This window comes from Battus philenor, unplaced genomic scaffold, assembly GCF_028537555.1.
Source record: "Battus philenor isolate CCGP_79_NKW_IND1 unplaced genomic scaffold, ilBatPhil1.0.hap1 SCAF_2, whole genome shotgun sequence".
NCBI lineage: Eukaryota > Metazoa > Arthropoda > Insecta > Lepidoptera > Papilionidae > Battus > Battus philenor.
The window spans coordinates 1,174,638-1,312,271 of record NW_027181682.1 but is presented as its reverse complement, the minus strand read 5'-3'; the positions used below and the strand labels follow the sequence as shown (position 1 = coordinate 1,312,271).

The following is a 137,634-nucleotide window of genomic DNA, read 5'->3' as shown; positions in this document are numbered from 1 at the left end:
GCGGTAACAAATCAATCGGTTTTTCTGTAAAATATATTATGTCGACAGAAACGACGTTACTTTCCGACCCCCCTAAAATGATTATATCTAAGTACTTTAATATTCATTAAGTATAAAATGTAATTGGTAATTTTATTCCGTGTGTATTGGTAGCATTTTGTAATGTTTCACAAAGTAGTCTGTGTTATAAAGCACTGTACAGAATATTCTAGAATGTTTGTAAGAGAGAATATTCAATACAATTCACTAAACAGATAATCACTTACATATGTTACGATTAAATAACATTAAAGTCCCCGGCGGTAAATATTGCACATCGACCTTTGGAAAGGGACAATCGGCTAATTTCGTAATTAGTCGATTGTCTCTTTCCAAAGGTCGATGTTCAATATTTATCGCCGGGTACTGTATATCATTTGATTATAGGCGGTCTGAACATTCAGCTCTCTGCATGCTTCCGTTTGATTTTTTTAAATTGTAGGCATAAATACAGCTTATTTCCCATTTTGTAACTTAAACAATAAATTAGTTTTATTTTCGGATAAGATTTGTAGATAAAGTATTCCATATATACCCGGTAGGTTCTGGTGTATCTGCTGCTCACGCCAGGCGTCTCCTTGTAGCTCTATGTTTGGCGAAATGAAAGCCTTAATTTACTGACTTGTTAGTGATGGTTTTGTTATCAGTCCATCTCCTTGGAAAGCGTAAACGAGATCTCATGCCTTCCACTTATCCTTTCACCACTGCATGTTCCATTGAGTCCTCATTACGGGTGGCATGTCCAAATAACTCGAGGAATCATATTTGCAGTCGACAATAGCCTCACTTTTATGTTGAGTTCTTTGAGGATCGAGACTTTGGTTCGGTGCGCCTTCTACGGGATTCTAAACATCTGCCTCCAGCATTACATCTCCAGGTCGTCAATTTTCTTCAATGTCCAGGTCATAACCTAAAGTACATATATTTAAGTGAGCTATATATTAACACGTTCACTGCGGGCCCAATTTTGAAGAACTTTCAGCTGATGCGGGTGAGGTCGAATCAGCCTCAAGCTGAACTTCCTAGTAGTGCGGTTGAGACCTTTTCTGTCTCATGATTCGGTTGAGTGTAAACAGCCGCCGCACTAGAGAGAAAACACGAGTTTTACGCGCCGCACCAGTGCAAAGTCTACCATGAGGCTGAATCGGCCTCAAGCCGCAGTGAACGTGTTAAAACCTTTGATGCTATTACACTTAACTATATTTTAATCAACTCTTTGTAAAGCTTTTGACCAGCTTTTGATGACAAGTTTAATTGAAATAGGATATACTTGAAGTTGGTAAAGTGTATTAAGTAAATATGGAATAACTAACTTAACTTTGTTCCTCTTAAACGCTTTCACACCCATAAACGATCACCCTTTATAACTGTATTTTCATTAACTGTTTGTTTTCTCTTTTGTTGAGCATTTGACGACAAGTTTAATTGAAATAGGAGATACTTTAAGTTGGTTAACTATATAAAGTAAATACGGAATAATTAACATACCTTCGCTATAGTGGTAGAAATGCTTTGATACTAAACATTTCATATATATGTATATAAAGGCTTGTTCCAAACCTATATGTGTTACTAGTACTAAGGTTCTAAAACTTGGTTTCTCTCCATGAAAAGAGTCAAGAAAGAGATTTCTCTACGAGGTCAAAGTGAGAATAAGGCGATAGGGAGGTCATATACCTTGCATAACTAATGACATAGGGCCTTAGGCTTCAAAAATATATAGCACTACCTTCTTAAGGTTGTTAAAAGACACTGGATGAAGGCTTCAAACCATTCTATTGATAATCTATGAAGTAAGCCTGTACGAACTGTGTACTTGCTTCGTCTGAAATGATAAAAATAAATTACTGAGATTTTTAAATCTTTTGCTTTGCTTTCCGCGTTCATATGTTAAAAATTTAAAGATATGAGCATTGTATATAAAATATATTAATTCCATTTTAATGTTTCTTTTGAGATATCATTTTGTTTTGAGATATCACATGTTTTTTACGTACTTATATGTACATATTCTTCTAAGACTGATATATTGTTTAGTGATAATGTCGCTTTTCATTTGTAATAAACACTTGCTTGATGAATATATCGATGTAGTTTTATTTAACTGTAATATCAATTATTTTTGAGTATCGGGTTTTTTAATATATACATTCTACGAGTACTTCACCTTTCATTATTTTCTGGCTAAAAATGGCGGAGATAGGCAATGTATATATAAATATATATGTATATATATATATATATATATATATATATATATATATATATATATATATATATATATATTGGTCCGTATAAAATAAGCTTCCAAACTCTACAAAGATTATATATTTTAAGTGTAATTTTTGAGATATAGCCAATATTTAGTTTTTCGTCTCTCTTGAAAAGTTGCATTTTCGAACCTTATATTTTATTCAGTGTGGGTAGCGATATTTACACTAGACGCGGCGTGTAAGGCGCCCATTAGTTGTACCTAATTATTTAAGGTTGCGAAGAGTTACTATATATGGTGAACGTAAGAGCGGTGATCGGGACCATCTATTGGCTGATGTAATGATGATGATATTTACACTGCTATCATTGTATCATAAACTAATTTGTGTTTTGTTTTCATTAAAGTAACAATCTAAAACGCTGCTGAGAGCTTATTCCAGATTAAAACTTAAGGAAACATACAAACCAACAGAAGCACCTGAAGATTTTTTTTATTTTTAAACGGTTTTATTTAGTTCGACCCGTACGGAATTTGTTTATTTGGGTCAAAATTAGAATTTGAAATTTAAGCACCTTCCCGTTGTCAGATTGATCTGAAATTTGGTACACACATTTAATTTAGATGACAATACAATATAATAAAATCAATAACATTATAAATCTAAGATGGCCGCCGATACAAAATGGCGGATTGCATATTTTTCCTTAACCCCCTTAATATGGGTATCAAATGAAAGGGCTACACTAGTAAAACACGATGATTATGTCAAAATTTAAAATTCAAGATGGACGCCGTTCCAATATGGCGGACTCGGTACATATTTTTCCACAACCACCACAATATGAGTATCAAAAAACCGTTTAACTTAAAAGTTTTTTAAATGTATTTATTTATATATTAACAAATCATAATAATAAAAACAATAAACGCTTTGTACAAGGCTTAAAAATAGTACTAATGCACTAACGATTGCACTAACAATAGATATCGTGTTGTTATCAGTTTAATAACTGTGTACGGTGATGACATATGGATCCAAGACGTGGTGCTTACGACAGGCCTCATAGGAAGGCTCATGATCACCCAGAAAGCAATACAGAAGGCTATGCTCGAAGTTTCGCCGCGAAACCTAATCAGATATGAGGATGTTTACACATCAGCCAGTAAGGAAACCTAGAATGTAGTAGTTGAGGATGGATGTATGGCTAATGGAATGAAAGAGAAAGACTGGGAAAATTGAATGAAAGAAACAGTACGACAGATAAGATGATACATGAAAGAGAAGAATGATAATAATAAAAAATATGAATAAATTACTAGAAATAAAAAGTCCCTGTCCCACACGAGATAGGGGAACGAGAGGTCCCCAACAGCGGGGACCATATAAAAAAAAACACATCAGCCTATTACAAAGCTTGCCTTCACCAAATTTCGCCACGATAAACTTTCTTGAGCTTCATGCATCCATCATTTTGATTGGTCGCCCCAGGTTTATTCACCTCGCCAAAGGTACTACTCATTAATAATTGAAAAATGTTTTTTTCTAATATTCATTTATTAAGAAAATCGTACAATAAAACTATTACATATCTATAGTAACAAATTCCGTAGGCTTTGCAAAGCAAGAAAGGCACTTAGCTTAAACCTAGATATAACTTAACTCGAAGGCTGCATTGAGAATCTCGACTTGGGCTGCAGTATACCATCCACTGTTGAATTGACTTTGTCCAAAGAGATATCGAATAGGACCTGTTGGAACCTGTATCATGAGCATCGCCTTAATGATGGGCGACGACAACCTTCGCCCATCATTTCTGTCGTTTGCACGCAGGGTGGTAAGCAATGCAATAAAAAATAACAAAACCAAATAGGAAAACTTGTACCAAAATGAATAATATGCACATGTAAAAGAACTTATTAACACGTTCACTGCGGCTTGAGGTCGATTCAGCCTCATGGTAGACTTTGCACTGGTGAGGCGCGTAAAACTCGTGTTTTCTCTCTAGTGCGGCGGCTGTTTACACTCAACCGTATGAGGTATGACAAAGACAAATATAGCTTTCTTTATGTCTGCGAAGCATTGACTCAATATTGTAAAAAAATATTGATGAACATGAGGCAGAAAAGACCTCAACCGCACTACTGGGAAGTTCAGCTTGAGGCTCGACCTCAGCCGCACCAGCTGAAAGTTCTTCAAAATTAGGCCCGCAGTGAACGTGTTAAATAATAATAGAATGTAAGACAAGACTCAAATGTATTAAAAAAGTCTAATCTAAACAAACCTGTGATATTAAAAGATAAGGATAGAAAATGTAAGATTAAATAAAAAATTTGAAATAAAATTGTACCTAGCCACCTAAGAGCAAAAAGGAATGAAAGAACAAAAAAAAATTGCAACATATCGTAAAGGATAAAAGAAAAGAATATAAGAAATTGAGAAGAATGAAAACGAGTGTAGAATAAAGATAAACACTGAAAATTATTTGTAAATAAAGTCCCTGTCCCAAACAAAATAGGGGTACGAGAGGCTCCCAATAACGGGAGCCAAATAAAAAAAAGAACCTGTAATCGTGCGTCTTTCGAAGACCTCGGCAAACTTGTTGGTACAATATGTAAGTCGATATTTTTGACTAAGTTTGACCATATGTTCTATGTCGAGGTCTATAAATTCAACATGCCAATACGCTACACCATATTGTATAATCTCGTAAAAAAAAACGAATATCCTATTTTTAAAAAAAGTCATAAAACGAGAGGAAACATTCAAAAGCAATAAACAATAAGCGTCACCATTCTCTCCGTATATTCGCATGTCGCTTTGACATCGGATAAACCGTTTAAATCGAAAATACACGACACCGCGTACATATTGGATATTACATCGCGTCGCTATTATTTTGCAGGCTAACGTTACGTTTTACGCTTATATTCGAGTTGCGGTAGAATTCACGTCACGTACATTACAGTATAAATAGCATAGTAATATATTGGGAATTATATCAAAAATAAACATGTACGGTTTTATTAGTTATAGGTGTTTAAAGGGGTTGATATAAAACCGATGGACCTCAAATCGGTGACCACGAGTGGTGACCATGAGTCGCGACCTCGAGTGGCGACCAGGAGTGGTGACCACGAGTCGCGACCACGAGGGGCGACCACGAGTGGCGACCACGAGTGGCGACCACGAGCGGCGACCACGAGTGGCGACCACGTGCGGCGACCACGAGTGGCGACCATGAGTGGTGATCACGAGCGGTGACCACGAGGGGTAACCACGAGTGGCGAACACAAGCTGGTATAACTTTTGGATGGTTAATGTCGTTGAAGTCGTTGGATGCAGGCATCGCAGGACTGGACATCATCCTTCTTCTTCTTTTCAGCCGATGGACGAAGACCCACCTGGTCTGGGGACTACCCACGTCACGTCTACCGCCTTATGTTAACTACTCGAGAACCCCAACAGCCTTCAGTTACACGAGCGACCTGCCCCGCCCGTCGCCACTTTACACGAGCAATTCTTCGAGCTACGTTTGACCTTGGTTTTTCTACGGAACTTCTAATTTATGATTCTATCTCACACCAAAACTTCAAGCATAGCTCTCTCCATTGTTCTCTCTTTACTGTTCCTGGCAAGTGGTAAGGGGGGCCAAGACAAGGGGTGGTCAAGATCACCCAGAGAGCAAAACTCATTTACTGTCATTTAATAAATGATATACATCATCCAAAAATCAATGCTATCACAGAATACGTAATTTGTCAATCCATGGCAGTTCGGACTATATGTCCGTGTGGATTAAGACATTTCAACTGTGTAAGGATGTCGTGAATAATTACGTCTTGTTCGATGTAAGAAAGGAGATGGGAGAATTATATGGTATAATTCCGCTGCACACTCTTCAAAATGCAATTAATTATTAAATTATAGAAAATATAAGCCGTTTTGAAACATAAATAAATACATATATAATTATTGTTTACTATATATAGATGAAGATATATAGCAGTGGTGTATTGAAAGTTTGTTATTATAACCAAAATAATATTAATAATACTAGCATAACTAACGTCTTTAAATTGATTTACTATAATCAGTAAGCTTGTTTACTTTCGGGAAATCCCCTGAATAGTTTTTAATCCCGCATTCGGGGGACTCCGGCTCGAATTCGAGTGCCGGTCTGGCGTTAAAATCAGGGAGGAGTTAATAGCCTCCCTGATAGGCGGAAAAGATAAACAGTCATTCGTATCCCTCTGCAAAAAAAATCGCAAAAAGTGCGATAGAAATAAACAAAAAGCAAACACAGTAAATAAATAGAGAACAAAAGATAAAATAAAACCAAAATGAAATACAAAATTGTGATAGAAAATAATTATAGGATATAAGTAATAAAAATGTAAATTGAAAAAATGCAAAAAGAAAAGAGGAAAGAATGAAAGATCGAACAGAGCAAAAGGGAAAGATAGCAGAAATGTAGCATGAAAGATAGATAATAGACCGAAAGAGAAAGTAAAGTTTGAAAGAAGAGAGAGAAAATAAAAAATTATGTGAAAAAATTAAATTGCCAATAAAGTCCCTATCCCACCATAAATAGGGGTACGAGAGGCCCCCAATAGCGGGGGCCATAAAGATAAAAAAAATAGTTTTTAAACCGTTAATAGAGAGGAATAACCGCGAGATATCAAAACCTACCATGTTTTTTTTTTAAATTCTCGTATCATGTTTACATGAGCAACACCCGTAACTCCTTTGGAAGGTTGTAATTAAATATACCCTCAATTACCACAAGGCGTTAGACGCCGCGCGCCCTGAGGCCTTCTATGAATGTTTCAGACCTCCGAAGCGAAACGCTCTTTTATGTTTGATATCACTCATGTTTAACTTGTAAATTATTTCGAAGCCTTTGATCTACGAAAATATAAATTAAGCCGGTCCATATAATAACATATATACGATGGAAAATGTATACACAGAGGTTTATACAGCCTTATATATAGTGATTGGTAATATGTGTAAAAGAGACAATGTATGACAATGATTCTCTGGATACAATGTCATGTAATTCACACTTAGTATAAACATTATATATGATTGCCACTGTTCACAAACAAGTGTTCAGAGGCTCGGTAGCGAAGCCGTCTGCCAAGCGTGGTGATTATAGTATATTCCCCCATAGATATCTTTGAGGGAGGCCTGTCTGGCAGTGAGCGTTAAGAGGTAAAAAGATAACAACGGTAATGACAGCTTATACAAAAATCGATGGTTTCAAAAAAAAGATATATAAGGTTACAATAATATACTAAAAAAGCGTTTTCACAATTTTTTATCTGTCCCTTTATACGACCAGAAGTTATTCATCTGTCGAATATAAATAGAAAAAATAAATCATTGCAACATAGTAACAAAAAATGCTACAAGACCTTTAAAGCTTTTATATATATATATATATATATATATATATATATATATAAAATTTTAAATATAAGCTAACTCTATAGCTTTCTCTGTTATATTTTATTGGATAAGAAATATTATTTAAAAGTGTTAAGTTCACTAGATTAATTAAAGAATTTCATATTGCTTTTACGTTTGTATGCAATATAAAAAAAATATTATTAATTATTTATCTACTATCGAATATAATTAATATAAATACACATTAAGTAGCTTCATCACCAGTCCATAGCTAGAAATGGGTCTCCCTTATAAATATACAATAAGACCAGTGCGGCCTGCACTCTTATGGAAAACTTTAACATAGTCATATCTCCATCTTGTGGGTGGACATCTAAGCCTTGGCAAGAGAGACTTCCCAGCGCATTTTGAACAATGGCTACCGACTATTTTTTTAAATTCATGTACTCTTCTGGTAAAATATAAATTAAATTGAACCTCCACCAGTTATATTTAAACACCTAACCTACGAATGTTATTTTCATTATTGCACGACAGACAACGGTAATAAAAACAACGAAAACAAAATATAAAAGTCAACCGAACAGATTACGCGGTTAGCGTGTTCCGTATAATTATAGGAAATGCCGACATGAAAACAAAACAAATCGAAAACAACGACTGCATTAATACAGAACCATAGAAAAATTACGAATTTTTACGACGGCCGACGGGAGTCGATCGCGTGACCCCACCGGCGCTGCACTGCGCCCCACTCCGGCACAGGAGCCCCGCGTAGACGTCGTAGAACGGAAGCTACGCCGTAGAGGCAAGCTTTCGTGCGGCCCGTACGCTACGGGCACCAGCTTAATTACAAAACGGAAGAACTTATTTACAACTTACTTAAGTGATTATTGCGAATTTCGACAAGTTAATATAATGTAGGAATTTACTAAAATATTTTATAAACATGCTAATATTGGTGTTAAATAAGTGTACTACACGGTTGTGAAGATACTGTCGCACCATGAGGCTGTCCCGTGAGTTATATTGCTTTTATTTTTCAATATAAAATAATATCTGTAGATATTTCGTAGAAGTTTTATTTACATATGTCTAGCTATAATATCATTACTCCAGTACCAATTTATACGACAAATTTTAATAATGTTACATCTCAATTTATAATATTTCTGTAATGTGATTTGTAAATTTCTTATAAAATTTGACACCATATATTCCATTTATTGATACCGTCTACTTTATGCCGGAATTTGATTCCACTCTTAAAATTTAACCTTAAACATTTAATTATGTCAATTTATTCGCCAATAGCAGTACAGTATAAAAAATAAAATGTATTTGAGAGAGATTACTTCATATATACAAAATAAGTTTTCTGTTCCTTACATCGTAAAGCTTTAGTAACGAAATAATTATGTTTTAATTTTATTACTTTATAAATGGAAAGGATATAAATCGTATAATAAATTGGAATCCGTAGATGAACAAATGTAACTAAAAAAGCGAAGGAAACATGACCGCTAGAGCCTTAACGTACTCGAGTAAAGACTACGGACTTTCAAGCCCAGCGTTGGTCGTCCGTCCACACGAAGAAATAGAAAGAGATCATGAAGGCTTTATATGTAGGCAGTTTCCAACCTTATTTTAAATATGTAACTAGGATTCTATACAGCAATGGGCATATTTTGGCTGAAATGTTGATGAAGGCATTTCAATTTTATTATTGAACGCATCCTAACACACCTCTCATATATAGAAGAATTATATCAATTTACTTCACGATTTATACAGATAATAAATAGTTTTAAGAAGAATGCTGTTATTAAAAATACAAGATTTTCGCAAAATAATTATAAAGTAATTATTAATATTAGTTCATTAATACGGTGATGACTTATGGATCTGAGATGTGGTCACTTACGACGGACCTCAGAAGACACATGGTCACGCAGTGAGCAATGGAGAGAGCTATGTTCAGAGCTTCACTGCGAGATCAAATCACAAATGAGGATATCCGCAAAAGAACCAATATCGCCGAACACGAGCCGTTAGACGCGGCGTAGATAGGCCTCCCGTTAGATGGACTGACATTGTCAAGTTCTCGGAAAGTCGCTAGATGCAAGGTAAGCTTTGGGTGAAGCTTATACCTTGCAATGAGCGTCCACCAACTCAAAATAAGATAAAGAATTAATACAATACGTCAGTCGCGTTAGGTTTTTTTTTTTATTTAGCGTCGAATAAGTTCAACGATATAAAAGCCAGAATAGCTAACTGCGCTAGCCAAATGAAGCCAGTCTAAGAATAGATAAAAATCGGTAAAAAAAAAACTTTTAAGTTAAACGGTTTTATTTGATACCCATATTGTGGTGGTTGTGGAAAAATATGTACCTAGTCCGCCATATTGGAACGGCGTCCATCTTGAATTTTAAATTTTGACACAATCATCGTGTTTTACTAGTGTAGCCCTTTCATTTGATACCCATATTGAGGCGGTTAAGGAAAAATGTGTAATCTGCCATTTTGTATCGGCGGCCATCTTAGATTTATAATGTTATTGATTTTATTATATTGTATTGTCATCTAAATTAAATATGTGTACCAAATTTCAGATCAATCTGACAACGGGAAGGTGTTTAAATTTCAATTTCTAATTTTGACCCAAATAAATTCCGTACGGGTCGAACTAAATAAAACCGTTTAAAAAGTACCGTACATCGTACTACGTCACGTAAATGACCATGTAACAGAGTCCACCAGCCTTCACTGATTAAAATATACATCGTGTACTTTCATTACGTGTCAAATATGTATAACATAAATACACTTTTTTTATAATTTTTTTCCTTACAATTTTTTTTTTTCAAACTCTACCTAGTGATTCAATGAAAATTAAAATTTTGACTTAAGTTTTTTTTGTTTAGCAACATTTTGACAAACAGTTTTATTTATATAGATATATAAACCAACATAAATAGCAATTTAAGTAATTAATTGGCGAAGAGAAATCACGAATAGGTACCATTGTATTCGGCAGCGAGTGCACTGAACTCAAAATATAAAAACCAATTCCAATTTATGTTAATGTTTTTTTTTTACCATAAACTACGCTTGTATCAATTGGTTAATGTTAAATTTATTGAAAATTACAGATAAAAAAAAGATATTGTTATTTTAAATTAGTGGTCTACCTTGATTTAATCCCCGAACAGATATTTACTACCACCGGCTTTCTTTTTTAATATTTTAACTATATCATAAAGTATGAGAGCTGTGCTTGTATGTGTGTGCTTCATTTTGTTGTTCCACCTACCAGGAAAATATCGCCGGTTTTCTACAAAACAAAGTTATGTTGAGTTTCTTCTTATACCCTACTTTGTGGTCCATCTATACTCTCCAGAGAAAGTGGAGCTGGGCAGGTCACGTGGCGAGGTTCGCTGATAACAGGTGGACACAGAGGGTTATAAAATGCACGGGACCACGAGATATTAGAGCGAGAAGCAGACCTAATACCAGATGGGCTGATGAGATCATGGCTACAGCAGGTGACGGGTTGTTCTAAGTTGCCAAAGATAAAGTTAAATGGAAAGCTTAGAAGGAGGCATTTACCCTGAGGGGGTCCATACAAACTTAATACAAAATCATCAAACTATGTTAATTTACTTATTTTTAAGTCATTTATAGGAAATGAAATAAAGCTTTGTTATTATTATTTCAAACTACGCTTGTATCAATTGGTTAATGTTAAATTTATTAAATATATTCTAATTTTAAATAAGTGGTCTATCTTGATTCAACTCTTGAACAGACTATTTACTACCACTGGCTTTCCTATTTAATATTTTTACCATACCCTAAAGTATTAGAGCTGGTTCATTTTGCTGTCCAACCTATCAGAGAAATATCGCATGTTCTCCAGAAAATAAATTTATGTGAATTTTCTACTTATAACCTTCTTTGTGGTCGTAAGTAGTTTAGAGGAATACTAGGATCTCATACTCCTTAACCCTTCATGAACATGTGTTTCACCCCTCCACAGGGCATCCTCAGGAGTAGATCCGTATTAGTTGGTTTTCTATATACCTCAAAAACATGCTGACACATACTGACAATGCTCACTAATTTGTGTAACATAGCTCCTGAGGATGCCCCGTGGAGGGGTGAAACACGTGTTGAGCGATTTGACGGTGGCGGTTGTGTAATACATATTGTTTGCCGCATACGCATTTATCAGCGGGCTGGCAGGCGGTGCACTTTGTTGCACGACTACCACAGCATGTGCGGAAGTGGCTAAACATTGGTCCTTTTCTTACGTGGTAGGACGACTATAAGACAGACGACTTAATTATGGTCGTCAAGCGCTGGATATATGCCACTTTCAACCGGTTTTATTAGTAATCTACAGGATAAGACCTAGATCCAGAAATGGACGTCTACCCACAACGTGGACAAACAACTTCGTCAAGGTAGAAAACGCTGGATGCCGACCGCTTCCAACCAGACATATCTGTAGTGGAGGCCTATGTCCAAGAGTGGATATCCTTTGGCTGGAATTACAATGATGAATCAAGTTACTGATTAGCCTATTTGTGGTATGCGATCGTAGACCACAAGTCAGGAGATAAAGAGGTAAAAGTAAGGTGTGGTTAAGTTGTTTGAAGCGAGGCGTGTCTGTTTTGTTAAACGGTTTTATTTAGTTCGACCCGTACGAAAATTCTACGGATCAAAATTAGAAATTGAAATTTAAGCACCTTCCCGCTGTCAGATTGATCTAAAATTTGGTACACACATTTAATTTAGATGACAGTACAATATAATAAAATCAATAACATTATAAATCTAATATGGCCGCCGATACAAACTGGCGGATTACATATTTTTCCTTAACCCCCTCAATATGGGTATCAAATGAAAGGGCTACACTAGTAAGACACGATGATTATGTCAAAATTTAAAATTCAAGATGTACGCCGTTCCAATATGGCGGACTAGGTACATATTTTTCCACAACTACCACAATATGGGTATCAAAAAACCGTTTAACTTCAAAGGTTTTTAAATGTATTTATTTTTATTTTGTTGATTTATAATGAACAAGACTAGCAGCACAGCGGTGAGGACTGATTTGCGATCGTATGTCGCGGGTTCAAGTTTTATATAATTTACACTTTGTGCATTAATTATAGGATTGCCACTGCTCACAAGTTTCAAGACTATAGGCAGCAGCGTATTTTGAATACCATAATACCACACTGCAATCTTCAACTTCCCTGCTTAACTTGGCGATTGTGATATATATCCCTACATAGATATCTTTAGATGAGACCTATGCCCAGCAGTGGGTATCTACGAAAAAAATTGCCTCTTGCATTTAGTCAGTTGTGTTCCGGTAACTAGATGTTTCTATGTTATGATCCCAACAAATAATGATAAGTAATAAAATATCCTACAATTTTAAATTTCAAAATAACATTCCAGAGTTTTAGGACTAAGTTTAAGCAAATCAATTTGAATATCGATATATTTATTCTCCTCAGCGAAATTCTATTAGCATAGCCTTGAAAATAGAACACTAATGTCAGCGTACCAAAGTCTTGCGTTAGAAACTGGTATTAAGGTTGTACCAACACAGAACGATTTATTCAATAAAGTTAAAGAGCCCTAATTATGTCTTCGTTGGAATTTATTTTTCTGGGCTAACATGTCAAAAACTTTGGCATGAAACTACTGATGTTTTTATTTATTATTGTATTGTAAGCGTAAATTGATGTATATATGTTTTGTACACGTTAACTACCCATTATTTATACTTCTACTGTTTTCATACTATGTTTGTCTATAACAGGTTTTACACTATTTAGCGCGGGTACAGGAAGGTTAATAAGGGCGGTAGAATCTTGCGTCAAGCGTTTTCGGCTTCAACAAGGGCATCTATATCTTGTAGGTAAATGTTCTTTGTTGAACTTGCTGGTACGTGGTTCCCGTACCAGATTCCTCCTACTCTCTAGAATCCCAGCACGTTATATTGGCTGCCCACTAGCATTTCAAACTACTATTCCTAGCTAAGCTTATCCCCTTCTATGGCTCATTTAGCGAATATAAAGAAGGAGCTCTGAAGTGAGAGACCACGTTTTTGTATCTTCTTCCCCAAAGATCGTCACAATGACAATATATGACTACGCTTTCTTAAGTAAGAAAAGTACCAATATTTAGCCACTTCCGCACATGCAGTGGTAGTCGTGCAACAAAGTGCACTGCCCGCCAGCCCCCTGATAAATTCGTATGCGGCAAACAATGCGAATTACACAACGGCCACCGTTTAATCACTCAACACGTGTTTCACCCCTCCACGGGGCATCTTCAGGTGTTATGTTACACCGATTAGTGCCAAACACAGAGTTTCTGTGAAGGAAGTGGCTAAATATTGGACCTTCTCTTACTTTGAATGGACTTCCGTAAGGTAACGCCTGATTTCATTAAATATTTAGGCTTTCTTATTCAAGATATTCTAGACTTTAACCGCATGTTATAGAAGTTACTTCATAAATATAAATTACTATCTGGATAATGAATAAGTAACTAAGTCATGCAAAGCTGTAACTTAAATGAAATTGGTTATTTTAAAACGTTCGAAATGATCACGCGATGTCAAAGGAGCTTTACCCGTTCTGTCTGTAATTATTATGAAAATGAATTATATTTTTGAGTTTATATTGCTTTAGGCGCATTATGAAAAGTGTTGAAAGTGAAATTTTAAAATGCGCGCGTATTTTTAATACAAGTTAATAAGTCACGTATTTTAGTTCCTTACGTATGGGGATTATATATTTACTAATAAATAATATTTACTTCTTCTTCTTCTTGAAGTGCCTCTCCAACTAGTGGAGGTTGGCTATCAGCTTCCTGCTCTCTTCCTTATTTTTGGTTCTGCGTAATAGCTCAGCAGCGCTGGCGATTCCGGTCCACTCTCTAATGTTACGAAGCCACGACTTCTTTCTCCTACCAACCTTCCTTTTACCAGCGACCTTTCCCATCATGATAAGTTGAAGGAGATTGTATAATATTTACTAGTAATTTAAATTGAAATTTTTTAATTAATATTATTTATTATTCGTAAATATTACTGAAAAAATTATGGTTGAATACTTTTTAACACTTTTTATACGTTTTAAGAAGGTATAAATTAGACATAAATAAATCAGTAAAGGCAGGTGAAACAAGATATAATAAAAAAAATCATGTGCTTCAATATAATTGAGTTTAACTATCTGTATGTATTATTGATTGATATACGTTAAAATATTATTTATTATTCAATATTTACAAAGAAAATTAATAAATTTTAATTCAATATTCAATAAAGAAATTGAGATAATTTTTATTTTAATGTTATTAATTTTTAATAATGCCAAAGTATTGTAACTTCTCACACGTGTACATATATAGTATACGTACCATTTTTTTTTTTAATTAAGTATCTATTTTAATAATTTTAATAATTTATACTTGGAGAAAAAGATCGTTTGGCATATCCAAAGCTACAGAATTTATTACTTATATAAATATATATACCTTCGAGATACAATGCAACACATATCAGCGAAGGCGCCGGGAAAGACGAACAGTCTTATAGGAATATAAATCAAAATTACCACTATTTTTATAAACATTTACAACAAACAAACATAAAAAAGTAATAAATTATTTATTAAAAAAAAGTTGTGCAACTTCGTAGGCATGTCCATATTAACATAAACCTTTGACGTATAAATAAATATTCCGTCAGCTGTCAAAACTATTTCGATCAATGGTAATAAATTAAATTTCCGATATTTACATGCAATCACTAAATCGTGTACACGGAGTGTGAATGCGTTCAATGTGTATGCTATATGTAAATATGCTGTGAAAATTCCAAAGCACGCATGAACTTTCGAGAACGTTTCAAATACGTGAACTTAAGCTTAATTATTTTAATATTATTTATAATTGTAACAAAGAATTTGGAACTTAGAAGCATTCTCAACTGTTCAATCCTGATAAATATAATTTGTTTACAAGATTATTTTAGTTGTAATAGCCTTTTGGCATTAAAGGCTTTCAAGTGGTAATTATACAGCTCATTTGCTGTCAATTAGTATTTTGTACAAAAAATTAAAGCTTTCTAAATTATTGAATAACATGCGCATACGCATACGCTGGGAGCAATAGACTTACCGCGACCTAAACCATATCAACGATCTGTTAAATAAATATAACAAAATAATATTTATTTACCACTAGCGCCATCTAGTGTCTTAGTTGTGAACTAACGATGTATGTATAATCTGTAATAAAAGTACTTAGTTGATTGCAAACCGTCTATACCGTTTTAATACGATCGATGTAAAGCCTGTCTTGTATCGCTAGGGTACAAGCTTTAAATATCGAAGGCGGTGATGAGAATGCCCGTCACATCTAATAGTAAACTCTTTATTTTATACCAGTCTGTGATTCCAGAATGCTATTAACGAGTTCTTTTTTATTCTAGTTTTAACAAAATTGATTTAATTAAATTTATACATATTTTTAATAAGGCTTCTCTTGAATTCTTCACGGTATAAAAGTATTAAAATTACTTTATATTAATAAATGAAAAATAAAAATTATGTCTACCAATTGTCTTAGGAAAAGACAATTTCTAATAACGCCATCTAGTGAGAGAAATCATAACTTACTGCAGTAAAATTAGCAACTTTTTGCGTATAGATTTTTCATTAAATTGAACTCTGTTTTTTAAAAATGTATTTGTGTATATATATATGTAAACGCTGGTTGCTGATTTTATAATATATATACCACCATATATATATATATATATGTGTATGGTCGATTAAAGACTTCATTTTGCAGCCGATGGCATACGTAACATTATACACAATGTTTAGAAATAGGTGCTAAAGCTTTTTAATAATATATAACGTAATGATGATATAGTGAGAAAGATTACTACATATTAAATTAATTATTGTTTATTATCTCTTCCTTCAGAATTTGAACTGCCAGAAAGTATTGCCCTGTCGCATTCCAATAGTTTCAATGTGATTACTTATTTGCAAATCAACTACTACTTGTAAAATATTCAATATATTGCTCATATTAAAGATTTTACAAATACTACCGTGTACATGTCAATCGCACAACCTCCCGTGAAGCCTTTATTCACTAACTAGCGGCATAAACTCAAAGTTACGTGTCGAAATCAGGCTTCCATGGCAAACGACAATGAATGTGTTCACTTAAAAATACTCAGATCACGCGAATCAAACAGAGATCAAGACGACTATAAAGTAATGTCACGTATACATTGCCGGTTTGAAAGCAAACGATATCGAAGTAGTTAGACAAAAATAGTGATAGTTAACTGATTTATCGTTATTCGCAATAGGCGTAAATTCAAAACGAAATTTAGCCAACTGTAATTATATTTCGTCGAATGAAATAAAACCTAAACATTTAAAAGACATTCACGAGATTGAAGTAGTATTTGGTCAACAGCTAAAAGCCCGAAGTTTATTTTGGTCGATACACACATGTCGGAAATAAAAATTGGTCGACAAAATAAGAGACTTCCGTAAAGAAAAACCCTGCGGCGATACATAATATAGATATTTAGAATAACAGCCACTAAAACTTAGTTTACTCCATCTATTTATATGACATTCATTTTTCCTTTCAAATAAAAAGTGATAAAAAGTTGTTATTAATGGTCCTAGGACACGCGTTCCACAGCCTTAACTGAGATTTTTTTGTTAAAAAGAAAAATAAACGATTGAACGTATGTATAGTAGCGCCTTCTAATATCAATTTCCTTTTCCAAGTCTTTTTAATTATTAAATAATTGTACCACGAACGCCACCTGTTGGTATAATTTAGAACTATGTCAATATAGGTATAAACAGCGCCATCTAGACTCAAAGACGACATCAATTCGCCTATCAAAACTATTGCAAAGAATTAATTGTAGATGGCGCTGATATTAATCTAATTGCCTAAAATACTAAGATGTTATGAAAAAATCGACGTAATGACAGACAGCGAGAAGTTTATAATTCGTTTTAAGAGACGTATGCTATCGTGTTGACAACGGTCAACATATGTGTTATGTATAGCAAAGGTTTTTACATAACAAAGACCTTCACGTAGACATTGACCTTCCTATGGTAGCCAAAAGCGTCTTTAGATTCATCACCAACCATAATTCAGCTGTAAACTATACTTATCCTCGATCACACAAATTGAAAGCAAATCGAGGGTCACCATGAATATTGACTTTCCCTATATTATAACAAGCCAGATTAGGGGTACTATAAAACTACGTAATCTAAATACAGAATGTTTGATTATAAGTATAAAAACTTTGGAGCCTTTTGCTGAAAAATCAACTATACATTCATCCCTTAAATCCTAACATATTTCTATTCCATTTGAAGATTGAACTTCAAGTGTATTTAGAGCACAACCTAGATGTAAGAGCTCATAAAAACTGTAAGGTTCGACAGTTTACGATAGGTTACAATGTTAGTGTATCGCTTTGCACATGCCAGCTATAGTATACAGTACATTGTATCTTATAGACAGGAATAATTATTTTTACACTTATACATGATATTTGGCTACATAGTGTAAAAGCCTTAAAAGGGAAGGATGTATGGGTCTCTTGCATATTTTCGGAAATAAATAACTTAATAAATATCAAGAAGAAACGTTTTAAATTCCGTATTCACAATAAATATTTGTTGCTATAGTCGGACTTTGTACTGGTAGAAGGTATTAATCAGTTGAATTGCAATTAAAAAAAAATAACGTTACATATTTCACGGCCCCCAAATGGGGTCACTAGCTTGGGATATCCCTCATTATACGTATGGAATTCCAACTCAACAGCCTGAAAGGTTCGATCCGTACCGTGGTCAGATGCTATTGACTTTAAACCAGTCCGGAAAGCGACAGCGCTTGAAGATATTGCGGAAGAATCTCCAGAAACTTCTCTATCTTGTATGACCGGGGTTAGTCTCCACATCTTATCTTGTTTTGTTTGATTAGCTGCAACCTATTAAGAAGAGCCTTTTAATGCCTTACTTGAAGTTTCTTATAACCGTCTGTTTAATATCCCGCGACTTCCGGCCGATACCATACTAAGTGATGGTTGAATAATCATCTGGGTGACAGACGCTAGACTAAGTAACGCCGTAGGTGCAAAATGACATCATAATAAAGCAAAAAATTAAAATGTAAATGTAATGTGAAAATATGGCGCTAGAGTGAGAGATAATGTTAAAAATGAAAGAGGATACAATGAAAGAAATTGTAAGGGATGAGAAAGACAGCAAATATACGAAAAGTAAATGAAAAAACAATTAAAAAGTATATTCGCATTGTTTGCCGCATAATTTGCATTTATCAGCGGGCTGGCGGGCGGTGCACTTTATTGCACGACTACCACTGCATGTGCGGAAGTGGCTAAATATTGGTCCTATTCTTACTTAGGATGGACTTCCTCGAGGTAACGCCTGATTCCATTAAATATAAAAAATATATCCCAAAAATGAGATAGGGGAACGAGAGGTCCCCAATAATAAAGACCAGAAAAAAATAAAAAACCTTGACTTTATCACAAATTGCCATGCGGACCCTATTAGAGTACGTAACAACCCGGGCCTAAGCTCCCCAGGGAGCTTTTCAACTTCGCTACCTTAACAGAGGCTTAAACAATGCATCTGTGACCTGCCGCCAAGAATTTATGAAATCTGCAAATACTTGAGCAGCAGTAAAGGTCATGCCAGGCCAATTTACACAAGTTTTTTAAATTTAGATTTCACAAGAATATTTTAAGTTGGGTTTTTTATAGTTTTTAAACGGTTTTATTTAGTTCGACCCGTACGGAATTTATTTGTTTATTTATTTGGTCAAAATTAGAAATTTAAATTTAAGCACCTTCCCGTTGTCAGATTAATCTGAAATTTGGTACACACATTTAATTTAGATGGCAATACAATATAATAAAATCAATAACATTATAAATCTAAGATGGCCGCCGATACAAAATGGCGGATTACATATTTTTCCTTAACCCCCTCAATATGGGGATCAAATGAAAGGGCTACATTAGTAAAACACGATGATTATGTCAAAATTTAAAATTCAAGATGGACGCCGTTCCAATATGGCGGACTAGGTACATATTTTTCCACAACCACCACAATATAGGTATCAAAAAACCGTTTAACTTAAAAGTTTTTTAAATGTATTTATACGTAGTAATAATGTATTGCCGCTTCTATTTTATTGTATGTCTGTGGCGTTCGGGTCGCTCGCCGCAATTGCCCGGATGTCGTCGTCGAACGCGGGCGCGCACGGGGCGGCTGCATCGGGCGCAGGGCGCCGCGCCGCCCAGGTCCAGCTCCAAGCCGAGCTGGCCAGCGACGACGACTGGAATCGCTTCCTGAACCGCGACGGTCTACTTGGTAAGTTACGTTCTTGTATTTCAGCGATAGCTCCGCATTGAACCATATAAGAAAGCTGAAATAACGGAGAAAACTATAATCAGAGCTTTGACGCAAGGTAGAATCAGAAATGAGAATCCACTGAGGAACCAGGGTCACTGAAGAATCTCAAAGCATTACTCGTCTAAAGTGGCAGTTAATGGAGCTGAAAGTTCATCAAATGGAAACCAAAAGCCAGTAAACGCAGTGTTGATAAGCCCCTCACTAGTTGGACCGACAACATTGTCAAGGTCGCAGGGAATTCTCTGGATTCGGGCAACGCAAGACCCGTCAAGGTGCAGGAAGTATATCCCTTGAAATAGGCTTTTATCAGGTGATGTAATGATGATGATATCAGTCTTAAGGTCCTGAAGTGGGAACCACAGTTAAGCAATCGCAGCGTAGAACCTCCATCCACAAGGTGAACAGATGATTCTATTAATGTCGATAAAAACACTGGAAGCGGCCAGCATCTCAGTTTGTTCAGCAATGGGCGTCCTTAGACTGGAATGATGATGATATCAGAGATAGACAACCTTTAAAATGCTGTTTAATTAAAACAATTCACTCATATAAACAACCTTCATCATTTTCAACGAGTCCACATCTGGAAATAGGCCTCCATATTCCTAACAAGACCAATTGGAAAAGACTTTCAACTAATGTCATACGATAACCTCTCTAAAGTCGTCTGTACACCGTACATAAATATTATCATAAATATATATACAATAATATGTTATAAATGAACTATGAACCAAACATCATTAATACAAAATCATTCACAATTCTTTTAATAGTGTTAATAAATATAAAATAATAGAGTAAATTAAATATATGTCGATAATGTATAGAAATAAATTTTTCTTAAAGAAACTTTTTTCTAAGTAACACCAGCTCTATATAGATTATGTTTATGAATGAAAACATAAAATAATTAATTGTACCAGTCGTGGATGTGTACACGGAGTGGTGTGGGCCGTGTCTGGGCATGGTGGGCAACCTAAAGAAGATCAAAGTGGAAATAGGCGGCGACGATCTGCATCTCGCAGTGGTGAGCTCTGAGATTTGACTCCCAAGTTACCCAGGGAAATATATCACGAACGCTATTTTTTCCACAGAGTATATAAAAAGTTCTTTGCTTTTAAAAATTTTCACTATTCACAACCATTTACGTTTTTTTTTTAATCCTTTATAGGCAAAGTATTTGACTTCTGTCTGTATAGAAGAAACCTATTCACGCTTGTCTTGAAGACTCCTAAATTATAATTGGCTTTGGTTGTACGCAGTATAAAAGTGTTAGCAAAACGCTTAGTGCGGAAGGAATTTCAACCGTGTACGGATGTTGTGAATCCGTACATCTTCTTGTATGGTCGAAGAAAGGATGTGGTGGTTATATATATATATATATATGAGTGTGTGTGTGTGTGTGTATATATATATTACGTATAAAGTATTTTAAAATAAAGTACATTAAATACTGATAAAGGTATCTTAATGTTCTTTCACTAAATTTCATTTTAAAATCACTAAATTTGTTTTGTTTGCCAAATATCATTAGATATCCCTTCGATTGCACATTTTGTAAAGCTTCTATCGTGTAGTTGAAGTAGAGAAACAATATCCATACTGACATTTTTCAGTGGTTAAATACAACTTTTAGGTCTTACATCAAAATTGATTTATATTCTTTACGTAATATTATGTTTTATTGGTTTCATTTCTGAATTATTATTTTTTATTCTATTTTTAAATAATTTTTATTATTTAAATTTTTTCACACTAGTTTCACATATTGTTTTACTATTACCTCATATATTTTTGTGTATAATAGATACATATAATACGATTATATTATACTATTTTTTATTATCTATATTTCTCTAACCGAATGCTTCCCTTAATTAAAAAATAAACTAACTGTCATTAGTGAATTTAAAAAAAGTTTTGATTTATGACAAATTTATTTTTTGACTTTTCGCGTAGTTTACTAAATAGAAATGTCCGGATTTCAAAATTGCTATGTAACTTTGAGATTTATATGTTTATCTGTGGTGAATTTAAAAGTGTGTTCAATGTAATTCACAGATAATACGTATGAATTTTTATTGCTTAGTGCAGTGATCGGCTAAATGATAGACAAAGTTCCAAATATGAAAATTACAGCAATTTAAAAAAAATTGGAAGCCAAATCAGATGCAGACTAAATAAAACTAAATTTCCTACGAAATAAATATTAATAATGCGTTTATGTCACCTTTGAAAATTCAAGTGTCAAATTTGTTTGTTGCTGTTTTTAATTTTGAACATGTTTCGAAATTGACATCAATAAAACAACTTTTAAATTTAATCATGATAATTTTCTTACTTGAAAAAGATTGTTCATATATATATTTACACCCAACACGGGTTATTTTAGGAACTTTTATAATTTTTTTTCTTATCAAGTTTTTTTTTGTATATTCAGACCAGAGCCGTACTTAAGGAGCCGGGGGCATATTCGGATCTAAAGTCACATTTTGCCAACTGCCCTAGTGCATATATCAATAAGTGAATTGCGTGCAACACATATAGTTCTTTAGTTATCACTATATAACTTTGGTTACAAATGATCGTAATATGCTTGCAATTTTAACTGCCATGCCAGCTGTCACTGTGAGTTTATAACGACATCATTTTAAACACAGATAAGACCATTTCGCTTAACACTATCGCACCGTCTAATTTTACATCTACCAGGGGAGACCAACCTGCGGCTCGCTTTCCGTGTTCGGTTTTTTGGAAGACCATTTTTGTTTTTACACTAACACCATAAAGCACTCATGTAAAGATTTTATTTCACTTTAAAACACGTGTAATCCGAACATCGATCAGTATTAACTGATTAGCACAGTGATTCCCAAAGTGGACGACCCCTAGGGGTCTATGACAACCTGCAAGGGGTCTACGTCAGCGAAAAAAATTTGGGGGTCCATGAAATGAAAATGGGGATCCACGATAGTGGATCTCAACACATACACTGATAGTACCTATTTACTTACATCATACTATCTTATAATATCAAAACATTTACATTATTTATAAAAGTACCTGTAAAGTAAAAAATTATTAATATGTTACGTATATTTTACATAACAGATACAAAATTTTATTTTGAGTAGTTTTAATTTAAATTCAATTAATAAATGTATAAATTAACATGTGTTTTTAACACTAAACTTCACTACAGTTAGAAATTTACAGAAAATCAATATCAGGTAAGTAGGGGGTCTACCCAACACGGAAAAACATGCCAAGGGGTCTACGACACAAAAAAGTTTGGGGAACTCTGGATTAGCATATGAAAGAATTGCTGTAAAGTGCTGATGTATAACTTTATTACTTATATAGATAATATATAAATTGAGGTAAATATAAAATGAACAATTTTTTTCAGGCGAAAGCTGATACGATAGACTGCCTGAAGAGGTTTAGAAATCGAAGCGAACCTACATGGATGTTCATAGCGGTAATTACTATTTTTATATTTAAGTAACTGACATTTATTTAAATAAAGTAGGTTTTCGTTGTTTTGCTTGTGGATACACAACATTTATTTAATGAAATCAGGCGTGACCTCACGGAAGTCCATCCTAAGTAAGAAAAGTACCAATATCTAGCCACTTCCGCACATGCAGTGGTAGTCGTGCAATAAAGTGCACCGCCCGCCAGCCCGCTGATAAATGCGTATGCGGCAAACAATGCGAATCACGCAACCGCCACCGCCAAACTACTCAACACGTGTTTCACCCCTCCACGGGGCATCTTCAGGAGTTATGTTACACCGATTAGTGGCAATCTGTGTTTGGCACTAATGTGGCACGGAAGTGGTCCTGGTCCTTTTCTTAGATACACAACATTGTTAGGTGTATTTATTGGTGCGTAAATAAATATTGTTGTAGATTTTCCAACTCACAATAATCCATGTGCAAAATCATATAGTCTTTTGACTACTTGGTATACATATCAAGTAGTCTTTTGACTACTTGTCTTGTCTTGTCTCAGCGGGCTGGTTTCCGCAACCAAATGGCACTGCGCTTGGACTTAGTTAAGCCATCCTAACTCCTCGATAAATCCCAGAAGACCCTGGGATGTTGCCGGCATCCCAGGGTCGGTCAGACACCTTGGCGATCCGAGATGGGTAACCCTATAGGGTGCTAGCCTCGTACACTGAAGTAGTACGTGAGGAGCAGTCTCGTCCTCCTCCAGGCACGCTCTGCACAGAGGACTGTCCGTGATCGCCTAATGTAAATAGATGTTTGTTAAAACGACCATGAACGGTCAAGGTCCCTGCCACCAAGCGCAGATGGGGTCGCGGCAGCTAAAGCTGGCAGCTTACGGTAGGCTTTGCCTCTTTTGCTTGTCGGCACTCCTGATGGGTCCTCCATTGCACACTGTGGTGACTTCTAGTACGCACCGTTACTAAAGACCTGGTCTCAGGGCCGTAAGCGATCATGCTGGAGCCCCTCGGGCCAGCTCATCTGCAGCCTTTGGAACCGCTATGACATTTTATCTACTATAGTGTAACAAGGTTGTTACTACTTACCTCCATTAGACGTCTGTGATACTCATATATACCCAGAGTTCATAGTGTGACTCTTAAGTGCTAGTAACCCCGCCCTACTGTATATATATATATATATATATATATATACTATGCGACATTTGATACATTTGAATTTTGATACTGGTACTATTAAAAAAATATGTATTATTTCGAAAAAGCTTCACTGAACACCGACAAAACCTCAAGAAATCATTATAATGTACATTCATATATAGTGTGCATTGATCACAATTTTTATTTAATATAGTACTACCGGATTCTAAATTAATGATTTAATTAAGAACAAATTAGCTGGAAACCTGATAGTAACACTTTTAACGAAAATTTTACAATATTTTTTAAGTCGTAAATCAAATATTGATACTAATTCCTAATACTCTAATATATAATCTTATATGAAATATGAAAAAAACATTTATTGATATTTTTTTCTTGAAGCTTTAAATATTGGATAAAATATACACAGTTTTATTCATTAAAAAGAAAGGCACAGATAAAATGCTGCATTGGATTTTATAATATGTTTATCAAAAATTATTTCGTGTTATAAAAGATAACCCTAAAGTCTGTCTAAATAAATTAGCTTGCTACCTATTCCACATATTATACATATAAGTATTACAAAACAGTTTTACAATAAACTTGTTTGAAATATCGATTATAAATATTGCCATATAAATTAATCGACTATTGCTCAAAGAATAAAGTTTACAATTGAATGTACATATGTGCATATGATAATGGTTGGTTGGTACGGATATGTACGAAATCGACCAAACACTACCAGCCGACAGTTTCATTGTGTTAGTTATGTGTATACACCATTTACACGTGTGAGTTATTGAAAGAAATTTGTACTTTTTTTTAATATAGAAATATTTAAAAATTGCATTGACTCAATTCGAACGGGTGTGCCTAAAATTCCATGTATTTCAAATTGACATGACCGTTAAGATATCTATATAGTTTTGCGGTCATTGAAATAATAACATTTAAGTGGATCGAGCACAGACTCCCCCTAGAACCTCCGAGCTTCACTACCTTAAACGAAGCCTTAGACAAGGTGATCTGCGCTCTTCATTCAGCTCTTCATTAAATCAGCTGAATCTGCAAATGCCACTAAAAATACAGCATTTTTACCTGGAAATTTATTAAAAAAAAACTGCTAAATATCATCTCTAACATTTAATAGAATCAGGCGTTACCTTGCGGAAGTCCATCCTAAGTAAGAAAAGGACCAATATTTAGCCACTTCCGCACATGCAGTCGTAGTCGTGCAACAAAGTGCACCGCCCACCAGCCCGCTGATAAATGCGTATGCGGCAAACAATGCGAATCACACAACTGCCATCGCCAAATCACTCAACACTTGTTTCACCCCTCTACGGGGCATCTTCAGGAGTTATGTTACACCGATTAGTGCCAAACACAGAGTGATGAGATCTCTAATATTGGCATTTACTAAAATCTTACGTTTTATAGTAAAAGTAGATTAATAAAAGAGAGTCACCAGAGAATAATTATTCAGGCGGGACAACTGGTAAACGTCGTGTTCGGGGCTGACGCTCCACGCATCGCCAGAACTATAGAAGAGGAGTTACGAAACGAGCAATTGGTCAAAAAGGGGGAGAGGGAGAGACCGAAAAGAGCACCTCACGAGCTCACTCCACCTGAGCAGGTAATGATATAGTACAGTGATTCCCAAAGTGGTCTATATCGACCCCTAGGGTTCTATGACAACCTGCAAGGGGTCTACGTCAGCGAAAAAAAATTTGGGGGTCCATGAATTAAAATGGGAGTCCACGATAGTGGATCTCAACACATACACTGATAATACCTATTTACTTACATCATACTATCTTATAATATCAAAATATTTACATTATTTATAAAAGTACCTATGAAGTAAAAAATTATTAATATGTTACGTATATTATACATAACAGATACAAAATTTTATTTTGAGTAGTTTTAATTTAAATTCAATTAATAAATGTATAAATTAACATGTGTTTTTACTTTAAGTTTTTAACACTAAACTTCACTATAGTTAGAAATTTACAGGAAATCAATATCAGGTAAGTAGGGGGTCTACCCAACACGGAAAAACATGGCAAGGGGTCTACGATACAAAAAGTTTGGGGAACTCTGATATAGTATTAACATCAAGCAACCGATAGAAGCGCACTGCGAGGTCACTAAAATCTTCATTCAGCGCCTTTAAACTTACTAAAATTTTACAAGAGGAATAGTTTTTAACTAGTTTAACTAGGCATATGTCTCCTCCGAACATATCTATATGGGTATAAATGATAACCACACTTAGCAAGCGGGTTGGCGATCAAAGTGTGGTACAACACGTTGCTTCCCATCTTAAACTTATTTATAAGTAGTTGCAATCCAGTATAATTAATGCACAGCATGAGCTATATTTAAGACTGTATCTTAGAAATTGAACCTGTGACCTACGATCTTCAGTCTCAGTGCTCAACCACTACCTACCACTGCTGAACTTGACTCTTGTAAACAGTACAGATAAGTAAGTACAAAATAAACTGCACAAATAACTAGTCAATTGATAATAGGAAAAATAAACTATAAATAGAATAAGAAAAAAATAGTATTGTATTAAAAAAGTCAAACTCAAAAATAAGAAAACTGTGATATAAAAAAAATAGGATAAGTAATAAAATAAAGAATAAAAGAAATGTACCTAGCCACCTAAGAGTTATAAGATGATAGAAGGAAGGCGATGAAAGCAAGAAGGAATGAAAGAACAAAATGAAAGATATTGAGAAGGAAAAAAGGTAAAAAGAATGAAAGTGAGTGAAGAATAAAGATAAAAATTTGAACAACTTATTTGTAAACAAAGACCCTGATCCCAACAAATTAGGGGTACGAGAGGCCTTCAATAGCGGGGGCCATAAAAAAACTTGACTCATGTTATAGTATACACTTTACGCGAAGATTGTACTATCGTTTTCTTTTTGACAGACGTCAGATTTCATCTCGTTAACAAAATGAGTCACTCCAGCTTTTTCATATGATTACACAACAATATTTAATTTTAGCAGCGTTGAACGTTCATCTAAAAGTAGAGCAGACTTTGTGAAGGTCGTTAAAATATGCTTCCCACAGGCTGCTTCCAAAATATTGGAAGTTTTTGGAAAAAGCCTTTGTCCAGGCGTGGAAGTCTCACGAATCCTAATGACATTTACTATAAGGAGGTGGCGGATATGCGAGAAAAGCTGACGAAGGAGCGCAAGGCGCGCGAGGCGGAAGCCAGGGAGGTAGCACGGAGGGAGCGGCGTGAAGCACGGGCCGCTCGCCTGGAGGTGTTCTTCTCTGACGTGTGCGCAGCGCTTGTCATGCCGCACGCACAGAAGCACCTGCGGAAGGTAGCTGACGCCTTGGAACCTTACGGTAAGTGTTAGACAATACTATATATATAAGGGTTGAGATGTCGCACTGTATTGATATTTTATGTGATCATAGTGGATAAAAATATACTAGAAGATTTTTACTACAAGAATAAATACTTGTAATTACTATTAAAAAGAAGTGAATAAATACATTTAAAAAACTTTTAAGTTAAACGGTTTTTTGATACCCATATTGTGGTGGTTGTGGAAAAATATGTACCTAGTCCGCCATATTGGAACGGCGTCTATCTTGAATTTTAAATTTTGACATAATTATCGTGTTTTACTAGTGTAGCCCTTTCATTTAATACCCATGTTGAGGGGGTTAAGGAAAAATACGTAAACCGCCATTTTGTATCGGCGGCCATCTTAGATTTATAATGTTATTGACTTTATTATATTGTATTGTCATCTATATTAAATGTGTGTACCAAATTTCAGATCAATCTGACAATGGGAGGGTGCTTATATTTCAATTTCTAATTTTGACCCAAATAAATTCCGTACGGGTCGAACTAAATAAAACCGTTTAAAAACCGTTGAAAAATCAAGTCATTTGGTCATTAATTCACGCCCGCGGGCCGCAACGGTTCTTCGACTCGGGCGTGAATAAACGCCCGCGGACGGAGGAGGAGGGGTGTTAACTATGCACCAAACTATAATTGTTTGTGTTAACCTTTGTCCAATTTACCGTTGCGTTCAATAACATGCTTTCAATTGGTCAAAAGATTTTTTTTTACTGTCCCAACACTGAACCCCCGACAGGACTCTGAACGGGTTAATAGAAAGAGAGGCTTAATATAAAAATATAAAGATATCATGCATTTTACCTTTGAAGCCTTCCTTCCACAGAACATTATTACCAACCAAAGCAATTTTCCGTATTTTATTCTCGTCATAATTTTTGATTCAATTGATAGGTGTGGTGATAGCGGACAAGTGTCCTCTGGTGGTGGGGAGACAGGGTGCTAGGCTGTTGGGCGCGGAGGACGAGGAGATGAGCTCGGAGGCCGTCGCAGCGGTCCTTGCCGAGCGACCTGCACTCGCTCTGCTGCTCAAAAAACTGCCAGACAAGGAAGGAGATGTTATTAGTATGATATATTTTAATACAATTATTGCTACTACTTTAATATTTAACGGACTTTACCATGGCACGTATGGTTAGCTGTCAAAAGAACTTGCGGGTCGATATAGCAAAGCAACTCCTTTAATAACACTTTTAAATGCAGAACAAAACTAATTTATACAAACTTACTACGTTATGTTACGTGGTACCGTATTTTAGAGAGAGTATGCGTGATTATGATACCTTACGGTAACTTACCGTATTTTAGAGAGAGTGTGAGTGAGTATGGTACCCGGAATCTAAGTACATTAGGGACTTCTCGTAAAACCTCTGTCTTGGATTCACATGGTCAGATTTATTTAATTACTTCCTTCTTAATATCTCTCACTCGTTATTCTTTCATTCTTATAGATTTCTTTATCTTTATTATTTCATCTACTGAGGTCTGCGTGCTGGTGGGAGAGATCGTAGTCTGGTCTTTTCACTGTTACATCAGACAAGCAATTCTTCGAGCTCTCTTGGTTTCTCTGCGGTTCTTCTCTTGTCTAATTCGATCACGCAGTGAAACTACCAACATAGCCCTCTCCATTGCTCTCTTAGTGACTTTGAGCTTTCTCATGAGGTCCGTCATAAGTGATCACGTCAACAAATATATATAAACAGAAATGATAATGCCGTGAAATTCTCTCACCAATAAATCTGGAAACTTCTTTTAGAATCCTTTAATTTATTCTAAAGTACAAGTCTTGAATTATAAAAGGAGAATAATGGAAATTCGTGCAAAAGATCATAAACTTTTTGCTCGAATTCGTCGTTTGACATTTAAAGATCTCGCTGATAGAATTGAAATATCATTTGGCTCAACTCAAAGCATTTTAGAGATAGAGTAGATAAAAACCGAATCGAAGATCTTGAAGGCTGTACAGGAAAAAGTCTATCGGCTAATGCAATGATTATAATATAGCATATAATAATCATATGATGTTTACATAGCTGCAAACATATCTCAGCACCAACTTGATTTTACAAATAAATAAACAGCTGAAGCTTTCTTACACTGGAATTATCTTCTTGCAGGTTTGTCACGTTGTGCACTATTCGGAGATGGTAATGAGCAGACTGAGGGTCCACAGAAGAAATATCCTTGTCAAGAACTACGCGCAGACAACCTGCCCGGCCTATACGTACCGCGGGACCGCCACCAGAGAGCTGCAGCCCTGGATTTGCTATTCCCAAAGGTTTTATTTACTTTCTATTTACCTGTCTATGTCTCTCTCTCTCTTTTTATTTATATATACATAGACAGAGAGAGAATTCATGACAATTGATCTTTGAACCAACTGTCTTGAATTCTTCTTGTATAAAGATAGGTTATAAAAAATTAACATCAGTAAAACCGTTCATCTATACAGGGTGATTATTTGAAGGTATAGAAGCTTTACTTATTAAACTTTTACAAATCATTTAGAATCATTTGGTAAAAATTAATCACTCTGTAGCTCTGTTGTACCGCGACTAGCCAATAACTTACTAAGTAGTCTGCATGAACAGTTAGCAAATGAAAAAAATAATTTTCTTATTTCAAATCATGTCATTATTAGTTCGTTTGCATTATTTATTAGTTCATATTTAAATTAGTTATTTTTTCATCACACACAACATTTTGAGGTTATGAAACATGACTATATTTACCACATGTCATATGTATTTTAACACGTTTTGTTATAATAAACGTATCTACCGTGTAAAGAGTTGAATTGACATTTACACCACAGATGGTGAGCGCGCTGGTGGAAGCGCCAATGCCACCGGAGCCACCGCATGTGGCGCTGGTGTTCGGTGCGTGGCAGCGGCGCGCTGTGCTGTCCGCAGCGCAGCGCTGCCCAACGCTTCTGCTGCGCTACGGGTTCTTCGCAGACGGCAACCTGCAGGAACCACGGCTGCTCTGCAAGACTGTCGAGCAGTACGAGGAGCGCTTGGAGAAGGACTAGTCAGTTTAAAGCTTTTAATTCTGCTTCAATCGTCTGCTAGAATCCCCGGGAATAGATTTCTTCGCTCTTTTTAGAACTCTATAGTTTCAGTATGCGTTGACAGATGGCGCTAGTTGTTCGATAACGTATAAAAGGGCCACCGCGCGGTAGAATCGACATTAGTAAAGAAGACTCCACAACGACACGACATATGTGTAAACTACGACTTTATCGTTTTTCATCTTTTTTGTCTCCTATTATTCTTCTATTATCTCCAATTTCCTTTCTATTATATCTCCTATATATTGTCTTAAATAGACAGAGCAAAATATTTCTACAGTGTCCTTATTGCTATTGGTACTTCGTTCCTTCTGTCTTCTATATACAATTGAGGAACATTTGTGTTGTGTTTCTTGCCGCTCCTTTTCGATGCATATCTGTCTTCCTAATGCTATGGTAGAATATAATACTGTGATCTAAAATGAATATGAATTTGTTAATAAAATGTAAATTCTTTATTTATTCTTCCAAATCAGTTTCATCCCCTTCAAAGTAATCCCTGTCATATAAAACGCACTTTAGCCAACGCTTTTTCCTATCGAAACAGTTTGAATAGTATTTTCCCTGTAAAGCCTTCAAAATCCTTTACGAATCGGTTTTTATTTCCTCAATCGTGTCAAAACGGCGTCCTCGCATTTGTCTTTTGAATTTGTTGAATAGCTAGAAGTAACACGGAGCCAAATCAGTCGAATACAATGGTTTCGGAACGATATCAGTCGAGTTTTTGGTGGTTTTTTTTTTTTCAAAAAATTCTGCGATTTTGGCACCAATCCATACTTGACGTGTTTAATAAAAAGCACGAGTAACGTGACGTGAGTGAGATAATTAAAGGTTATAGACAGTCCTACAGACCAAGGGAAAAAAATTACCTGCTTTCCTAATACCCCGGAATTTTAAATAACAATCACACCTTACTTTTTTATCACAGTATATATTATATTATGACAGAGTAAATATAATATACATCGTTTCTTTTTTCAATATTTACATCATTTCCAAAGGATCGTATTAAAGCTAAACTTCTTCTATCTTCTTTTACTAACTCTTCTACTGTTTATTATTTTTTGTCACGGCAAACATGGCTACCCCAATGAAACCATTTTAAAACACAGCTGTGAGACGATAGTGCTGATGGTGGCGGTGGGTGTTGCGGATCCGGCGTTGGTTGAGCCCGACGCTCCTGTCCCTGATGGACCTCCTGAAGAACTCCTGACCCTGGGGCCGCTGCACGTGAGCGCAGACGCTGTAATAGGAGAACAGGAGTGTGCACGGTTCTTTCCGCCCGGATATAACGAACCAGATGTCAAGCCTAAGCCGAAATCAAAGAAAAAGAAGAAGGTATGTTGTTGGTGTTTGGTTTCTCTTACTGAATATCTGTTATTACTATTTTGGTTTAAACCTTAGGCGTAGAAACACATGTTCTCTATCCTAAATGAATTACTATTGGGTAGTAAACTTCACTGTGACTGTTCCATACGGAACAGCATCACGGAATGCTCGTATTTATGAAAGTTACATGGCTATATTCATATCTATGAATAATATTGTAATCACTCAAATATCCAACAACAATAAAGGAGGCCGCTTAATGTAAACACCATCATTTTTATTCATATAATCCGTTATGGACTCTCTGTGTCCACACGCTCACCAAGACACATTGTTCCTTTTAATCCTAATGACACAATATTTCAGAAGCGTCATGAAACGAAAGATGAATTGGAAGATGATGGCAAAGACGCGGTCGTAGAGACAGTGGAGGAAGATGGCGAAGCGAATGGAGAAGACGACGGCGGCCGAGAAGTCGAGGACATCGGTGAAGGAGACGGGGAAATAGAGGGAGAGGATGCAGAAGAAGAGGCAGAAGAAGATGACGCTTTTGTTGCGGATAAAGCAACCTCTCCGCCGCCAGCAATTGTCTAGCTTTTTGCCTTTGAAAATATATTTCCTCTATTGATATTTCATAGTAGAGGACCCTAGGGGTAGAGAGATTCTAGATCCTAATTAAAATTAAAAAAAAACTGTTGTGACTGTTCCATACGGAACATCATCACGGAATGCTAGTATCTGTCAAAATGCCATAACTATTTATTCACTCGTCGAAATAATAATGACTAAGTCATGCGTCGCTCGAATTTGGAAACCGTGATTAATTTCCGCAGGTGTAATTCTGTAAATACGTTCCGTAATAGAGTTCCGTATGGAACAATCGTGCTGCTTACTTCACCCAAATATCTTATTTTATTTAGGATAGAGATCTAACCTCAACTTTTAAACATACAAACGTTCAAACATATTAGTAAATATTCCAGTAGTGGTATTAACTGAATAAACACTCATTAAATCAAGCTGTTGTATTATTATTATTTGGACTGTACCTTAAGACATGTACAGTCAGTCGCTGTACAAGGAATTTTGGCAAATGACATCGTTTAATTATTTTGATTTTATTCGGGCTATATCTGATAAAGTGTATATATATAAATCTGTGTTAAACTTTATTAAAAGATGTATTGTTGTGGAGTTTCTTCCTGCTTATACTACGCAACTATAACACCTTGCAAGTAGGACCAAAAATAAGAAAATATATTATAAAAAAATTGTCAAAAAAGGAGTCCTGTTAAAAGTTCCAATGCTGAATAAATAAATTTTATCTCATCTATACATACAGAGTGATTGGGTCTAGGTGTAAAAACTTCAAAGCTTTTTGCTGACAAATGTGCTACACGACCGCCCGTTTTAAAGGTTTTTTCTGTCAAATAAGTTATATATTTGCTCCGTTAAAGCTTTTTGCTGTCAAATAAGCTATACATTCGCTCCATTAAAGCTTTTTGCTGTCAAATAAGCTATATATTCACTCCATTAAAGCTTTTTACTGTCAAATAAGCTATACATTCACTCCGTTAATGGTTTTTGCTGTCAATCAAGTTATATATTTGCTCCGTTAAAGCTTTTTTCTGTCAAATAAGCTATACATTCGCTCCGTTAAAGCTTTTTACTGTCAAATAAGCTATATATTCACTCCATTAAAGCTTTTTACTGTCAAATAAGCTATATATTCACTCCATTAAAGCTTTTTTCTGTCAAATAAGCTATATATTCACTCCATTAAAGCTTTTTACTGTCAAATAAGCTATACATTCACTCCGTTAAAGCTTTTTGTTGTCAAATAAGCTATATATTCACTCCATTAAAGCTTTTTACTGTCAAATAAGCTATATATTCACTCCATTAAAGCTTTTTTCTGTCAAATAAGCTATACATTCGCTCCGTTAAAGCTTTTTACTGTCAAATAAGCTATACATTCACTCCGTTAAAGCTTTTTGTTGTCAAATAAGCTATATATTCACTCCATTAAAGCTTTTTACTGTCAAATAAGCTATATATTCACTCCATTAAAGCTTTTTTCTGTCAAATAAGCTATACATTCGCTCCGTTAAAGCTTTTTACTGTCAAATAAGCTATACATTCACTCCGTTAAAGCTTTTTGTTGTCAAATAAGCTATATATTCACTCCATTAAAGCTTTTTACTGTCAAATAAGCTATATATTCACTCCATTAAAGCTTTTTTCTGTCAAATAAGCTATACATTCGCTCCGTTAAAGCTTTTTACTGTCAAATAAGCTATACATTCACTCCGTTAAAGCTTTTTGTTGTCAAATAAGCTATATATTCACTCCATTAAAGCTTTTTACTGTCAAATAAGCTATATATTCACTCCATTAAAGCTTTTTACTGTCAAATAAGCTATATATTCACTCCATTAAAGCTTTTTACTGTCAAATAAGCAATATATATGCTCAGTTAAAGCTTTTTACTGTCAAATAAGCTATATATTCACTCCATTAAAGCTTTTTACTGTCAAATAAGCTATATATTCACTCCATTAAAGCTTTTTGTTGTCAAATAAGCTATATATTCACTCCTTTTAAGCTTTTTGCTGACAAATAAGCTATATATTCGCTCCGTTGAAGCTTTTTGCTACCAAATGAGGTAGACATTCACTCCGTTAAAGCTTTTTACTGTCAAACAAGCTATATATTCACTCCTTTTAAGCTTTTTGCTGACAAATAAGCTATATATTCGCTCCGTTGAAGCTTTTTGCTACCAAATGAGGTAGACATTCACTCCGTTAAAGCTTTTTACTGTCAAACAAGCTATATATTCACTCCTTTTAAGCTTTTTGCTGACAAATAAGCTATATATTCGCTCCGTTGAAGCTTTTTGCTACCAAATGAGGTAGACATTCACTCCGTTAAAGCTTTTTGCTGTCAAATAAGCTATATATTCACTCCTTTTAAGCTTTTTGCTGACAAATAAGCTATATATTCACTCCTTTTAAGCTTTTTGCTGACAAATAAGCTATATATTCGCTCCTTTTAAGCTTTTTGCTGACAAATAAGCTATATATTCACTCCTTTTAAGCTTTTTGCTGACAAATAAGCTATATATTCACTCCTTTTAAGCTTTTTACTGTCAAATAAGCTAAATATTCACTCTGTTAAAGCTTTTTACTCGTTAAAGATTTTATGCCTATAACCAATCATCCTGTATATTGCTTCTTGAAAACAATAATGATTCGAAAACTGGAATTGTATGTTAAAATTATTTTAATAATGTCATTTGGTTATACAAGAAAATGAAATGACCTCATGTAAATATTCTAAAATCTTTATTATCATTTAATTATAAATAGTCAATTAATATATATTTTTAACAATAAAATAAACTGAGTAACGAGTGGGCGTGGCGTGCGGCGGTGCTCACACCACAGAGTCCTTGCGATTCCTGAAACAGAACATTTGTTGCTGTATACATGATGTATGTATGATCGCTTGTATACATACACATACATACATATATATAGAGATATATATATAGAGTTATATTGCTTCTATTTTTCCATATAAAACAATATCAGTGGATAGTTCGTAGAAGTTTTATTTACATATGTCTAGCTATAAAATCATTACTCCAGTACCAATTAATACGACAAATTTAAAAAATGTAACATCTCAATATATATTATTTCTGTAATGTGATTTGTAAATTACTTAAATAATATTACACCATTTATTTCATTAAAAAACCTTAAAACTTTAAAGATTTAATTACGAACTATCTTAACCAACTCTGTACTGTCAAAAATTATTCTCTCTCTCTCTCCCTATATATATATATATATATATATATATATATAGAATAGCCTTCCATAGCTCTCTGGGTGGCCTTCCTTTGAGGCTTTTAGTAAGTGAACACTCAGATCCGAATGTCATAACCAGCAACACATATTGGTCAAAGACCTTCCCCAGACTCCGATGGCGTCGGACAAATATATATATATATTTATGAAAGCTACACTTGGAGCCCCGTCGGGAGATCGAATACGGAATGAGATACTCAGTCGCCAATATCACCGACGCGGTTCGAATCATTGCCTAAAGTTTACTTTCAAATAGCTCATCCGCGTTAAAAAATATTGACGCAGCGTTGTAATCCAACTTAGCATCATTAGGGTCATTCCCGGCAGGTGGTAAAGGACCGAGACCTGGAGGTACCGGTCAGCTACCGGAGACTACCACACCCGTCTGGTCAAGTTGGTGTGGAGTTCTCCTGTCTGGGGGAAAGTGCGGAGGAAGTCCGACTTGCCACCGCGGCTGCCGATCTGGTAATTTATACCGACGGCAGCCGCATAGAGGATAAGGTGGGTGCGGCGTTCTGCGTCAAGCGGGGCGCCGTAGAGTCATACACAAAGAAACTCAAGTTGGGCAACTTCTGCACCGTATACCAGGCAGAGCTGCTGGCTCTAGCTGAGGCAACAGGGTACGCGGCCGGCGAGTCGGCGCAAGTCTGCGCCGTACTGAGCGACTCGCGGTCCGCTCTCGAAACTGTCGCAAGATCGGACACCCTCCATCCCTTAGCGTTAAGAGTGAAGGAGAATGTAATGAAAGCGAGAGAAAAAGGGAAGGATGTAAGGTTGTTCTGGGTGAAAGCGCACGCGGGGATGGAGGGGAACGAGAGGGCGGACCAGCTGGCCAAGGAAGCGGCCCTGAAGAGTAAAAGACGACCAGAGTACGAGAGATGCCCTGTTTCATTCGTCAAGCGGCAACTGAGACTGGAGTCGCTCGACGAATGGAACAGGAGGTATGTGGAAGGAACGACGGCTTCGGTAACGTTCGGATGTTTTTCCCGGACGCCGTCTCAGCCTACCGCGTGCTCCGCAGCATCGAGGTGGACGCGGTCTCGGCCCAGCTCTTCACGGGGCACGGGGGGTTCTCTGAGTACCTTCATAGGTTTAAGCTCAAGGAGGACCCCTCGTGCTTCTGTGAACCGGGCGTGGACCAGACCGTGATCCACCTTGTGGCCCGGTGTCCCGCATTCGGGGGACTCCGGTTCGGCTTCGAGTGCCGGTCTGGGGTTCAAACCAGGGAGGAGACAATAGCCTCCCTGATAGGCGAAAGTGTAACTAGGAACGAATTCCTCAAGTATTGCAAAACAATAATAACACAAGCAATACAAAAAAACAAAACTAGGTAAAAGAAAACAAAAAAGACTGAAGTAAAATAAATAATAACTATAAGTAAACAAATGTGATAACATACCTAGTAAATAAGATTTGTAAAACAAAATAAGAGGATGAAAGAAAGAAGAGTAGAGTAAAAGGGCATAAAAGAAAAGAAATATAACATGATAGAGAGAAAAGAATAAAAGATAATAAGATGAATGACAGATGATTATGGAAATAAAAAAAAACTTTGTGAAAAAATATTTGTAAAAAAAGGTCCCTGTCCTAAAAATCAGATGGGGGTACGAGAGGCCCCCAATAGCGGGGGTCATGTAAAAAACAAAAAAAAAAAAAACTTAGCATCATTATCAGCAATAGGCAAGGAATTCATTTTTAAAATTGGCATAAGACATCTTCCTTCTATATCAGTGGTTTACTTCAACTGGTCAATGTGAACACAGCTTTCTGGTTACAATAATACATGACAAAGTTGAGCGAATAGACTATATATATGTAACTGTGACTGGACGTGGAGCTTCGTATCCCAGCAGTGGGAGTATTGCAGGGCTAAACTCACCATATATAGTGATTGTCGTGGTGGGGCGCCCTCATCACGCCGACGCCGCCTCCGAGCCGCCGGTAGTTCATCGCCCCGCACAGCCTCCATTGGTTCGATTCCGGGTCGAACACCTGATCATAAGCCAAAAATATGATTATTACCGCTTCGAATTTAATAAATATACAGGATGTTTAGTTATAGGTGTGAAACCTTTTACACATATTATCAAACACCCTGTATAAAGTGATCACTGTGAATATATCACATTACATTTTCTTTTCTATAGGAATATAACAGGCAAATTACTTGTGATGATAAGTTTGAACAGACACACAATTGTTGATTTTAATATATATATGTAAATATATATATATGTATATATATATATTTACATATATATATTAAAATCATGGAATGGAAGTAGATCATGGAATACCAATCATTTGATTTCTCTTCTCGATTAGATTATACCAACTGCTTTAAATACATTATATAAGCGCGGCCCAATACGTAATAGAATTATATAAATAGTATTTCAAAATCAAAAATTAAATATATGTTATCTTGCAAATAACCTGGCAAAAGGGTTACGGGTCAGGGGTCAAAAACGTAAGGGTCAGGTGTCACCATGGATTTTGGAGTAACGTAAGCCCTGGGACGCCTTCGTAGGCACTTTAAAATATGTCTGTTTTGTTTTGATACATGAATGGCCCATGTTCAGCACTGGACATCTTATAGCACAAATAACGATGTAATAAAGAATTTATTTTTCTATTAATATTATAAACAGCGCATAATAAATATTTAAATTCGCGTAAACCAAGTATTTCAAGGTTAAAAAATTGAATTAGCGTTATCTTGCTTGAGGGTCAAGATGGTTACGGGTCAAGGGTCAGGGGGGGAGGACAAGGGATCTCTTCATATTCTGTTTCGTTTTAAAACCAATGTGCAGTGGATATCTATAGCTGAAAGGATAATGATATATAACAGTACCTCAATGGACTTGAGATAGGCGGTGCCGTCGAAGCCTCCGACGGCGTACAGCTGCCCATTGACGACGGCCAGGCCCACGCCGCTGCGCCGTGACGTCATCGCGACCACCGGCGACCACGTGTCCGTCGCGGGCTCGTACCTGCGCGCCCATTCATATCAACCAATGCATTAATAATCACCCGTGAAGTCATATCATAGTTTCATATACACTAAAATTAAATTAAGGGACTTTCCCTTATAATTAAATACAAAAGTAGATATATCACACCTTGGTAAAGATGTGTTCACACCCAGATTAATTAACATAGTTCCACTGAATTTATTTCGTCTGTTTCTCTGAGGTCATCCATCGGATGTTGAATAAAAAAATTTCAATTTCAATTTGACACAAGGATCCTATTGTAGTTTTGCTATACATAAAACAGTGAAGAGCCTTAATTCTCAGAGTGGTCCAGCGGTGGCCAAGAGGTCCAGTTTTTAAATTTATTTCGTGACAAAACTTTTATTTTTCAAAATATTCTTTTGAGATTTTGTTTTATAATTGTTCTCTTTCTCTCATCTATATTAATTTATTCTGTTCACTCTTCTTTCATTCTTCACATTATCTACAACGGCTTGCACTTAAATAACATATATGCATCTCCTCCCATCTTTCGTCGCATTCCTCTAAATTTAATTTTTTTACATTTATTTTAATTTACATGTATAATTTTATTTTATTTTATGAGTGTTAAATGGAACGAAATAAGACTTACGCTTGCAAAATTGTATAAACACTAATAATTCATTGTTGAAACATAGATCTCTAGTTTCTTTCTTTGGAGCTGTTATCATTGTGGGGCTGACAAAGCTTGGCTTCAGTTCAGTAGCACCATTTCTTCATCCGTCCAAATGGTGTTGGAAGCAGTCCTAGTTCCATACCTGTTGATATCCTCTTGGCTACTTCTTTAGCTCTCGGTCTTGAAGTTTACTTCTTTCTTATGTTTATGGGGATCGCCCAATCAACGAATAGTACGTCAAACATAAATCACTAGTGCTGTCTCACTCGCACAGTAACTACCACACATAGAACTGTGTGGATCCATTCACCCACGAAAAAATAAATAAATTATGAAAAAAAATTAAACCCAATACCTGTGACTTTTGAGAAGGTAGGTGAAGGATAAAAGGTGATGAAAAGGAGAAAACTAACAATAGACGAGTATGTACTATCATAAGGAGTATGTCAGAAGACCGAATGAATGATTTTAAGAAGACTGAAATAAGAGTAGAGAAATAAAAAGCTTCATGTTTCTATATGAGATGGGGGAAAACGATAGATCTACAATAACGGGGTCCATAAATGACCCTGTGGGACGTAGGCCATACATTGGGCAGCACTGGGTAAATACCTCTCTGCGGAGGACAGCTCGGTGCAGTCATCTCGGCCGCCGACAGCGTATATCTGTCCGTCGTAGACCGCGCAACCCAGGTGCTTGCGGCGTGTGGACATGGGCGCCACCGGTGTCCACTTGTTGGCACGCGGCTCGTAGCGCTCCACCGAGTTGAGGGGAGCCTGCCCGTCTGACCCGCCCACAGCGTACAAGTGCCCGCCCAGGACCGCCACCGCCACGCCCAACCGACGCGTCGTCATCGACGCCACCTGACCACAAAAACATTTTTTTTTTATTTATCAGAATCTATATTGTCAAGCTAAAATACTTTCAAAACGATAAAATATTTTGTCACCATGCCATCTTATCTGTGAATATCACTGCAACTGCTACAATACAGGTATTACCTTGTATGAGGAGTAACAGTACTCCAATTGGCACACTTACATTATCATAACTAACTTTAATTTTATAATGTACTATGATTTATGCTATATAAATAAATAAATATTCCTCAGACAATAACATCCGTGCCTTTGTTTTATATAAATATCTATTGTAAGAACAAATAAATAATTTGTCCACTTTGAAATTAGCGTTCCTGTCTTGAATATTGGTATCAGGTTGCATGGCAGGTTCCTATGGTACTTATGTAACATACAGTATCACTTAGACTACTTACTAACTTAAATCGTAAACTATTTAAAACTTATTTCAATTCATTAGTGTCTTGTATATTTTTGATAATACCCTAACAAAATCCATTTCCTTCCTTCCTACTCCCTACTCCATATTGCTATCCTCAGGTTATACGATGAATCTTGAGATCTCATCTTGAGTCTCGTCCGTGTAAGACATTCACGTGTAGGACGTGGCATTGCTACCACCGCATAGACACTATTATACAGCCCGATGGTGTCTATGATGGCAGTTTATTAGTTATTCTCAATAGATGGCGCTTTACGAAATAAAATAAACTAAGTATTAAGTCATTTTTACTTTCACTTTGACCTTAACAATATTCATAACACTCTTTAAAATATATACAGTATCCGGCGATTAATATTGCACATCGACTTTTGAAAGAGACAATCGGCTGATTACGGCTTCATAGAGCGTTATCTCTGTCGCACGAAATACAACGAATGAGAAAACGTCACATAGGTAGTGTGAGACAGAGATAGTGCTCTACGAAGCCGAAATTAGCTGATTGTCTCTTTCCAAAGCTCGATTTGCAATATTTATCGCCAGGTAGTGTAAAGTGTTTGGTTATATATGTGCTAAATGGTAAGCTGTATACAAAAATCACTTCTATTTTACAATATATAAGTCAAATAAAAAAATATTAACGATACATATCTATGGAATAGAAAGACCTTAAAAAAATCGAATAAAAAGGACATTCTTATGGGTACCGTTCACACTGCCATCTATTGAACAAAATTTGTAACTATAGGTTTGAGTGTTTTCAATGCACCTAGCAGGGATCACGTTACAAAAGCAATGACAAGTGCTGAAGAAAAATATAGGCTTTATCACCGACTAAACACTGCACCATGTCTCTATTGCCCAGGATCTTAAGTAATCTACACCTGGATACCCTTTCCTTCCGTATTAAGCGTTCCGCTTCTTCTTTTATATTGGCAACAGCCAAGATATATAAACAAACTAACAGTCTTTTTTCCATCCAAATATAACAGAGGTCAAATGCTTCTAAAAATAATGCTTCTCCAAGAGGCTTTATGAGGGAGATGGTGGTCTGGAACGGGATCTTGAACCATTAAACAGAAAATATAGGATAATAAGATGCTTACCTTGGTCCAGCGGTTCTCCTTGGGGTCGTATCGCTCTACGTGGTTCAGGCACTGCACGCCATCCTGCCCGCCCACCGCGTACAGAGCGCCCTCTAGCACGGCCACGCCCACTGATGTTCGACAAGACGACGTGGGCGCCACCGCACCGCACCACTGCACACCGCCCACCAACACATTTTATTATCCACATTGTTTCAAAGTAACCACCCGTGTACATTATAACAAAAGTTCCTAAAAGTATATTTTGATAGAAAATACAATATCTGCGAGAGTTCCAAACGCACCCTGATCCCAACACAAACTCGAAGAGATTTTTTTTGATGGTCATCATATCATGTCAGTCGATAGCCCACTGCAAAGCCTTTTCCAAAGATTGCTTTGTCTGCCTAGATCTCGAGGTGGAAATAGGTTAAAAAATAGAGAAAGAGAGTGTCGCCTCCTTCAGGGGCTACGGTGTCCCTGACCATCGATAGGAGTATAACTAAAGAATAAAAATAGAGTATCAGATAAAGACTACAAGGACAAAAACCTGATTAAAGAATGATAAAAGATCATATTAATCTATGTAATTAGATCTAATATGTAAAATTCTCATGTTTTTGATTTTCGTTAATCTTAGCGCGCATGTCGGGCAGGGCGAAGAATCGGACAACATCTATTTTTCATCCCCCTAAATGTTAAGGGTGGTCCCCTATTTTTATTAGATAAATTTTTTTGTTTTTATTTTTTTTTTATGATACAGCATACAAAAATATATACAACACTAAATTTTCATCGCCCTACGATCAACCCTTATTTTTTATTTGTTTTTTAATGTTTACTAGAAATAACATACAAGGCAAAACAACTTTTACGGGATCAGCCAGCAAATAAATAATAAAGTATAAACAAAAATTGTCAAAAAGGTAACAAAATAAAAAGATAGTGTAATAAAAACCTATTTAACGAATTTAAATGAAGGAAAAAAATGTGATGTGCGAAAGATCATCAGAATGTGATGAATGATAGAAATTGTGAAGAAAGGAAGGAGAAAGATGGAAGGACTTCCCTAGCCCATACAAAGGAGGGGGAACGAGTGACCACCAAAAACGAGGGCCTTAAAAAATAATCAAAAAAGACTGCCTTGGTGATCTTACACTGCCTATATTGTTAATGCATGACATATCACGGATTGATAGGAATGTCAACTATATTTTTGTTATTTCTTCTGCGGGACCTTCATAAAACATTTCCAAGTACGGTACTCCACTCTGAAGTAATATGGTAAACCAACGGAAACATAACTCTAAAAATGTCTACCTTACTACCATAGTTATTGTGTATGTCTGAAAAACGTCTACCTTTGTTGAATTTCATATATTTCACTACATTACAGTTTCACTACGCTACAGGTTTATACACCCAAATTAAAGTGATGTCAGTTGAATTAAAAAATTGCCAAAGCTCAAAGGCCTCTTTGAGAACCTTGGCTCAGAGTTCTGCATTATACTGTATTGCAGAATTTAGAGATCAATGAGATCAGCGGGGTCTCAGGTTCAAAAGTCCTAGTAGTTAAAGAAGTGTTGTAGTCGGTCACCTGGTTGGTTTGAGGATCGTAGCGCTCGATGCTATTGAGGTAGCTTTGTCCGTCGTGGCCGCCCACCGCGTACAGCAGGTCGTGCAGGACGGCCACGCCCACACCGCAGCGCCGCTTCGACATGGGCGCGACCATCTTCCACTCGGCGCTCTGCGGGTCGAAGCGCTCCACTGACGCGATCGCATCTCCTGAACACCACCCGCCCACCGCGAACAGCACCTCGCCTGGAACAACGCTAGACCGTATTACACCCTTCCACCACACTACATTAAATCCCCTAGTCCTGATAAATAACCTTCAAAGTATCTCAAACTACCGTAATAACTTGTTTCTTTAGCTAGATCTTAAGATGATACCGCAGTTGTATCTTTAAATGGGTCCTAAGATGATACAAAAATTGTACCACAAGATAGGTCCGAAGATAGGTCTCAAGATAAGTCTTACATAAAATCCCAGGATAGATCCTGATATATATATAACATTATTGATATATATTAATTTAATAGAATCGTATCATCATTTTAGCCTATAGACGTCCTCTGCAAAATATGGGGCTCCCCCAAGGATATCTATAGGGGAGGGGGGAGGGGGCAAACCATAATCACCACGCTTGACAAGCGGGCTTACCATTGCAGTGTGGTACTATGGTACACAGAGAACACTGCTGCCCATCCTCTGGAAAACTTATTTGGGAGCAGTGAAAATTCTGTATAATTAATGAACAAAGTGTGAATTATATATATAATTATATACAGTCCCCTATCGAATGCAAAATCCAGTTTTCTCTTTAACTGGCATGGCTGAAGACATGCAGTTATACAGAATCTTTTTATGTGAGCATAAAATCTCGTTCGTCTTATTAATAAAGTTCTATATAATTATACGATATCAAAACTATGAAATATTCCAATAAAGATTCAGTCTGAATCCAATTTTTATCAAGTTAGAGCTTTCTCATAATTTTATCATAACATGTACAAGTAATCATCATAAATGATCATAACTGGAAAACAATCATCATCAGATAGAAGAGACCCACTATAAAGAAAAGGCCTCCCCCAGAGATCACAGCAATGAATGGTCTTGCACTGCCTGCATTCAACTACCAGTTTCTAATTACTAGAGAAAGTAAATATATGACCATAGATTAAAAAAATATATAAATACCTCGTCTGCTGGGTTTTCTGGGCCTCGTCCTTGGACCCTGCATGAGGGGACGCTCTTGCGGCAGAAGAAGGTAATTCTTCGCCTCATCCAGTAAATCGCGGCACGCGTCATCTGAACGAATGAGCAACTCCGAAGACACCGTTCCCACCAGGAACTTGGGACTTAGCAATGGCAAGCGAACATGCTGAAGGACCTTAAATAAAACATAGAACCTGTTAATAAAAGCCTTCATGTAAACGTTATGTAACTAAAATTAGTCTAACTTAAAATGATAATATATATACCTGGGCTAAATGCTGCCTTCTCTCCGCCACATTGTATTTGACCCAGGACATGACCGCCTGGAAGGTCTGCTCCTCGGATCTGACGTTAAGCTCGTCAGAGGAGACAATATCGATCAGCTGCGCTGCTGGCAGCAGGAGGAACTCTTCACTCTCCATCACCTGGAAGGTTATACCAATCTTTTATTATGACCTATCACAAATTAATTTTAACTCTTGACCGCCAGGACCCAGATCATAGTACACTTGGACATAAAGAATGTATTTTTGACTTCTGGAAAATCTACATATTACAGATACTGTGCCAGATATTACAGATACTGTGAGAGGATTTCGAGGTTTCGAGGGGTCCCTGACCCTCAAAATGGTCATGTGTGTTGTTGTGAGGGACTCAAAAAAAATTTCCCAAAAAAGGTTTCTCCTGCGACACCCTCCCCAGTTCGTCATCTAGAGGAGAAAGAGCAAACCTCTGGAAAATTCTGCTGCGTAAACTTGTCTGCGATGCGGAGGAGCTCGCGGCATGAGTGGGTGTCGGCGAAGGCGCGTATGCCGAGGCAATTTGAGCAGTCCAGCTGCCGTTTGAGGAACTCGCAGCACACGTCCTGGATCTCTTGCAGCTGGAGGAGGCACGCCGCCGGAAGAAGAGCCTGAAAAATTTTATGGAGCCTTACTTGAATATTGCATCCATGTATTTCATACATATTTATTTAAATATACCTACAGTTAAACATAGTCGGACAAGACAAGATTTCCACTACTGGACATATTATTAGAATTTTCTACGTTGGAAGTCCTGTTTATTTACAATTACTAATGTATTATGCTATAATAGTAAAAAAGACATAATTATAGCAATCTTATGACAAACCCTTATAAAGATATATGAAAATACAGTTAAAAATAATGATTTTTTTCACTAAATTAAGAGTACATATATAAGTATACATCTATTGCATTTTCTTGTTTTCTTTTGAAGCAAATAGTACTGGAAATAAAGGAATGCTAGAAAATTACACTTGTATGATAGGTTCCGGAGGCAATAATGCTGCAGATGAGCTGGCCAGAAGAGGCGCCAGCATGTGCTTTTGCAGCCCGGAGCCCAATGGGTAAGGCCATAGCTCTTATACTACTACAAGTATTACGAGTGTACTACGAGTCAACACAGTGAGCAACGGGCCCACCTTGAGGATCGCTGACAATCAAGACGAAATGCCTATGACAGGCTGCCGGCTCTCCAGTACCAGAATTTTAACTGGTCATGGTCTTTTGTTCAGTTATGGACAGTCTTCTATGCAGGGTAAGCCTGGAAGAGCATGAGACTGCTGCTCGCTACCAGTTTTGTGTCAGAGATAGCACCGAGGTGCTTACCTGAGAACACTGGAGAAATCAAGAGTCTGTTGGGATTTCTTGAGGAGTTGGGTCGATTTGAATAAGGCTAACTTCGACGCAAATATTTTTATCTGAAGAAATTAGTTACGTAACATACCTGACCCACACAAGGTGCCGCTTGGTTACGGAAACCAGCCACATCGATGACATTTCAGGTCAGGATGTATTTGAAAATCTCATAGATTAATTTTGAATCAAAGAGTTTTATATCAAAATAGTCTTAAATACAACTTAATAAATTGCACCTAAGTACCCTACGGTTTGGAGGGTACAAGTCCACATTGGTCTTTTTCAAACATATACCTGGACATTGCTTTCTTCAACAACAATGTGTGCAGTGTAGCAGAATTCGACCAGCTGCTCCATGGCCTGTTCGTCGACATCGCGGATGGTGACCTCCGTAGCCCTGGACTCCGCTAGCTCGCCCGTGAACATCGCCCGGAAGTACGGGCTGCATGCTGACAGTATCACTCTGTCGAATTGTAAATGTTTTTCTACATTATAATAATATTTTTTTATTGTACACGGTAGAAAACTTACACATAGTTTCATAATAGTAAAGAAAAATGTACAATGTGCAGTTTTATCACGAGAGGCATTTTCTTCCACCATAGTATGGTAATGTGTACAAAATACAAACATATGTATACAGCATATATACTTATAATAAATACAGTATATTACATATCAAGAAGCTTGGTCACCCAAGTTATATACATAACTGGAAACCTTTGAGTACATAAAAGTACCTCCCCTTGGTCTGTCAATATACATTCAAACATGAGGTTGCCAGAGAGCGCCCTTTTGGTCATAGGTCTTATAAGTGCGCCTTCATGGATTATCTTCTGGTTAATAAAGGCAGCACAAGATCAGTCATAATGGTGATGTAAGGATTGGTGGTGTAAGGCCTAGCAGTGGGGAAACACCTATAAGTATTTTCACATGGGCTGTCAACATTCATGTAGCATTCTAACAAAAGAATTTCCGTTGGATCATTGGTCTTCAAAGAGGGAACTCTTCTTACCTGTGGGCGAATAGTTTTCGGTTGGCAACGTTAAGCACTACGTCGCAAAGCTCTCGGTGGCGGCGTAGCGCGGACAGCTCGCCCAGGATGGCGCGCGGGTGCTTCTCCGACGTGTGCGACAGCCGCGCGCCGCCGCCCGGGGACCCGCCCTCCCCCATCCTGACGCATCATAACATTAGTTAAGGTATAGACAGAATGTCTCAGTTCACATAAACGTCAACTTATCCTAGTGTAGATAGAGATAGTTAATATCATACATAGATGTATCTAAACTCCAAGAGTACTTGTCCTGTAACTATACACCATCTGGTTAGAGAAGATGAACACCAAAGCAATCACCTTTAAACTGCAATACAAGTCATGAACCCAAAGCACCATACCAAACCCCTCATCTTACAACACAATGGACCTGGCACATGCATGGTGGTTGCATGGAATGCTGAGAAGTTACATATATCTACTAAGGGACTAAATCATTTCATCTTCTTCATCATATGTTTTGGCAAAGCAGTGATGATTACAGAGGTGCCCTATCTTAATATATCACATTTCATATGCTTATATTCAGGAGCAATTTCACAAGAGTCATCACTTTGATCAGTCAATCAAAAAGATGATGATTTTAAGAATAAAAATATAATATTAATTTGTATATCAAAATTTTCAAACACAAAATTAATTCATGGCTTTCATCAAATATTGTAACATAGCTTGTTTAAAATGCAAAAATACATGAAGAACTACCTATTAAGACATACTATATGTAGAAATCCTGTATATTTTGCAGATGCTGATACAAATTTGCAGGGCCCAGAGAGTATCTAGCCTAAGACCTCTTTTAACCCCTGGCAAAATAGGCCATTATTCACTACTACCCACAGCCATTATAACATCATACACAAGAAAATATGTTTGACGGACATGAATTCATGTTCACGGGCCTCAACAATACATTTCCTTGAGCATGAATTCATGCCTATGGACCCAAAAAAGATAGGCCTCAGTATGGACGTTTATATACTTCTACTGCACTGGATTGAGAAATTCTGTTGGCAACAGAGAAATAAAGGGGGGGGAAACATGGTAGATGTCTAACAGGCTTCCAAGCTAACAATGGGTACTTGTTAAATGTAACAATAGGGAAGACATCTGACATCTGAAAGGTGAACATATTGTTGATTAGAAATAAAACCTTGTTAAAATGTAGTTGTGTGAATTGAACTTAAGAAAGCAATATTACTTTCTAGTGCCCCAAATATTTTCTCTCTTTTTTGCTCACCTTTCTGCATATCAGTGTTTACAAATCTCTTAAAGTATTTTCAAACATAAATCTTACATTAGATTGTTGAATATTTCCTAGTCACTAACACTGAGCTCCACCCCTGGGGCGTCAGCTAGTGCAGATGACTTGGAGCCTGGTGTTTGCATTTAAACATACCGAAGATATTGGACCCAAAACTCATATATAATATTCATCATACAAGAAACAATGTGAGAAAGCTAAGTATTTACCTTTACGTACTGCATAACACAGAATGAGAAACATTATACAATAATATGTTTGTTTGCAACTATCAACATAAACAATTTATAATGTTCTGTTATTAAAATCTAGTACTAAAGAATGTGGATTATATGTTAAGCATTCAATATACTCACATTTAAGTTGCACATATGCTTTGTAGTGAACATTGTTTCCTCATATGAACAAATAAAAGGTATTGCTCAATAGGTTACTCAACTAAAGTTAACATTACTAAACTGGCACAAAATAAAATTTGTCCTATAAAAATTTTCCTCACCTTTTGTGTCCGCGCGCGTTTCCCAGCTGCAGGCGCAGCGGGGGCGAAGCCCAACCCCACACGGAGTCAATCTACGATCAATCATTCACCATCAACAAAACCAATGAAAATGAAAAACTATATGAAATACTTTCAACATAATAATTAACACGTGCTATTAAGACAATCATGTAAGAGGTGTGTTGAAAGTAAATGCAGGAGGTCACACATTTCGAGGTAAAATCCAATGTTTGTAACTGTCTACAATTAATACTAATGTCAGTGCACCTTGCCCCGTCTTACCTTTAACGATTTGATTAATACAACACGTTAAAAACAGTCCTCGAAGGAGCGCGAAATTATAATTTGGCGCCCTGAGGTGAAAACACAAAACTGTTAAGCACACATCGGTTTTTCAATCACGAAAATTTTTTATGTTTACTGTTACACAGGTTTGGACATCTTACAATACTTCACTATACTCCTGGTTACGTCCATTCAAAACTTTGGATCACAGTTAAAACAAACTAAATATTGTTACGCAAATATTTATGTGATAAAATTTATATAACTCGTTAATAGTCATAATTAATTTATATATTATAATTATTTGAAAGACATGTAATGAAAAAAAAATTAAGTATTTTTTGTGTAAGGGTAATTTAAAATCACATTTCAAATGAACTGAAACGGTCTGTGATTCTAAATTCTGAACGAATTTACGCACAAGGCTAAACGTCAATCCATCATGTTGCCACATTTTATTTTGAGAGGTTCATAAAAATTGTCAAATTTCGCTGTGCAAATTACATTTTTGTCCGTTATTTTATTTAACTGATAATATATTTGATAGGAAGAATCTATACTGTTTTCGCCGAGCAGAATTTACTCCAAAAATTCATGATCTTTCTTATCTGTTAGTGAAATTCTACTAAGTATGGGCTAACACATGATAAAAATATATAAACACATCAGTCCTTTGCTTCGTGCGAACATATTTTCTCTTACAAACATCAAACATATTTTCTCTTCTGTTAATTGTACTTTATTACTCTACAACTTGGCGAATTTTCAGATTTATATTGTTAAAAAAAATAAATAACATACGGCCCCACTACCGAAAATTAATACTAAGAATGTTAACACAGGAAAAAAGACTAAATAAAATATTTTTTCCATAAGATTCGGGCCCTTAATATAGTTTTAAGTTTAAGGACGAATATTTATTGTATTTTACCGAAACATCTGATATTAATGTAATAGATCCTGAAGATGGGTTTTTTATTTACCCTACATTTAAGTCAAAAAATATTATCTTGTTCATGTTTACCACTTTATAAAATACAGTAGAAATTACTTATTTCAAAATAGCCATGTGTATAGACACTTTTAAATTTCTTTACAATTTGACGTCTAACAATCTCAAGATCTTTATGAGTAGAGTGGTGTTCTCTAATATAAATGTATTCTGTTAACATTGAACACTATAATAGAATGCTTATATTGACAGAATTACATGGCTTCACACACGGAAGTAATATTATAAAGGGTTGTTATCAGTTGCGTATCAGTGGCTTGTTTTGTGGCGACATTTGCAATTATTTTCTTTTTTTAAATAAAATTAAATTCTTCATTTACCCGCATTTTATTTACTTCCAAATTATTGACATCAAAAACTGTCAAATTGACACTGACATTTATGAATTCGGGAATTGTGTACAACTGTGCCGAAATGTCATAATTTTTTAAAAGTTGAAGTTGTGTACAAAACAAAATAAATAATGTCGATTTCACTCTTATTGGAAAAATATGATCTTTCTACGGAAGATGGTTTCCAAAAAGCCTTAAATGAAATAGAAAAGGAAGAGGTGTGTTACGTATCATTAATAAAATATTTAAAACATGATGACGTTGCCTAGAACTTTATACAATTAAGCGTTTTACATAGGTACCCATCACGTTATGCAATTTATTATTGATGGGAGTATTATTTATTGTAATTACATATTACATTAGAATAATTACGATATCAGTACACATACAAAAACAAAACAACCCATTTGTTGTAAGGGATCTTTTAGGCATTTAAGTCTAAATATAAATAATTTGTAATATAATTACAGTTAGAAGTAAACAAAGCACTATCTAACGCACTATCCAAAGCGAGTGCTCTAGAAGGTAGGCTGCAAACAGCCAGCAAGGCTTACACTAAGCTTGGAGAAGTGAAGAATGATGCCCAAATAGCGGCAGATATGGTGGAGAAGACAGCAGCACTTGCAACAGATGTCAGCGCTAAAGTAAGACGATTGGATCTCGCAAGAGTGAGTATTTTTTTACTTCAGTTAAATATCTATATTTGATAGACAGATTCAAAAACAAAGATGTATGGGCCTAAAGGTTCTTGAGCGACTACCAGCTGGAAGGCATGGCGTGAGTAGGCCTTCACTAGGGACACCGACAACATAGTTACAGTTGTGTGAAGCCACTGGTGCAGGAAGCACAAGACCAAACATCATGGCAATCTTTGTAGAAGGCCTGTGCCTTACATAGGTGTCTATCGGCTCAAAAGAAGTAGATAGATATAATATAATTTATTATAAGATGTATTACAGCCCAATTTTTGCAAAATATTTATTATATAAAAAACTTATTAAAATGTTGTTCATGCAATAATTTTTTTTAATGCAATCAATAAGGGTAGTATACATACACAATTGTTTTAATAGATATGTTTCAATTTGTTTAAAAATAGAACATTATTTAAACCCACAAAAACAATTGTTGTGAATTAAAAGGCCCCCTTTTTTATTTTTATTTTCTGGTACATTTTATGATTCAATTTTGATAAAATTATTCATGTTTTCACTTTATGTTATCAGTCATTTAATGCTATTACAGTGTTAGACAAGTGTATATGACCTCCATAATACTATAGTTTAATCTTATCTAGTTTATCACTCCATAAAACAAAGACAAAGTTATCAAATATGTAATTCAACTAAAGCTCTTTATTTGTGGGATATATGTTCCATAAATGTCTCTTATACAGAAACCATGAATATGGAATGATAATTTATATGTGATTGTAGAAAGTTCATAGGTGACAATAAAAAACATAATATATAAAATCAATTTATTTGTAATTTTTGAACATCTGAAGGCTTGAGCCTTGAACAGTGGCTCCTATGGAACAGTCTTATTTTCAATCCATAGACGGATTATTCTTCATAAAGCAATTGCAAAGTTTATTTGCCATTCTCAAATCTCTACTAAGGTTTTTCAAATTAAATATCACATGTCCATAGTGCTTGCTAAAGCCTCTTCTCCAATGGGCTATGAGTTTAACAATATATTCCATTAGACAGCATTTACGAAGGATATTGGGTTGGGTACTTATTCCAACCCTTTTTTTATTATTTATGTACTTATTAGATTTGCGAATAGTAAAACGCAAATGAAGGAAGCACAAATAAGGCATCTTTACTGTGACATTGTTTTAGTCCAGTTTCAGAGGCTTCGAGTAAATGTGCACTATCTTTTGTAGATATTATTTACCGATGCAGGAATATGGGATTATACTATATAGTTTGACAAACTTGTATTGTTCTAGGCTCGAGTTGCTGAATGTCAAAGGCGCATACATGACTTGATTGACCTCCAGGTGTGCAGTGCTGGTGTGGAAGCTGCTATAAAAGCGCATGATTATGAGACAGGTGCATATATTATTTATTTAAATAACATACAATAGTAACGGACTTTCAACATTTCTTTAAAAGGAGAAAAGCTCAAGGGTTCCCCGGGATTGTTCTAATATATGTATATCACTGGATTGGGTGACTGCCAACCATTTAGGGTAGGCTCAAGCCTGACACAAATGGTACCCAAGGGAGCCTATCCTCAAACTACTGATTAATAAACAAACTGTAATAATATAGAAAACTGTAAGAGAAACAAAGGTGAAGGAAGGAAGTTGATGTATGGGAGACAATTTTAATGTGAAAAAAGATGGAAATTGTGATGAACAGAAGAAAATTGCAATATAAGAGATTGTGAAATATGAATAGAGAGTGTCGTACCCCTCTGCCCCCAAAAAAAATGAATAAAAAAGCTCGGAAGTACAAAATAAAACAAAACAAGACAAATATGTAACATCTGTGGTATTCAGGACAGAAGGCAACGGAGTGAGCAAGGTAAGAAAGGCATATAATGAATGAAAAGGAATGAAAGAGTTGTGATGAATGAAAGAATGAGTATATGACATTGAGATGGATTAAAGATGAAAATATAAATAATGAAAATGTCGGAGGAAATTATTACTGTTAAAAATGTTCCTTGTGTGCCCATTGCTGGGGAGGTACTAGAGGCTCTATAAACAAGGCCTTCAAAAAAACTCAAACTACAATACAATAGATACAATACAGAATACATTAGTTGAGAGACATTTGGATGGTATAATTTCATTTAGTTTATAATTTCATATCATTACCCAACATTGAAGCTAGTTTCATATAGTCCTGGTCTCCGAGTAGCATACATTGTATGTGTTTCTATGATATAAATATATATAAACATATTGACTTAAAAAACGAAGCCTAACTTGGAAAGACTATGATTATTGACACTTCTTTTCTGATATCTCGGATCACATATGTGATCAGGTGCCCGTCATGTCGCTCGGTACCTCAGCATGGAACCGGGGTCCGTGGAGGCTGCTCGAGCTCGTGGAGCCCCCGACACTCACACTGAGATGGCACGCGCTGCGAAGACATTGCGTGAACACCTAGTCCGCAAGTAAGGAAGTTTATTTTAATTTATTTATATAGTGTTCTGTGGCATTGATATATTGTTTGCCCATTGACATTTACATAACAGTTGGCGCAAAAGTAATGTCATAATGTGAATGTATCTTAGAGTAGAGTATATCTATATATCTACGTCATATATGTCAAAGCATAGTGACGTAAGGGAATTGTGCATAGTATGTAATAGATGGTTCAAAAGTAACATCATAATAAATTTTGTACATATATAGATATACTCCATTGCCTGTTGACAATTATTTCTCTATATATCTACATCATAAACGTCAAAGCGCACTGACATTTGGCGCCATTTGTAAAAATTAAGGCGCGTTCACATTATGACACTACTTTTGCGCCATCTGTTATTCATAGTGTGAGTTTCCAAGGTTTTAGTTTGCTGCAGGGACTTTTTCTAGTCTACTGTGAGGTCAGCCTACTTCAAAGGTCACGGGAAGTCAACGATCGGTCAGCGACTTCCCGTCACCTTAGTTATGTTGTCGGTACATCTTGTGAAGGGCCTAGGCATGCTGCATGTTTTACTATGTATTTATTTCCTCAGATTTGATGAAGCCGCTCGTAAGGAAGACGACGTTGCAGTGGAACGCCTGTACAAGCTGTTTCCTCAAATCGGTCGCACTGAAGAGGGCGTTGAACTGCTTGCCAAATATCTTGCAATTCAGGTGTGTTTCGCCTCCCAAGTGGTTATATTTATATCATTATTTATACAGGGTGATTGCTTATAGGTGTTAAAACTTCTAGGTGTTAAAAATATAAAGAGACGATGACTTTTTTTTGTATATGTAACTAATTTTCTGTCATTTATGTAAAAAATAATGTATTGATAATTTGTAGACATTTACGTTTCTTAATTTCTTAATAATTTTTGCATAAAATATGCATTATGATGTTATATTTATCTAATAGATTCAGGCGTTACCTCGCGGAAGTCCATCCTAACTAAGAAAGGCACTAACATATAGCTACTTCCGCTATGCAGCTGTAGTCGTGCAATGAAGTGCACCGCCCGCCTGTGCGCTGATAAATGCGCATGCGGTAAACAATGCGAAACACAACGGAACGGAGTCCACCAAAAACAGAAGAGCAGGCGATAATATGCACCAGTCCAGAAATGCTTTAAGAATGTCCGAGCATGCTGTATACCTGTGTTTCCAGACATGGAGCCCACGCTCCACATGGGGGCAATTCGAAAGTGGACTCCACACGAGTTCAACACTTTTAGAAAGGCTAAGGTGAGATATGTCAGAAAGAAGGTTGAAAAATACTGGTGTATACTGTTGTAGTCGGAGTCCAAGATCCGCAAGGCGAGCGCGACGGAGGGTGTAGCTGGAGGGGCGGAGGCAGCGCACGCGGACGCCCTCACTCGTGTCTTGGAGGCAGGAGCCGCGGCAGTGCAGCGAGCGCGCTCCCTCATGACGGACGTGCCTTCCTACCTTCCACAAGCCCTCCGACATCTGCAGCCCGTGGTAAGATTTTCAAAGCATTCTACTTAGATTCATTACTCATATTTATTAAAAATATAGTCTTATTAGTTATTAATATTTGAGGCCCGCTGAAAAGTTTTAAAATTAAAATTGAGCCGATGTTTAAAAAGGTTGCATACCCCTGATCTAATGGAAAACTTGCAATATTAAGCCGTTTTCTGTTTGTATGGGTCGAAAGGTTTCTAAATGGCGACCAAGACCTGGTAGAGGCAGCGATACACCCCCCCACTACGTGAACCGACGATATAGTCAAGGTTGCAGAAGTTCCAGGGTGCGGGAGTATAAGACAGGTCATCGTGTGGATGTTGGGGGAGGCCTATCCCTAGTATTAGACGTCTGTAAGATTGATATGATGATGTTGATGATGGTTCCGGATCAGAGTGGGCGAGGCCCCACTGGGTGGAAGGATGATATAGTCCAGGTCGCGAAATGTTACTGGATTCGGGCAGCGTAAGACCGGTCATCGATCTTTGGTAAAGGCTTTGCAGCGAACTTCTATCGGTTGATATGATGATGACTCTGGATCGGCGTGGGTAAGCTCCCACAGGGTGGACTGACGGTATAGTCCAGGTTCCGAGGAATAACTGGATGCGGGGAGTTAAATAATATTTTGATTTTGAAAAAAAAAATCAGTTAGTTTAACATCTGATGAGTTTGTTCTGGGTTCTTTGGTCTTGGAAACCACGTAACTTCATTATAAGAACTATACCATGATGAGGAATAAATTTGATGTTAATGGCAATCATATTACTCTATGGGCACATATGTGGTACGGTGCAGGTGTGTACGGGCGCTCGGCGCGTGTACTACGCGCTGGTGACCGCCAGAGACCTGGGCAGTGGAGCCCCCCAAGGCGCCGCGCTGTCCGCGGAGCCGGCCCTCAACGAGCTGGCCCTTGCGCACTCCAGGCTACAGCTCTACTTCTCTTTCCTCCGACGCAACATCGAGGTACTGTCAAAACGATAGATTCCCCCCATTCCTGCAGTGTTATATATATATATGTTTACATATATACATAAGTATACATGTTTTTTTTTATAGAGGTTTAAAAATACTTTTACGTATCATAGGGCCTGATGTTGGTGCCCCGTATGTCGGACTCGATCTAGATCAATACCGACTAAAAACAATCCTCTCTCTTCGGTATCCCTGGTCCCCACGGCATGGCCGTTAGGCATTACTTCGCGGGGGGGATTTAGCCGCAGCTTTCTCTGATAGAGTGGCTGTTCGGGCCAACTTCCTCCGCTCCTGCTCTATTTTTCGCAACTCCTTCAGCACCGTCGTACAGTACGCGCTCGTAAGTTCCCAGGCCGAAGGCGAGGATAGCATTGTAGCTATCAGAGTTTCAGGATAGATTTTGCATCCTACACCTTCTTCCCAAGACCTCCTGGCTTCGTTAAATCGGGGGCAGACGAAAAAGACATGCTCTGCATCTACAATCATTCCTACACAATTAGGACAGTCAGGGGAATCTTCGTATTTGAACCTATGGAGATACGCTCGGTAACATCCGTGGCCGGATATCATCTGAGTCAGGTAGTAGTTCAACTCTCCATGATCTCGGTTCACCCATGGCTCTAGGTTTGGTATTAGCTTACGCGTCCATTTTCCTTTCGTCGACTTATCCCAGGACGATTGCCACTGTTGCAAGCTTTTCAGTCTTCCCCGAATTCTAAGTTCAGCTGAAGTTGGGTCTGATTTGCTTTTTTTGCTACGGTACAGATCAGTTCTTTCGTCTGCAAGAAGCGCAACAGGAACCATACCTGCTATCACGCATGCTGCATCCTCCGATACTGTACGAAAGGCGCTAGCTACCCGTAGAGTGCTGACTCTATAAACAGAGGCGACTTTCTGTCGGGACTCCTGTTTGCTCAGTGCGTCGGACCATATGGGTACTCCGTACATAAGCACTGACGTAGTCACCGACGCTAATAACTTCCTTCTGTTTTGCTTGGGACCTCCGACATTAGGCATGAGTCGGCAGAGTTTAGCTGTCACCAGAGACGCTTTCGCTGCTGCTCTCTCAGCCTGATCTTTAAAGTTTAGCCTATGGTCGATCATTACTCCTAGGTACCGTATAGCTGGTTGAGTTGCGATTTCACAGCTGCCGACATTGAGTGTGATGGTCTCCGCAACTCTCCTGCCAGTAATGAGCACTGCTTCCGTCTTCTGCTCAGCCAGTTCTAGTCCGACTGACCTCATCCACAGGGTGATTACTTGGAGGGATCGTTCAAATGCCCACTTCACTTCTTCGACGTGTTTCGCTACTATAACGACTGCTAGATCATCAGCGAATGCGACGAGTTTAGTTTCGCTGGGTAGATGTTTCTTTAGGAGTCCATCGTACATAGCGTTCCACAAAAGTGGCCCTAGTACTGACCCCTGTGGGACGCCTCCGGTGACTTTGTACTCCTCCGTCCCTGTAAGTATACATGTATATATATATGTGTGTGTGTATGTATACATATGTATATGTGTGTGTGTGTATGAGAGAGAGAGAGAGAAATGGCAACAGAATAGAATCATGGAACGATTGACATTGACAAATGATGGTTATTGTGTTGTTAAATTAGGTTAGTTGGTTTTAGAAATAAATTCGAATGTTTTCCTTTGAGCATCCCTCATAATAATAAATTATATATATATAAATATATATGTATACGTGTATATATATATATATATATATATATATATATATATATATGTTGAAATTATATACAAATAATCATTAATTAATATACATATACCGCCATCTATTGGAACATAGATTGTATAGTGTTCCTACCGTCATTGTTATAAACTGAAATGTAGGTATGTTTCTGAACGTAAATAAAAAGTTAGTTCTGTTCGAATCTCACAACCGGCGTTTTATTATAGGTTATGGGCCCAGTCGAGTTATAAAATAAACTGTTTTTCTCGCGAAAAGACTTGCACAAGCGTGCCGATTAGTCTTCGCAGATTGAGAACTATACGTTTTATGAACTGTGAGTTGTTATATAGTTAAAAATTAAAAATGGCAAATAGCTATATCGTGAACGTGCCTAAGCTGAAAGGTCGGGAGAACTACACAGAGTGGGCTTTCGCAGCGGAGAATTTTCTCGTGTTGGAGGGAACTTTTGATTACATCAAAGTTACTAAACCCGAAGAAGCCGCAGCCGACTTAAAAACTAAGGCGAAACTGATTTTAACTATTGATCCATCTCTTTATGTACATATAAAAGAATCTAAGACTACTAAAGAGTTATGGGAGAAACTCAAAAATTTGTTTGATGATTCGGGTTTCACCAGAAGGTCAAAGTCAAAATTGAACGTTGTAAAATGCTATAAGTGCAAACAAACAGGACATTATCGCAATCAGTGCACCAGTTCCGATAAAGATTCAGAAAATAACAAGTCTTGTAAACGTAAACAATCAAACGCATTTAGTGCTGTATTTTTAAATGGTGCCTTCTCCAAAAATGACTGGTATATTGACTCCGGAGCGAGTGCACATTTAACCGCCAATGAACACTGGCTCACAAATGTTTCTGTTGAGCATTCGATCAAAGAAATTGTGGTCGCGAATAAAGAAAAGGTGCCAGTAAAATGTTCTGGTGACGTATCGATAACAACCTTAACAGATAACTGCGAGTATGATATAGTTGTTGAAGGTGTATTGTGTGTTCCTAGTTTGACCACTAACCTAATTTCTGTGAGTCAACTAATTGCTAAAGGCAATAGAGTACTGTTTAACAACAGTGGCTGTGAGATTTACAATAAATGTGGTGAATTAGTTGGTACTGCTACATTACTAAATGGTGTCTACAAGCTAATAATGCCTGAAGTAGTGATGGCAGCTATGATGAATTCGAGCGATATTTGGCATCGCAGGCTTGGCCATGTCAATAGCAACTATCTAAATAGAATGGAGAATGCAGTGGAAGGAATCACACTAGATAAAAAGGCAAATATTTCAAAATTGTCTTGTAGGGTGTGTTGTGAAGGTAAGCAAAGCCGCTTACCTTTTCCACAGAATGGCTATAGAAGTAAAGAACTTCTGCATACTGTTCATACAGATGTATGTGGACCGTTCAATGCTTCGATTGGAGGATCCAAATATTTTATATTATTTGTTGATGATTATAGCCGCATGATATACATCTATTTTATGAGAAACAAAAGTGAAGCTTTTAGTTGTTTTAAAAGATATAAAATTCTTGTAGAAAACCAACTTAACAAGAAAATTAAAATTTTAAGAAGCGATAATGGTAGAGAATTCTGTAATAAAGAATTTGATGATCATCTCAAGTATTCTGGGATAATTCATCAAAGAAGTAATCCTTACACGCCCGAACAGAATGGCTTGGCAGAGCGCTTTAATCGTACTGTAGTAGAGAAAGCTAGATGTTTATTATTTGATGCTAGACTTGATGAACAATTTTGGGCTGAAGCATCTAACACTGCAGTCTATTTACAAAACAGGACTGTGTCATCAACTCTAAATGGGAAGACTCCATTCGAGTTATGGACACAAGAAAAGCCAGACATTAGCCATTTGAGAGTTTTTGGGAGCATTGTGATGAAACATATTCCTAAGGAAAAAAGAATGAAATGGGATAAAAAGGCTGAAAGAGGAATTCTTGTAGGATATCCAGATGATGTGAAAGGATACCGTGTTTACAATCTGAAAACTAAGCAGATTACAACCAGCAGAGATGTCATCATTGTTGAAAAACCACTAGTAGCTGATGAAGTTTCTGTTCCAATCCAAGAAATACCTGCAGACTCCTTAGAGGTATATGAAGATTCAGTGGGGGTTTTTTCAGATTGCTCTGAAAATGAAGATATCCTTGATGAGACATATGTACCAGAAGAGGACTCTTCCGATAGCTCTATGGAAAGTATTGTAAGTGTCGGTAGAAGAGATGTTGCATGTAGGCAGAGACGACAACCTGACAGGTATGGGCTTTCTAATGCTTGCATCGGTCATAATATAGAAGATAATAGTGAAATTTCGCTTGATGAGGCTCTAAAAGGACCTGAAAAAGAGCAATGGTTAGAGGCTATTCGTGATGAGTTACAATGCTTTGATAGTAACAATGCGTGGGAACTTGTTGATATGCCTAGAGACAAAACCATAGTGCAATGTAGATGGGTTTTGCGTAAGAAGTGTGACAGTGAGAACAATGTAAGATATCGTGCCAGGCTAGTTGCCAAGGGTTTTTCTCAAAAGTATGGGGTAGATTACACGGAGACATTTTCACCTGTTGTTAGACATACTACCCTACGACTATTGTTTTCATTGTCAGTACTATTGGAACTTCATGTTACACATCTAGATGTAAAAACTGCATTTCTCAATGGTGATTTGGAGGAAACTATTTATATGCAAAAACCAGATTATTATGATGTTGCTGGTAGCTCTAATAAAATATTAAAATTAAATAAGGCCATCTATGGTCTGAAACAGGCTTCAAGGGCCTGGAATAAGAAGGTAGACAGTTGTTTGTTAAAAATAGGTTATTGTAAATCAAAGTTGGAACCATGCATGTATATAAAAAATGATGATAATTTTAAGACTATTGTTACAGTATATGTCGATGACTTTTTTATATTCTCAAATTGTAAGAGAGAAACTGAAGAACTTAAGAATGTATTGTCAAATCAATTTCAAATTAAAGATTTAGGTCAAGTAAAACAATGTTTGGGAATGAACGTTAATTTTGACAAATTAAATAAGTCAGTAACTTTAAGTCAAGAGAATTATATTAATACCTTGTTAAGAAAGTTTAATATGACAGATTGTAAGGCTGTTGATACACCTATGGAGAGTAAATTAAGTGTGAAAGACAAACAAAATATTAATAACCAAGTACCTTATCAACAGCTCATAGGGAGCTTGATGTATCTATCTGTTTTAACTAGACCAGACATAACTTATGCGGTTAGCTATTTAAGTCAATTTAATCATTGTCACACTAGTGAGCATTGGGGTTATGCTAAAAGGGTTTTAAAATATTTAAAAGGGACTATAAACTATGGTATAAAATATTGTGCAAATGGAAGTTCTGAGATAAAAGGTTTTGTTGATGCTGATTGGGCAAACAATCGTTTGGATAGACGGTCTTATACTGGGTTTTGTTTTGTACTTGCCAATGGTATAATATCTTGGCAATGCAAGAAACAGAAAACTGTGGCTCTATCAAGTTGTGAAGCTGAGTACATGGCTATCTCAGAGTCTTGTAAAGAAGCCATTTATTTGCGGGCTTTACAGTTTGAAATAACAAATAAAATATATAGTTTGTGTTTATACAATGACAATCAGAGTGCACAGAAGCTGTCAATAAATCCTGTGTTTCATAATAGGTCTAAACACATTGACGTGAAATATCACTTTACTAGAGAATGTGTTTCCAATAATATTATTCAATTAAAATATTTGTCGACAGCTAATATGCCTGCTGATATGCTCACAAAGAGTTTGTGTTCTAAAAAGCATCACACTTTTATGAATGTATTAGGTGTAGTTGCAAAATAGATCCAAGTTCAGTTGACATATTGTCATTATGTGATTATTTGATATAGTGGGGGTGTTGAAATTATATACAAATAATCATTAATTAATATACATATACCGCCATCTATTGGAACATAGATTGTATAGTGTTCCTACCGTCATTGTTATAAACTGAAATGTAGGTATGTTTCTGAACGTAAATAAAAAGTTAGTTCTGTTCGAATCTCACAACCGGCGTTTTATTATAATATATATATATATATATTTGCGTGTGTGTATATATGTGTATATATATATATATACATATATCTATATATAATCTCAAGGAAATTGGAAGCGATCGTAAAATCAATGTTCAACTGGTCAATGTGAACACGACTTTCTAATTTAATTGATAATGTGCGTGGCTAAGTTAACATCTAGTTACTTTTTTAGTTGCAAGCAAACTTGATTAGCTCCTTTTTACCAGATATACAGAATGATTGTATATGTATAGCTCATTTTTCACCAAATTTTTTAAGCTTTTACATCCTGTATAATATTGCTACTTTTAAATATGTTACATTACTTTATTACACGGTTTTATTTAGTTCGACCCGTACAGAATTTATTTGTTTATAATTTGGGTCAAAATTAGACATTAAAATTTAAACACCTACCCGTTGTCAGATTGATCTGAAATTTGGTACACACATTTAATTTAGATGACAATACAATATAATAAAATCAATAACATTATAAATCTAAGATGGCCGCCGATACAAAATGGCGGATTACATATTTTTCCTTAACTCCAACAATATGGGTATCAAATGAAAGGGCTACACTAGTAAAACGCGATGATTATGTCAAAATTTAAAATTCAAGATGGACGCCGTTCCAATATGGCGGACTAGGTACATATTTTTTCACAACCACCACAATATGGGTATCAAAAAACCGTTTAACTTAAAAGTTTTTAAATGTATTTATTATTGTATTGAAATGCAGACATATAAACTCTGAAGGGGCAGATAGTAAACAATAATTATTTTTACTACGTGTAATGCGGGATTACAAATGAAACAGGCAAGTCCACGATGTTACAGCAGTGTAACCAATATAATTACAAGTAAGAAAAGGATCAATATTTAGCCACTTCCGCACACGCAGTGGTAGTCGTGCAATAAAATGCACCGCCCGCCAGCCCGCTGATAAATTCGTATGCGGCAAACAATGCGAATCACACAACCACCACCCCTAAATTACTCAACACGTGTTTCACCCCTCCACGGGGCATCTTCAGGAGTTATGTTACACCGATTAGTGCCAAACACAGAGTTCGAATATTGGTCCTTTTCTTACTTAGGATGGACTTCCGCGAGGTAACGCCTGATTCCATTAAATATAGTTACAAGTATAAGGTTTAGGTATCGGCACTTTATAATGAGATCTAGCAACGCAACGTGGTTGTAGAACACGACGTGATGTCTATCGTGCGATATAAACTATGAATCTCTTACTATTTCATCATTACATAGTTTATTATTTCTGAAACCATTAGTGATGACAAATGAGCTAAACATTCATCCCTTTAAGGCTTTTACATCTATAACCAATCACCATGTATATAAGTGAAATTTAAGTATACCCGCAGTCAGACACGGTTAACTTACCGGAAGCGGAAAAGAAGGCTTGCGTGGAGGCTGTTGAGAAGATCATCGTAGACAGTGACCTCATGCGAACCGCCCAGGATATACTAAGTCATTATCTGGAATTGGAAAGGTGGGCACTGGACATTTGTACTACCTTATTTTACCAATGTGTTACCTGAGATGGCTTAAAGCAGAGTTCCCCAAACTTTTTTGTGTCGTAGACCCCTTGCCATGTTTTTCCGTGTTGGATAGACCCCCTACTTACCTGATATTGATTTGCTGTAAATTTCTAACTGTAGTGAAGTTTTGTGTTAAAAACTTAAAGTGACATACATGTTAATTAATACATTTATTAATTGAATTTAAATTAAAACTACTCAAAATAAAATTTTGTATCTGTTACGTAAAATATACGTAACATTAAATAGACATAAAATAATCTATAAATAAAATAATATAAGCAATAAGCAAATATTTTTAGTGAGAAGGATGAACCTGATGCTTTAATAATAAATTATCAACATTTGGCATCAATTCAATCTGTTTTGAATTAAGTGGATAAAAATATGTATAAATAGTCTATCAGTAAACATAAAAATATATTCAAAAATCATTTGTTACAGTTTTAATCTATTATGTGATACTTTAATGAAATTAACAAAAATATGGAATGATTTATAAAATTTTTCAAGGTTCTTCCTCGAAGAGAGCATTAACAAAGCTCTAAAGCTGTCGAACACGCAAAGCGGCGGACCCTCCAGCTTGGTGGACGACGTGTTCTTCATCGCCAGGAAGGTCATAAGGTGCGTCATTCCATATGTTGAAACATCTTATAAGGGATGCTCCAATTTTTTTTTTTTTTTTTATGACCCCCGTTATTGGGGGCCTCTCGTACCCCTATCTGGTTTAGGACTGGGACCTTTTTTACATATATTATTCACATAAGTTTTTTTTATTTCCATGCTCATCTGTCATTCATCTTATTATCTTTCATTCTTTTCTGTCTATCATGTTACATTTCTATTCTTTTATGCCCTTTTACTCAATTCCTCTTTCTTTCGTCCCCTTATTTTTTACAAATCTTATTTACTAGGTAAGTTAATCACAGTTGTTTATGCTCCGCGTTTTATGCTCCAATTTTAGTCTTAACCCTTAAATGCACGACTTTTATTTATACTTTTTAAAAAAAAATGTCTTGCTAATAAGTACACTAAAATGCAGGGAAAAAAATGTATATAATATTTTTAATACTTACTTTTTTTAAAAAACTTATGTTGCAGATATACAACACTATGCATTTATTCTTAAGTGTAGTATTCATTTTACGTTTAAGTGGTATGTTGCAGTTTTACATCATTATGCATTTAAGGGTTAAAATGCCATTTCGAAATGGACGAAAGCTCTTTCCATAGTATCACAGCGTCTTCTTTCCTCAAGGAAGTGGTAATAGAGTACAGTAATTAATTTGATTTGATCAGGTCAACAGGTAGGTGCCCACGTGGTCTTGTTTTTCCTAAATCCAGTGACTTAACCATTAGCATGCTGTAGAGCAGCCTGATCTTCGACTTGAGCTGATCATGATGGATTCTCCGAGTACCTTCACCGGTTTAAGCTCAAGGAGGACCCCTCGTGCTTCTGTGAACCGGGCGAGGACCAGACCGTGGTCCACCTGGTAGCCCACTGTCCCGCATTCGGAGATCTATATATATATATATATATTCGCTACGAGATTACATCACAGATGAAGAGATGATGATAATGATGAATCTGAAGTGGCAGTAGAAGGAGAACATCGTTGCATGAACATGCAACGTACTATCAAGTCGTGACCACGAGGCCAGTGGATAGTCTCACCATTGGATGGACCGAGGAGTCAAGGTAGCGAGAAGTCGCATCGTTGCGATGGAAAGCATATGCCTTACAGTGGGTGACCATCAGCTCGTATGAGACTTATGGATGCTTATTTATTAATTATAAAAGTGTAAGTGTAAGTTAAAGAGAATAATTATAAGTTTTAGTGAGTAGATATGTTATAGATTGTAAAATCGCGATCACGGCATAAGCCACCTGTAAGAGAGGCCTGTATTCAGTAGTGAACGTTCGATAGTTCAGTTAATAGAACTGCAAATATGAGCTTCAGCGACTCAGGTGGAGGAAGCATCGATGTGGTCTCAAACCGTCGTGACAGCACCACGAGGGTTTCGGGAGTAGCTTGGACTACGCATATCCTGGGACGGGCTATCTAAAATAGCGAGTAAGAAAAGGATGAATATTTAGCCACTTCCGCACATGCAGTGGTAGTCGTGCAATGAAATGCACCGCCCGCTAGTCCGCTGATAAATGCGTATGCGGCAAACAATGCGAATCACACAACCGCCACCGCCAAATCACTCAACACGCGCCTCACCCCTCCACGGGGCACCCCCAGGAGCCACGTCACACCGATTAGTGCCAAACACAGAGTCCAGAGTGACGCATTGTGCATTGTGCAAGTGGCTAAATATTCATCCTTTTCTTACTTAGGATGGACTTCCGCGAGGTAACGCCTGATTCCATTAAATATCTAAAATAGCGACGCGCGAGGGAAGATAGCGTGATGATCCATGACTGGGAGATACTGTGGTTTCTCATATCGCACAGAAGGTGATCAGCGAGGAGGTTTTGGTGGGTAGGAATCCCATATAACCTTATTCTTTCCTCAGAGGCATCTTGAGCATCCAGAAGATTTCCCCCCAAAAAATATATATGAAGATAGTATGCAATAAGCTTCCACTTTTCAACAGTTGGTTCTCTTGGTTTGATGTTATCAGGCGCAGTATAACAACAGGCAGCGTGGATGGCGCATGTGCGGTGCTGAACGAGGCGGCGTCAGCACTGGAGCGGTGCGCGGGCGGCTGGCTGCGACGCAAGCTCGCCACCCCGCCCCACGAGCCGCTACCGCTACCGCCGCCGCCCCAAGACACCGCGCCCAAACACAACCGCGACCTGGATTCACAGCGGGCACTCTACCTGGTCAATTTTAATTACAACTTATAACTGTATAATTCACATATTTAATGGAATTAGGCGTTACCTTGCGGAAGTCCATCCTAAGTAAGAAAAGGACCGATATTTAGCCACTTCCGCATATGCAGTGGTAATCGTGCAACAAAGTGCACCGCCCGACAGCCCGCTGATAAATGCGTATGCGGCAAACAATGCGAATTACACAACTGCCACCGTTAAATCACTCAACACGTGTTTCAAATTCTCAACTCTATATAACTCTATTACATTCTCTACATAATATACCTTTAGTCACTGCAGTCTCCTATATAAGTAGTAATTGTTCACCATTGATGTATCTAAACACAGTGACTGTTTCATGTCCAAGTCTAATGGCGAAGATTTGCGGTTTTCTTAACGCGAATGAACTACAGTAATACCCCGCTTTACGCGACCCCGTTATACGCGGTTTCACTATAACGCGAATTGCAAATTTCGCGCTCAAATGCCTCGAATTACGCGAAAGAGTGCGTATAAATATAATGTAGTCATCAACTTCTCTATGGTGAAACGTTACCCAAAAGACAATAGATGTATTTTTCCGTAAAAAAATAAGATTATGTATTGCATAGTGTTCCTAGAATTAAAGTGATTGATTAAAATGATTTGTATTTTTTTTTGTAAAAATTTTTGACTATGTTTAATCATAAACCTCGTTATACGCGAATTTCAGTTAACGCGATTTTTTTTGGAACGTATCCCTCGCGTAAAGCGGGGTATTACTGTACACAAAAAGTTAAGGTAACATGCGTTAATATTGAGCTTGTACTTTGTTGGTACTAGGAGTACATAAACGAAGCGGAATCAGGAGCGGAGTTTGCTGAACGTCTGGCGAGCGAGGCGGTGTCGTTGTGCGCGGGACAGTGCCGCGGTACCGCAGAGCTGGCAAAACTGCGTTCGTGCGCTGCAGGGCTGGCAGGCGCAGCTGCTGCCTTCCGACACGCGCGGCATGTGGGTCTGACCGCATTGCGGGCAGCGTTACAACCGCGTGCCCACGCATGGGCACACCATCTCACCGCCTCCGACGATGGTGATGACCTCGGTGAGCACCAATTGTCTACATACACTATACATATACGACCTGAATTAATCAACTCACCTATGGTTTGTAGTTAAAATGCTGTAAATAATTAATGACAACCTCAAAGCCCCCCCACCCCTCTAGAGAGATCTTAGGCACATACGTTCGTATATATAGCCTAAGCTAACTGCTCGCATATAGTTATTTCGCGTTAAAAATTCAATAAATCATCATTATCAGCTGGTCTAAGTTTTTAAATATAACATGGTATTACCAGAAGATCATATTGTGAAACCTATCTAGCCGAAGTTAGCCCGTGAACTGGAATGCTGAAAGCGATACAAGTGACAGTCCGAGGTACCTTCAGGAGCCCATTTGCCCAAATCCTCCATGGAGGGTCGAGCTAAATTCTCTAAATATTCAAGATTCCCTGCCCAGTAGGGAGAGGACAAGGCTATGTTGAATTTATACCGACGAAAATTCTTTTTGTGGACGTCAAATGTTGAGGAAAGATTATTTCTGGTGAATTTCAAATCTGAGCCTTGTGGTTCCACAAGTATTGATGATAGGTGAGAGAGTGATGGAGAGATACTACGATATAATGAAAGGATTTTGATTTGAGAGGGCGGTTGGTTTAAAGAGGGAAAAGTCAATTACAGCATGTGAAGTGAGGGCGCTAGTGGGAGGGCGGAGAAGTGAGAGGATTAGCGGTAGAAGATGCGACAAATAAACAATCGGTTCATGGTAATTGTGCTTGTTGCAGAGGATATGGAAGAGGAGGCTAGCGCGCTACCAGGTGCGCTGGAGGTGCTAGCGGAGGCAGCCCGCACTGCGCTGCCAGGTGCAGCCGACGAGCTGCTGGCAGCTGTGCTCACGGACCTGGCAGCGCGCGCTGAGCTCCTCATACTGCGGCAGCACTACGACCGGGTGAGTTGCTTCATGGGCATGGCAACCAAGACGTAATCGTAGACGCAACAGATAGATGGCGCTGGCAGTCTATCGCCTTTGTACAAAGTGATTACTTATAAGTGTCAAAATTTTAAAGGGGTTTCTATACAAAAATCAATGTCTGAAAGAATAAATAACGTAATGACTATACAGCAAGAAGGTTCCTAACATTTCTAAGTTAGTGCTACATATTTCATAGTGATCACTTTATGCAGTATGATTGGAAATAGGCATCCATGTAAATCACCCTGTATATTTTGGTAAGAATGGGATTAATTGTGATGCGTGCGTGTAGGCTGGCGGTCTAGCTGTGGAGCGACGCGCCCGTAGGTTGGCCGCGTGGGCGGGGAGCAACGCAGGGGGCGCTCGCGAGCGCTGCGCTCGGCTCACGCAGGTGGGGGCGCTGCTAGCGCTCGAGCGAGTGTCCCACGCGCCCGACGCCCTCCGACCCGCCGCGAGGCTGTCTCCTGCTGATGCTCGTGATGTTCTCTCACGCAGGTACTTACATATCATTATCTACATTCCTTAACATATACGCAAGCTCTTTCTTTTTTTCTCCTGTGAATATTCATCATCAATAAGATATTTAGAAAGGCTAAGGTGGGGCATAGCACATAAAAGGATATTAAATACTGATTTAGATTATAATAATAATAATAAAACTAAATATGGAATAGAATTAATAGAAGTAACAATTATAGTTAATCAAATTTATAAAATCAGAAGGTAAAATCACAAAAGAGACAATCAAAATATAATACATAAATAAACAAATATAAGCAAATTGTATTGTGTCTGTAATATTTTGGTAATTTTAAGAAGGATGAGTGATGAAAGGATGATAACATTAGTGAATGAAGAAAAGTGTAAAAGAAGTAATAAAAACTAAAACTCAGTTTTTTTTACTCTGAATAATAAAGTCTGGGCCCATACACCAATACCTCACTTTGCGTGGTGGTTACGTTCCAAAAAAACACGACGCAAATTAAAATGCCGCAAAGTGAATAAGGATTTTGTATAGCAAACCATGTAAAGATCGAAGATAGGTTCCAGGGGCACGAAAATACTACTTTTTAAAAAGAAAATTGAACAAAGCAAACATTTAAAAAACAAAAATAATACAACTCTGCCAATAAATAAATTTTGGAATAATGTTTACCTTTTTTGTAACCAGAAACAACACGTAAAAATTTACACAAATTTATTATTATCTTTTAAAAGAAGCACAACACTACGTAATTGAAACTGAACTCTTAAAATTAGCAAAACAAAGTGAAAATAAAACTGTATTCATATTGCGTTGATTTTTAGTTAGAAAGGGAATCCCCGTGTTTTGATGGCATGGCGCAATTAGAAACAAAAGTGTTGGCATCTTTTAGGAAAAAGTAGAAAATTGTAAAAAAAAAATAAAAGACTAACCCGAAACATCGCAACCTCGAATATCTAACGACGCACAGTGAAAATCAGTACTAATTAAGCAGCGACGCAACTTCGAAAAAAAACGCAAAACGAAACGACGGAAAGCGTGGTATTGGTGTATTTACAAGAGGTCCCAATAATAAAACCATTATAAAGACATCTAAATATCGGCAAACTGTCTTTTTTCATGTAGTTGTAATGGAATAGGTGTTTGTCTTCCATCTCACCTGATGGAAAGTCTAAATGAAGACGAAGATGGTACACGCCCATCCAAAAAAAACCTGTTCACTCTACTCTTAAAGGCTCCAAGTCCTGTCTTTAAATCTTTTCAGCTTCGACAAAAAAAAAAAAAAAAATCTTTCGACAAAAACCTTCTTTAAACATTTTCATTCCATTCTTTTCTTCCATTTAGATCCGCATTTTCTTAATATCATACTCCCATCTTATATTCCGTATACTTCTACTTCTACTTCTTTTGCGGTTCCGTAAATACAACTCTGTTAATATTCTTGTCCGACTATAATTCTTCTCTCTCATCTTGATAAATATAATTGAAATAATCTCTAAAAATATTTAATGATTTCAGAAACGACTTCAAGATGGAGGAAATAAAGCGATTGAAACTTTAATTTATATTTAATCTACCCGCGTTATATAATATATATATAATAAATGGTGTTAAATAATTAAATATAGTGTTTCAATGTATATGGTGTTTTATTTATTAATATTTATGTTTGGCTTAAATAGAAGCATTGTTGGAGTTTCTTCCGCCACTTCGCCCAGCGCTAACGGTTTTCGAAATGGTAGTAGTGATTTTAGCCAGGTCTTTTAGTCTGCTACCCTAGATTATGGTTCTCTTGCTCAAACTCAGGCTACAGATACGGAACTAGCAAGCCTTCTGAAAGATGGTTCTGCCTTGCAACTGCCTTGAGTCAGGTTGGGAAATATACTGTGACATCTCGACGCCTTCGCCAAGGCCATACATCACGCCTACATTCCGCCGCCAAATCTTTTATTCACTACATAATCTAAGCCATTCAGGGGCTAAGACAACATCACGTCGGGGTCACCAATGTGGATTACTTATTAAAATTCAGATATTAGTAATCTATTTTTAGAAAAACACAAATACAAGTAAAACCAACTGACTTAACAAACGTCATGTCAAAGGCAGCTCTCGGGCGCCCTATTGTTGAAATACTAAGCGGGTATTATTGAAGAGTAACAACCCATGTCGAGGTCCTTTCATAGAGCCCTTGAGGTCAGTCTATCCATGGAGCGAGCACCGAAGTGATCTAAGTGCTCGGACCTCCCAATCAAGTAATGTTTTCTCCGGGAGCATTCGCTATTGGCACTCTTCGATCTGCCACCTAAAACTTACAGTATTCGCAAATGCCATTTGGGCAGCAGTCAATATTGATGAATAAATGAAGTCGTGTAGTGCATTTTTTATGGCCCCCGCTATTAGAGGCCTCTCGTACCCCTAATTAGTTAGGGTCAGGGTCTTTGTTTACAAATAAGTTTATCAGATGTTTCATCTTTATTCTTCACTCACTGTCATACTTCTCAATTTCTTTTACTCTTACCTTATTTCCATCACAATATTTTTCGTTTTGTTCTTTCATTCCTTCTTGCTTTTATCGCCTTCCTTCCATCAACTTATTACTCTTAGGTGGCTAGGTACATTTTTTTTATTCTTTATTTCATTATTTACATATTCTATTTTTTTTTATCACAGTTTTCTTTGGGTTGGTTTTTCTTAATACATTACTCGTATAGTGCATAGGTTAGGTCTGTAAGATGACCTAACAATTTAAAACCTACTGAAATACGGAAGAAAGACGATTCAGCTGCGAGGACCTTGTTCGAAAGCTTCAGTGGTGGCTTCTAAAAGAAAACTTACGCGATTCATACTGAAATTCGTAATTGAATTATTGAAATTTATGACTAGAGTACTACAGGCCCCTCGTCCCGTAATAGATAATTCGATATAAAGAAAAACACTTGCCGGATGTTAAAACTTAAAATCACAGAACAATAAATCTCAATCTGAGTGACACAAGTATTTCCTTTATTGTACAGCGGTTGAAGCGACAAGTCCGCTCGGTAGCGCGGCGCGTCAGAGAAAGAGCGAGATGTACCGAGTGTAAGAGGCATGCAAAACAGATGCGTTCATAGATAATAAATTTGGGTGCGTTCTAATGAACGCCGCAGTCGTTTCAGATCACAGACACTCACAGCGAGGCATAGAACTCTCCCAAAGATATCTATGGTAGGAGTTGCCATAATCGCATGCTTGGCAAACAAGCTGGTGATCGCAGTGTGGTATTACCTTACGCAGAGGACGCTGCTATCACTCCTCTGGAAACTTGTAAGCAGTGGCAATACTATATATATATATATAGTCACGGGCATCGAATCTGCGACCCAAGATCGCAAGTCTGTCCTCTACCGCTGGGATATCACTACACGTTTCAGCTGATACCAACTAAATTTTCTCCAAAGATGGGCAAAATGACATGTCTTGCGCTACCCGCAGCGACTTACCCCCTCCCACTAGGTGAAAGACATTGGGTATAAAAATAACACAACATAATTATAACAGATTTATTTAAAAATATACGTAAATAATTTATTACAAAATGTGCTTGTATACAGTTAAGATAAGCATTATAAAAATTAACAAAATCACATATAGAGTTATAAAAATGTATAAAAACACGCAGTGGGTTATTTCTGTTTTAAAGGCACACCAAATAACTCTAAAAAAATTTTTTTTTGTTCAACAAAAATCGATTAGTCAAATGCATATTCACCTTCATTTATACCAAGATCGGGGACGTCAATCTCCGATCATGCTAGATAGAACCAATGCCGGAGTTTCTTCCGCTTCTTCTTTCAAAGCTAACGTTCTCTGATGAGGTAGAAGTTTGCCAGACAATAGCAAACGGCTTAGCCGATATTTGGCTCTCTCAAACGCGCGTGTGTCGGAACTCTAAGCGGATATTGTCGAATATTGATTGCCCAAATTGAGGTCCTTGTGGGGGTTCTTGAACTTAGTCACTCCATAGAGCGGTCGCCAAAGCGATCTAAGAAATTGTCGGCCTCAGAATCCAGTGATATGGTCAGCAGTGAGAGTCCTTCAAAAAATATACCAAACGGTCTTATTAGGTCTATGTCCATTAAAAATACTTTCGAAATTTCCCAAGGAATAACTTCAGGCATACATACATTCTATTATCCGACTTCAAACCGGTGATTGTATAAAAAAATAATATGAGTCCATTTCATACATAAACACGATTAGAATTATAAAATGTATAGACTAGTGATTATTATAACAAAAAACATCAACGTAACTCGCGTATTGTCTTTATATATTAACATGTCAAGGCACTGATTTAAATATAGTTTTTATAGCGCTACCGTAACCGCTATACCGCGCCTTTGGAAAGCACGAAGTGAGGGGGAGAAGAATATGCGACGCGTCAAACGTCGGCGGCCTGAGATAACAGAGCGGACTTTACTTCATATATCGTCACATAACGTTACCACGGTACAGCAGTTTCGGTAGCATTACTGTTCTTAAAATTAAAAACAAACATATAGATTTCTTAAAAATAAAGTTATTATAAAAAAAATATTATTTAATTCGTGGCGAAAACTCAAACGCATGACCGCCGAATAAAATACAAAATTGTCGATGGTTATAAATAGTGGCAGAATGATTAGAGGCAACTATCAGATATGACAGATAGTTACGTGTGAGATAATTTACATGCGTCGAGTTTTAATCTCACAAGTATTTTATATATAGAAATATTAATAAATCGTAAATTTTAAATAAAGAAATATATTATTAAAGCAATGTCGTCCGCGCCGAATAAAATCATTATTTAAAAAATCTATTTAAAAAAAAAACAAAAATATTATATTTAATCTACAAGGATATACCAATTAAAAGCCGATTTATTCTATTAATATATTAAAGTTTACTTTTAATTTTTGTAAATATTGAAAGTTAATTCAACATTAATATTTCCAAGTTATACAACTTACTTGAATCAAAATAAAATACTCAAAAATTCCCAAGCAAAATTATGAAAAATTTACGTTTTAAAATAATAAAAAAATGGTAATACTGTCTAGGATTATTCGGCGAAGGCGACGAAAAATAAGTCTGTCAAAAAATAAGCAGTCATCGTTAAAAAAAAATATTTGTAAGACTAGTTTCATACAGATAACTAAATTATAATTAAAACAAAATTATTACAGATAATTAAACTCAACGGATTATAATGACATTAAGTCTTAAAGAATCGATGTTTCATACATGAAGAAATTCGTAGCGCGACTTTATGTAGTCTGTGAAAAAATGTCGTTTTTTATCTGTGGTGCGGAAATGACATATGTCAATTACTACACAATCGATAATTATTTATAACAATTACTTACTAATGTGTTTAAATTTTATTAAAAAAACATTACTTATTACTAAATTAATAACGCGAAAACACCCTCTAGTAATCCTCACCATTTTTTATTATTATTTTTAAGAGTTAAATATCAAAAATATAAAACAAGTACGTTTATGAAATTTCAAAAATTAGATTACTTCAACAGATATATAAAATCCATATTACATTAATAATATACATATCAAACTATACTCATTAAAATTTAAGAAAAGAATGATTTTCTTTTAATTTCATTTAGTTTTGATTTGAAAAACAAAATTATTTTTGAAACACCATACAGTACATTATTATTGCAATTTATTAACAACTAACTTAATTATATCAATAATTGTATATAACGTCAAATAATAAGAATATACTTAAAGAGATAAAACATTATTATGCTTTTTAAAACTTTACAATATCATATTAAATACAAACATTAAATATATCATTAATAAAATGCATAAAATATTCCATTTGAAATAAAAAAAACTTTATATATATATACTTTACTTTATATATATATAAAACGTACGTAAAATATATAAAATTCACGTCATGGTAGAAGATATGTTCAGATCAAATTCATTTATCGTTCAGTACAAATGCATATTTTTAGATTAATATCTATACATACAAACTATAGATCATTCGCGTTAATAATATCTCAGCTTTGCCACTTGAACTTTGAAAGGTGCGTTCACTTTGGCCTTTCGAAGTAAAAACTCCGGAAGGTAGTCTTAAAACTTTCTACTGATCACAAGTTCTTAACGCGAATGAACTATACCATCCTATTTATGCACTAATTAAAATAAACTGATCAAGCTGGCATAAGTCTCTTATTACAAACCCACTCGATTATAAATAGGACATGTGTTCGGTGCTGTTGCACCTAATATCTATTTGGTATACTATATCATGAATGTTGCTAGTATCAATATTAATTTATAAATATATTTCTCTTGAAGGCACTTGCATATATAATTTATAGTGCACTCTAAAATTTAATTATATGAAAACTATATTGTAATACATATAAAATCAAAATATACCATCGATCTCGTTGAATTGATTCTATTTTCAGGTACAATCTGCATCAGTGCTGCCCAACGTGGGGCGCATGCTCAGTAGGGGGCAATTTGATTGTTAAGTGGGCAATTCTATACTGGACTCAACACGAGTTTAACCCTTTCGCTTTGATATAAAATAAATTATATACGTTACATAGGGGAGCGGGGCCTAATAATTTTAAAAAGGCTATGGTGGGGCATGACGAAAAAGAATGGAAAATATAAAGATTAACATTCACAAAAATTAAACAAGTAATATAATTAAGGATATAAATTCATTCGTAAAATTTAGAAAAAAATTTCCAAGGGTAACCACTCATTTAAACGTGAGAAACTTGTCAAAAGCCCATTGTTAAGTTATATTAAGGTAAATGATAATGGTTAACTTACTCAGCTTAACCAACATATTTATTTCACATACAAGCAGTTAAGTACAAATTGAATTAGAAAAAAAAAACTGTATAACGGATAAAAAATTATGCTTAATTATAAAAATACAAAACGCCCATTATAGGTGCATGTCGTTAAAATATCTATAACTAAGTAAAAAGGGTATACAAACTTGATTTAATAAAATCGATTTACACTTATTATATAATAAAAATAGAAGTAGTATTTTTAATGATTGTGTATATATTTTTAAAGTGTTAATTCATTTAATTTTGTTTGCAGAACTATAGTTCTTTCGCGTTAAGAATGTACTGACTAATCATTGTCCCCTAACCTAGGCAGGACATATTAAAAAAAATTAATGCTGCGTTAAAACACTTCGGCCATTATTTCGCCCACTAATGAATTATTTGACGAAGCCACTGAGGCAATTAGACATTGGTTTCTTCTATTAGATTTCACGTCCACATATCTGATTATATATTTTTTGTTGATTATAAATGATAACATACATAATTATTGGTCACTTCGAAGTTGATCTTTTAAGGCCTGTGGACAATGTTCCTTTCATTCTTAACGCGGACGAACTAGCTACATCATAGGTGAGATGTGTGTATAGTGGTAGTGTTTAAAGACAAATTATGCTAATTATCCACCTCGGTGGTAACAAAGGGTGGGCTATCCTACACTGTCGATGGACGATGGTAAAACTCCTTCCCGCTTAATTGTAATGAGGGGTTAGTAGCTTTATATAGGAGGTTTAGTACCCCTCCCTGGGAGGAGGAGTGTTGACGGTGGAGGTGGTTTGTTTGGAGACGACGCGGGTGCCCTGTGCCAGCCCGCCGCCGCGAACCGCCCTCCATTTGACAAACGCGTCCATGGCATATGCAGCCGTTGCAACGAAACCGAAGAACTGATGGAGAATAATTTCTACTTACAATCACATTATAGTGGGTGGCAGGGTGATATGTTTGAAAGCTGTGTGTATTTAAGTCTCATTTACTGCTAATTAATGTATGGTACAGCCTATCCAAAATTAAACTATTTTGATATAATAAATAATGAAATCATAGTAAGAAAAAGAATTTTTAAAATTAGAATTACTACATATTAAAATTAATTATGGTTTACCATCTGGCCTTTTGGACTTTGTACTGTCAGAAGATGGCATTTCACATTCTAATAGAATAAATACTCGTACATCATTGCAACATATTTGAGAATAATTATACAAGGTAATTGGAAATAGACATAAGCATACAAACAATAAAGAAAAATAATCGTGCTCCTAACTGAACGGTCTAAATATTCTTCAATTACAATAAATTGATTAGATATGGAGATATATTTGAAAGTCCTCACAACATTAACAAAGAACAAATACTATTTTCATTACTTTGGAATTATAAACTTCTAGAAGCTACTATACATCATCGTCAACAGCACATTAAACAGGGGAATCCCGCGCCAGAGCTCTATATTAACTTCGGACCAATGAGAGCGCTCTAAAATACTTCTCGCCTTGTGATTGGCTGACGGTTTTTATCGGTCGAATATTGTTTTCATAGTTTTAAATCGATATAAATGTGGGCTAAGCTTGATTAATATACACACTCGTACTTTGGACTTCATGTTGGCATTAACTCCAAGACTAACCGCCTCTAGGATGAAACTCACAAACTCGATAACTAAAATATATATTGAATCGTTAATATCTATAAATATTAACGTAAAGCTATCGAAGCGTCAAACCCTTTCGAAACTTTATTGGAGGTTTAAGAAAGGCATTCGAAACGTCACGAAAGTAAAAGTTTCATAAGCTCGGGAGGAAATGGATACTTCATTAGTTTCAGAAACATCGTATAACATGAGGTCCCAAAAGGATTCCATGAGGTTCCAAACATTTTTGAGAACTTCCCTTACTTGAAAGCTCTTTTGGTATTAATAAAGGTCAGGTATACTAACCGCGGCCGCAGAGTGCGGGTTGTCCCTCACGGTGACAGCGAGGATGGACGCCAGCACGTACAACAGCGTCCACAGCGCGCAGAACACAAACTCGATCTTCAACCAGGGTATCTTGTAGAACTTCTCCACTATGTGAAACAGATAGAAGCCTAGCAGTATGCCCGTGAACCAGAAGGCTATCATCGAGATCCAACTGAAGTAGGTGCCTTTGCCGGCGTTGTTGAACCAGGACACCTGGATGCAGATGAATCCCAGCAAACTGCACGCCTGTAAACCATTGTCACGCATTAATATTAACAAATAAATTTTCTTTAACCATCAGATAACTCAAAAGGTTCTCGAGTGGCTTCCACAAGCCGATAGACCTGGTGTGGATAGGCCCTCCACTATGTGAGGTAACGTAGCAGGACCGGTCGTCGTGTAACGTTGCAAGTTAACGTCCCATAAATCTCAGTTAAAATTTTAACCAAAAAAATATAAACACGATAAACATCACATAAATCGCAATACAGCAAAAAATTGTTCAACCCTTAGCGGGTAACGGTACGTCTCAAGTGGCGTGGGGTCGTGGGAGCGTGCTATTGGTTCAGCGGATCTTTGTTTTTATAACAAAAATTCCTATGCGCCCGCGCACCAGCGACAGCAGTTCACATTTGCCAGGCAGAAGGATCCTGGCCTCGGTCGCGTTCACTAGCTAGGTGTCGTCTAACGCACCGACGCACACTCTTTGTGTCGGTTGCGTACACCAGCTATGTGTCTTCACACGCGCCGTGGCCAATTAGAATTTACGTTATAAATTCACGCCTTGGTCCTGTTCATTCTCTGGGCATCATTTAGTTCACGCCACAACCTTTACATCGCCTCGTACCCCAAAGGGGTAAGTGTTGAACAAATATTATAAAGACATCATTATTAAGTAGCGTTTATCTATAAGTTAGAGCTCAACATTTTGTCTGTGTCCATAGTTCCATCATTATGTATTCATTATTACCTTACAAATTGTTTATTTCCTTATCTCTTCAATTTTTGTTTTACATTTTGTAAACTCCGTTCTGACAGTAAACAATCACATCAACTGCCTTCGGCTTCTTCCCTTCCTTCGTCGCAAGCCATCTCGCGGTTTACTGTCAGCGGAGCAAATTGTACATATACTTATATATGTATATCATAACTGTGACATTAATTCACAGGTGCGACTTTTACACTGTTGAAATTATATCACCGTGCACCGGAACCGACACATCCTGCAACCTACCGGCGCTCCCTGCTCTCGACTTGCTGCCACCTGACCAGTCCTGGGAGATCGTGCGGCTGGCTACCACCACCATCAGGGGAGTACCGAGCTGCGGTGCAAAATTAGACCAGGCCTTCTGCCCACTACCCTTAATTAAATAAATATATATATTCTTCTTATAACGGCACACTTTTATAACGGCACAGTCGTGGCGATATTTCTGTTGTTAAAACACTTGCTGGTATAGTTGTGTATACTGGAAAAGGCTTATGGTTGTTAGCTAAATTGGGTTTCGTGGTTACTGGTGTGGTTGCAGGCAGCGTGGCAGCTGCTGCCATGTCATTCACCGGAAACGTACCATCAGGATCCATCATAGCGCGAGCTACATCCATGGCAATGCGCGCATAAAGGTACATATTGTTATTTTGAAATATATTAATTTCCCATAAATCAATTTTGAGGCGAAATAAAAGTACAGATAAGGAAAAACTCAAGAAAACTAAATATAAAAAAAATCTGTCGTGTATTTTTTTAATTATTATCATGCTCATATTTTATTATTAAGCAGTGCCTTTATGTGTTTTACTGAAATAAGCTGTATGGACAACTTGTAACTCAAAATCTAGGTATTCCCTAAGAAATGTTATTTTAGTAATTGGCATTCTAATGGTTGCTTTACAATACACTTAACGATATTACATATGAAAAATCTTATGTGAATAATAATGACACGAGTACAAGAAATAAATAAAATAAAATAACGTTTTTCATAAAGAAACAATATGATATAACACAAGATCACAGATAGACTGCATTATTAGCTTTTTGTTGTTAATATAACTTACAATTTTACTTCATATTGATATTCCCTAACTATTAATCATACAGTTTTTAATTATTTTTGAGGAATATTGCCATTTATTCCTCTTTTCTTATGAACTTTGAACTAGATTTGGTTTTAGTTATTGAAAAAACTGCCAAATTTCTCATTACTTTCAGGTATATTCATTTTTCCGTTTTATCTTGTTTATTTTTATATTATCTTATTTTAATTTTTATTTTAGATAAAATTTTGTAAATTTTTGATAAGGCATTATATTGCCTTAAAAAATTATATCTAAAATTTGTCCGTTGATTAAAAAGGTTGCACACTCTTAACTCATATAATCTACAACACTGTAATAAGTTATTGTTTCACAATATTATTGAATGAATATATTTCTAGACAAATCAGTAATTTTAGCTTTGAAAGAATTTCCTGTAACATATTTTAATGATCACTATGTTTTATACATGATGCTTGGAAAAATACACAATCACACCTTCAAAGTTTTTACACCTATTATACTGTTTATATGTCTATAGACAGTGCAATTTAAAACTAACCATTCTGATCTAATGGTTGTCAAAGAATCAACTAAAAAGAATCTATTTTAATTACCAATAATTGGCTTTTTATTTTTATTATTTTTTTCTAATTTACACTTGTCACAAACTATTATATATTTGTTATCATAAATAAATTTTTATTTTCAGGCATTTAAGAAAAACAACAACTTTGCATGAATACAAAAAGGGTTGCACTTTTTAATTTTTATGGGGTTTTAAGTTTTTTCAATATTTTAATTTAAAAAGGGTCCCACTGAGTTTCTTACCTGTTCTTCAAATGTCTGTGGCATTTCTTCCAAACAGGCATTAGACTTGACTTAATGTCAACAAGAGATGTAATCCATTGGGTGTTGAATAAAGGATTTTTGAAATTTGAATTTGGAAGCACTATGTAACATACCATGTTCTTATTAAATTATTACAAAATATACTTTCATATTTTTATTTATCAAGTCAGATTTGATTTTTGAAGTAAATAAAATATAATGTACTATTCAAATTGCAGAATCTTTATCTCATACAGACACTACACCAATACCTTGCTTTACGACGTTACGGTTTTTGCGTTGCTGTTTAAATAGTACTAATTATCACTGTGCCTCGTTAGATTTTCGAGGTTGCGTTGTTTTGGGTTCGGGTCTTGATTTTTTTTTAATTTACTGTTTTTTCTAAAAGATGGCAACACTTGTTTGAATAAATAAAAAACCATCGCCATGCCATCAAAACTCGGGGATTCCCTTTATAACTAAAAACAACGCAATTTGAACACAGTTTTATTTTCACTTTGTTTTGCTAATTTTAAGAGTTCAGTTTCAATTACGTAGCCTGTTGTGCTTTTTTAAAAAGAGAATAATAAATTTGTTGTTAGAAGTGTTGTTTCTGGTTACAAAAAAGATAAATATTTTTCCAAATTATTTATTGGCAGAGTTATATTATTTTTGTTTTTTAAATGTTTACTTTGTTCAATTTTCTTTTTAAAAAGTAGTATTTTCGTGACCCTGCAACCTATCTTAGATCTTTACATGGTTTGCTAAAGAAAATCTTAACTCACTTTGCGGCGTTTCAATTTGCGTCATGTTTTTTTGCAACGTAACTACGACGGTGTATAATAAAAATCAATTACACATATGTTTGTTCATGTAAAAGCTTCAAAAGCGTGAATGTAAAGTTCATTTTCTGTCAACTACTTTGGTCTACAATGTTAGTGTTCTAAAAAAACATGATATCAATAATTAAAAACAATTTTTTTTTTTAATTTAGTAACATTTAGCTTAGTAAACACTTGCAGAAATGTCAGCGAAAAAAAAAATATTATGTTGTTAACTATAATTGTAAAAACAAAGGCACAGATACAAACATCTGGAATATAGATTTAATAAATAAAAAATGTATACACACTCCAAAAATACATTTTAGGAATCTGGATCATTGAAAATGTTTTCCACTTGACTCATCTTACAACTACCAAAATAAAATTCACAAGTGAAGCCTGTTGTTTGACTGGAGACATTTCAAATGTAATAAAACTTTTTTTTTTAATATATAATCGTTTCAGCTCTTAGAGACCCACTGGAATAGACCTCCTTAAAGATATCTATGGTGGGATATACCAGAATCGCCATACTGGCAGGTTTAATCATTGCAGCATGGTATTATGGTACATGGAGGATGCTACTGCCCATTCTCTAGAAATTGTTTTTGTCAGCCGTGGTAATTCAATATAATTAAGATTGTATTATACATGGAAACTATGATCCCAAGTCACTGGAAAAATATTTTGTTGTATTACAAAAACCGCTCATTTTTATTTTATTTTTACATCACCATATATACTTTAGAACAGTTCTTCTCAATGTGGAGCCTACATCTCTCAGGGCAATTCAAAGGTGGACTCGACTCAAATTTCACTGTTTCGCTTTAATATAGAATTTACATAGGGGGATGTAAGAATTTTAAAAAGACTAAGACAATGCACTAGAAAACTTGGAAAATGTAAATCTGAATTATTAAAATCAATTAATTACTTGATTTTGGCTCACTAGAGGAACATAAAGAATGCAATATGTTAACTTATTAAAAAAAAATGGTACTCACAACTTGAACAACCTTCAATATACCAGGAATAGTCTTTATATATGACGGGTCAAAGCGTATGTTTGTTTGGACTGTGGTACTGGATGTAACCGTTGTTGTGGTGGTGTGCTGCCCTGGGAATCCGACCTCTGCCATTGTTTACCTGGTAAAGAGTACATTTCAGCATATTAATCATACATCATATCAGCTGACGCCCACTGCAAAGCTCCTCCTCAAAAATTGCTTTAAAATTGACAACAAACTATTAATATACAAAACATTCTTGAAATTAATATGGCGGGAGCCCCTCATCCCATTACAAATGGGTAAGGCCAGATCTCTAGTATCGGAGCGTACTAAGAATCAACGCTGAGCAATGGAGAAACCATGTGGAGTGGCAACCACTAAAAGAGGCAATGACTACCAGAAGCTGCCATCTCTCAAATGCCTTGCTGCGACTGTAACCACCCCAACAGACAGGGACCTTAACCAGTTATGGTTCTTTTTAACAAACATTTATTTACATTAGGCATTACTGACAATCCTTTGTGCAGAACGTGCCTCAGAGGACGAGACTGCTACTGCTTACATACTGCTTCGGTTTAAAAAAGTTATCCCCCCGAGATCACTATTTAAATCAAGGGTCTGCTAGGATTTTTCGAGGAGTTGGGTTGACTTGAGTTAGACCAACCCCAACGCAAAATGACCTCAGTGCCGCTCGGTTGCTGAAACCAGTCTGGTAAGACCAGACAAGACAGACTATTATGGTGCACAACTGTGGGGAAGTACCTATTAATTCAACCTTAAGCCAAGGCTGGTAAATGGTATCCTAAGAAACATATCAAAGGGTTGAGCCATAATTTATTACAATCACAGTTAAAAGTAGTAGGTAGTAAATATATACAGCGACTGTAAAATCATCCGAAAGATATCCGTAAAGATAAAATTTATTTATTCAACTTTGAAACTTTTAACACTAATTCATCATCAACTTATGTATTTATTTTTAATTTATTTTATTTATGACTCTGCAAATTGTTGTTAAGAAGCAGGAAGAAACTCTACAACATATCTTTTAATAAAGTTTAATACAGATTTATACATACACACTATAAGATATAGCCTAAATGAAATCAAAATAATCAAGCAACATTTCTACTGGATTCTAGTAATTTAAATATTTGTTTATTGTATAAGCTACTGCATTAGGAACCATCATTTACACAAAATGTCAAAAACTCCATGACATACAAGAACTTTGCGAGAGATGGTGAAAGATTCCAGCAGGAGCTGAGATTTGTCTTAATAGAAATAAAGGGAAAGGAACAAATCTGCTTATAGCCTGGGACTGACTTACAGATGAACACAAAAAAATTTTTTTTGGTTTACAACAGACCTATAACTTCTGGCAGTACAAAGTCTGCAGGTACAGAACATTTCAATTTAAATTTTGAAAGTGCTTATTTTATCTACATTATCCATTATTTTTCAAAACATTGATTTTGGGATATAGCATATCACACCCATGTTCAAGCGAGAGTGATCCGGAGACAGGCTCTCCAGTCCTCATTTCACAAATCTACATAACAATGCAGACATCACACTACATCTACATGGGTATAGTCCCTCTTCATGTAAACATCATCAATATAACTTGAATACATATCCAGAGTAATTTTTAGCTAACAGATCTGTTTCCCTGAGCTCAATTTCAATATAGCTGTGGAAAGCTTAATTCAGCTAGCCGCACAATTTCAATAGCATCAAACACATGTAGTATATCAGAAATGGCCAAGCTCCTTGATAGTTCGAGCCATTGTTCGAAATTTGAAATTTTTCGCGAGCTACAATTTAATACGCATTTAAAACACGCAAACGAATATTCTTTAACAAAAATTATATTTATTGAAATTATATGAAAGTACAGAATATCTGTTTTAAAGTGAGATGATAATGACACATGTATACGACAGCACTCCTGATGATACTCAAGATGCCGGTTTGTTAATTATGATTGGTGTTTAGATTTTACTAATTTTATGGAGGAATAATATTAATCATTATTAACACTAGTAATTTGTTTCTATTTCCTAGGAGCTGATATAGGTTTAAATAAATTTAAATACTGAAATGATTTGACAATCAATTGGAGCCATAAATAATTGTTCAAGAAGCCATGTGGCTAGCAAGCCGCAGTTTGACCACCCCTGTAGTACATGTACATTCGCTACTTTAAAACTTTTACATAAAAAAGCAAATGTTATATTAATTTAAAACAGTAATAGCTCATTATTTGCATTACCCAATTACTATATTCGCACCTAAAAATTTCTTTAATGGATCTAATAAGTACTTATATAATAATAAAAGGACTCCAATAGGTATCCAACCCAATATCCTTTGTAAATGCCCTCAAATTGACTTATGTTAGTTTTTTTAAATTCACAGTGGACCGAAAATGTATTCAACAAGAGCTGGAAACATGACATTTAGTTTGAAAATTTGAGGCAATTTATTTATGAAAGTTGATCCGTCTATGGAATATGACTGCTGTGTATGTATGGTTAAAAACGGCCAGGCCAGAACAAATATCAAAATTCTTCAAACCACTGTTTAAGTGTTTAGATAATCAAAATCTTGAAAAACTTGAATTAAATTGATTTTTTTATACTTTTGTAAATGTCTTTTTGTTATTTTGTCACCAAATATATTCCCTACAATCCCATATAAATTACCATTCCATATTTACAATTTTTCATCATATTTATGGAACATGTAACCTGCGAATAAAGCACTTTTACTGTAAATATAATTTCAATGTATACCTAGATGTATTGTTTCATACTAATTATCAGATAATCCATTTATTGAAAAGTTATTTCACTATCAATGTATTACTCATACAAGAATGATTGACATATTTTTGTAGCATTCGCTATTGAAAACACTCACATAATAGGAATTTCACCAAATTCCTTTTAAGGGGAATTTGGTAATACAAACATTATTTACAATTATTGTAAGCTAATTTACAACATTATATAGAAGAGTACACAGATTATATATTTTATATAGTCCCTGGCATTTGATTTGGCACATCAACATGTACACTTCTCATACTATACAGACTATAACTTTCAATTTAACACTGAAGGTTGGTGAAATAAGTGAGCATAATATTCGATGGCAGGCCACATGGTACGCAACAGATGGCCATTGAGACCAGGTTCTAGATTGAAGGCCAACAACTCATACACACAATGTATGATGTTCGCCCACAATGTGGATAGAAGACCTAGATAACATTGTTGGAAGATCCTGGATACAAATTGCTTCCAATTAGTCCTATACGGAATCTATAGATGAGATCTATGTCTTGTTGTATATATATATAATAAGTCTGAAATGTTAATAATGAAAATGGAGAGAAAAAAACCTGACATGTATATATTTATAAAGTGTTTTTAAGTAAATTCTTTTAAAGAGAGAAGAGTGGGATAATTATAATAATATTCTATTGTAGGTTGTGGGGGGGGGGGGGTGATCATGTAGTAGCATAGTATGAGTTTTTATCCAACTAAGAAAAAATTGCTAAGATGTGATTTAAAGTGAATGATAAATAAATATACATTACTATTATCCAAAAGTAAAGTGAATTTATTTATAAAAAGTTATTTCATTATTGATTGTTCTAAATCAATTTCATTCCTTTCAAAGTAATCCCACTTTGATAAAATATACATTTGCCAATGATTTTATTTATTTATTTACTTTATTAGAGATAAACAGTAAGAGTACAAAAGGCAGTAAGAAAGTTCAAACTTAGAAATATAAAACTAGTTAAAAGTGTAAGGTTATAAGGTAAATTTTATAACACCTCTTGTAGCAGACTGAATAGTCTTTTTCTAGTATAGCCTTCAAGACCTTCAATTTGATATTTATCTCTTCAACAATGTCAAAATGGCATCTCCGCATAGGGGGTTAAGTTTCCTGAATAGCTAGAAGTGGCATTGGTGCCAAATCAGATGAATATGGTGGTTGCAGGTAGCATGAGTCAAGTAATTGATGCATTTTAAAAAAAAAACTGAATTATTTCAGCACCCATTGAAACTTGACACAGATGAGATTAAATCATATGACAAAAAACATGTGTAACTCAGAGATAATAAAACCTTTTGACAAACAGACGCTTGACCAATGTTTTAGACAGTCCAACCAACCTAGCAAAAAAATTTACTACCCTTCCTAATGCCCAGGGGTTTTAAATGACAATTTTACCTTACTTATTGTTTGGAGTACTAAGTTCTAAAACATCACTCTATGTGATGTCATCAAGCATTTCATCATCATATCAGCCAATAGATGCCGACTGCAAAGCACAACCCACTACCAAGCATCACCATATATGTTAAATGTTTACATATAGTTAAATCTATCTCCATTTGATCACATTTTTCAAACAATTATTCCTAAAATGATCAAATTCGAAAGGACTTTTTTCTGTTGTGAAATTGTCTGCTAGATATAGGTCTCCACCATAGATTATGAATGGGCCAAGTAAAAACAACCCAGATCCAATATCTTCCGATAACTTTGTTTCTGAAAGTGACCATAAAAAAATCCACCTGTATGCTGTGGGCTCTACTTAGCTCAGGGTGTGTTTGAAAGCCTTATAAATATAAGTTAAAGGAAGCCATTATAGGGGGCCTGTATTTTATTCTAGTTTCTTTAAAATTGCATTCTTCTCATGTACACAATTGAACATGATATATCCTGAGTGGATGATCTATACAAATAAATTATATTGGAGTGTCTGTTGTATGGTTCATATACCAAAATTAAATTTTTTTTTCTATCTGTGAGTTTGTTGGGCTTATACTGGCAGGTAGCTGATATAGGGAGTAACTTAAACTACTTTTATTTATAAAAAAATCTTAAATTAAAATAAACTAAACTGATCTCTTCGATAAATTCCACGCGTGTGAAGTCATGGGCATAGCCAGCACTGAATTAATAAAATGTTTGTATAGACAAATAACAATAGATATTTTCAATTGAAAAATCAATTGACATGAAAGCTATAGGCAAATGTGTACAGTGAAAGTTCTCTAGCTTATATAAGGTAACAACAACACATGTGAATTTATTTATGCAAATAGAATGAAATATTTTCGTACAGAAAATTACGTCCTTGAATTTTAAATGTAAATTTATACTAGAGCCCAACTGAGGTTGAAGTTAAATATTTTTATATTTTTCACACTCAGATAAGAAAAATTATTGACAATCACAGATTTTTAAAATAATTTTCTATCGTACGATTAGATAAAATTATTTACATTATGTTTGCATTCGAAGAAATGCCGTTATGGTAGATTATAAATTGATAACGTAAACATTCAAAATAATATGACCGGCAATTTGATCTATGATTAATTTGTACTACCTCTGTCACGACCTAAAATAGCAATTATTGACCAAGAGCGCAATAAATTGTACAAACTTTCATAATAATTAAGGACAAAACTTACACTAATGTAAGCACAAATAATTCTCAAATCACTTATTAATTAAGCAATTAAAATTAACAATGAATCTTCCAATCACTATTTACTTAATTAAGCTCACATTAAAATGTGTTACGAAATTAACATTTGATATCAGGGCTGACACACATCCACCCACTTTGAAATGTCAACTCGAAACCATGTTTTGGTATCGGTATCAACTACCACAGTATACATAATGAATACAGATTATGTGTAGATAATACAAATATAAATAAATAAAGAAAATTGTAGTCAGATTTATTTTTTTAAAGGAAGTGTAAATAAAATACTGGCTGGTTATATATTATCTGAAAAATCCTTTTATTTTCATGTAATTGTTTCTACTTAATTCCCTCCATCCTCTTTAAATATTTTGTATAGTTTAACATCAGGTTTTAGATGAATTGTTTAATGCTGCTGTAACAAGTTTAATTGTAGTCGCTTAAGTTTGAAAGTTCTAGAAGTAAGTAGCCGATTTTTAACTATTGTTACGGAAGATGTTACAAGTGAAAAATTTGATTTAAGAGATTGCTAAATCGCATTCGAGGACATTTAACACAAATTGCCTATTGAACCGATGTTTATTATTTACTGTTCAAACATCTTTATTAAATAGAATAATTTGCGTTCACGGTTGCGACCAAGCCGAAAGAAGACCCACACATACATATGATGCCTATAAAGCCTTTGCCACTTTGACCTTGTAGCCCTGACTTGCGAGCGAGCGTTTGACTTCTTAATATTTTCAAAAACTATAACTGCTCTAGAAGATAGATTTTCATAGCCAGTAGATGAGCGCACTGTGGTCATCAATGACTTGGGGAAATTTGAGGAGAACCTGTGGGAAAATGTGCTTAAAAATTGTAGAGACGCCTGAAACTTTGAATGGACACAGGTGGAAAGTTCTGTAAATATATTTAGTATATTTAAACAATTTGTTGTAATCCATTTCATAAAGCATCATAAAATAACCATATACTAATCAAAATCCAATTATCAAAGCGATATTATTTTTATACAAGAATTTGGGGATATTGAGTAACAAAAAATGTCGAATTTAAAGTTTTTATCTTAGTTATAGCATATTTATAAAATTGAAATTGTTTTAAAAAAAGTGTAAAACGAAACGTTGGGAAGATGTTAATTTTGACATTTCTGTTTTGTTGATTTAATTATGAAACATTTGGAAAAAAACGCACAGTAGTAATAAAATTTATTTTGTAATTAATTTATCCCCACTCCAAAGTTATCCGATATCTGGATGGCAAATAAGAATTTAATTCTTTTAAATAATTGTGTTAAAATATTCCATCAAGGTGCACTAATGACTTAAAAAAAATTTACTAATTTGTAAACAAACATCGTTACACACGATTTGTTATTCAAAAATATGAGTCACTTATGCATTTAACACTTCAATGTATACTTGGTGCGTTCATAATTTAATGTCAAGGAGAAATATTGACTAAAATGTAGTGTGAAGCGTCCGCAGATATCTCTGTGTTTTAGTTGAAAGATATCGCCTAGGTCTAAAATATTTCCGACTAAATTTAAACATTACTCGGTAAACAAGTAAGTACTTAAATAATTATTTCTAACAAATCATATGTAACAATTAGTATTACCAGCATAAAGTACGTGATTAGTACATATATATCATTTATGAACTGTGGGTAATTTCTGTTGTACCCAGCATTTAATTTTGGAAATATCTTATAAATATAGCAGATTGACAATATATAAAAATAATCTGACATGCTGAATCAAATGTTGGCTGCTATACTGGGGAATTTTAATGATATGGATAGTTCAAAATTAATCCTTTGCACTCAATGGCATATCCACAGACCAACCAGGAACTCAAGACTTTTCATGAATTTACTACTTCCAAAGTAAAATAATTACACAATCAAAACTTATATTTTAGTATCTTGACATCTTTATGAACATAATTTCTTAAATATTAATCTTTATAATTTTGTTTCGTATGATATTATATAAAACATTGCAGAGATTTATGCCCGGGTTTATGGGACAAGTAATACAGTAATATATTGATTGCTTTTCTGCATGTTGATTTGGTTGAGAGTAAATTTTACAATTTTTCCTACTCCTGTTAGAATGATACGCACCTTTACATTTAAGTAGATGTTCTCGAAATTTCTCCAGATAAGCCCCAAAAAAATAGTTTGTCACCATTTCAAATTTCTACTCTTTGCCGCGGCTGTCAAATTCATACTGAGACCAAAAACACATCCAGTTCATGATTGCATAGTAACTTTGATAAAAAAGTTGTATCTGCATTTGTAGGGAAATCATTTTAAACTTCCTAAGATTATAAAAACAGAATGTAGGAACTTGCATGGAAAGAACAAAACGTAAACAATTACTGGTGCACATTAAGTTACCACAGCGAACGAAGTGGTGAGCGACAGCTACATCTCAAGTTGCGGTATCAAGCCGCATGGTGAGTGAGACTCTCCTCTCAAGTGTAAAGGAATAACTTCATTTGCCTTTATGCGTTATGGACTCTTGGAGTGTGTTTGGAATCCTCATATAAGTTAAAGGGTGATAAATAAGAGAACTCAATTGAATTGGTGAACATTTATGAACATTCTCTTAACACAATACACACATAGTTAAGCTATTCAAGATAAGAGAAGATAGAAATGATAATATAAATATGATAAATTTATTTTTGTTGTTGATTTTGTATGTATATTAACTGTAGTTCATACACGTTTTAATGTGTATTTAATATTTTTTTTGCAGTCATGGCATATCCAATACAATCAAGTGAACCCCCTCAGCCCATGGGGTCGACAAATACAGTATTCATCACAGAGACAAGATTTGATGTGACATATATAAAGACATTACCTGGGATGATAAAAATTGCAGTAATTGTAAGTGTATTTAACATTACTGCTTATTCCATAACCGCTTTGACATAATGAACTTCTCAACTCCTTCTCCTCCTTCTAGGATGGAATTATGTAAAGTCCTTACTTAGCTGATTTCTACTCAGCCTAAGGAATATTATCACAAAATTTCATAGTTCTAAGCCTTATGGTTCAAGAGATATCCTGATGAGTGGATATAAGTGGAAATCACTTGTATGCCCACTGGATAATAAGCAATAACTTAAATGGGTGAATATATGATTTGTGAACAAAAAGCTTATTACACCTCTTTCCCTTCATCATTATGATATATTTTACATTGATATATTTTGAAATTGCATCAGATAGGCCAATAAATTCTGGTAATATAAAGTTTGCAGGGACAGATAGTAAAAATAGTTAATTTTAATATATAGTAATTCAAATTTTGATAACCACAGCCTTTCTAAAATTCTTGCACCCTCCTATATAACATATATTTTTTGAATATTAAAGTAAAAGGGTTAAACCATGGTTACACAGACTTATTAAGACATGGGCTGGCCACTAAAAGTATAGGTAATTATTTTTTTGGTTTTATTCTGGAATAGAATTCAATATTTTTTGAATACACGAGAGTATTATTTTTGCTGTCGGTGGGCCACCAGCATTCACACGGTCTGTGCATCCATAGGTTAAACTTATGTTGTGTTCACTCTCAAATTGCCTCCCTGTGGGGTGTGGGCACCACATTGGGAAACACTGTCCAATATTAATCATTATATTATTTATTAGTAAAACCATTGATTTTTGATTATGGTGTACCATTTATAAATTGATAGCAAATGAGGTATATATTCAAGCCCTTTTTTACACCAATCAATAATCACCCTGTTTATAGATAAATAGGGTTTAATTTAGTATATACACTGTGAAATAGTTTGCCAGAGTGAATGCTAATTCACCAACATATTGTTTCTAGTCTAATCGCTGAATTAGCTTGAATCTTTGCTCCAACTGAGGCTGTTGCAGCAAAAAGGTTCTAGAGTAGACAACAAATTGGTAGGTTCTGCGTAGGTAGTAGTCCCCCAATAGGTGGATCAATGACATAGTCAAGCTTGCAGGAAGTGACCAGAGAAAAAGGCAGTTGTTTTATTTCTGTCTATCAGTCTAACGTGATAATAATAATAAGTTGGACGGATGCATGGAGTTTCCTACTGGTTTTGTTGGAAATCTATGGGGGAGGTTCATGTCAAGCAGTGGAAATCCTCGATCTAAAATCATAGGGTTATGTACATTTCTGTGATATGTGCATTCGGCCTTTTTCATATACAAAAAGCCTTAATTTCTTAAGGTTGCTGGATGCAGGCAGCGCTATACTGGTCATTGTGGTGAACTTTGGAGAGGGCCTAATCCTTGATGGAAGTCCATCGGCTTATATAGTCATAGTGAAGGGATGGATATGATATTATACTCCATTGAAAATGTTCAAGACAAACATACTTTCAATCTTGAAGCTTTTACTCCTATAATCACATTAGATATCAGTTTTTGTATGTAATATTAATTTTCAGGTGCTTAATCTACTCGGCTTCATTTGTATACAATCATCATCATTCTGGTACAATGGTCGCGGTGTGTACTTCAACATTGTTGCTCACATCGGGCTCTGGTTTTCTGGAATTCTTCTCCTGCTCTACCTGTTCCATGTGGTGGAGAAATACCACAAGTTGAAGTGGCTGATAATAGAGATGATTGCATATGCTGTTATATCATTTTTGTACCTGATTGCATCTACAATTGTCGTAGCATTTGGTGCTGCGGCATACTCTGCTGCAGGGGTGAGTGCAAACAAATATTAATATAAAAGTAAAGACTATTAATAATTATTATAATAAAGCCTTTTTATTCTATCATCTAAATACTTCACATCTCAAATGGTAAAAATTGTGTAAGTTTAATTTTTTTATGAATCTAATGTTACTCTTGTTTATAATCATGTGCCAGTTTTTGAGATATGGATCCCATCTGGATGAAGGCTTCCGCTTTTATCTTCTAGAACTCTAGCAATTGCATATTAATTATATATTTTTTTACATTTGAAATTATAAGTATATATAGGTTGCCTTATAAACGTTAAGTTAAAATTGTTAATAGACTAGATAGGGGCTAACTTTTTATAATTATTACCATTCAAAAATTTTAACGCAAAGTGTGTAGAAGACACAGATAGATACTGGGATTCTGGTCTGAAGACCATCAGAAGTGGATATATGGCCTTTAGGTCTTCCTGCAAGACTTATTGGAAATATATATATGGGGACTTCTTAGTGACAGTTTTGATGATGTCTTCCACTTCACCCTGCGCCACCAAACGTTCCATTGAGTCCTCATTATAGGTGACAAGTCAATACAACTTGAGGATAAATATTTGCACAGTCAATGATAGCCTCTCTTTTATATTGAGTTCCTTGAGGATTAAAACATTGGTTCGGTAAGCCATCTATGGGTTTCTGTGCATCTGTCTTCTGACTATCCAGAATCCTATAGGCATATATTTTATCTGTTTATGATTTTAATGTAAGAGGATATTGTTATGTTGTTTATGTAGGTAAAGATTGAATATTGAAACTATTTTGTTTTGTTGCCGTCATAACCATGACCCTATTTTATAATTATCTCTTTGTTGATGTAAGTTATGCGTCATTTTAATATATTAATAACAAGTTATTCTTTCCAAAATTGTTTGGGCTGAAAGGTTCGGCCAAGAGTTGGTAGACATGGTAGACATGTTGGTAGACCGTCCACTAGGAATACAGTCCTCTACCGCTGGCCTCCCATTACGGCGAATCGACGGTATAGTTAAGGTCGCTTTATGCGAGCACCGGTGGTAGTAGCGGTCTTTAAGGGCGGCCTATGCCTTGGAGGCTTCGCATTTATGATGTAGATATATAGATATGTCGGCAAGCGATTGTGTATATCTATATATCAACATCATAAATGTCAAAGATAAAATTGCTATATGAACTGACAGCAAAAAACCAACAATGCGTATACAGAGAAGTGTCGCTTAATGTGCGAGTGAGCGCGCTGCGGGAGCGAGGGAGACAGGCTACTGCGTCGCGATCGCTTTATTAGTGACTACTTTTAGATAATATATATAAAAAAAAATTGGAACCCACAGTTTTTCGGGTACCTAGCTATGGTGCTGTATGGTTTCGACGCCTTCCTGAAGCTGAAGGCCTGGCGCAGCGGAGAGCTGGCCCAGGGTCAGAGGGTGCTGACGAAACAAGCCCACGTGACCACACCACCAGCGTTGCCGTAACACCACCAGCCATCAGGTACTAATAATATAAAGCCAATTTGAAATTTTTTTTAATACAAAATATCTTTAGGTGAACTGAAACTCAATAGTTGATCTTTTAAATGAAACGAGTCAAACCGAGTTTCATACTTCGACCTTTGGAAAGAGACAATCGGCTAATTCCGGCTTCGTAGAGCGTTAACTCTGTCTCACGAAATACAACGACTAACAAAACATCACATAGGTAGTGTGGGACAGAGATAGTGGTACTCTACATTTCAGTCAACTATAAACTATTGAATTGATTTATTTAGTATTACTTTAGATTTTAGATTTAAAAGTAAGAAACGGAAGGTCTAAGATATAATGTGGAACTTTATTATAAATGCGTACACACAGATCTATAAAGGAGTTATTAATATTTTGAAGATTAAATTTAGGCGTTACGAATTTAAGTTTATTTCTATATAAACCCACTGAAAGGTATAGGCCTCACCCAAAGATGTCAATGGGGGATATACTACAATCGGCTTGGCGGGTGGTTTGGCGATCGAAGAGCTGTATTATGGTACGCAAAGGACTCTGTTGCCCATACTTGAAACTTATTTGTGAGCAGTGGCAATCTTTTATAATTAATGCACAAAGTGTGAATTATATAAGATTGTATGTCAGGAATCGAACCCGGGATTTACGTTTGCAAGTCTCAGTTATGTGCCTACCACTGGCCTACCGCTGCTCAACAGATAAGGTCTGAGGTCTTAATATTTTGGAGTGTATTCCGCAAAATAGTATACCTTACATATGTCCACCCACAAGGTAGATACAACACCGTCGGAAGATGTTGAAGGCAGGTACCTTCCTGCTGGAATTATTAGAAATCTATGAGGAAAGTATGTCCAGAAGTAGACATTCTACAGCTGAAATGGCGTTGATGAAAGAACTGTTTGAGGTTGTGGGATTCTTTTTACGGCCGGTAGGTCTGGAGGTAGTAACAACGCGAAGTCCGAAGTAGAAGTGTGTATATTCATTAGAGCTTCGCCCTTATTTATACAGTTGTAAATTTTATTTCTGTACAATTCCCCTTTTCGATGCGCCGCTTATGATGATGTAATGTTGCTGCCATAATACCGTTGTAAATAAAGAATTATATTTCTACGTAATTCCTCTTTTCGATGAGCCGTTGATAATGACGCAATGTTGCTCCCATAATACCAATATAAATAGGGAATTGTATTTCTGTAGAATTCCTCTTTTCAATTCGCCGCTGAGGATGACGAAATATTGCTTCTACCATGTTATTTTGTTCGATTAAGAAATCGCGGCCATTTTTAACTGTCACTAAAGATTTGTCGATATGCAACTCAAATCTTTTTTTATTTTAATGTCTGGAGTAGCAAGCTGTCTGGCAACGAAAATGAGGGTAGGTGATTCACTGAAGACGATTTAAATTTGAATAAATATAGAGATTGTGAAGGATGAAAGAAGAAAGTGATATAAAAGAATAAAAAAATATATTTACACGAATTGTAAGGTCCCATGGCAAGAGCATGAGAGGTCCGCAAAAAGGAGGGCAATATAAAGTTAAAAAAGTGTGTCCAAAGGAATGTCCATATTAATATAGACGTATGTCATTGGATGCTTTGACATTTTTTTTGACGTTTAAAAAATTTTTTTTCAAGGTCACGTGCAAGCGAATGCTACACCAGATGTTACCAGTTGCTATTCAACATATTATATACAGGGGTGGCAAAGCTCTTTGATAGTTGCAGTCATCTTTCGAAATTTGAAAATGTTTTTTTTTTTAAATAATATTAATAGAAATTGTTTAAACAAAATTATGAAATATGTGTATTGCAGTTAGATATATACACGCGTATATGACAGCACTTCTAATAATATTTAAGATGCCGGTTAGTTAGTATGATCGGTGTTTGGATTTCGCTAATTTTATGGTGGAATAATAATAATAATTATTATTCACGCCGGTAATTTGTTTCGATTTCCCAAGAACTGACATAGGTTATATAAATTTGAAATATTGAGATTAATCCACAATCAATCAGAGCCAAAAAATCGTTCAAAAAGCTGCAAATGGTTTGCGAATCGCAGTTTTACCTCCCCTGATATATATTGTTTGTTATCTGTTATATATTTAAGTGTAATTCCTTTATTTACGACTTCACATTGATAGGTTTTAAGTTTTTAATTTTTAAGAATAATTTAAGATATTTATTAATGTTTTATATTTAAACATTTGTTTAGAATAATTGCCTAAATGATCTACGAACCTATTGATATACTAGTATCATGAGGTTCCGTGGAAATTTTTTTAAATAGGAGGTCTATTAACCACATTAGGCGTTACCAATGAGACCCAAAGGGTCCCTGTAATAGTTTTCGGAGTCCTTTATAATTATGATTGTTGATCCTTGAACGACGAAACAGCGTATATATAATCATAAATATTCCTCAATATAGATATACAGGGTGATTGGTTTTAGATGTAATGATGTAGACGAAAGTATAGCTCATTTGTCATCAAAAATCTTTATAGCTTTTTACACCTATTTACAACAACCTGTATAACTAGATACTTTAAAACTTGCAGTGGCGATACCATACACAGGATGATTAGTTATGAGTGTAAAAGATTTAATGAGGCTTTGATTAACTTTTTTTTAGTTTAATACCAAAGGCCAATAACATCTGTTAGTACAAAATCTGCAGAGACAGATATTAAACAATAATTAATTTTTATATATAGAATTCGACAGCATATGATCTATACGTTCATTTATTTAAAAATTTCACACCTACATTCACAATCTTCCTGTACAACATGAAGCCATACAAAGGTCGAATGCTTTGCCTATAGCGATAAAAAAAAAATATGTCGCCGTCGACGTCGGGGAAGAACCTTGGTGTTTAGAGATCGTTAGTTCTGTATGGTGCTACTCATATATTCTGAAGTAGTAGGTGAACAGCAGTCTTGTCCTCTTTCAGGCCTGTCCTGAAGGCTTTACCACTATTATGTCTATAACTGATCTCTGTTGTAAAAAGACCATGATCAGTTTTGATACCTGCAGTCGGGATCGCGACAGCCGGAGCTGGGTATTTTTTATGGCCCTCTCGTTCCCCCATCTTACTTTTGGGTCATCTCTCTTTCTCTCTCGTCCTTCTCGATTTCTCCCTTTCTTTCATCTTTCATATTTTCTAACATTCTCACAGCATTCATTTACTTTACATTCGCGTTTTGCCTTGTATTCCTCCCACATTTCTTGAAATTTTAATAGCTTACAATTTCTTCTTATAGTTTTAGGTCACTCAATATATTGTCTTCAATGTCTCAAATATATCACATATAGAAATTGTGGTGGCTCACTTCTTCCAAAAGAGAAGAGATGATGCCGAAAATCTTACCTATTTCCGTTCCCCAAACCAGAGCAGGATGTTAGAAAGCTGGCTGCTAATAGGCATAGCCTTTTTTGCCTGTCGATAGTGTTTGTTCGTTCATTGCTTACTGCGATGACTTTTTTTACGGTCTGACGAGAGGTCTGGCCCTACCAATTGGTAGTGAAATAAGAGTCTAAATAGAGTACGGTGTAAAACTGTGTAGTTGTTTTTTTTTAATTATCGTACCCTCTTGGGACAGGGATGTAAACCTTCTTATTTTCATCTCTCATTTTACAGTTTCTCTCTTTCTCCCCCCTTTCATCCTTCACGTTTCTTAAAATTTTAATTAACTATGTTTCCAATAGACTATTTCTATTTCTCTTTTCCTAACAGTATAGTGTAGAAGTGGGTCGACAAATAAAGTTTTCACTTGGAAAGGTGTTCGTTTCAAAGTGAAAGTGTGTCGCATACGACGACGCATAACAATGTGAATCTGCTCAGGAATGTAGAGGAAATTCTTATGTATTAGTCATTCTTGATATAGATCAGAGGTTTAAACTATAGTAATAAAAAAGAACATGGTGTTATGGACGAGGGTTAGTATATTGTCTCCCAATTAAACCCTTGGAATTTTAGCAGTGATAGAAAATAAAGTGTTGAATTTAAATAATTATGAGAATCTAAAGTGAACTAATATTGTTAACACATTCCACGCCATGTGGGGTGTACACGACCCCCGCTGCACTTTCCGTTCAGGCCATTTGCAGTTCTCATTGAAAAACAAGAGATTCTTAAAGAAATGAATTGTAGGCTCAAATATATTAGGACCTTGAACAAGTTCTCGCTGTTTTTTGAAAGATGGCGTTGCGGCACTCTGTGCCTGGAATTTCGTACGGTAACAAATCACCAAAGTAGCGCTACATGTAACCTCAAATTATAGTAGAATAGAGCTTACCACAGTGTCAACTACATATTTATTAGCCTTTTGTGAAAATGTGTACTTTTGTGCCAAATAAAGTGTTTTTGCGGGGAATTTTCTTGCACTGCTTTATTCAGAAAAAATCTGCAGCAGAAGCACACAGAATTCTCGTTGAGACATATGGTGATCATTTTTCCGACGGGGGATTCAATTGCTACCAGAGAGATGGGAGAAAGTGGTCTCTAATGATGAACAATACTTTGAGTAATGTCATTGTAAGCATTGTATTTTAAATAATTTTTTTTGAAAAAAAAAACAGCGAGAACTTATTCAAGGTCCTTATATATAACGTCATGTCTTGTAAAAACGAAAACTTTATAACTTTTTCTCGATAATTATAGTTTTGCAGTATTGAAAAAGTGTAAAGCGTACGTCTTAAATGACTTTTTAATTTTTAAAGTGTGGGTCGTATACGCCCCACGCAGTCTGAATAGAAAATCTTTAAAATTGCTGTGGCACGGAACGTGTTAATAAAAAAAGCAACTTGGAAAAGAAATTAAATGAAAAAACTAGGCGTCAAGCAAGCAAATAGCCGCGCATCCAGTCTGCGCGGGAAAAGGTGCAGTTCTTTGCGTTTAGTTATTCGCGTACCACGAAATTTTTGCGTAGGGTATAATCGGCATAAGCGGAGCGTTTTCATATATCGCTATTATAAATAAAGCGATGGTCCAATTTGAAGCAGATATCTTTCGATACTTGTTCTTTATTACATTCAAAGGTTGAAATGAATTGAAAAAAGGCTGAATGTTTAACTCATTTGTCAGAAAAAGTTTTAAATCTATTTCTAGGCATTCCGTATAAATTCACGCCTATAAAATCTGGCAATACAAAGTTTTGAGTATTATATATATATACGTTACTATTTCTTACATTTTTCATATCTATAATAATAGATGAAATTGGAATGTCTGTTTGTAATATAAAAATAATAGCTTTTTACTACCTTCATATGAATATACATACAATACATGTACCTAAAATAACATTTTTTAAATTTTGTCTGTAAATCTGTTTATTTCGGGAAATCTCTAAAAGGCTGGACCGATTTTGACGGGATTTATACTGGCAAGTTGCTGATGTCATAAGGAGTAAGTAGGGCTACTGTAATTTTAGAAAAATATTTAAACAAAAAATAAAACTAAATTATTTTTTGTTAAACTCCACGCGGACAAAGACGCGGGCACATCTAGTTTATTATTACTTTCGTTGCATTATTAATTTCTAAAACCATTCACTTTTTATTATAGCAAAATATGTATAAATTCACCTCTTTGAAGTTTTTATGTTTAAAATCAATTACCCTGTACAATTTTTTTATTTATTCAAACTTGAAAGTTGCTCCAGGAGTCGAAAGTTTATTTTAACAATTATTCCTAGCAAAAAGGCGACTTGGTCTTTTATACTAGTGTCTCTATCACAGTATGTTCATATATTATATTTTGTATAATTTTTAAAGTTAATTGTTATTTATTTTTATAGCTATATACGGTATAGGCCTTAGACCAGGGGTCGGAAACGTTTGGCCATGTCACTATGATTTGACAATCAGATACCATTTAATTCCAAAAATGTTGACGATCCCTGAAATATAACTTACAAAGTATTGCACATTTAACGACTACTTAATTTTCTATTATATTTTACACGTTTAATGGTTTTATAATAAAAATAAGGTGTAATGAATGACGGCTTTTATGTTCGTCGCAAGTCGTTGGATGTTATGTGGGAAGGCTTATGTCCAGTCGTGGACATCCATCGGTTGAAATGATGAAGGTTTTCGAACTAATATAGGTTTTAATTTGTTAATATGTACTTAATGTTACCGTGGAATGTATTACATTATTTTTTTCTAGTCTTTGGTTATTCCACGATCTGTGGCCGGACATGATTTAGACATTTGATCGAAAGACACATCACCGAAGTGCAATTTAGGTGACGGACAGTTGGTAAAAAAGCTTTTCGGCCGAGATTATTTGTATGGGTTACATATTTATTTACCTTAAAATTTGATATGACGAAAGGTTTCGGTTTTTGTGTCTGTCTATCAGTGTAATGTAGGGTACTTCAACGTGTAAGTGATTATGTACGGACTTTTATTAACTATTTTACAATGTACTGTTACAATAAACAAGTTTCCAGTGATAAAAGAACGTAGTTACGAGTTTGTTAATGGAATTGTAGTTGAGAACTCTCATAATATTGGGAATCCCCGGGTCTCGAATGGCGCCAATATACTAGTTTTGTTGTAAAACGACCGGTCGGTAAATGGATAGATACTCTGTCTTAAATAATATAAAAAACCATTAGATGTATGCTATATGCTGGAATAATATCGTAAAATATTTTCATAGTCGCATGGCGGCGGTCGGGACCCGTGGATTCCCAAATGGCCCATAAAATATGAGATTTCATGTCAAAAACTATAGAAATATATAAGCAACAATTTATATTTATATACTGAAAGCACATCACATGGTATGATATTGTATAGGTTAGGTGACTTAACGTGCAACGTTGCTCCGTCCGCACTGCTCACAACCGTGTCAAAACTTGTGTCGACTACGCTTAATATATTTATAAGAACCCGAATCATATGATGTAGTGAGGGTATTTTTAAATTATTTATATAATTTTGAACTACCCTACTATAATGATTAGATTTACGCGAATATTGCTTATAAATTAAATCTATTTTTATCGCAGTTTATATTTATGTTACAGAAGTCTTGTGTTCCGTTACAAAATTAGTTCAATTATACGAATACCCACTAAATTTTCCTTGATGCTATATTTGATAAATTTCAACATTCTTTTAATACTCATTATACTCATATGTATTTTGAAATTTGATATTTATTTCATTATAATTTTCGTAAAATTGAAAATATTTTTTAGCAGTAAACTTTCAAATCTAATTTTTTTTTTGATAGTAACATTTATAACTGTCAAATTATAGACGTGAAATTAAAGATGGCGGTCATTTGAAAAAGTTATTATAACTTGTTTTTGATATCATTTTAGAAAGGGGGGCCATATAACTTTATTTATGTTTATTTAATACCTTAGAATTCTTTTCTTACTTTAGACCCAAATTTAAAATTAAATGTAATTTACCTCAATGGTAAAGGGTTTAAATTTGGAGTATATTGATGTTCTGATAAATATTTTACTTGCAAGATTTTAAGCGGCTATTGTATTATTGTATGTACAGATTATGTGCACAGATTATAAATAGATTTGTCATATGTGCTCACAAATTTCACCATAACCTACTAATTTGTATTTAACACTATGTTATTGTATAGGCATAAATGTTATTGTATATTTTGACTAATATTGCATTTGAGAAAGCCAAATTGTTAGATATTTATGATTGTAATGTGAAGTAAACTTTTTGTGTACAAAGTTTTTTTATTGTTTACCCACTTGCTAGACTTCTACAACTGAATATAGCATTTCCCATAGATTTATAATTCGAAGGTTGAAATGTCAAGGTCGTCTGTACACTTTTCAGGCAGACGTTACGCTGCTCTTATGGGACCGTTGTCTTCACTCTAGAACCTTAAGGCTCTATCGGCCATCTGTGCACGCAATGTGTCCACTACTACTTCAATTAACAAGATTAACTTGGTTTCAAATTACAATTGCAATGGTCTATTTAAAATGGAATTTGATTTTTGTAATTTAGTTACTCTGGTCTACGAGAACATTGCTTAAGAATCGTTACCATATCAGCCGAGAGACACCCACTGCAAGGTATAGGCTTGCCCCATAGTTCTCCACGATGGCCGTCCGGCGACTTCTTTAACTATGTCGCTTGTTCAATTCTCGGAATACAAACTTATATAACTTACACTGTGGTGTTCTCTACGTAACATAATACCGCACTGCAATAGCCAACTTCCGCCATTGATATCTTTAGGGAAGGCATATGTCTTTGGGCGTCCACCTACCATCGCTTCGTGGATCTTCCGTATAAGCGACTCATATAGAACTATAACCTGAACAATGACTCCAGCGAAGACTACAGAGGGAGTGAACAGGTAAACTAAATATAATAACGGTTTGTGCAGGCTCTTGAGGGTAATCCTTTATCTTATTATTTGTAAAGTCAAGGCTTGCGTTGTATCCAGCGATTTCCTTTGGCCCTGTCATCGGTTTACCTAGTGGGGGCTTACCGCGCCACGTCTACCGACTCATTCTCGCTAGTCCAGACCCCTGACTACCATCAGAGTCACGAGCAGTGTGCCACGCCCACTGCCATTGTAGACAAGAAATTCATTGAGCTACGTCGGTGATCACCAAGATCTGCAGAGATCTCATTTCTAAATTAATCTCCCAACTTCTAGAATAGTCCTCTCCATTGCTCTCTGGGTGATCTTGAGCATTGTCCTTCTAAACTATCATTTGATACATAATCCACCCACTCATAATATTTAAATGTCTAAGAAAGAAAGGACCAATATTTAGCTACTTCCGCACATGCAGCCCAGAGTGCCAGACTCTGTTTGGCACTAATCGGTGTAACATAACTTCTGAAGATGCCCCGTGGAGGGGTGAAACAAGTGTTGAGTGAATTAATGGTGGCAGTTATGTAATTCGCAATGTTTGCCGCATACGCATTTATCAGCGGGCTGGCGAGCGGTGCACTTTATTGCACGACTACCACTGCATGTGCGGAAGTGGCTAAATATTGGTCCTTTTTTACTTAGGATGGACTTCCGCAAGGTAACGCCTGATTCCATTAACAATTTAAATGTCTTGTAATAATATATTATTTCATGTTTTATTCAATAAAAGAAAAAATAACTTTTATTTAACATTTTATTGTTAATCCTATACAGTACATTAATCTATACTTATGAATATATATAATAGTATGAAACAACATGATATAATACTTTAAAAAACATTTATCACGAGTGTTTTGCAAAGAACATTGGTAGCTAACATGCTATGTGCAAATAGTATATCTTTAAGATCGTTTTCGTTTACAGTCCATAAACGCCTAGTAGCGCGAAGGCCTATCCCAAAGATATCTATGGTGGGGTATACCATAATCGCCACGATTGACGATCCTAGAGTGGTTTTTGGTGCGCAGAGGACAGTAACGCCCTCTGCGTATCCGTTCTTGGTGAACTTTTTTGTCACAAGCAATCTTAAATAATTAATGCACAAAATTTGAATTATATGAGATTGTACCCCCGGAATCGAACTCCTCGACCAACGATCGCAAGTCCTCTCCCGCTGCGCTACTATTCTCAAGATCAACCTTTGTTTAAAAGTTCATTTTCAAAGCGACATCCTCTAACAATTCCTTGTAATGAGTTATAAATTAACGCACCTAATTTTTGTAGATAAAAATAAAGATGCAAAAATTCAAATTTATAACGTATAAGTCCAATTTACAAGTGCACAATTACAACGAGAATTTACCTAAATAGTCAGACGTATATTGAGTACTGGATTTAAATAAATGAATTTATTTAGAATTTTTTATGAAGATGTTCATCTTTCTTTTTTATTTTTTAATTGAAAAAAGCCACTAGCTGTCACGACAGACTTCATTCCAAGCCATTGGCCTGTCGCATTCGAATACAAAAAAATTAAAACATCGAATGTTTCTGATTTTTTTATTTATTTATTTTGTAATCGTTAAATACTGACAAAAGTCTGCATCATATTTCTAATTTAAGTTTTACATTGGCGTAAGCTCAGGGTAGCTGGTCAAAAAATTCATAATATGGGAATGATACAACGGTGATATCAGCGTCCGGTGTCCGCTGAATTCGTTTGATAAGGCGCTAGCGATGAACATAAATTAGCACTGTGATCCCATTAAAAGTTATATATTAAAATTATTCAAAAAAAAAAAACAGAACTAAAAGAACATAGAGGTAATTGGTTATATTGTTGACTAAAAAATAGAAGTTTTTTAAATCAATACTAGCATCTTACATGAGAAAATTTTAATTTTTATACCAAATAAACGGCATCTATTGATCACCTCCACTGAATTATCCTGTAATGTTTGATATTTTTTTAAAATGAAATAAAATCGAAATACATGTAAAATTTTATTTAAGGTAAAATCAAAATTTAAAATAACAAAAAACGTTTCACTAAAAATAAAATTTTTAATTTAGAACGATCCCTCATATTTCGAACCTTTTTTTGCATTACCTGTATAATTTATTTTGTCGTGAAATTTACCTGTTGCAAGAAATAAAGATAAAAAATAACTTTTAAAACCATGTGTATTAATAATTTACATAAATAAGTAATATTTCATCATGTAAGATTATTCGGTGGGGTGCCAAAAATATATTCATATATTTCATGTTTTTTTTCGAAATATAAATTTTATTTAAGACGAAAACATCTTTTAAGTAGTGGCAAGTCAGTTAACATATTTTAAATGCCTTTTTAATTGAGATATTTTAAAGATATACGTAATATACGTGTGGATAAACAGGCTTGTATTATTTCCTTAATACATTCCATGGCATGTGGGGTGTACACGACCCCCGTTGCACTTTCCGTTCAAGCCATTTGCAGTTCTCATTGAAAAACAAAGGATTCTTAAACAAATGAATTGTAGGCTCGAATATACATATAACTTTCACATCACGTATGCGCGTTCGTATTGCATATTAAAATTTACAACTTTTTCCTGCAAATTATAGCTTTGCAGCGTTGATAAAGTGTAAAGCATTCGTCTTAAAACGACATTTTCTAACTTTTAAAGTGTGGGTTGTACAACGCCCCACGGGGCCTGAATGAAAAATCTTCAAAAATTACCGTGGCACGGAACGTATTTAAAATAAAGGAAATGACAGTTGACAATGACGTTTGACAGATGAGAGGCGACGACGACATATAAATACTTTTAAATAGGTTTTTTTTTAAATAAAACGAAAATCGGTTACATGGTGCCACTTCCCATACTTTATAATAATTTATTGTCACCTCTATATATGAATGTTAACAAGAATAAGTACAAATTTCAAAAGTGAGCGAATATTTAATACTTTGAAAATGAAGTGTACACATTTCAAAAAAATTAATACATCAAAAATTGTGCTGTAAAAATGCATTTATAAACTTGATTTTAATAACAAATACCTCTCTAATTTGGACATATGTGAGCTTATATCTATTCAGTATATTCTTAATTAAATATTAACTTTAACAAATGCTTCAAAAATCTCAAAAATATTTAGTTGTTTTAAAAACAGTCATCGATAACATTTTCAGTAATAAAAAAATATTTTTCAAAATTTATAACAGTATATATTTTTATTTATAATTATGTAGTAAGTTAAGTCTTGCGTTAAAACATTTTTTTTACTTACTTGAAAACTTTTAACTGGTCTCTTTATATCCTTACAAACTAGAATACTTGATTTAATTAATAATTGTAAATATCTGCGCTATTTTCATGGTAATTCTTTTCTTATCATTCCTGCACTCTTAGTGGTCGTGATCATGAGCTATATATCTAGCCTAGTGATCAACAGAGTGAGACTATTCATTTACTAACTAATAACTGACAGTTTGGATGATGCCTTTTCATGGTAAATAGTGTGATATAAAACAAACTAAATTATGTCAACGAGTAGTTGCTTAGGCCATTAATTAAATTTGACATTAATGTCAAACTTGATGTGTTGCATGGCACTAAACATTTTAACAGATGTAAGATATAGGTACTCAGAATACGAGCCTGGGTTATCAGAGAGAATAAAGGACAAGAAGATTGTTTCACTGGTGAGTAAAGAGGAGTGTCATCTTTTTGGAATTCTGCAAAGAGGTAATAGGAACAACTTTTAAGTTCACGAACCCTTTCACCCCGTGAACTCATTTCAGATGAAGCTGTAAAAGCCTTGGGGCTAACAGCATGCACTTCAACAGAGAATAAGCAGAAAAGACAATAAAAAGCAGCGGTAATATTAGAAATATTAAATGAGATATAGATAGTAAGAAAACAAATAAGAATTAAAAATAATAAATTATTAAAGAAATAAAAAAAATTAAGGTAAAAGGTGCAGAACTCTGGACGAATACACATCCGAAAACCAAATAAAAGTATAATTAAAAAAAAATGATTTTCCTTTTAAAATTTCTCACAGACCACTTTCGAATTACCATAGAATAGAGCACAGATTGTTTAAAGGCTTAAATAAAACAAATGCTTAAACTAAAACAACCAATGTTGCCATACTAATCTTAAGCACTAATAAAGGTATTATATTAGTGTTACAAACTTAGTCCATAAAAACTATATAAAGTGATTTTCCGTCTTCATCAAATAAAAGCTTAATTTTTCTTTTATACAGATTAAAAAAAGTCATACATTTACAAAAGTTATTTTCAAATATAAATTACTTTGTTTGTTAAAAAGCTAGTGCGTCAATTGAATTGAATTTTTTTATTTGTACTCAAGATTAGATATGATGCTTAAAAATAAGTAATCGGTGGATTGTGCTGGATCACTGTGGCGGAAGGCCTCGTTTCCACGCCTTATACTTCAAGTAGCCGTCAAACCCGTATGCAATGATCGCGCATAGACCGAAAAACTGTAACACAAAGAGGTGATTGCTTTTTTTAAATTCAAATAGATTTTTTTAAGTTGAAAATATTAACATACGTTCTTTTTACATTCAATAATGACAAAATCGATTTTAATTAACCAAACGTTGTCACGTGACGGTCTGAAATGTCAAAAATGACACTTGTTTTAGACATTGACAGCACAATGACATTGTTTACTTCTTAAATTAGTTTAATTTGCTGTAAAATTACATTGCCATTATGCACAAACTATAAATATTTATTAGTAGCTGACCCGAAAGATATTCTGTATTACCTATGAATAACCAATTTTAACCTAAGGTTAAGAATAAATTCATTCAAAACAGGTTTTATTGTGATAGTTTTTGATATACCACTGTCAATTTCATTTTTTATTGCGTAAATAATTAACTTTGATGCTATTCCAACACAAGCAACATGCCTCACCATGTGAAAAAAAATTAAATATTGTTTCCACAATCATTCAATGACTACTAGATTAATTAATCGACATTGCAAAGCACTAGTAATTATATATTTTGACCATAAGATCCCTCTACAAATATTATGTGTCTTTTAAGAAAATAATAAAAGAAATTGGTAAAGTTCTTCTATGTTACAGTATGTTCAAGGGACAATATTCATATTATGTTGCATGGGAAGCATGTGTGGTGTGACAAGAATAAGATGTGATTATAGTTTTGTAAATTAAATAATCAAAATTAATACTTAATGTGATATAATCTGATAGTTCCCACTAAGAGATAAACATGTAAAACCACAAAACTAGACATGCAGTGAGACAAAAACATTAATACACAGGAAAAATAGATGAAAATATTTAGTAAATCAGGAGTGTGCAACATGCGGCCCTTTAAACATTTATGCGGATCAATAAATATTTTTAAAATTTAATTTACTTTATCGACTTTCATTAATATATTGTTATATGTGGTATATGCTAATCCAAATTATTAATTAATAATAAACACCTATCAAAACTGCAAATGCATGGTTAAAAGAAGAATTTCTTATAAAAGTTTTCAAGTACATTTGTTTCTTCAATCTTATCTTGTACATTTTATTTTGCATCAAAATTTACATATTTTCAAGTTTAAGTTATATATTATGATAATTATTAATAAGTGTTACATTATGTGTGGCCTCACAAAAAACATTAAAATTGGACTTGATTAAAAAGGTTGCTCACCCCTGAAGTGGGAAGTATATTTATAAGAGATTACATCATGCCATAGGATGTTTGATGTTTGAGTCATATTTTAATATTACCATGAGAAATTATTTAAAACAGGAAACTATAATATTAGTTTTAAGTAAATAGAAATAATCAAATCAAATTAACATGAAAGAACAGTTGAAGAATTATTAAATATTCTTTTGTACAAATAAAAAAAGACAACATACCCCAACTGCATATCCATTCTCACCAACTGTTGTCGCAAATATTGAGAGGACAATATAAGTCAATACCATAGCAGCGCAGTAGAAAAACTCCAATTTAAGCCATGGAACACGGTCATACTTTTCAACAAAGTGGAACATGTACATGAAGAAGATAAAACCGGTGACAATGATGCCCACCCAGTAAAGTATGTTGTAAAAGATGGACGAGAGCCAAGCCCATGAGACCTTTATACATATGAATCCGATGAAGTTACATAGCTGGAACAATGAATTAATTCTAAGTAATTGACAATACTCATTAAGGTCATTGGAAGTTGCTGAACCAGTCCTGTTGGAAATCTATGAGGAAGGCCCATGTTCAGAAAAGCAGGACCAGTTGAAATTATGTTGGTTGAAAATCCCAAAACTCACATCTTTAAAACATAGTATAACTTGTATTGAATTGATTGAGATTTTGAATATCCTTAGTGGAGACGACATTACAAACTTTCATAAAATATGTCATCATCATCATGAATTCAGCAAAAGCATAAGTCTCCACTAAAGGTAGCCTTGATGACCAGTCATTTGCTGCCTGCATTCAGTTATTTCAGTCACCTAGTGTGTGGCCTAGCTAAGCTATCTTCTGGCTCGTAGTTGTTACTCAAGAACCTTTCCATTACAATGGCTGAATACAAGTTATATGCAATCTATGGCCCCCCCACCCACTGCAATTCTTCAACCTATATCAGTGACTGGCTCATCAACAATCTTATTTCTGATTCACTTGCAATGAAATTCCTGGCATTACCTTCTCCATTTGGTTTAGGAGTATATAGTAAGCATAAGCATAAGCAACCAATTCAATTCTATACAAGAGTGTACTTTGTGAACAGTGAAAAAAATATATGACATAGTCCAACAATATACAATATAAGGCATCTGCCAATAGATAGATGAATCTACCATGAATGATGGATGATGGAAAAATGGCTTATGTTCCAACAGCAGGAAAATAAAGCTCCAAATAACCTTGACCATTGAATATAGGAATCCCCCAGCGATACATAGAGCAATTGGCTTCAATTGCCCCATAATTTCATTCTTTTATAACAAACATTAAAAAAAATTGTTTACTTTACCAGTTGAACGATTTTCAGTATTCCCGGCAATGTTTTAATGTATCCTTTGTCAAATCTAAGCACTTTCTGTTGCGCCGGCGCGGGATTGGGGTCCTGTTGCACTTGGTTAGTGTAGCCGTCAAACATCGTGATCGTTTTGGTGAATTTCCTTAATTCCTATTAAGAAATATTTGATATATAGATTTTTATATCCTTATATATGTATACAAACATTCTATTGCGTCAGCATAAAATACTACATACAATTTAAAATTTAGTTTTGACAGTTTAAGATAACATTTAAATATTCCAAGGCCGAACAAACGTCTTTGATAACAATTCTTAATAATAATATATATATTAGATTTAATAATAAATATGCGGTTAATTCTGTTAATGTTTGTTGTTAAAAGGAAATAAGTCATAGTTTAGAAATATGGCATCAAGTTTTAGCTGCACATACGAAATGTAATCTTACGAGCTCTTACAATAAGTTATTTTCTTATACGATGTGGTATGCCTTTTATTCAATTAAAATAAAACATAAGCCTTAAATTCATATCAATATTTTGACTATAACATGCCGCCTGTAAAAAAAAATTAAAAAATAATCAGTAATTTTGACACATTAAAGAAGTCACACATATATCGATGGTGCCATAATAATAAAGTTAATATGCTTTATATTAAATTTATTTTATACATCATTAAGTATGTGTTTTTATTATTAAATTGTGTTAATATTGTTCAAAAAAGATGTAAAAAGTGGGAGTAAAAAATAAGTATTTTTATTTAAATCATATGATGAACGATAATTTAAGATAAACTTTCTGATTACTATGTTCTTGCAATTTATCGTCAATATTATTTTTAGTTATACGTTACTTTTCTGTATCCCCCGGACAGAAGTTAATACTAGAAAACATACAAATAAATAATAAACAAACATATAAATATTTGCTTTTCAAAAAATGTTACAGTCATGTAGATGTCAATAAAGATAAAAAACTAGTAGTTCAGGTGCAGGGAGTAAAGAATAAAAACAACCAAACGTTTGAAATCAAATGAAACTATGTGAAAAATACAAGTTTAGAAAAACTGTACATAGCTTGTAGAATTGCTAGGAGTATAATGTATATAGCATTTAAACAGAGACACAAATTGACTGTGAAAAGAGAAAATTAGGTCACGTTAAAAATATTAAACCATTTGCACAATTTTTATATAGTAAATTCATATAAACTAGGTAAGTCTCTCGGCTCAAAAATATGCCTATTTAACCCACTAATCAAAGCGCGCTTTATAGGGAGATACGTTAAATCTGTCCGGCGAAAATAATTACTACAAAAGGACTGACAATGGAGGCCCGTAAAGGTTTGCAGAATTAGCGGTCGTTTGTTTTAGGGCAACACCGTTAAAACTGACAGTTCGATACTTGTCTCTTGACATTGGTTTCCTGTCGTTTAGGTTAAAATAAATCGTATGATTATGAAGGACTCGTTTCAGTAGTAAAAATTTTTTAACGTAGTAATTAGTGAGATTATCAATGAAAATTAGTTGTGCGGATAAGTCCGGAGCGGCACAAGACTAGCTTTAACGTCGACCTGCGCCTCGAACCCGGCAGTGGTAAACAAGTGACCGCTCCAAGTATTTTCAGTGTTTTCGTGTGATGGGAGATAGAGATTGGAGACCGTTTATTTACGGCGGCCTGGCCTCGATCGTGGCGGAGTTTGGTGAGATATACGTTTGTTTTTACACTAAAAATAAATAGCTTCATTACTGTATCACGTAATTACCGGATTCGATTGCGAATTTTAATAGTTTATTTTTTTTTCAATAAGAAGAAACCAATTTATCGCAATTTATTTTTCATTCTACTTTCTTGGAATTGTTTTTTTTTTCTTAAGTATGTATATAAAAATTAGCTGAAATAAATAATATATTGTTTCAATATTTCACATGTATATATTGTAATAATAGAATGAATATTTTTTTGGTGATTATAATTTTCGCTTCGAGTTTTATATTCTTGATATAACTATTTAAAAAAAATTATTGCTGGCTGAATTTTTTACTCTAAAAACTAAAAAGACATTTAAAGAACTTGCACATCTCATTCCTAGAAATGTAAAAAATACTTTAAATTGACCATTACTAGACCTCAAAACCTTTATTAACATTTTTTAAATAAAAGTGGCTCCATCAGAGAACAATTTACTTGGAAAAATAGTGTCAGCCAAAGTTCCAATATATTTAAATTGGTATTCGGGCAAAAATTCCTTGCCAGTTTAAAAGTAATTAGCTAGAGATGAGATAGGTATTTATGGCTTTTATATAACTGCTTGATTGATAATAAATGAATATTAAAAATAAAATCCAGCACATTATTATCCATAGTTATAACCTTGCTTACAATATGGTGCACCATATTATTCTCGGTTACACTGGATTGGATTGTAGCTGGGTGGCACGAGGTACCTAGTTTAAAACTCTTATACTAAATTATCTAAACTCTAGGGCTCCCTCAAGAACTGTAAAATTTTTAGGTGAAGCCGTGAAGTGAACAGTGGCTCTTTCACCTATTTATTAAGCATTCCAATTCAAGGTTGTCTGAGACAACCAAATGTTTGAGACTGATTGTTGTAGTGCTAAAATTATAATACAATACATATTAATTCTCCCTGCCTCTGAGGACAACAGTGTAGACGAAGTCTGTGTATCTGAGAGACAAACCTACCCTCCTCCATCCACACCTCCTTCCCCTCCAAAGAGCTTAAAGCCCTCTCTCAATTTCTCTTGTAAACAGACTTTGATAAAAGTAGCTATTTTGGCAACCAAACTTTAAATTCCCCCCACTTTTTTGCTTCACACCCTTCATCACACTACACATATACATACATACCCCCTCTATATACCTACATGGCAATAGTCCAACTACAAACTGATCTTTATTTTTATAGTTCGAGGAACTATGTTGTGCTGACTCATAGAGCTAACTGCAGTTATATCAATATATCAAATGCGATACATATTAAGTTGAACTTGTACATGTATTCTTCTATAAAAGAAGACTCAATGTTAATTAATTAGGCTATGTCTGTAATAAGGTCATTTCCAAAATTTTAGAAATCCAGCTGGTGAACTTCAAGATTGACCTTGGTGATTAAATGTTAAATTATTTTCAGGTACATTCCCAATTGATACAACGAAAACTCGTCTTCAAATCCAAGGTCAAAGGATTGACCCTCGTCATGTGGAACTCCGCTATACTGGTATGGTGGACTGCTTTGTGAAGACATCAAGGCAGGAAGGCATCAAGGCCTTATATTGTGGGTGAGTGATGAGAAATGTGATCTTATTGATAGCTTTCCATAGTTTCTGGGACCTCTCGTACTCCCCTGCAATGTGTAAACAGGGACATTATTTATAATTCATTTTTCACAATTTTGTTTTTGTTATTTCCATGCTCCTCTTCTGTCCTTAAGATCTTTCATTCATTCCTCTGTTGTCCTTCTCATTCTCTTTCTTTCATTTCCATACCTTCTTAACTTTCATACAAAGCCTCTCTTCATTTGTCAAAGGAGGGAATCCTTTATACTGTAACAATTCCTTATCTAGATTTTCTGTTTTATAATTTATATATTTATTTTAGGTTTATTTTGTATCTGTTATTTTACTATACACTTCTTTATTACAATTTCTATTTCATACTTCCATTCTATTAAATTACGTTGTATTTCTTTTTATTACCATTTAATTATCCTCATATGATACTTTGGAAAGATCTGGCATCCTCTTAGCACTAGCGAAGAAATGTTACTTACCTTTTTCCTTTCTTGATGTCCAGAGCTTGGTGATACTATCATTAATAGAATGCAAGCTATCAATAATAGTAGACGTTGTCATCTAGGCAAAGGGCAGGTGCAGATAGGTGAAAATGTGTGGAGTAGTGAGAGAGGGTCTGGGTATGGTGCTCAGATCTGATGACCGGAGTAGCAGGTTTCAGGTTTAAGGAGGTTTCCTTGCAATTCATGGCTTACTTATCGTCCAGTCCAACCCTTATTTCTCTCCTTTCCTCACCAATTTATAAATGTTCGGACCAATGCTGCTTTGGTCATTTGAGAAATGACCTGTTAATGCGGTGTTCGTTTTTGACATGTTTAAATAACTTACTGCTCTGGATGATTTTGCGGTTTCAAGAGTTATTGGACTGTAACAGGCCTGCAATACTACACTATTTTGAATATTTGTTAAGATGTGGATGTCATATACTATTTACTCCCTCGTAAAGAGCTGAACTCTTAAGGCATAACCAAAAAAGTGGCTAAACTTCTCCCGGCTTATCTATTACAGATTCTAGTTGTTCTTTTTGACGTCCTAACAGCATAGTGTGTGGAAGTTATGAGGTTCTTATTGCCTTCCAACACCGCAACCAATCCTATATACTTATATATACATGGTCCTAAAGACTTTTGAAAAAATCTAGGAAATATGAATCCTTGCTCGAATAAGGAGATCATGGACGCAAAAGAATTTGTTTCTGAATAGTTTGGTTTTCTCGTCTAGTGACCACATTCTTGTTGAGATGTTTTAAGTTTAGTATCAAGATAAACTAAAATTAAATTCGTTTATTCAACATTGGAACTTTTAATAGAAATCTTATTGATCTTCCCCCCCTGCTTTGCAAGATGATGTAACAACACATCTTGTAATAAAATTTAACACAGATATATACATAAGCCCTTTATCAGTCGTAGCCTAAATGAAATCAAAATAATCAAGCGACATCACTGCCTAGGATTGTTCAGTCTATTTATTTTTAATACGACTATCATGTGGCGAAACCTTTTTAATGATGTTGACAGTATTTCCAAGACACTGAGTGTAGTTTTTGATAAGTATTATCTTTTAATGCGTCATGCTTAGACGCCATTGTATTTTAATCTAGTGGTTATACTAGTGTAAGTAACATCCTTTGTCTGTAGAAATTGGTCTACTGCCTAAATGGCATTTGCAATTTTTTTTAATGGGCCTTGTTTTTGGAGAGCTCTCGTTCACCCTTACTTGTTTGATAAAGTACTTTGTTCACAAGGGTAAAAGATTTCAGTTAGCTATATTTTTTTGTATTCTTTAGTGCTTCATATTTTCTTTTGTTCAACTATTACATTTCAAATCTCAACTTTGGGTTGTTTATTGATTCGTAAGATAAATTAGCTGCTATAGCTGGGCATTTTAGAAAACGTTCGGCAGTGTTTTACATCAGGACGTTTTCCAACTCTGTATATAGCACGACTCCTGTCATGTGAAGAATACTGTAGCCATCGGTGTGATGGATCGAAGTACCAGATCGAAGCTTTGGACTCTAGAGACGAGCTAAGAGGTTCAGAACATGGAGTTTTGGCAAAAAGATGCGGATTGCGGATTTTTCGGTATTCTCTTCTTTCTGTTAATGCAGCGGAATTATATGGAATAATTTCCCCATCTCTTTTCTTCCATCGGACAATATTTCCACTCTCTTCTTTCGTCTTTTCAATGTTTCTCATTCTTTCCTCTGGTATACTTCAAATTATCTCACATTCCTTTCGATACATCATATGGGATTGTTTCTAAGTCTTGAGGTGGTAATATCACGGAGCCCGAAGTAGAAGTGTGTTTATTTATTCGTATTCCCGTATTTATATCGACGTAAGTGAATAATTTTATTTCTGTGGAATTCCCCTTTTCGATGCACCGTTGTCGATGATATAATGTTGCTTTTACAATTCCTTCATTTCCTTCGCCTTTTCTCCGGGGTGTAATTTTGGCGTCTCCATTGCATACAGCTTCTCCACATTGAGCACTTTAATGCTATATGGTTGAAATACTCTAGGAAGTGTAGATAATGGGCATAAACAAGTGAAGTGTTTAGTTATTTATCTTATCTATGTTCCTTCCGACTTTGATTGATATCGCCATGTTTATGTTTTATATTTCTAGGTGACTGTCATTGTCATTTCACAGGTTAATTATCTATGCAATGTTTATAGATTGTTAGTCATTATGTGACGCAGAAGTGAATGAACTAAAACACATCACCCTGTGAATCGATGATGCCTACTGCAATGTTGTCTTCTCCAAAGATCACCACTATGATCAGTCTTGTACTGCCTCGGTCCAGTGATATGCTGCCACCTTGATCGTGTCGGTCAAGTGGGAAGCAGTGTGCACTGGTTCAACCATCAGCGGATATAATTTTTTGGTTGGACGATAAAAAAAAACGGTTGTCAGATATCGCTCCGTATCTCTAACCGTTTCAGAGATAGATAATAATATTAAACATACGCATTACCCTCCGTTAATGACATCTTCGGTTACCGTTGTTCTCCAATGATATTAGGATCGCCCAATCAACCAAATTCACGAAATACAAACAGTCTGGTATCTATTAAGAGCTGTTACAACAAATACATTTGCTTCTTTTGATAATTATTTTTATTCTTTGTATATAATACACCAATTTTTCTATAAGCCTTTAACTTGGGGTAAAATAAAAAAAAATGTTCTCATTATGTTTACGTGTTTAATTATTTAGGAAAATTACAACTGGACATAATAAACTCTTGTTAAAGTGAGACGTAATAAAAATAAACATAATAATTCTAATCTCAAAGAGGTCAATATCACTAAATCAGTATGTTATGTAATCAGTGTTTATTATGTGCAAAATCAATGGCCGGTACTGTACGTTCTTATTTTAAAATATATTTATCCGTGTTACAATCTAAGTCAGAGATTTTCAAAGTGGTCTATATCGAACCCTAGGGATCTATGACAACCTGTAAGGGGTCTACGTCAGCGAAAAAAAATTTGGGGGTCCATGAAATGAAAATGGAGGTCTCCGGTAGTGGATCTCAACACATACACTGATAGTACCTATTTACTTACATCATACTATCTTATAATATCAAAACATTTACATTATTTATAAAAGTACCTATGAAGTAAAAAAAATATTATATATGTTTATAAAATTGTGTAAGTTGTAGGATGTTGGTATTCGCTTTGTGGTCGCAATACATTTTCTACATACACTAAACTTCACTACAGTTAGAAATTTACAGGAAATCAATATCAGGTAAGTAGGTCTGTCTAACACAGAAAAACATGGCAAGGGGTTTACGTCACAAAAAAGTTTGGGAAACTCTGATCTAAGTTGCTATAAGCTTGTGTTATAAGTGTATGGTAGAGACGAGGTATTTTCAAGGTTTTAATCTTTATTACTTAGTTACGTACTAGGCGGTGTCAAGCGCGGGAAAAACGACCTAAATTGTGTTCGTGTTCGTAGTGTAAATCGGAAGCGTTGCTTGAGTTTCTTTTTCCTTCTTTGTGTCTCTTATTTATATTGACCAAAGGTATAAGGCCCCCCCCCCCCCCTCATTAAACACGTCAGTTTAAAAATACAATTATAATAATAACTATTTAATGGAATCAGGCGTTACCTCGCGGAAGTCCATCCATTACTCATTGGCTTGAGTAATTTGGTGGTGGCGGTTGTGTGACTCGCATTGTATGCCGCATACGCATTTATCAGCAAGATGGCGAGCGGTGCATTTCATTGCACGACTACGACTGCATGTGCGGAAGTGGCTAAATATTGGTCCTTTTCTTACTTAGGATGGACTTCCGTGAGGTAACGCCTGATTCCATTAAATAAAAATTATTACATATGTGCGGCCAGGAAGAACGTTAAAACTGGCCCGTTGATTAAAAATGTTGATCACCCCTGTACAAGAGTAAATATTGCGTAAGATAATTTATCGACAAGACACATTAACACGCGTCAATTTGCATACGTACATCTTGTTATCGTCTCCAGTTTTATACGGTTTCGCAAATAACTGATAATTGAAAATGTTGACGGAACGAAACGTTTGAATAATAAATATTAAATTGTATTATGTAGACATTTTTTATCTGCGAGCAGTCAGATGTCACATGTGTCAAAATTTTTCAAATGGAACACTATTGTATTTATTTTAAATTCATTATCAGTTTGACTGTAAGTATCAAGAAATTGCGTCCTATTTTGATATAATATCCCTATTGGAATAGAAACAAATCTAATTTGCGTTGTATATCTCTAATATATAAAATTCTCGTGTCACGGTGTTCGAACTTGAACTCCTCCGAAACGGTTTGACCGATTTTTACCAAATTTTACATGCGTATTCAGTATGTCTGAGAATCGGCTACTATCTGTTTTCCATACCCCTAAGTGATAAGGGTGGTCCACCCCTTAATTTTATTTTTAATTTTTTAGACAATTTTTTTGGTTTTTATTTTATTATGATACAGCATACAAAAATACATACAAACCTAAATTTTCACCCCTCTACGATCAACCCTTATCTTACATTTGTTAATTAAAAACTTTAATTTTTTTTGCAAAACAACGTTTGCGGGATCAGCTAGTATGCTTTCTTTTTAAGTATAATATCAATCGGAAACGATTGACGATTGAAGTTAATATATTCGATCATTAGGCTATATAACAAGAGAGTTTAACTTCATCTTCTTTGCTCTTCTTACTTCTGCTTTCTTCTAGCAACTTCTACGAACGTTTACAGGATATGGCCGGCGGTACTTCGTCAGGCTACCTATGGTACGATAAAGTTCGGGACCTATTACTCGCTGAAAAAGGTGCTGGCGTCGCGGCGTGCTGATGGCGGCTCCAAGGAACACCTGCCCACTAACACCTTCTGTGCGGCCTTCGCCGGGGGCCTGTCCAGCGCCATCGCCAACCCCACGGACGTGCTGAAGGTTCGGATGCAGGTATATGCAAAAACATTTTGGACTTCACTGGAAAATTCACAACCGCTCGAAACGCCATAGAAATATCAATGTGGACAGATGTTCTCGTTATTAAAAGACGGTGTATGAAGGCCGCTTCCAACCGGTATTGGATTTAATGGAATCAGGCGTTACTTCGCGGAAGTCCATCCTAAGTAAGAAATGGACCAATATTTAGCCACTTCCGCACATGCAGTGGTAGTCGTGCAATGAAATGCACCGCCCGCCAGCCCGTTGATAAATGCGCATGCGGCAAACAATGCGAATCACACAACCGCCACCACCAAATCACTCAACACGTGTTTCACCCCTCCACGGGGATTGGGCATTGGATTTGTATGGGGAGGCCTATGTCCAGTAGTGGACATGCTACGGCTGAAGTGATGATCACAATGTCGATTTCATTGTCATCATTATCATGATCTTTTGATCAAAAAACCGCAATGTCTGAAAATGTAGGTTTTTGACCTGTATTTCCTGTCGGATATGACGTGGTCATTTATGATAGATCCTATAAGAAAGTTCAAGGTTACCCAAATAGCAATAGATAGGGTTTATGCTTAGGAATGAAAGTAATCGACGTAGCTTGAAGAACTGCTCCTCCGTGGCAGTGGACACAGGAAATCGCTGGTGCAACTGATGGCTGTTAAGTCTGAAAGGTTATCGAGTAGCAGTTAGGTGACGGTGGATCCTGAGAGGGCAGACCCCCACCCCTCTAGGTAGACCGACGATGTTATGAAGTTCACGGGAAGTAACTGAATATTGGTAGCGCAAGAACGGTCATCGTGGCGAATTTTGCGAGAGACTTATGCCTTGCATGATGATGTTGAGGGCCGTGGTTGCATGTCCAGGTGGGGTCGGAGAAGCGGCGCCTGGTGCGGTGCTTCGTGGAGATGTACCGTTCGGAGGGCGCGCGCGGGCTATGGCGCGGCGTGGGGCCCACGTCGCAGCGCGCGGCGCTCATCGCGGCGGTAGAGCTGCCCGCTTACGACGCGTGCAAGCGGCGCCTGGCCCCAGCGCTGGGCGACGCGCCGCTCAACCACCTCGCCTCCAGCCTGCTGGCTAGCCTCGGCAGTGCTGTTGCCAGCACTCCACTCGACGTAGTCAGGGTATGGACCTCTTATTCTCACCGAAAAACTTTAATATTTGAGACTGCCGTCTGGGAACACAATAGGTTGAAGCTTTAAAGTTTTTTTTTATTGACAAATGCTATTTATTCACCACTTTAAAACTTTTACACATAACCAATCACATATGTGGCAAGTATGATTTTAAAATTTCTTTATAAAATAAATCTTTTCATAAATGCCTTTAAATATAATTTCATATCAAAGTCTAAAAATAAGTTTTTACATTGTTATAATATTAAAAAAAAGTCTTAATAGTCGACTTGTTTTTGAATAGTTAGTGCTTATCTGCATATGTCTTATCGTTGTTGGGTCTACCTTGTTAATGACGATTCTACCGTGCGGTGCGCAATTTATACGTTTTCGCAGGGACCTACTAGCGCCATCTCTCGACGCCTGCTGAAACTAGAGTTCCAACATTTACATATCAAAATTAAATATAAACAATCTTTATGTAAGCTATTCAAATGTGATATAAAAGTGTTAGTGAAAGTATATATATTATACAGAGAGGATTATAGTTAGGCTGCATGTATGAATATATAAATGGAGTGATTCTATTGGTTCTTAATTATTACGATTCTTCTAAACAACCTCACATATTCTGGTGTAAACGCATCCTAATACAGAAATTCTTGAAAAATGAAAATTTTGTCTTAAACATTACGTTGATATTTTAAACTGCAATGTATATGTTTGTTTATTCTATAAATATTAAAATATTACAATTTAATAATTTCATATACAGAACAAAAGAGATGTTACAACAATCTGGTATTTTTTGCAGACACGGCTGATGAACCAAAGAAATCTGAAAGAGTCTAAAGAACCGATGCAAAGGATATATAAGGGCACCGTGGATTGTTTTGTGCAAGTGAGTATTATACAGGTGATTTTTTATCCTTTATAGGCGAAGAATTGACATATGTCTCGTCTGATGTTAAGCGATGAGGTCTATGACGGTACATGCTTGCCTAGGTAGATTGTTCTACACCTTGGCTGTTCGCACTGTATTAGCAAAACGCTTAGTGCAAGTGGAAGGAATTTCAACCGTATATGGATGTCGTAAATCCGTACATCTTGTTGTACGATGGAAGAAAGGAGATGGAGCAATTATTTGGTATGATTCAGACATACACTCTTCAAAGTGTAGTCTGTAGAACACAGATAAACTGGAAACTTTGCTTAAGGTCCAAGCTCTGAACCTCTTGGTTCGTCTCTGGAGTTCAAAGCTTCGAGTAAATAAGGTTTCACAGATAACATATAGTAAACTGTATTTTTAATATCTGTTTTGGCATGCTTTATACAGCCTGTAGTATTCTAATAAAAAAAATATATATTTCATAGCGTTCACTCTATACTCTACATGGTGATATATATATATATATATATATATATATATATATATATATATATATATATATATATATAATACGACAGCAACCAAGTCCATAGATTACTGCACGGTAAAAAAAAGGAAGAATCTTTGCGAGAAGCTTATCCCATGTAGTGAGCATCTAACGGCTGATAAATCTATATATTTTATATACAATTTTTTACACCGTAGACAATAACTAAGAAAAGAAACTATTTGACAACCTTTGGATGATCAGAGACATGAAGAAGGAGGTTTAGGGTGTACATACATACAAATACATACACTATTATACACACATACATATATTTATCTGGAAAAGGAATTACATAAATATTAATAAATAACGGATGATGCATAATATTCTACTTTAGAGATTAAAGATGTGCTCTTTTACAATTTTTTTTAAATGCTGTCAACAATTTAGAGCGTTTTATTGGTTCTGGCAACTCATTTCATAACCTGGCAGCGACAACAGCAACAAGTTTTTCCATGAACACAGTAGAATGATCAGACTGAGTCAATTTCAAGTTCTCCGATGATCTAATTTAAAGAAATCTAGATTTAATGTAAGAGGGAGTAAGTGGGTTAAACAAAATATGTACTATAGATAGGGGAAAGGATAGGGTCATAAATAATCATATAACGATATAATGATGTCATTATACAGCGATAATGAAATATGAAGTAAATTGTTTTGGTCATACATTGCAGCTTTGAAAATCCGTTTAACTTCTAGAAGGATCTACAGTAGTTTATTTGTAATAATTTTACCACCAGACGGTCCGCAACGAAGGCTTCCTCGCATTGTACAAAGGTTTCGTACCTACCTGGCTGCGGATGGGACCATGGAATATCATCTTCTTCCTCACTTACGAGCAGCTCAAGCAGTTCTACTGAAGTCGCTATATATATGGACCTTAGGAGAGAAGGTTAGGAGCTTATAGGGTAAGTCATCATAATTATCATTTCAGCCGGATGTACACTGCTAGACATAGATCACCCCCAACCCTGATGATGTGGGTTGAACACCTGATGATTTATTAAATATAGATTTTATTTAGCTACCTTGTTCAGGATGATTGCCATGTTTTTTGGTGTTGGGTAGACCTCCTACTTACCTGATATTGATTTCCTGTAAATTTCTAACTGTAGTGAAGTTTAGTGTTAAAAACTTAAAGTAAAAACACATGTTAATTTATACATTTATTAATTGAATTTAAATTAAAACTACTCAAAATAAAATTTTGTATCTGTTATGTAAAATATACGTAACATTAAATAAACATAATTTTTTTTAAAATAAAATAACAAGCAATAAGTCAATACTTTTAGTTAGAAGGATGAACCTGATGCTTTAATAATAAATTATCAACATTTGGCGTCAATTTTGTAAGGGTTAATCTTAAATCTCCTCGGCTAATGATGTCCAGTCTGTGGATCCCCATTTCATTGACCCCCAAATTATTTTTCGCTGACGTAAACCCCTTGCAGGTTGTCATAGACCCCTAGGGTTCGATATAGACCACTTTTGGAATCACTGATTTAACACAAACATTACAAGTGTTCCGCCTAATTATATTTATATGTTATTTGATTAGTGGTAGCTCAGCGGTAGAGGACTGACACTTGCGATTGTAATCGCGGGTTCGATTCTAGAGATACAGTCTTATATCACACAATGTATGTATCAATTATATAAGATTGCCACTGTTAAAAACAAGTTTTCTGAAGATGAACAGCAGCGATCTCTATGTACCATAATACCACACTGCGTTCCCATAGATATCTTTGGGGGAAGCATATGTCTTGTTGTGGGTGTTTACGGGCTGAAACAATGCTGATAATTAATCTATATTTATTTGGTTGTATATCTATATAAATATATATGATATATATCTCTCTTCTTTTCAGATATCCATCGCACGGCATAGTCTTTAGTGTGCATAATACTTGTACCTGTTGCTTGCGAGTAGTATTTTATTGCAGGGTATGCATTTATATACGCGGAGAGGCTTTAGGGCATGGTTGCACAGGCTTATTAAGAAGGCCACTCGGGAAAATCATGAACTTATGGCGGGCCGGCCGCCAGAAGTATAGGTAATTAATTTTGTTTGGATTTATTCTGGAACAGAATTCAATATTTTTCGAATGTACGAGAGTATTATTTTCGTCGGCGGGCCGCGGTCTGTGCATCCATGCTTTAGGAAGACAGTTTGTTAGGGCTGTGCTATGCGAATATCGATAAAAATTAACTTTGATTTAAATTTTCGTTTCGAGATATTAAAATAATTTTGTTGGCTTTATTGGTATTATATGTTCAACTTAAAAGATAAATAGTCGCGTGTCAAAATATGATTCGAAATCAAATCTCATTTATACTAAAAAATTTGCATATTCACGGCACCGAGATAACAAGTAGTTTCGGAGGTATACTGATCATTTAACACTAGATTGTAACTTCACAAATACTTGTGGGAGACTAGGTAGTACTGTAGCTTCTTGTTAATGTTGACCGCACCTCCGCTCGCAGTTATAATGAGCTCGGAGACTCTCAACAGCGCGATGCAAACTTTTGTTGCGTCTACCGTGGCGCCATCTGTCATTTATCCGTTTCATTGCCGCCGCCGCCGCGATGCGATCGACTGCGCAGACACGTGGGTAAGAGCTCGTTGCTAGGCAACGCGTGTATCGAGGCGCGGTCCAAAGGCGGAGCGGTTAGCGTGCCGACTTTCGCTTTGTAATCGCTTCGTATCGCAGACTGGACGAAAGTCAGACGAAAAACTATCTGGTCTTCCTCTAGAGCCGTCTTTAAATACCGCAAAAAGGTCATTTCTAGACTGTTGGTCTCTGGGTTGAAAGGTGAGGTAAAGAAACAATAACGCCACCAGAAGATGAGCTTGTATTGTAATTTTTACTTTGCGCTCAATAGAACCCCACCTGCACTTTTTTGATGCGCGCCGTCAGCCCCGATGGGCTCGTTCGTGGAATTCGTCGTTTGTCTGCGGTTTACTTTAAATTGGATATTTACAGTAACCAGTTGTCTATATCATAAGAAGAATGCCATAAGAGACCTATTTGTTACAAACTAGAATTAAATTGAAATTATATTTAATGGCATTTTTCAGCTTAAAGCTAAAAAGCTTAAAAGGCTTCTGTAAATCTGAGAGAAGCTCACAATAAACCCAAATTGTTTTTGTTTTGGTTATACACAATATCTTTAATATAGTAGAGCAATGTATATATTACATGCTCACAAAATAATTTCTAATTTTATAACATAAACACCTGTGTATGTCATAGGAATATTACAATAGCAGGACTATTGTAATATTCCTTTAATAGATTCGATAATAAATTTGTACTCACATATAGAAATATACTTCAAAATAGAAAGAGTTCCAAAAAATTCTGATCTAGGAAGAGTCGACAACGAATTCGAAAGCTGTATATTTTTCACAAATTTCCTTAATCCCGAAATATTGTGTCATTTGAAATTTTCTTCCAAATGTTTTCAATCGGAAGAAACAGACTTACCGTGTAATAGGAGGACCGCGTTATAGGAAGATTGATATTTTCAATTTTAAATGAAACTAAAATGCCAAGTTTTTGTTTTGTAAAATTGTTTTAATATTTTTACGTTGTAAAGCTTTATCGATATGAACGCAAAGCACAACACTATTGTGCGAGTGAGACGGTTGCAGACTCTGTTGACAATCAAAATGGCGGCAAATTTTACTGTCGTTATATCTACATTCTTTAGTGAGACATTTATATATTTTGTGAATATCCGATAAATATATATTTAATTGTTTTTTTGAGTGTGATTAAAATAAATAAAACCAAATACAAAAAATTCATTCCGATAAAATTTACAATGTAATTGGACATTCTTTATCGATATTTTTTTTCTGTATAAATAATTTATAAAAGCCATATCCTTGTTAATATAACTTAATATCTCTTTCTTTTGATGTTTGTTTTGTAATATTTAAGAGGATTTTGTAAATATTTTACATAATTGTGGTACATAGTACCTGTGTAGGTAATATAAGCAATCCTATTTATGAATCTAGGCTGCACATGTTTGGCAGGACATTTGGATGCATATTTGCTTTGTGTTGTTTCATCACCAACATTGCTCTCGTCATGATCATCATTATAGTTTCCAATGAGATCGGTTGGAAGATGGTCTGTAATCTCAGTTTGTCCAACATGCGATTGCTGCTGCGAGGTCTCCATTCCAGAACCTTAACACTTGACAACCCCCCCCCCCATATATATATATATATGTTCTAGAAGATTTTAACACTTATAAGAATAAGTAGGATTTATAATCTATATAAAAAAAAAATTTAATCAAAATCAAGTCCCACGGGCTTGAATTCACGTCGGCAGGCCGCTATGGTTTTTATTCCCAGGCGTGAATTAACATCCGTAGACGGTGGAGTGAAATGAGTTTACCAATTGTACGTTAAATACCTCAGGTCTGAACAGCACAGGCGTAAACACAGTGGAATTATATAATAATATATAATTACATTTGTTGAAATAGCATTGAGACGAAGACACAATTCACAAGGTGTGCGATTTCCTATGATGATATTTACAGTATGATCCCTGGGAACATAAATATTCTTTGATAATTTAAATAAAGAATTGAAAGCATTATGAACATAATTTGGAATCCGATTTTAAAAGTATATATTGTCATACAAATATTTGCCGACTCCATAAAGTTGATATATATACATAGCCAATATGCATTCAAATGTTATATCTTAAACCATGCATGTACAACTTCTCATTATGTTCCATATATTTTATCAATATTAAATATTGTATATGATGTTTTAGTATATACAACACACAGAGGCCATCATACGTTAATTTTAAGATGTTTGCAATGGAATTCATAGTTTTTATTACACTTCTGCTTTATATATATATGTGTCGACATAATAAAAAACTATGTATATGGTACTGTACTATATTTGCCGGACAAAGCTAACATATATATGTTTGTAATCGTATTTGTGATCTTGGACTGCACAAGTTAAAGGTACATGATTTTAGCACATTTCAACAATAGCAAAAAAAACTAAGGATGTGTTTTCAAGTCAATTTTTTATTCGCTGATTTACTGTCTTATATCTAGTTTCTTATAGTTATAATTGACGTGCATTTCATGTTAAATATAAATTAATGAAACACGGTAGTGGTTTAAAGATGTAAGAGCCAGAAAACGCGACCGTTGCGTTCAAAAGACAAAAATGGACTGACGTTTTGAGCTAATGTAAACACATCCTTACCGTTATCAATAAGTAAACAGATATGTTCTGAATTATTTAATGGTACCTATGTCCGGTGAATATAAATGTGTACATAAATAGATGAATGCTTTTATTTTTCGCATTTTATGTACGTTTATATAAACTTTTCGTATTTCAGGTCTGTATTTTTGTTCAAAATATTTTTATTTATCGATTTATAAATTTATTTTGTTAATTATCTTTTAGAATGATATTTAACTATATACTTTTTTAAATAATGCATTTTGTTGATTGGAAACCGTTGGCTATGTGAAGGCTTCGCTGTGTTTTTCTAGAACAAGATTCAGTGCAAGGAATACTATAGTAACAGATGGCACAAAATAAATGTCGTAATTTGAACGCACCTTAATTTTTACAAATGGCGCCAAATGTCAATACGCTTTGACATATATGATGTAGATATATAGAGAATTAGTTGTAACAAATTTAAAATGTCAATGTTCAATGTTGCCACTTGACATATAATTTATATTTTAACACTTAAAAAAATTATCAACAACATGGGGTTTAATGTTTGTTGTTGAAATTTTTTTTTTAATTTATATCAATATGGCTGCCAGTTCTAATTATGAAATTACTTTTGCACCGCCTGTTATTTATTAATTTAACATTATATGTCATTTATAATAATCAGTTGTATATGACGTAAGAAGGATGAAAACTGAAAAGATAAGCTCGAATTTGATAGAACCTATGTATGATATGTATCACTCAAGTTAAAATAAAGCCTTAATAATATTTATTAATTTCTATGGTTGTACATATAGTGAGTATATACAAGGATTTGTGGGGTAAATGTAAAATTTCAGGTGACATACTCTATGAACGGACAGAACTCCTATAAAACGTATAGTCACGCGTTATAGTCAATACTATATAAGAGTATTCTCGTACAACGCGTTATTTTGACTTTGTATAACTTAATATATAAATGGTTGACATATAACATATGTTTATGATTATATATAATTGTTGATTTCATATAGATAAAACGGGGGCACTTTCCGCGTTATATGAGGGAATACAATTATTAATACACAATGTACTTGCAACAAAATAATTTATATATAGTGAAGTATAAATGTCACTTGTTTTTCTTGATGTCACTTTTGAATGTAGAGGACATTTTTTTGGAACTATTTTAGATTCTACTGTTCCAGATTTAGGTAATTTTTAACACCCATTTGTTACACTATTAAAATTATTATTTTTTATTAATAACATTATATATATCGGTAATATAGACATAGCTCGAGTTGTGACCACGTGTGATATATTTATTAATTTGATATTTCACTTTGGATTCTAAAGAGTCAAGAGAAGAATGGAAGAAGAATCTAATGTGTAACCAGAGTTACAAACATAATTCAATCTGTGAAGAATCTGCAACAAATTTGTGTTTTTTTTAAATCTGTATTATTGATTCAAAATCTTTTTTTTATGTAAAAGCCTTAAAAGAAGTTCTACAAGAAGTTACTAATTTATTTCATAGTGAAAACGTATGATGTAAGTATACGAGTCAAATTAAATCTGTAAAAAACATTTTTCATACTACCCTCATTTTTGTAATCAATATATATTAAGCAATTAAATGTGGTAGAGGATTGAGATTTGCGATCATTGATCATGGGGTTAATTATATAGGATTGCCACTGCCCACAAACAAGTTTCCAGAGGATGGGCAGCATCGTCTTCTCAATTTACTGCAATCTCCAACCTAGGGAGGTGATTATGATATATCCTCCCATAAATATCTTTTTGGGGGCAGTTCTCAACTCCAGTGGGCGTCTATTAGCTGAAACGACTGGTATATATAAATATAATCTTCATTTATGTATTTTTAAGTCCTAGCTGAATCTGGCGAGAACTCGAGCTGATATCAGGCTTAAAAACCATAAACGTGTTTGGTTTTCGGTTGCACCAATCGGTTCCTTTTGTATTAGATCTAAGCAAGTGTTATGAACACATTAATATGTAAGTGTATTTTAAATGTAGGTACAAAGAGTCAGCGCCAAATCTATTAGTGGAATAAATTATATGAAATATTTATTTGTTTTTATTTGTTGCCGTGTCTCCTTATAGCTGATTAAAAGAGGGTAGTTTTAACTCTTTCATTACCAGCGCTGGAGTCAGATTTGGTTCACTGGACGTTCACTAGAGTTAGCCGTCATCTACCTTGTAATGCGGGCTTATGTGTAGATCCCTGTTATAAGATTTATCACAACCAAATAAATTTTATTATTAATTAATATACCAGTAAAATCTTAAAATATATGACACAGATAAGAAAATTCGAACATCAGCTTACCGCCATGCAATGTGCACACATCGCGGCGCATACGCACGGTTCAGTATCGAAAGGGTTGTCGATAATCGATCATGCATACAGCGCCATCTAGTGACACGGTTGTGCAATTAAGAATACTGTACTTATAAAGTTATATTGGAATTAGATACAGTGTTGTGGTTAAGCATTCTCAAAATTGAAGACTGGCAACCCTTGGAAAATGTTAAACGGATGCCATTTCTAATCGATCATTGGAAAATTATGGGAGAGGCCTCTGTACAATGATGAACGTCAAATGTCTGAAATTATAATGTAAATACGTTAACTATGAATTCACTATTTTTTACCAAAAAGTTATAAAATTCTTCAACACTTAATCCTGTGACACTATATATTTAAGCAATAATTTTCAATAAATCGATTTTTTATGTACTAGCTGTGCTCACGACTTCTCGTGGAATATTATATTAAGTAACCTAAGTTACTCCTTATTACATCAGCTACCTGCCAGTATAATTCACGTCAAAATCGGTCTAGCCCAGTGGCGTAGCTAGGGGATGGCGAGCAGGGCGGCCGCACCAGGCACCACAAGTAGCACCACAAGGGCACAAAGTTGAAAATAATTTTTTTTTGAATAATGAATAATGAAATGTTAAAAGAAAAATGAAAACCATTATTTAAAGTAAATAACATAAAAAGAATATCGAATTTTACTATTTTTGTGGTTAAAAAGTTGTTAAATAATATGAACATTAAAAAAAATAAACGGTTACAAATTATAATATACACAGTGTTTAAGCCTTTCATTCGCAAAACACAGTGTTTTTTAAAAGGGCCCTAAATGACAAAATAATAAATTATTACACTATTGCAAGATTATTTAATGATAAATAGATTAAATAATCTTGCAATAATGTCAATAGAACATGAATTAGTCGACACTATTGATTTTGAAAATGTGATTAATGACTTTGCAGGCCAAAAAGCGAGGAATGTTCGTTTTTAAATTTTCCCAATAAATTTTATTAAGGTCTAATGTTATTTTAAATATATTTATTATTTTGAACCAAGAAAAAATATATATTAACTACATTCTGTTCTGAATTTTGAAATTATTTACACTCCTTAGGGGGGGGGGGGGGAGCACCAAGCCCCAATCTGCCCCAGGCCCCAAATAACATAGCTACGCCACTGGTCTAGCCATTTCAGAGATAAACCGGAACAAATAGACACATAATTAAAAACAATGGTATATTTGCCGTATAATATATGCCGTAAATATATATCTATATATATGCGCTAAAAGCGATTTTTTTTAATATTACAAATAGCAATTTCGAATTTATTTAAATGTATAGATAAAAGAGTTTGTAAACAGTATATACTTTTTGGGCGCGAAAATTATTTCAATATGGCGACGTCATCTGTCAAACGTCATTATAATCCGTTTCGAATAAATCATTTAACACTCATTAAATGGATTTTCCAATAAACTCAGTATGAGTGGCTGCAGATGGAAAAGATTTTAATTTAAATAATAATGGAGGAAAATTTACTAAGCCCTGACCCTGTTGAGCAAAATGGCGGAGTGTGCGTTTGTAAGGGCGGCCCCACTTTGAACATACTTAAAGACGTACAAAGGGCCTACGAGGAGAGGATAGAGCTCCTTAATAAAGTCGGAGGGAAGAACAAGACGCAGGTAATTCCCCTAATTTGAATCATTCTGTTTACGTTGTATTCTTACATAGAGAAAACTAGTGAACTAAAAATTGTTACAATACACTGATATTTTATTTATTTTTTTTATTTCATATTCTTTATTGTACACGATAAGATACATTTAATAAGTTTTACAATAATATGTACAATGAGCGGTCTTATCACACAAGGCAATCTCTTACAGACAACCATAGTAAGGAAAAGATAAAAGTTCTTATAAAGGGTAGTTCACGTGTACAAAAAAATACATATTCACAAACAAATGAACATAAATATACATAGACATACATACTTAAACATACATACATACGTATAAAACATATATACTTATATTAAAAAACGTTAAACCTTTTCTTTTCATTTACATATTATAAATATAATACAGTAATAAATAATATCATCTAACTGTCTTCGATCAGTATTGGTTCGATCGCACTTATAATGTACACATAATGTTATTGCACAGATAATGTTAATAAATATAATAAGTTAGATGTCTTTTAAAATTTGTTTAGTTAAACGAAAAGGTAATTTCCTGGAATTTATTTTTTAATAGTAATAATGATCACAATTTTTGCGCCTATATAAAATTGTTACACACAATAAGCGCGTTGGAGTTGGGTAAAGCGATCCATTGCGACTGAATTTCCGGGAAACGACCTAATGGCGAGTCCTGCGTCCAGTGCGGCTGGTGTTTGCTTGAGATTTAAATGTTTACGAATTCAATTGGTAAAAAGATTGCCATGAGGAGCAGTCTTGCACTGCTCGCATCCAGTTACTTCCTGCGACTTTTACTATGTCGTAGGTTTACCTAGGATGCCTATTCACGACGCGTCGACCTGCTAGTGGTCGCCAGACGAGATCATTTCGGCACCCAACTGCCATCGTTACCACGAGCGATATGCTCCGCCCATTGCAACTTCCAATGAGCAATACTTCGAGCTACATTAGTAACTTTGTGCTTTTTATAAGGCTACTGCTTGCTACAGAATTAGAACTGTCCGGACTTATACCGTTATATATACCTTTCTCTATCGCACACATCCTTCGTCACTCTCACACAGACGGTACGTGTGATTGGTTGTAAAGTAGAGATTGTGATTGGTTGTGTAAAAAGTTAGTTTTAAGATTTGTTAACGTCAGTATAAGGTTTCGGCAAATAAAATTCTGTATAGTTCACGGACCCTTCCGCTCCGTGAACTCATGTCAGATGATGCTGTAAAAGCCAAGCAATTTAAACAAACTCTGTTTTTTGAACTCGAGTTTTACTTTTTGCTCAATGAAAGTTTCCTAAAGGCATTACCTGTTTCAAGAGTACATAAAATTAGTAACACATGCAATAATTTTATAATGTTCCACAAATAAAAACTACACAATCCTTCCTTAATTTTTTTTAAGTAATTGTTCAACTTATAAACGAAGGAAATGATTGATGTCTTCCGGAAGTTTGTGAAAGTAATCACAAAAATATACTCGACGCTGTGTATTCTACCTGTATCTTCCTCGTACCTTTACAAGTTGAAGAATGTTTTAATTAGGCTCATCTGCAATAATTCACAAGATGTATAGGTACATATGAAATGAATATTTCTACTGTGACAATGTTAAAAGAACAGTGTCACATTGATCAGAAAGAATTGGAGTTGCTGCGCTCGTGGGTCGGAGATCTCGTGGAGCAGAACGGATTGCTGGCGCGAGCCGTCGAGGAGATGGAGACGGAGGTTTCCTCCAGAATAATGCTGGAGAGGCGAAGAAATTCAGAGGTAGGATATAAACTAACTAATCAAAAAACCAGTATTTGGGATATTTATTTCTTATTTGAAACCGGACCAAGTAATGTTGGTTATTTATAAGTATGTATACTTATAATTAACGACAGTTGTAAGTATGAATGTTTATAATTAACATTGGTTACTTATAAGTATATATGCTTATAATTAACGTCAGGTGCTTATAAGCGTGTATTGTTTTAAATCGCTTTATTACGAAATTATAATCGGCGATCGAAATAAGGACTATTTTTGCAACATGAAAGTCAAAACTTATATTCAGCGTAGTAAGAACGTTTTCTTATAACTTCCATGGTCTATATATATATACACACACATATATATTTATACATACATATGTATATATATATATATATATATATATATACATATATCCGACCGACGAGAAAGAGATCACTTTAAGCTTTAGGAAAGCGTCAAAACTTCTTGTTCGAAATGCTGCAGTTGCAGACGAAGGTACTTGATCAATGTGTGTTGCCAGTGATGACTTGGTACCGAGGCGTGGTCGCTTACGATGGGCCTTATAGGTCAAGGTCTTATAGATCAATTGAGAGTGCTATTCTCGAAGCTTTGCTGGTTCAATCAGAAATGAGGATATCGGCAGAAGAACCAAAGTCACTGACGTTGATCGAAGAATTTGTCGAAGAAGCAGCGGTGGGTATATTCCTCATATTGTTCATGCAACCGACTTTGGCCGTTGGGACAGAAAAGTTCTCATATGGCAACTTAGAGCCAGGAGATGCTGCAGGTAGACCGTATAAGTTGACTGACGACTCATTTACTCATTTATTTAATTGCCTATTTTTACACTTTTATTTACAATTTTAATTTTAACTTAACTATTGTTTCTTTTAATCACGTTATCTGCAATCGTTCTGCACATTTTTGTGAATGTTGGTCTTGCTTCGTTGCCTTGGATCAGCGAGGCCATAGAGTCCTTGCTAACCTTACTGCGTAACCGGCATTCGGAGTCGACCCGGAGTTCTCTGTATGCGGGACAGTGGGCTACCACGATCTGGTCCACGCCCTGTTCATAGAAGTACGAGGGGTCCTCCTTTTTTTTGCATTTTTATGGTCCCCGCTATTGGGAGCCTCTCGTAACCCTAGTTTGTTTGGGACAGAGACTTTATTTACAAATATTTTTTTTCAGGGTTTTATCTTTATTCTACACTCACTTTCATTCTTCTCAATTTCTTTTATTCTTTCCTTTTATCCTTCACAATATCTTGCAATTGTTTTTTGTTCTTTCATTCCTTTTTGCTTTCATCGCCTTCCTTTCTTCTCTTTGGTGGTTAGGTAAAATTTTTGAGGGGTCCTCCTTGAGCTTGAACCGGTGAAGGTACTCGGAGAACCCCCCGTGTCCCGTGAAGAGCTGGATCAAAACTGCATCTACAAAGTTAGTCTCGGGAAATAGCTGGATGCAGGTAGCGCAAGTCCAGACATTATGGCGACTTTGGAGGAGACCTATGAGTTGCCAAGAGCGTTTATGTTCGATATTGGTTCGTTCCTGTAACTGGAACTATTTGAAGTATTTTTGCGTGTGAAACTCATAAGATTTGCCTCGACGGACTTTGTTATTGAATTTTCAAAAGATACGTGACCAGTTATAATATTATTTTTTTGGGAATACCAATGTTCATGTTAACATACGTACGTTTATAATCTTTTTAACAGCCTGAATATACTACATGCGTGGTTTACTTTAAAAATGAAATTGTGAAAATAAAATTAAAGTGATATAAATATTTGTACTCGTTGTGCGATGCGGTAGGTAATATTATCGGTTTCTTTTTAATTTAAATATGTCCTCACTAGCTGAATAATTACATAATATAGTATGGCAGAGATTCTAGAGCGTTCTAATACAACTTGTGAAAATTTCAGATTTCTCTGCGAGATGTTTACTTGCACTGCAGTGTGATGTGTGGTGTGGGCACGAAAGTATGGGCACAAAAGTATGGGCACAAAAGTATAGGCACAAAAGTATGGGCACAAAAGATTGGGCATAAATGTTTGGGCACAAAAGTTTGGGCACAAAAGTATGGGCACAAAAGTATAAGCACATAAGTATAAGCACATAAGATTGGACATAAATGTGTGGGCACAAAAGCTTGGGCACAAAAGTATTGACACAAAACTATGGTCAGAAAGTGTGGGCACATACTTCAGTGTGTGCACTAGTCATCGTGGTGCCTTGCATCTGTGTTCACATTGGTAGCCGTAGTTTCTGTGGTTTTCCATCTTGACATGTTATGAGTACGAATTATGGCTTCTGTCGTAGGCGAAATTTTTGTTATACGGATGATCTATCGCCTCTTTGGTCATCATGGAAACGATCTCCTTGTTCTTCTTGGTCGTGCTAGCACTGGAATGTGCAGTTAGGCTTGTTGTTGGCCTGGAAGTGAAGGGGGCGTGGTGGCAGGTGGTGGCAGAGCTCCGTGCGGAGTTGGCAGCGCTGCGACGGCGGTTGGCGCGTAAGGACTCTGACGTGCGCGGACTGCTGGAACTGCTGCGACGACTCCGCGAATACGACCACCGCGATATACACGACATACGCTTCTACGAGGTCACCGAGCGCGATATATTCGGATGCTCCGGGTGAGTGACGTGTTTACTGAAGCCTTCCAAGAGGCTTCAAAGGTTCCAAGAGGCTGTAAGCTGAAATCAAGTGCATCTGACGGTACAGGAGTGATGATTGGGAAGGTTGCAATCGGTCAACGAACAATAGAAAGGGTAATAAAAGAGATTTCTATATAAGATCAAATATAAGGAGAATATTTGTAGTTGAAAGTAACCTATTTGTCCTAGTGGATTGGCATGTTGAAATGGCAGTAGATATGCCATGTAGCTCGAAGAATAGACGGCAGTTTTGGCTTTAAGGTTCTGGAGTGATGACTTTCAGCCGGCAAGCGAGGTATACGATGTTCACCCTCAAGGCGGGCTGATGATTTATTAAGATCGATATAAAACGCTGGTTGATGTCCGCTCTGGTAGATGCTGGTGCCGTAGAGGATGTATTCCCAGCAGTGGACATCTTACAGTTACAATGCTAATAAAGTTTTGCAGTAGTGGTATACACTATTAAACCTTAAATTTTTTTATTAACTGTAATGTAACTAATATATATATTAAGTAAAGATTTTCAAAAAATCATTTATTAACGTCTTAATAACGACTTTGTTTTAAAGTGCAAATTGATTTTTGTTTCAATCAATATGCGCTCCCCTGAAAATGCGATTCGTACATTATCATCATATGAGCTACGGAACCTCCAATACAGAAGCGGCCATTTGCCATTACAACTTTTCATTCCTCACACACAAACACTACTATTACTACTACTCCGCTAGCTCAGTGACCCAAAGCGGGTCCTGGCCTCCGAAGCGAGAGACTTCCACTTTCCTCTATCTTGCGCCATCGTCTGCCATTGGTTGACATTCAATTCGCGCAAGTCTGCCTCAACGCGATCGATCCAGCGATACCTGGGTCTACCCACTGGTCTTCGACCCCTCGGTTTTTCCAGGTACGCTACCTTCACGCTCCGATCCGATCCCATTCGCTCCAAGTGACCAAGCCAGCGGATTCGTTGAGCTTTATATTCGCCAATGATATTTGGCTATGCTACTAAAGTCTCAATTTCGGCATTCTTTCACACACAAACACACAAGTGATTAATTTCAAGATAAAATAGTAAAATGTATCAAAAATAATAAATTAATAATGAAATATCTTTTCGCAGGCAAACAGACATGGAAAATGATGACAAACAGAGTGAGAAACAAGATCAAAATCAAAAAGACAAGGATTTTCAAAACGTAACATTTATATGACGGAATCTACTTTTTTATAACCTTTTTATTTATTTATTTTGAATATATTTTATATATTTTGTAAACTTTTTTTTATTTTATATCCTCTTTTTTTCGTTTCCGAATTAAGTGGTGCGAGAATATAGTGGTTTTATTAGAACAATTCTCACAAAATTATAAATAGAGGTCAACATTAGATTGACTTAGCTTTAAGCAAATGGGCACGGGAGCTTTTAAGTTCTTGAATGAGATCTAGAGATTACATATAGCATAGGAGGTCCATCCATAAAGCGGACTGACGACCTGATGAAGGTCCTCAGAAGAAACTGGACGTGGGCCACTAAAAACTGATCCAAGATATACGTCGAGCAGTGTTATGTTGAAAAGAATCTAAATATCTTGAGTTGGAAAATTATAGCTATTATTAATGATAAAGAATTCTATTAATTCTGGTGTAGTAAAGTATTGGACCTAGTTGAGGTCTCTGCGGTACTCCTTGACCTTAGTTCCTCAATATAAGTCTATAATAAGCACTTTTAGCCCTCTATAGAAAGCAGTAAATGCCAACCGGCTCCCTGCTTATGTAATGATAAAAAACAAATGTAGAACTATTAGGGGGATCGGAAAGTAATGGCGTTTCTGCGCATGTCCATATTTGATTGTCTTTTTGATAGCTCATACTTGAAAGACATTGTATACTAGATGGCAAAAAGTGTGTAATAACAAAGGTGAATATATTGTTGATCAGAAGTAAAAACTTGTTGAAAATGTAGTCGTGTGAATTTGACCTAAAGCGACATTACTTTCCGGTTCCCCTGATATGTAGTCAAATACAGATTTTGAACGTCGTAACAGTGTCTATTAAGATTTGAATCTTATTACAAGGATACAAAGCTCAAAGTGGAATTACATTTTTAATTTATTGAACGA

The 137,634-nt window shown here is 35.4% G+C and overlaps 8 protein-coding genes and 1 long non-coding RNA gene across 11 annotated transcripts; 6 read left to right on the top strand and 3 right to left on the bottom strand.

Annotated features, from left to right (window-relative positions):
- Positions 1–20,037: 20,037 nt before the first annotated feature.
- Positions 20,038–33,238, top strand: LOC137922518 (thioredoxin domain-containing protein 3 homolog). The gene is made up of 10 exons (XM_068765564.1): positions 20,038–20,173; positions 21,142–21,245; positions 23,628–23,699; positions 26,326–26,475; positions 28,022–28,220; positions 29,140–29,310; positions 30,363–30,523; positions 31,061–31,275; positions 32,428–32,653; positions 33,011–33,238. Exons 1-10 carry the CDS (start codon positions 20,038–20,040, stop codon positions 33,236–33,238), a joined length of 1,662 nt encoding a protein of 553 aa, XP_068621665.1.
- Positions 33,239–35,971: 2,733 nt separating this feature from the next.
- dbo (Kelch-like protein diablo) lies at positions 35,972–50,320 on the bottom strand. The gene is made up of 13 exons (XM_068764977.1): positions 50,082–50,320; positions 49,800–49,870; positions 47,998–48,156; positions 47,277–47,445; positions 46,052–46,231; positions 45,588–45,746; positions 45,304–45,496; positions 44,137–44,360; positions 42,561–42,713; positions 40,765–41,015; positions 39,374–39,512; positions 38,399–38,511; positions 35,972–36,104 (listed from the first exon to the last, which is right to left on the bottom strand). The coding sequence occupies exons 3-13, from the start codon at positions 48,153–48,155 to the stop codon at positions 36,080–36,082; spliced, it is 1,764 nt and encodes a 587-aa protein (XP_068621078.1). The 5' UTR covers position 48,156; positions 49,800–49,870; positions 50,082–50,320; the 3' UTR covers positions 35,972–36,079.
- A 1,170-nt stretch (positions 50,321–51,490) lies between these two features.
- Positions 51,491–71,299, top strand: Cog4 (conserved oligomeric Golgi complex subunit 4). The gene is made up of 14 exons (XM_068765255.1): positions 51,491–51,646; positions 51,902–52,099; positions 53,389–53,491; positions 54,437–54,569; positions 55,140–55,260; positions 55,882–56,064; positions 56,863–57,030; positions 64,215–64,342; positions 64,905–65,015; positions 67,023–67,224; positions 68,041–68,299; positions 69,042–69,205; positions 69,522–69,724; positions 71,232–71,299. Exons 1-14 carry the CDS (start codon positions 51,560–51,562, stop codon positions 71,272–71,274), a joined length of 2,103 nt encoding a protein of 700 aa, XP_068621356.1. The 5' UTR covers positions 51,491–51,559; the 3' UTR covers positions 71,275–71,299.
- Positions 71,300–75,471: 4,172 nt separating this feature from the next.
- LOC137922324 (CKLF-like MARVEL transmembrane domain-containing protein 4) lies at positions 75,472–88,916 on the bottom strand. Its single transcript, XM_068765307.1, has 4 exons — positions 88,761–88,916; positions 83,251–83,392; positions 78,534–78,800; positions 75,472–77,481 (listed from the first exon to the last, which is right to left on the bottom strand). Exons 2-4 carry the CDS (start codon positions 83,383–83,385, stop codon positions 77,329–77,331), a joined length of 555 nt encoding a protein of 184 aa, XP_068621408.1. The 5' UTR covers positions 83,386–83,392; positions 88,761–88,916; the 3' UTR covers positions 75,472–77,328.
- On the top strand, positions 79,997–81,584 carry LOC137922325 (uncharacterized). Its single transcript, XR_011107514.1, has 2 exons — positions 79,997–80,177; positions 81,304–81,584. It is a non-coding gene; the product is annotated as an uncharacterized lncRNA (long non-coding RNA).
- Positions 88,917–90,064: 1,148 nt separating the features above from the next.
- LOC137922308 (CKLF-like MARVEL transmembrane domain-containing protein 4) lies at positions 90,065–96,765 on the top strand. 2 transcript variants are annotated; one of them, XM_068765286.1, is made up of 5 exons: positions 90,065–90,350; positions 91,551–91,684; positions 93,235–93,501; positions 94,845–95,001; positions 96,644–96,765. In XM_068765286.1, the coding sequence occupies exons 2-4, from the start codon at positions 91,553–91,555 to the stop codon at positions 94,983–94,985; spliced, it is 540 nt and encodes a 179-aa protein (XP_068621387.1). In that variant the 5' UTR covers positions 90,065–90,350; positions 91,551–91,552; the 3' UTR covers positions 94,986–95,001; positions 96,644–96,765. The 2 variants fall into 2 exon arrangements, with proteins under 2 accessions (XP_068621387.1, XP_068621388.1); XM_068765287.1 differs by lacking the exon at positions 90,065–90,350 and adding an exon at positions 91,162–91,245.
- A 9,633-nt stretch (positions 96,766–106,398) lies between these two features.
- LOC137922074 (CKLF-like MARVEL transmembrane domain-containing protein 5) lies at positions 106,399–111,061 on the bottom strand. 2 transcript variants are annotated; one of them, XM_068764926.1, is made up of 4 exons: positions 110,924–111,061; positions 110,457–110,612; positions 109,336–109,593; positions 106,399–107,915 (listed from the first exon to the last, which is right to left on the bottom strand). In XM_068764926.1, the coding sequence occupies exons 2-4, from the start codon at positions 110,580–110,582 to the stop codon at positions 107,829–107,831; spliced, it is 471 nt and encodes a 156-aa protein (XP_068621027.1). In that variant the 5' UTR covers positions 110,583–110,612; positions 110,924–111,061; the 3' UTR covers positions 106,399–107,828. The 2 variants fall into 2 exon arrangements, with proteins under 2 accessions (XP_068621027.1, XP_068621028.1); XM_068764927.1 differs by lacking the exon at positions 110,924–111,061 and adding an exon at positions 110,700–110,735.
- An 837-nt stretch (positions 111,062–111,898) lies between these two features.
- Bmcp (uncoupling protein Bmcp mitochondrial) lies at positions 111,899–122,702 on the top strand. The gene is made up of 6 exons (XM_068764925.1): positions 111,899–112,168; positions 113,621–113,768; positions 119,042–119,246; positions 120,116–120,373; positions 121,179–121,265; positions 122,547–122,702. Exons 1-6 carry the CDS (start codon positions 112,105–112,107, stop codon positions 122,664–122,666), a joined length of 882 nt encoding a protein of 293 aa, XP_068621026.1. The 5' UTR covers positions 111,899–112,104; the 3' UTR covers positions 122,667–122,702.
- An 8,224-nt stretch (positions 122,703–130,926) lies between these two features.
- Positions 130,927–136,725, top strand: LOC137922517 (uncharacterized). Its single transcript, XM_068765563.1, has 4 exons — positions 130,927–131,085; positions 132,737–132,868; positions 135,318–135,493; positions 136,635–136,725. The coding sequence occupies exons 1-4, from the start codon at positions 130,927–130,929 to the stop codon at positions 136,723–136,725; spliced, it is 558 nt and encodes a 185-aa protein (XP_068621664.1).
- The last annotated feature ends 909 nt before the right edge of the window (positions 136,726–137,634 follow it).

What these genes read in the sequence shown, in the direction of transcription:
- LOC137922518 (XM_068765564.1), top strand. Translation starts at nt 20,038, where the DNA reads ATGTCGTCGTCGAACGCGGGCGCGCACGGGGCGGCTGCATCGGGCGCA. An exon ending in ACGATCTGCATCTCGCAGTG is followed by an intron (nt 21,246 to 23,627) that starts GTGAGCTCTGAG and finishes AATTTTTTTCAG; the next exon opens with GCGAAAGCTGATACGATAGA. An exon ending in CAAGGAAGGAGATGTTATTA is followed by an intron (nt 29,311 to 30,362) that starts GTATGATATATT and finishes ATCTTCTTGCAG; the next exon opens with GTTTGTCACGTTGTGCACTA.
- dbo (XM_068764977.1), bottom strand. Translation starts at nt 48,155, where the DNA reads ATGGGGGAGGGCGGGTCCCCGGGCGGCGGCGCGCGGCTGTCGCACACG. An exon ending in CGCAGCAGAATTTTCCAGAG is followed by an intron (nt 45,747 to 46,051) that starts GTTTGCTCTTTC and finishes ATAACCTTCCAG; the next exon opens with GTGATGGAGAGTGAAGAGTT. An exon ending in ACGATCCTCAAACCAACCAG is followed by an intron (nt 42,714 to 44,136) that starts GTGACCGACTAC and finishes GGCGGTGTGCAG; the next exon opens with TGGTGCGGTGCGGTGGCGCC.
- Cog4 (XM_068765255.1), top strand. Translation starts at nt 51,560, where the DNA reads ATGTCGATTTCACTCTTATTGGAAAAATATGATCTTTCTACGGAAGAT. An exon ending in CATTATCTGGAATTGGAAAG is followed by an intron (nt 64,343 to 64,904) that starts GTGGGCACTGGA and finishes AAATTTTTCAAG; the next exon opens with GTTCTTCCTCGAAGAGAGCA. An exon ending in ATCGCCAGGAAGGTCATAAG is followed by an intron (nt 65,016 to 67,022) that starts GTGCGTCATTCC and finishes TGATGTTATCAG; the next exon opens with GCGCAGTATAACAACAGGCA.
- LOC137922324 (XM_068765307.1), bottom strand. Translation starts at nt 83,385, where the DNA reads ATGGCAGAGGTCGGATTCCCAGGGCAGCACACCACCACAACAACGGTT. An exon ending in TATTGAAGGTTGTTCAAGTT is followed by an intron (nt 78,801 to 83,250) that starts GTGAGTACCATT and finishes AATGGTTTACAG; the next exon opens with GCGTGCAGTTTGCTGGGATT. An exon ending in ACCCGCACTCTGCGGCCGCG is followed by an intron (nt 77,482 to 78,533) that starts GTTAGTATACCT and finishes ATTCTCCATCAG; the next exon opens with TTCTTCGGTTTCGTTGCAAC.
- LOC137922308 (XM_068765286.1), top strand. Translation starts at nt 91,553, where the DNA reads ATGGCATATCCAATACAATCAAGTGAACCCCCTCAGCCCATGGGGTCG. An exon ending in TGATAAAAATTGCAGTAATT is followed by an intron (nt 91,685 to 93,234) that starts GTAAGTGTATTT and finishes ATTAATTTTCAG; the next exon opens with GTGCTTAATCTACTCGGCTT. An exon ending in CGGCATACTCTGCTGCAGGG is followed by an intron (nt 93,502 to 94,844) that starts GTGAGTGCAAAC and finishes TGGAACCCACAG; the next exon opens with TTTTTCGGGTACCTAGCTAT.
- LOC137922074 (XM_068764926.1), bottom strand. Translation starts at nt 110,582, where the DNA reads ATGTTTGACGGCTACACTAACCAAGTGCAACAGGACCCCAATCCCGCG. An exon ending in TACTGAAAATCGTTCAACTG is followed by an intron (nt 109,594 to 110,456) that starts GTAAAGTAAACA and finishes TCATTGTTCCAG; the next exon opens with CTATGTAACTTCATCGGATT. An exon ending in AGAATGGATATGCAGTTGGG is followed by an intron (nt 107,916 to 109,335) that starts GTATGTTGTCTT and finishes TTTGTGTTACAG; the next exon opens with TTTTTCGGTCTATGCGCGAT.
- Bmcp (XM_068764925.1), top strand. Translation starts at nt 112,105, where the DNA reads ATGGGAGATAGAGATTGGAGACCGTTTATTTACGGCGGCCTGGCCTCG. An exon ending in ATCAAGGCCTTATATTGTGG is followed by an intron (nt 113,769 to 119,041) that starts GTGAGTGATGAG and finishes GAACGTTTACAG; the next exon opens with GATATGGCCGGCGGTACTTC. An exon ending in TGCTGAAGGTTCGGATGCAG is followed by an intron (nt 119,247 to 120,115) that starts GTATATGCAAAA and finishes TTGCATGTCCAG; the next exon opens with GTGGGGTCGGAGAAGCGGCG.
- LOC137922517 (XM_068765563.1), top strand. Translation starts at nt 130,927, where the DNA reads ATGGAGGAAAATTTACTAAGCCCTGACCCTGTTGAGCAAAATGGCGGA. An exon ending in AGAGGCGAAGAAATTCAGAG is followed by an intron (nt 132,869 to 135,317) that starts GTAGGATATAAA and finishes GCGTGGTGGCAG; the next exon opens with GTGGTGGCAGAGCTCCGTGC. An exon ending in GATATATTCGGATGCTCCGG is followed by an intron (nt 135,494 to 136,634) that starts GTGAGTGACGTG and finishes ATCTTTTCGCAG; the next exon opens with GCAAACAGACATGGAAAATG.